A 144,179-nucleotide genomic window follows, 5' to 3' on the forward strand; every position below is an offset into this window, starting at 1 on the left:
GGATGGTGTAAAAGGTGATTTATCTAGAAATGGGAGGAGGACCTGGTTCGAATCCCCACACATTATCACTGTTCCTATTTTGTGTGTATTAATCACTTGTAATATATGTGAGAGGAATGGTGTAGGTTGTTTGTTAGGAGCGTAATAGGAAATCACCGTGATTGCTGTATCCATTATATAACCCATGAGTATCAGGTATCTACCTTCTGGGTCTTTAATTTCTGATAATAAGGTGAATGGTGTGGATCGGTGAAATGCAATTAGAGTTCCCCTTTGCTTGGTACAGGCAGAAGCCGTGTAAATTTGTTGATAAAAAGGAGAAATATATTTTGGAGTAGAATTTTTGGTGAAGTGTGTTTCTTGGAGGCATACTATGTGAGCCTTCTTGTTATGGAAAGTACGGAAGGCTTTGGTCCTTTTTTGAGGGACATTTATTCCCTGAACATTCAGGGAAAGTATATTCAGTGGTGCCATGGCAACAGATCAAATAGTTTTGACTTACTTTTTGTTATGCAGAGCTGACTGCGCAGATCAACCTGTGTGGACTGAAGAGATGAATAGATAGAAAAGAAACCAGTGAATTCTGGAGTAAAGAGTAAACAAAAAACATATGAGATTAGATGATACATTGTATAAATTATTTTTTGCAAGTAATCACAATTTACCCGTGAAAGAGAATAAATATCTCTCTTAGGGGAATAAGTGCCTTCGTCACACTCCCACATAATATGGTTGGGAGAATGAGGAGGGCTAATGGGGGTACACGGATCTTCCGCTTACAGGAGAGAAGTGCTATGTCAAAAGAAATCAAAATGATGTTTCATTAATTGGAGTGCAGAATATAGTTTTTGTTGAAATTATTTATTCCAGGGTGGTTGTATATGGTTAGTCTTGCCCTAGGCTAAATAATTCAGTTAGAAAGGTACTGTTAATAACTTTGGTATTGATGAAGATAGTTTGAATTATTTTGGGATTTTAACCCTTTTAGAGTAAACAATTACATATTTTATTCATATGCAACTGTTTAGATATGTTAACTCATAAAATTGAGGTTGTATTGCTTCAGATTAGAATAAACTAAAACATAATTCTAGGAACTAGTTAGGTAATAATATATTTGTTTTAAGAAAAGAAAGAAAAAGCTTCCATTACTTTTGGATTATTGAACATATTTGTCCTAAAAAGTAATAAATCTATTGTTATTACCTGATAATATATAACTGAACAAGAATTTCCTTATTTCACTTATATATTCTAAGGCTATATGAATCAGAAGTAATAAGAAATATAACTGGAATGTAACATGATCCCACACAGTGTGTGACTATCAGAATGCAGTTACATTCAGTTATAAATATAGGTTTTTTTATAGAGAACCATCTCTTAGTATAATAAATGAAGAGATATCAGGAATTAGGATGTCAGTCCATTGAATCTTCTTGGTCCATGGATGATGTGGCATAACGGCCTCTTTTGTGAGAATGATGATTCCCATTTTGTTCTGAAATTTTCTGGGTGCTGCCTGAAGGTGAAGATGATGCCATTCTTCTGCGTGTGGGAGTGTTGCTGCTTGTGGGTTCTGTCAGATTTAATTTTAAAAGGGTTCGTTGTAGTTCATCTGCTGATCTGCTTCTGTAAATTGTACCTTGGTAGTTAAATCTGACTGAAAAGGGGAAGCCCCATTGATACATAATGTTGTGGCGTTGCAGTTCCATTAGTTGGGGTTTCATGGATCGTCTTTTAGTAATAGTAAGTTGGGATAGGTCAGCAAAAATGTGATAATTGTGTCCTTGAAAATTAAGTTCCTTTTTTTCTCTTGCAGCAATTAGTATTTGTTCTTTCGTTCTGTAATAATGAAATTTTGTGATTATATCACGTGGGGGTCCATCTTTCTTTTTGGCTGTGAGGGCTCTGTGTACTCTGTCCAGTTCTAAACGTTCAATAGGGATATCTGGCTTTAGTTCTTGTAATAGAGCAGTAATAGTAGATTGCAGGTCTGTCACAGTTTCAGGTATTCCCCTTATGCGCAAGTTTGAACGTCTGGCTCTATTTTCGTAATCTTCGAGCTTAGTTTGAAGTATTAAATTCTCTTTTTTTAATTGTTCCAATTCTGTTATATTTTCTTGGGTTGTAATTTCAATTTCATCCATTTTTATTTCTAAGGCTGTGGTGCGGTTTCCCAGCTCTCTTATTTCTTTGGTTAGGCTTTTTGTTATTTGGTCTGAGGTTTGTTTTAAAGCCTTATGAAGCATCTTTTCAAATTGTAATAATATTACTGGGGATACTGAGGAGGCTTGTGGAGAAGTTTGTGAGAGGATTTGTTCTGTATCTGACTCAAATGGAGAGTCTTGCTGTGACATTTTCTGTCTGTGAGAGCGCCCTGATGCTGTATCTTGTGAGGTGACTGGAGCTGCTTCAGCTGCAGTGAGTGCCTGTGAGCTCTTTGTGAGGTGATTTTTATTTCTGCCACGGTTTCCTCCCAGTACCATATTTCCTGCCCAAACTTTCACAGTTTGTTCCCTGGGGCAAAAAGGTTCAAATGGATACCTTTTGAGCCTGCAGGCTCCGCTTTGTCCTTCTCTTTTCTCCTCAGCGGTGTGGAGCTCTAACAATGCATGTCTGCTCTGCTAGGCTCCGCCTCCTGCCCCTCCAGTTTTTCTTTTTTAATAAATCTGCAAAAATGTCAACAATTCTGCGTTTTTCTGTCAATATGGGGAGCTGTGTGTACATTGATGAGGAAAAAAAATGTAGTTTAAATGTAGTTTTAAATTTAAAATGTTACTAAACCCACAACCGTAAAATCAGTATGTATATGCAGCATAGCATGCTTGTTATACTCACTGTGGAACTTAAGGGGTTAATCTTCTGCATTGTGTAAAAAGGCTGTTTCATCCTGTATGCACAGATTCTTCCCTCCTGCACTGCCTATCTGGAGAAGGCCAGCTAACACAGGCAGAGTAGCCGACCTGCACATGCTCAATGTTCTCAGCTATATATGGAGGCTGACATTGCTCGTCTCTTATTGCTAGATTACAATGTCTGTGCTAATGAATCCCTGCCAAAGTTTAGATTTTAATTTTTTTGTCTACTTTAAATTTTCTAATACATAATCATAGTGCAGCACCCTCTAGTGTGCTACTAGCAGTAGTACAGGTAAATTATAGCTGGCCCCGGGATAAACCGGAGTCATGGAATATGGGTCAGGGTTATTAGAGGTTAGGGCTGGATGACACATTCTGGCAGCTCTCTGGTGCCTCCCCCTGGTTCAAGATTGTTGTAGAATATTCTAGAAATTAGTGGGCGCAAGCTAGGAGGATTGCCTTGCATATTTAGGGGCCCTTAGCCAATCCCCAGGAAGTGGGTATGACAGGGAACTAAGGAGCCCTTAAACAGACATGAGCCATGCCAGCCGGGGAGTCAGGTGGAAGATGAAGAAGCAGTGCTGAGGGAGTCTGTCTGTGGCCTTTGAGGGCCCAAGCCGGGGAGGGATTTTACCTCGGGCTGGAGCTTGGGAGGCTGGCCTGGAAGGATCCTACCACAGGAGGCAGTTGGAGGAAAGCTTTCTGAAGAGGCAGCAGCAGCAAACAGAGACAGAGTGAGTGGATCAGCACAATGCAGGGACAGACAAGGAGAGAGACTGCCAGCTGTAGCAGGTCTCTCTTGAAGACAGCAGTGTGCTCAAGTCTTCATCTAACCTTGCCCTGGGAAATCTCCAGTGTGTGTCAGTCAGGTAGACTGGGAAGAAGCAGTCAGGGAATTGTCCATAGCAACCGAAGTTGCTGCCAGTCAACAATACTGCATACCCAGTTGCCCCAACCGCGGCTGGGATGGCTACCTGTGCTACACCAAAGCCCGCCTTGATCAGTGAAAACGGTGTTGTGTGCTGTCGCCCGTGGCAACCACAGCAGGCAAACGCGCCCATGGATTACAAAGTGTCCAGCTGTCTGATCATGGCTGGGGAAAGTGACTGTGTGCCGGAACATCCTGCTAAACCTAGTAAAATATGCATGGATGTGTCCACCATTGTCCGTGGCAACCAGGGTGAGCTAGTGGGGTCCTGCAGAATTATGTCTATCAGTTGTCCATCCACGGGTGAAGTCAAAGACTGTCAAAATCCTGCTGAAGTCAGTGTGGCATGTACTATCACTGTTGCTCATAGCAACTACCGCAGGCTTTCATTGTCCTCTGAGCCCAGCTATTCAGCCATGGCTGGGATTGAGTGGGCATGTTTCAACAAGTCCAGCAAGTATCAGTACATGGGAATTGACTGTGCGTGGTGTTCGTGCCTGCAAAATTCAGTCCAGCCAGGAAGGAGTTCAGTCCAGCCAGGAAGGAGCGTGTGGGAGCTCACCTGCTTATCAGAGCTGCTGGCGTCAACTGTTCTGGAAAGCTTGGAGGTTGAGCCACGCCTCAGAGGAAGTCTAGTGTGTTCAGCACGGGATTTAAGAGGGGGAGTGCATCATGGCGGGTTACCTAGAGCCCTGCGGCCCGTTAATAAGCTTTCCTGACATGCAGATGGTAGATACCTGATGGTGAATACCAAGTGTGGCTAGAGTACCGGGGGGATTCGCTCTTGGCACGATCAACAATATGGGGAAGTTGTGCCTTTTGTGTCCTAGATGCAGGAAACCTACAGCAGCGGTCAGAGCCTGGCTAATGTGAGGGCACTGTGAAAAGCCCTTAACAAGGCTGATGCCCAGTGACCTACCGCCAGTTACTTATGCTGTGGACCTCTTATCAGGACTGTGTGTGGAGTGGAGAGGAAATCCCGGTTGGCCAGAGGGTGTCAAGGGGTGAGTGGCATGCAGACCCGTGGTCTGTTAGGCATCCGCCACTACTCCTGTGGAAGAGGCCGGAGAATAGCAGCGGCTCAGAGTTCGGGGAAGGAAGAGCCACGGCAGGAGGTGAAAGATAAAAAAGCAAACAGTGCTGCGCAAATAAAACATGTCCTTCAAATAATAAATCAGATGGAACAACTGGAACAAATGGAACAAATGGAGTGAAGAGGTAGGACCACCAGTGCACATTCAAGACGACATGGAATTAAATCTCAACGTGATTGTGATCCCTTCACCACACATAGATGGCCCCTCACCTGAAGCATTCGACCTGAAACAGGTCATAAAGCATAAATACCATCTAGTAGATACACCAATCCAAATGGTGACAGCCCTGTGTCCAGTGTTCAGCACTCATTGGATAATGGACAGTGGTATATGCAAAAAAGTAATAACACATATAGTGCTCTCTGCTTGTATATTTATTAAAATCAGAGCAAGATAAAATATATTGCACTTACATTCACCAGCACTCAGATCCGAGTGCCGGCTAAACAGCGTGTGATAGTGTCGATAGGGCTGATGACTGCGGGTGACGTCATGCGCTCCTGGCCCCCGTATGCGTTACGTCCGTGGGCGGGACTTCTTCAGCATGGGGCGGGATACGCATAGACGGCCCTCTTTATTTATATATAGTGTCATGGTAACGACACACTACCAATCACAGAACAGACTTAGCAATCCCGGGACTCAAATGAACACAGCACGTCACGCAGGATGCAAGTAAACACATCAATAACAATATATATTCAACCCCCATACAGAATGAAGAACTGATTAGTACAATGTACTTATATGCAAATCTACATATCCAGAGTATTTTATAAAGGCTTGAAGGTAAAAAGAACTATGGGACATGCAAGTCCTCATATGTAATAGAAAATGGCTAATAAATTGCCTAATGAAACCTGCAGTCTCAGGCCTAAAATCGCATGCAAAATCGCATAAGCAGAAAATAATAAAAAAATATTAAAAAATGACGTCAGACCGCAGCCATCACCTTGACACAATCACGTCAACATAATCAATTAGAAAATTAAAATATAAATAACAACATTAACAATATAAATGAATAACAAAATAAGGCACATTATCTATTAGAAATAAAGCAATTTAAATCAAAATCAACGTTCATTCCCGCTGGGGATAGGACCTTAGTCTCGTAGATCCAGAAGGATTCTCTACGGCTCAGTTGTCTGATATAATGGCCACCTCTCCAATTGCGAGGAACTTTTTCGATTCCCCAAAACTAGAGGCATTTAGGGTCCCTATGATGACAAAGGCGGAAATGCCTGGACACACTATGGGTTTTTACCCCCCGCTTGATGTTACTAATGTGTTCGCCTATTCTGACATGTAATGCTCTGGAAGTACGGCCCACATACTGGAGGCCACAATCGCACTCCAGCATGTAGACCACACCCACAGACGTACACGTAATTAAGCCCTCAATTTGATAGCTTTTATGTGTAACATTTGAAACAAATTCTTTCCGCCTTTTGATATTTTGCTGACTTTTTTGCAGGTGGCACATTTGCCACACGCGTAAAAGCCTGACAAGAAACCAAACAGCCTATTGGTCCCTATTTTAGGTGGATCAATAACCCCTGGAGCTAGCCGGTCTCTTAAAGAAGGGGCTTTGTGGTATATGAACCGTGGATGCTGAGGTAGGACAGATCCCAAGGTACGATCACCTTTTAAAATAGGCCAGTGTCTAGTAATAATTTGTTCCAGTTTTTTATACTGAATATTGTAATCTAGTATAATACGAAAACTGGTCTCATTATTATCTGCTTCCGTAGATTTACTTAACCTCCCTGGCGGTATGATTCTTTCGGATTTTAGGTGCTGAAAGCGGTACAATTATTTTGCATGGAAATTTGGCGTTTTATATTGTAGGTCTGTAAATCTTAACAAAAACACACTTAAATCTGTCCAAACCAGAGTCTAGTAGATATCCCGGGTATGATAAAGTTTGAAACACAAAAACATAAATTATAATATAATAAATAAAAATAAATAATTAAAAAAAATAAAAATAAATAGTAATAAAATAAATTTCCCCACGATTCACTATCGCTCAATTCTGCAAGTGTTCTAATTTACTATCGCTGTTTTCTAGCTGGTCTAAAGCCACTTTTGACGTAAAGGGACACTTTTTGGTTGCTATGGACAATCTCCAGTTTCCAGGCAGAAAGAACAGTGTACATCATGTAAAACTGCATGCAGGGCATGGGCCTAAGCACTGGGGACAAAAGGGATGTGAAATCATTTCATACAGTACTGTAATCTGTAAGATTACAGTACTGTATGTGTTATGATTTTTACTTTTTTTTTTTAATTTGCCGCCAGGCTCCGCCCCCGTGCGTCGCGACGCTCGCAGGGAACGGAGCCTGGCACAGAGAGGCTTCGGAGGAGGACACAGCCCGCGGACACTGCGGGGGACATCGCAGGATCCCGGGGACAAGGTAAGTAAGGAGGCACCAGGATCCTGCGATGTAATCCCGAGTGTGGCTCGGGGTTACCGCTAATGGTGCTGAATTTTAACCCCGAGCCACACTCGGGAAAACCGCCAGGGAGGTTAAGTGCAATATATTTTATCTTGCTCTGATTTTAATAAATATACAAGCAGAGAGCACTATATGTGTTATTACTTTTTTGCATATACCACTGTCCATTATCCGATGAGTGCTGAACGCTGGACACAGGGCTGTCACCATTTGGATTGGTGTATCTACTAGATGGTATTTATGCTTTATGACCTGTTTCAGGTCGAATGCTTCAGGTGAGGGGCCATCTACGTGTGGTGAAGGGATCACAATCACGTTGAGACTTAATTCCATGTCGTCTTGAATGTGCACTGGTGGTCCTACCTCTTCACTCCATTTGTTCCAGTTGTTCCATCTGATTTATTATTTGAAGTACATTTTTTATTTGCGCAGCACTGTTTGCTTTTTTATGGAATTGAGGTGTTGTTGAATTTACCTTTGTGTCTGCTAGCATTTAATTTCCGAATTGTCCGTTTGTTGAGTCAGCGCTGAATATCTCTATTTGCTTTTTTAGGAGGTGAAAGATGCCAGCCCAGCTCGAAAACATCCCAGCGGAGAAGCCGGCTGCTAAAGTCCCCCCCTGTCTGTCCACCTGGAAGGTCAAGGATCATGGGTCTTCAGGTGAGCCAGAGGGGAGTGGCAGTGGCGGCGAAATAGATTGGGGGTCTCCCAGACTGGAGGCTGAGTTTGGGCCCCAAGAATTGGAGGCTTAGTGGTCCCCAGAGAGTTTGAGGAAGAGTGGACTGGGGGGGATAGGCAGGAAGCTGAAGATCTTCAAGAAGGGATACCTAGAAGAAAAGGGAGTGAGAGGACCGTTACCCCCGAAGAAACAGAATGGGCAGCGGAAGAGAAGCAGCAACCCACATCAACCTGCACAGATGAACAGCTACCAACTCCACTAAACCAACCCCGTTTTGCCCCTGCCCCATTCCCGGTCCAGGCAGAGACAACTGTCACTAGGGGCAGGTTAATGGAACAGGACACAGCCTACAACATGTGGATCACCCAGTGTCCACAGGCCTGTGTCCTTCCTGGAAAAGAAAAGCCCAGGGAGCTCCCCAGGTTAATCCAGTTTCAGAGGGCGGTGCAGAGAAGGACTGCTCTGGAGTGAGGATTGGACTTTCCTTATTAAAAGAAATAATAAACCCGCGCAGTGGAAATAAAATGAGACCTGTGGAACTGCTGCCGCCCAACATGCAGTCACCATAAATGGGGACAGCTGAATTGATTAGTATGATAGAAGGGTATGGCGCTGTTCCTTTGTCTAAATGATGAGTCCCTACCTGTATATTTGTATATTACTGAATTCAAACAAAGTGCCTATATGTGAATTCTTATATGTAACCAAAACGTATAAATATCAAATAGTATCCTTAATATTCCACAGTATTGTTAAAACAAGCTTTGGGTATATATATAAACAAACTATAAATATATATATAAAATAATAATTCCAAAATTCTACGTCGTTAGGACATACGCTCCTGTAGACGTCCTAACGACGAAACGCGTAGGGCGTGGCCTAACCTGTGCTTCCCAAATACTACTTACCTACCAGAGCTGTAGGTCAACTGAGACGTTTTTACTCTGCTTGTTTTATACTGAAAAATTGTGAGTACCTTTCTAATTGTTTAATAAATATCTTTTAAAACGATTTTACGCTATGGGCACCCCTTCTCTCTTTACATATGACGCACCACGATCCTGAGTCTGCCTTAAAATTGCCGTACAGTGGCGCATTACTGTAACTGCCTGATACCCCGTCGGGGCGAAGCGATTTGGTGAGTGGCTGCACTTTTAGATTAAGGATTACTATCACAACAGCACCTGGATATTGCACAAGATACATATCAAGAAATTATACCATAAAGGATTTGAAAGGATTTGATAAAAACTTTATTGCACGTTAAGGACTTTGAAAATTTGATAGCACGTTTGCACTTTATAGGAATGAATTTTGGACATCCTCCTATCACTGTTTGATCTTTCACTCCCTCCTCTTCCCCCCTCTCCCCCTCCTTTTACCCCCCCCCCTCCTTTTTTCCCTTCCCCCCTCCCCCCCCTCCCCCCCTCTCTCCTTCCTTTCTTTCATCACTTATATATTTTTTTGGAACACTAATTGCATATGGACTTTCCTTATGTCCCAAGATGTCATGGACATCTTAGAGGTCTCCCGCACCAACTGGGAAGTTGGGACTACTTGCATGTTCCTGAACCTTTAGGTTGGGGCTCATGGAGAGGAAGTGGTGGTAAGGCCTAGAAGTATTGCTAAAGAGACTGATACTACAGAGGGGCTCCTTCTTTCAGAGACTTAAAAAAAAAAGAGGTTTTGTTTCTGCCAGCATGATTATAATCATCTGCTGACAGAATGTACAGTTAGTTAGCTGGTTAGACAGAGGATTGTGTTTTTTCCCCCTCCGTTTTTGTTTCTGCAGCAATCATTATGGATGGCTGTCCTCCTGCACAAGAACTGCACTTCAGAACTTTCCTATGCTCCTGCTGAGAGGGCTTCCCTTTGGGGGGGGGGGAGGGGGGTGCTCCAGGTACACATGTACATATGTTGACATTGACAAATTTTGCTAGCTACAGGGACCTGCAGTCAGGATGTACATATATTATGTGTGGTATTCTTTGAAAGCAGCCAGGTGGGCTAGCATTTCTGTGGGAAGTAGAGCTTGGACAAATGTCTACAGGAAAGCAGATGGTGTTGCAGGAAGTAGTTCACTCCACATGAGCTTTTTCCAAGGGACAGAGTTCCTAGCCTGTAATGGGCTGTTGCTGAGCTAACTAAAAAGACTGTTGGTTCAGAAAGAGTGGACCCAGCAGAGCTGCGCAAAGGAACAAAGTGTGCAGGAGGAAGAAATGGAGGCTGTAAATAGGGAGGAAGTTGTCCCTGGCTTTGTTGGACATTTTTAAAGTTGGGCATCCCATAATCCCTAAGCCCATCCAAGTTATTATCCCCTAATAAAAAAAACAAAAAAACAAGCTCAAGCACTGTTTCTGTGTCTGGATGCAGGAAGGAAATGCTGTGACTGGCTGTGCATCCCTGGGGAACCCTGACATTTGCAACTCCTACGGGGGTAGTGCTACAATAAAGATAGTCCGTCTGATGAAAAATTGCTGAAAAGTTCCATTTCTAAAAGTAATTTTCTCAGGTGATCACTCTTATGAATGATCCTAATTATTTGATTTATGAACATGTGTAGTGAAATTGTACGTTGAACTCCTTTCTGTTTATGAACAGCTGAACATCAGAGTAAGTAGATAAATGAGAACATTTTATGTCAAAATTTAATTATTCAAGTTAAGGATGGCTTAACATTTCACGCCACTTTGGGGTTATTTAAACCAACATGCATTTGACCAGTGTGCGGCCATATGTTTCTCACCTCTTCTCTTTGTTGCTGAAGCACCACAACTTCTGGAAAAAAGCCAGCCTAATGTGTGGGCAATTAGTGCCCATGTGCTCCTTCAACACAACACAAGTCACAGCCAGCTCAGTGCCAGGGGGAGAAGTGGCAGTACTGCATGCGGACAAAGCGTTACTAAATCATATCACAGCTACGAAGCTGAAAAAGTGCCTTGGCATTCTTCCTGTTATTAGTTATAAATAGATCCCATCTTCAGAGAAAATAGTACAAGAATAAAACATATCTAGGTCATATAAAATTGCTGCCATTGAAGGCATAAAACAATAGCATAACATTATAAAACCATACACTGACAATTCATTCTGTAACCTCAGTGCAAGTTTAAGTGTATCCAAACCCTACATCTATATTGTAAATTATGTATTATATCTAGTATTTTTTGCATTATGACTCACTCTATACAGTTTTCTTAAAGTAGTACTAAACCCTCAGTGTTTTTTAGCTCATCACACTGAGCACAAAAAAAATAAACATTCCCCAGTAAAATGCTTAAATCCTTTCCCCAGGACCTTCAGTTTACAATTTTCAGTGTGGCTGGCTCCTAATCGCTCAGTGCTGCTTTCCTGTACTTCCTTTTTTCACAGTTAGCAGTGGACAGTGCAGTCTACAGTCAGCTTGTTAGCTTGGTGAAGGGAGAGGCAGGGGAGTACCTTGCCATCCTAGGTTGTGGGGCTCTGCATTTCTATTGATGCACACAATGAAGGGATACACAACTCTAAACCCGTTATGCAAGGGTGACTCCATAGCAAGAAAATGGAGCCACCCTGAAACTGGAAACCTGTGGCAGAATTCATGGCACCAGCTTAAACTGGAAAGGATTAAAAGATAAAGAAGCTGCATACTTAACATAGGCAAGGATTAAAAGATAAGGAAGCTGCATACTTAAAAGGAGAAGTGCAGCCAAAGCTCCTGTGACCCGTTTTCAGCAGACAGCAGGCTGAAGTCCGTTGTCGGCTGACGTCACACAGCCGGTTCAGGTTCGGGAAGGATCAGCACCTGGCTCAGGAGATAGCGGGATGCTGAGAGCCTGAGCTGGTGCTGCTCCCGCCCCTTCACAGCCCAGCGCTCCAGTAAGCGGGGGGGTGCAGAGCAGAGAACCAGTGACTAATAGTCGCCGCCTCTGTGCTCAGCAAGCTGTGAGAACCGAGCGGTCAGCGGTGTTACCTTACCCCTGTAAGGTTTATTTTTGCCATCTCTCTCTCCCCCATTGAGCAGATTTCCCTTTATGTAAGTAAGGAAGTAAGAGGACATCACCTGTCACCAAGACTAGCGATCCCATTGGAAAATATCCCTACTATTTGTGTTCTGGGGACAACCCAAAATTTGGGATTTTTACTTTCACTTTTAATGATAATGGTAAACAGGACAAATAGACAGGGTGAATCTCCCTGATGGAGACACAGAAAGCAATAAAAGCCTGACAGGTGTTCTAACCCCTCTCCGCTCTATCCAAAACTAAAAAAAAAGGTTTGCCTTTAGTTACACTTTAAAATATTTTATTTACTTCAGTTTTAAGATATGACACAACATATTCCTAAAACTGCAGACGTACAGTGGAACCTCGGTTTGTGAGTAACACGGTTAACGAGCGTTTCGCAAAACGAGCACTGTATTTCTAAAAATCGTAACTCGGTTTGCGAGTGTTGTCTCGCAAAACAAGCAGGATTCAGGCCAAAAGCGTTGTGCAGTACCGCTTTTGGACTGAGGTGGGGGGTGTCGGAGCCGAACAGCGCCGATCACCGGCGTTCGGAAATGCACGGAAAAGCCCGAGGACAGTTCGGCTGACCATGGCAAACCTCGGAAAGGCTCGTGAACGGAGTCTTTCCGAGGTTTGCCGAGGTCAGAAGAAGTGTGCTCGGGCCTTTTCGGCCGTTTCCGAGGCTCTCCGGTGCCCCCGCCTCTGGCCACATGCGGTATTGCATCCCATTGAAGTCAATGCGGAACAAATTATTTTCATTTCCATTGACTTCAATGGGAAAACTCACTTTGATATGTGAGTACTTTGGATTACGAGCATACTCCTGGAACGGACTATGCTCGTAATCCGAGGTTCCACTGTATAACCGTGGTCTTGATTTGTGAACACAATGGTCTTCAGGTAAAGAGGGCAGATGTACAAATTGGTTTTCTTACAGTGAGTTGGTAAGAATGAAAATTTATCAAACATGCATTTTGTGGCAAGACATCCAAACTGTGACATGTCAGAAAGTGAACATTATTTTAATGTTGTGTGAAGGCCTGGATAAATAGTATTTACAAATATACGAGTTGTCACCTGCAGTACAGTACCATTCCACTAAAACAGCCTTTCTGCACCCTGGAGGTGCGACAATGTTATTTTTGTGGAACCCTTATATGTTCCCTCTACTCTGAAAATCAAAAAAAAAATTTTAACCCCAAAATGATGATACCCAAGGCATCATGCACAGACACTATTATATTCTCTTTGTAAAAGGTACACTATGACCTTGCTAAAATCTTTTTCCAAAACAATTTTAACATAGTAACGTTTGGAAACCAAACCTGTTTTCACATTTCCTGATCTATCCAATTAAATATTTTCATACTAGAATGACAGCAATTGGTTAGTGGCTAGAGTTGCAACAGACACGGACTGACTATACACAAGAAAACACTACATCAGCAACCACCAACATAAGGAGCACTGCACGACTGACACTAACATGACACTACACTGACCACTTTGCACCGTGCATTATTCTGATAGTGGCACACTTAAAGTGGTAGTAAACCCCGCTTGGTAATTTTTACATACAGTTGTGTTCATAAGTTTACATACCCTGGCAGAATTTATAATTTCTTGGCCATTTTTCAGAGAATATGAATGATAACACAAAAACATTTCTTTCATGGTTAGTGTTTAACTGAAGCCATTTATTACCAATCAACTGTGTTTATACTTTTTAAATCAAAATGGCAACAGAAACTATCCAAATGACCCTGATCGAAAGTTTACATAACCTGGTGATTTTGGCCTGATAACATGCACACAAGTTGACACAAAAGGGTATTAAAGGTAACCATCCTCACCTGTGATCTGTTTGCTTGTAATTAGTGTGTGTACAAAAAGTCAATACGTTTCTGGACTTCTGACAGACCCTTGCATATTTCATCCAGTGCTGCACTGACATTTCTGGATTCTGAGTCATGGGGAAAGCAAAAGAATTGTCAAAGAATCTGCTGGAAAAGGTAGTTGAACTGTATAAAACAGGAAAGGGATATAAAAAGATATCCAAGGAATTGAGAATGCCAATCAGCAGTGTTCAAACTCTAATCAAGAAGTGGAAAATGAGGGGTTCTGATGAAACCAAACCACGGTCAGATAGACCAACTAAAATTTCAGCCACAACTGCCAGGAACATTGTTCGGGATGCAAAGAAAAACCCACATATAACTTCAGGTGAAATACAGGACTCTCTGAAAACATGTGGTGTGGCTGTTTCAAGATGCACAATAAGGAGGCATTTGAAGAAAGATGGGCTGCATGGTCGAGTCGCCAGAAGGCCATTACTACGCAAATGCCACAAACTATCCTGCTTACAATATGTCAAACAGCACAGAGACAAGCCTCAAACCTTCTGGCACAAAGTCATTTGGAGTGATGAGACCAAAATTTAGCTTTTTGGCCACAACTATAACCGCTACATTTGGAGAGGAGTCAACAAGGCCTATGATGAAAGGTACGGAGGTGGATTGCTGATGTTTTGGGGATGTGTGAGCTACAAAGGCACAGGAAATTTGGTCAAAATTGTTGGCAAGATGAATGCAGTATGTTATCAAAAAATACTGGAGGAACATTTACATTCATCAGCCAGGAAGCTGCTCATGGGACATACTTGGACATTCCAACATGACAATGATTCAAAACACAAGGCAGAGTCAACCTGTCATTGGCTACAGCAGAATAAAGTGAAGGAACCATATTGGAGTGGCCATCTCAGTCTCCTGACCTCAATATCATTGTGCCACTCTGGGGAGATCTCAAACGTGCAGGTCAGGCAAGACAGCCCAAGAATTTACAGGAACTGGAGGCTTTTTGCCAAGAGGAATGGGCAGCTTTACCATCTGAGAATATAAAGATCCTCATCCACAAATACCACAAAAGACTTCAAGCTGTCATTGATGTTAAAGGGGGCAATACACGGTATTAAGACCTGGGGTATGTAAACTTTTGATCAGGGTCATTTGGTTAGTTTCTGTTGCCATTATGATTTAAAAAGAGTAAACACAGTTGATTGATAATAAATGGCTTCAGCCAAACACTAAACATGGGTGAAAAAAGTTTTTGTGTTATCATTCATATTCTCTGAAAAATGGCCAAGAAATCATAAATTCTGCCAGGGTATGTAAACTTATGAGCACAACTGTACAAATAAGCCTATAATAAGGCTTACCTGTAGGTAAAATTAATATCTCCTAAATTTGCACTGTTTAGCAGATATTCACCCTGCATGCAGCCTGTGACTCCACTGGCACATGCGCTCTGAATGTCCGGCATAAGTTGCTGGAACTTCAGAGCTTCATGCTGGAACCGAGGGCTCCAGCGGCTCCGGGCAATCACATAGCCGGAGCGCGCAAACCCAAAAGAAAGACCGGGGGAACAGGTCAGCCTTCTCAGCGGTGACAGTACAGCGCGGGAGGGCTTTGTTCCAAGGTGAGTATTTCATAATGTGCTACCGTAGTTTACAACCGTTTTAAAGCCTAACTCCAGGTTTTAGTGAACTTTAAATAGCTCCTTCGGACCAAGGTGATCCAAACAAACTCCTTCCTGTACTAACACATGCAATGGCTGTGTAGGCTGTATGAACTGTATGTAGCTGGATACAGCTGGTCAACTCTGCCTTACCTGTCTATAGGGACACTTACTATAATAGAGAATGTCCAAAGAAGTTTAACAAAGTCTGGGGCAAACGGCTTTAGGATGACTCCACAGCACACGTCTGATGCTTTTTATTAAGTGTTCATTTTCTCTTGCCTGTGATGTTCTCACCTTGTGGGGAGGTGGACAAGGTCAATTCGGCCTACTGGGGATGTTTTTTCTTTTTACATTTAAGTACGAGGGTGAGCCACCTATTCACATACCTTGAGTTGTACGTTTTGTTTTTTTTTATGTACTTTTGTTGCTGGCAGCCGTGTGGTGCTCCCACGGTCTACCTAGGATTGACCCCTGCGTGGGTGATAAAGAGATTTTTAAAAATGGTATCTAGCCACAGCTAGATACTCTATACAGAGATGTATTCCAGCAGCTGGATGGGAACTTCCAGTTCTGCCCCCAGAACAAAATCAGTCAGACTGAGTGCTGCTCAGCCATTCAAAGTAGGCTTTGTATTTTATGAAGAAATACAAGGCTTCCTCTGAGGTAGAGATAGTGACATCATCTGCCTGCCTCTCCACCACAGAGGAAGCCTTGTATTCATTCATAAAATACAAAGCCTCCTGTGAAAGGCTGAGAAGCATTTAGGCCGACTCGATTTTGTTCTAGAAACAGGACGGTTAGTCCCCATCTGGCTGCTGGAACACAGCTCTATATACTATATGTAGCTGATGCCACATACAGTTTATAAAGCCCACACAGCCACTGCATTTGTTAGTGAAATAAATAGTTTATTTGGACCAGCTCAGTCCAAACAAACTATTTAAGGTTCTCTAAAACCTAGAGTTAAAGTGATTGTACTCATATATTTTTGTTTAAATAACAAACAACATTATACTTGCCTGCACTGTACAATGCTTTTGCAGAAATCAGCCCTGATCCTCCTCTTCTGGGGTACCCCGACAGCGCACCTCGTTCCTTCCCACTGTTGAGTGCCCTCATACCAAGCCGTTTGCTATAGGGGCACTTGTGCGGGCTTGATCTCGAGCCAGACGCTGGCTGTGATTGACAACAGCGGGAGCCGATGGCTCCTGCTGCTGCCTCCATGTTCAGTGAGGAGAGAGAGTGGAAAAAGCCACTGCTCTCAGGCACAGCGCTGGATAGAGCTCAGGCTTTAAGCTTTGAGGCAGCCCATTCATATTGAACATAACTGAACTTATTTTTAAAGTAGCGCTTCAGAACACATGGATTGCATTGTCTAGGTACATTGGGGTGACGTTCAAAATGAATGGCACCTCAATGCATTTAACCTTTCTTTGGGTGTTATTGTGTGTTGTGGTTAAACGCTTTCACCACAAATTCTAAATCTAACCTTCAGGTAGGCTCAGACAACATGTTAGCTCTATTTCTATATTCTCTAAGCAGAAAACATATGTAATAGAAAAGTTTCATTAAAGTTTATGTGAACCTTCACCTTGTAAAAAAAAAAAAAAAAACATTCAGTTTAACATAGAAATGAAAGGCAAAATGTTTGTGTATAGATATAAAAACATTTGTCAAAAACTAATAAAAAAAAAATCTTTAAAAAAAAATAAAAACATTATAAATACCTTTTTTCCCATTTTTATAATTGATCGCATTACCTCTGTTCTCAGCTGCATAGAGAAGTGAGGGGGGAGAAACAGCAGCACACTGATCCTCTCAGTGAATCGTTGTGCGGGGGGGTTTGGACATGTCAGCAAAATCTGATCATTGGAGGAGAGCAGGCCGAGTTCCCAGCACAGCCAGAAAAAGGACCACACTGTGCTTTCATGCTGAGTGTGGTCAGTTTTTATTATCAAAGCAGAGGGACTGGCAGGAACACCAGGGATAGCACACAAGGAAAGCAATACAGGAGAACAGGAGACTTTTTCATACAAGTACATGGTACAGCAGGCACATATCAGGAATATGAATAATTGGGTTTACATATTCTTTAAGTGGTCAACTGCACGTTGTTCTCCTATTGATTGTACATTGTATACAGTTTAGCTTTTGGAGTACATTATGGGAAACCTTTTTTCCAATTTTTGCTGTACTTTGTACTGCTGATTTACTTCCTTTGTGAAAAATGTATAAATGTTATTGAAAAAGAAGTTTCATTAAGAAAAAATGGGCTACATTCGTGAAGCAGTATCTACCACTTTAAGAAATGTGCAAAATACCATATAGCGTTTTTAAAAAAAAAATTGTCATTCACGAAAAAAAAATGCTACTAAAACACCGCATGTGGCATAGTCAATTAACAGTTTTAGGACTGCATGCGATATTTAGGAAAAATGGGTCCGGACACTTACATAACACATGTGATATGCTTTAGTGAATGGAGCCCAGTATCCTGTGTCTTTTATGTGAGACCCTCCCTTATAATACAGTAATTAAAGCATATTTTGTGGGTAGGATGATATGTGCAATGCCTACAGTGAGTATCCCAGGCTCTTTTTAACAAAAGCCATTAGGGCCTATTCACATCTATGAATGTCAACGCTAAAAAATACACCTGAAAACACACAGCACATTGCTGTACGACACTTTAGCATGCAAAGGGGCCCCAATGATGGTGAAAACTAGCATGCTGCATGAGATTACTGTACAATCATCATACAATATATACACTTCTGGTAGCACGTATACCTAAAGTAATTATCTCTGCAGATTATTTGATCATTCAGATTTTTATTTCAGCTTAATTTTCCATTTTTTAGAGCATTAGCTACATGAAAACAGATCTATATGAAAAAGATGTGTTCCTTAATTTATTATTTACTGTGCCCCCCTATAATGCCTGTGTACAGTACTAATGAATATTTTGGGCTGAGTTCACACAAACTACACACCCAGAATTAAGACACAGGTGTCCTAACTAATTGAAAAGCACCTGCAGCCATTCAAATCTTTTACCTTCATGTCATGCGGGGAAGGTAATTTTGAACCCAAAGTCCAGAAAATGGAATATATTATTAGTTCATTAACTCATGACCCAACTGACCTTGAGAATAGCCGGTTTAAAGTTAAATAAAAATTCCATTCAACTGTTAACTTGAGGACAGTGAGACAAAGATGCTGTGTAATATCGCTAGCTTATTTGCCCCATTTGCCCTTGTACACATGATCATAAGCAGCCCATCTTGCTTGTCATACTTTAAATAAAAACTGGGAAGAGAAAGCTGTGGGGATAAAATGGACTTTACAAAGACTTGTGATCCTCTATGCAAAATGTATTTTAGGTTTGTGATAAAATTGCCATATCTAGCCATCAGTAACATACAGGGTAGGCAGTGCAAGATGATTCTCATACCTTTATTTCTTGCAGAACTGGTGTAGCTAGAAACCACATTACTTCAGTTCTCTACCCTGACCACTTTGACCTCCACCATGCTCCAGTCCCTCCCTCTTTATAACATGAGAGCCCTATGAATATTGTGTTTCCTGGAAACCAAAAATTGCAGGACCAAGCATCTCCAGAACAAGGACAAGTCCAGGCATGTTTGGAAGCTTTTCTAAAGCCACGCCAGGAAGCTGTCACCTGTAATAGGCCAATCATCTGCTGTGGGGGCATTCCCTGCAGCGGCACATATGCTGTGGGGCAGGAAATGCCTAGGCCATAAATGATTCAACTATTACAAGCCACAGCTTCTTGGCGGGCTCAGTCAAGTGGGTTCAGCTGAGCATCCGAACACATCCAAGCTCATATTTACTCTAGGATACCAAACCATTCTCAGATAAAAACCTACAGAACCCAGCAGCCAAGGTTTCCATCATGTCATAGGGCTCCCAATTGATCTTGGCATTTTAGACACAGGGAAACAGCACAACAATGGCAAAAACTGCCAGGGCATTATTTTAAGTGCTTCCTTAGGTAACACCAATTGTAAAAACACAGCAGAGAATAATGTAGGATGATGCACTCCAAACCCTAATTGAAAAGTAAGCCCTAAAAACATACACAGAGTACAGCTCATCTGTTCAGGACTACTGATTTTAATCCATAAATTATTATTAGGCACCAATTCTTTCCAGAACCTTTTGTTCGTGATTTTTTGATCTGAGAACCCCCTTGTCTTACCAATCCCAAAAATGTAGGCTTCTTCCTTCTCATCTCACCTATACAGGCAGCCTGTATCAGCGCTAAAAAGGTTTCAAATCTAAACCTGCCATGGAAGTTTACACCTGATAGTTTATAGTACGCCTGACTTTATAGTACAGCAACCTTAGAAGGAAAGTTTAGCAAAGGTTTCAGGAAAATTTTAGTTTTTTGTCATTGGCACAGGAGTGGTGGGAAATGTCCCTCAACTAAAAAACCAACAGCAATTAAAGGCTAAGCCATGTCATTCATTCATAGCAATCTGTGAATGAGAGAAGTACAAGTCCCGTCTGTCACCATGGCAGATGGCTTGTAGTTCTCAATGAACTACAAGGGTACTGATGAGTGTGCTCATAGTCCATGCACAAGCCCGGCAGCTTGTCTGCAGGGGTCTGACATTGTACCCATGATCCACTGATCACATTATATCTTTCTGCAAAAATATTTGCATTTATTATTTTTTCCCAATAAGTGAACTTCTCCTTTAAAACATGGCAAAAATTTTAATGGTTCCCACTCTCTCCAAATCTACAATAAAACATTTTGGCTGAAGTTCCATTTTACCATCAATGCAAACACCTTTAATGCTAACTATAAATCTCAGCCAATGCATAGGACTTGATTGGATGATTGGAGCACTGCTTTATTTACAATGCCTTGAAAAAGTATTCATACTCCTTGAAATTTTCCACATTTTGTCATGTTACAACCAAAAACGTAAATGTATTTTATTGGGATTTTATGTGATAGACCAACACAAAGTGACACATAATTGTGAAGTGGAAGGAAAATGATAAATGGTTTTCAAAATGTTTTACAAATAAATATGTGAAAAGTGTGGCATTCATTTGTATTCAGCCCCCCCCCCAAGTCAATACTTTGTAGAACCACCTTTCACTGCAATTACAGCTGCAAGTCTTTTTGGGGATGTCTCTACCAGCTTTGTACATCTAGAGAGTGACATTTTTGCCCATCCGTTGCAAAATAGCTGAAGCTCTGTCAGATTGGATGGAGAGTGCCTGTGAACAGCAATTTAGGTCTTGCCACAGATTCTCAATTGGATTTACAACTTTAACTGGGCCATTCTAACACATGAATATGCTTTTATCTAAACCATTCCATTGTAGCTCTGGCTGTATGTTTAGGGTCATCGTCCTGCTGGAAGGTGAACCTCCGCCCCAGTCTCAAGTCTTTTGCAGACTCTAACAGGTTTACCTCTACGGTTGCCCTGTATTTGGCTCCATCCGTCTTCCCATCACTTCTGACCAACTTCAATGTCCCTGCTGAAGAAAAGCATCCCAACAACATGGTTCTGCCACCACCATGTTTCACAGTGGGTATGGTGTGTTCAGGGGGATGTGCAGTATTAGTTTCCCGTCACACATAGCGTTTTGGGCCAAAAAGTAAAATTTTGGTCTTATCTGACCAGAGCACCTTCTTCCACGTTTGCTGGGTCCCCCACATGGCTTCTCGCAAACTGCAAACGGGACTTCTTATGACATTTTTTCAACACTGGCTTTCTTCTTGCCACTCCTCCATAAAAGCAAGATTTGTGGAGTGCACGACTAATAGTTGTCCTGTAGACAGATTCTCCCACCTGAGCTGTGGATCTCCGCAGCTCCTTCAGAGTTAACGTGGGCCTCTTGGCCGCTTCTCTGATTAATTTTCTCCTTGCCCGGCCTGTCAGTTTAGGTGGACGGGCATGTTTTGGTAGGTTTGCAGTTGTGCCATACTCTTTCCATTTTCGGATCATAGATTGAACAGAGCTCTGTGAGATGTTTAAAGCTTGGGATATTTTTTATAACCCAACACTGCTTTAAACTTTTCCACAACTTTATTCCTGACCTGTCTGGGGTGTTCCTTGGCTTTCATTATGCTGTTTGTTCACTAAGGTTCTCTAACAAACCTCTGAGGGCTTTACAAAACAGCTGTATTTATACAGAGATTAAATTACACATAGGTGGACTCTATTTACTAATTAGGTGACTTCTGAAGGCAATTGCTTCCACTAGATTTTAGTTAGGGGTATCGGAGTAAAGGGGGCTGAATACAAATGCACGCCACACTTTTAGATATTTATTTGAAAAAAAAATAAAAAAACATTTTTAAATTTTCCTTCCGCTTCACAATTACCGTATGTGCCACTTTGTGTTGGTTGATCACATAAAATCCCAAGAAAATACATTTTTGTTTTTGATTGTAACACGACAACATGTAGGAAATTTCAAGGGGTATGAATACTTTTTCAAGGTACTGTAAAGTGTTACTAAACCCAGGACCCTGCATTCACTATATCTATTCTACCACAGTACACAGAACATAGATATGCAATTATTTTAGTAAATATAAACTGCTAAATACCTTTTCACATCAGCAGTCTTGTGACTTCTATCAGTGTCCTGAGGAGTGGAGAGCACTGGTAGGGGACTGCAAAAGAGGAGTTAAGGGACCACTGTGCAATATCATGTTTTTTCTATTTTTTATATTGTGAACATAACATAACATGTACAGTAAAGAGAGAGGATATCATTTCACAATATCGTAAGGTTGACCCCCAATGAATACAGCAGTTGTTGCTTTGCCACTTCAGGCAGTAGGTTTAAGGCTAGCTATGTGCACTCTACATTATACTATGGGGTTGATTTACTAAAGGCAAATCCACTGTGCACTACAAGTTAGAAGATCTGAAATGAGGGGAAGCTCTGCTGACTTCTATCTTCCAATCATATGCAAGAAAAAATGCTGCTTTTTATTGTCCTTACATGTCCCACTAAGATCTACAGTGACTGCACTTCCAAGTGCACAGTGGAAACTAACCCCCTATGTTAGTACTGCTCCAAAATAAAGGTAAAGTAAGTGTAGGGGCCCTTGCAGACCGGGCCATCTAGGAGCAGTGTGTCCCACTCAGTGTTTTAGTGCCCCCGGGAGGGACAGGTGCAGCATCCAACCCTCCTGCGGGCAGCCTGTCAGTCTATGGCAGGCTGTAGCTGGACAGGGCTGAATGCTGTACCGAGTGGTACCAGTGTTTGGGGTCCTCTGGGTTCAGGAACGAAGACCATGAACACAGATCTCCAAACATTTTTCCCTAAACAAACAGGGTCCTAAATCTAGGTACCATGTTCAGCCCTGTCCAGCCCCAGCCAGCCATAGACTTTGATAGGCTCTCTGCAATGGGACTGCATTTGCTCCTCTCAGGCGCACCAAAACGCCAGGAGAGACACACTGATCCTAGATGGCCCTATGTACAGGGATGTAACCGACTGCTGCTCACCCACTCCACTCCTTAAAATAATCCTAAAGTCACATAGCATAGACAAGTAGAAGAGAAGGGTGCATGAGAAGATACCCAGTAACTGCTGTATATAAGGAGATGCAAATCCAGCTTTAGATGTTCTCACAAAATGACTATTTGCCTGGTTCACACTGACTGCGGGAATGAAATCGTGTGAGTTCAGCTGAACTAACACGTTTTCATTCCCATATATCAGTCCCGACTTCGGGGGCGATTCCAGAGACATCTGTGTGGGTTTCTGCACAGATGTCAATGGAAATCGCACCCCAAAATCACCAAAAGTAGTACAGAAACTACTTTTGGGAATCGGTGCGGCACTGCAAATGCAGTGTCGCACCGATTCAGACAGTGCCATTGCCAGCAATTCGCATCAATGTGAACCAGGGCTTTGTGATGCATTTAAAATGTGTTGAGAATTATTAAACTGGATTTATCATACATTCCAGTATGAATTTATTAAGATAGGTTCATGTTCCCTTTTGGAAAATTGGATAAGTTCCCTCTACCCTGTTTAAGGGCATTTTTACAGCTGCTTTTAGCAGCGAGAGAGGTTTTCTTTTTTTGCAGCTTAAAAATGCCTCTTCATGTTATTCTATGGCCTCATGCATACACAGACTTCTAGGAGCTGTAAGTGGCATAGACGTTTTCAAGCTGTAAAAAAAAAAAAAAAAAAAAACAGGACCAGAGTGTTCTGAGGACCGGCATTAGTGCTGCAAGAACGTCTGACGCTGGTAAAAGCAGCTTAACACTGGATACAGCCGCGTTAAGACTCGTCAAGCGTTTTTTTTTTTTTACATCTTAAAATTAATGGTTCCCTATGAGAACCCATTGATTTGAACAGAAGTCGCACCAGAAGTCTGATCATGATGGTCCGACTTGCGGTGCGGCTTGTGCGCTGAGGATTTTGAAGGGGTTAGCTTGTCAAAATGGTAAAAAAAAAAAATGGTGTGGGGTTCCCCCCCCAAGAGCTTACCAGAACCGTTGGTTTGTTATAGATTTTAAGGGGAACCCCCCACCAAAAAATTGGCGTGGGGTTCCCCCCAAATCCTCACCAGACCCTTATCCGAGCATGCAGCCCAGAAGGCCAGGACAATACCAAGCCACATGCCGTCAACAAGGGTGCCCTGCATCCCCACCCCAAAGCACCATCAACATGGGGACAAAGAGCTTTGGGGTGGGGGGCGCAGTGCCCCCCCTGCCCCAAAGCACCAACCCCCCCATGTTGAGGGCATGTGGCTCGGTATGATCCAGGAGAGGGGGGCGGCTCGCTCGTCCCCCCCCTTTCCTGGCCTGCCAGGCTGCATGCTCGGATAAGGGTCTGTTAAGGGTTCCCCTTAAAACGCATACCATACTGAAGGGTCTGGTATGCTCTTGGGGGAGGAACCCAACGGCAGTTTTGTCGTTCCCATTTTGGTGAGGGTTCCCCTTGAAGATCCTCAGCGCACAAGCCGCACCGCAAGTCAGATCATCATGATCCGACTTGTGGTGCAACTTCTATTCAAATCAATGGGCTCTCATAGGGAACCATTGATTTTGAATAGAGGTAGAGAAACGTTGCTAAAAACTAGCGCGGCTAAACGTGCATTAACGCCAATGCAAAAAGCTACTAAAATCACATTTTTACAGACGCTTTTTCCTGGCGTTGGTAGTGGCTTTGCTGCTCGTTTTTCGTAACGCCCTGTGTGCATGAGGCCTTACTCTCACTTTATGTATATCCTACTCTACAAAACAACAAAACATTTATATATATATATATATATATATATATATATATATATATATATATATATATATACATATATACACACACACACATACATACACACACACACACACACACACACACACACATACATACACACACACACATACATATATACACATACACAAAACTATGCCTATCCCTAAGTCATAGTAAAAGGACTGTTTCCTCTTCGCAACAGAAACAAACAATTGGCAATAGGTAGGAAGGAAGGAAGGAAAAATTGGGGATCCAACACCAGTCACAATGAAGGCACTCTATAGTCACAGCATTCACTTTCATTTAATAACATCAGTGTTGTAAAAGCAATACAAACAATAAGTATCTTTGACAATCCAATATACACATACTTGAAAAGTATCCTTTTCTTTTGTAAGTACTGCCTGTCTGCTGGCCATCTCTTTCCACAACTACCTGGAATCCATGCATGCGTTGCAGCTTCTCCTCTGTGCATTCCTTTGATGTACTTTCGATTTCAAAGGACTACATATCCCATGGTAGCTTGCTGCAGGGTTTTCCTGTACCTCTGTAATTTATACAGTAGTGCCAGTATAAAACAGTCTCCAGATTGTCAGGCACAACAGTACAGTACCATCTACCACCATTATTAGCTGGAACCAGTGTCCCGATTGCCAGCCAGCACCAATACCTGTGTGATCAAGTACTAGTACAGTCACTGGTATAACTAATAAAGCAGTGGGAAGTAGAACTAAGAAAAAAGCAGCAGTTCACGTATGGCCATCTTTGATTCAGAGAATGAAGTGGCTCCTGCTAAAATAGTCAGGCATATTTGTCACAAAGATAATAAAACAAAAAATACCGCGCTGTAGGTGAAATTGCCAAATATCTAAATAAATGGAACAAAAATCAAACAAGCTGATGCTAGAAGTGGGATACACACAATAAACACATAACAAGAAGTAGCAGCGCTAAATAACCCCTAAAATAGAGATCACACATCAATAAAGTAATGTGCAAAAAGTATGAAATTTAGTAAACAAATAAATAATTGTCCATTTCAAAAAAGTATGCTGAGTTTGAATAGACAAAAATGTGCATGTAGTTCACTTCTTAAAGTCCATCCTCCACCGCACCACGAGTGAGAAATCACACAGAATGCTCGCTTACCAGACAGCAAGCTCAGATTAGCTTGCGACCTATACCCGGCCAGGGCCTTTGCCAATGGAGGACGAAATCCAGACACAGCCCTTCAGGATGGTCAGCATGTATAACAGAGACCGCCAAACTCCTCAATCAAAGATCGTATATATGGTCAGAGAATGATGGCATTCAGATGTTCCCAGAATAAAAGAAGATCACCATAGCGTAATACTGATAGACATATTTATTAGATAAAAAGAGTAACACTTACAATGTTCCAAATGATTAAAAGCGAATCAGCCGGCCGGCTAGTACAGCACCTGTCCCTGGAACGGTACACGTGAGACGTCAGCATGTCAACTCCTCCCGACGCGCGTTTCGTCATACGGTGACGTCGTCTGGGGCACGGGCGACGCACTGACGTGTCGCGCATATAAACACATACAAATAAACCAGGCCTCATTGTGGATCCAGACCAGGAAATCGTCTAGCTTTCCAAGAAGACATGTTATGAGTCCTGATCTGCCATGTTGGATGCTGGAGAAGCATTCTCCCATAGCGGACCGGACAGAGAACTGATAAAGCCGAACATGAAAAACAATTTTAAAATCATGTCTGCCTACTAATAAACAATGACAGAAAAACGGCACCAGTCCCATCCGACCACAGCGCCTAGGAATTAAAAACACTAAATTAAAAAACAAAAAATATAAAACATTTTTAAAAAGATAATGCCATAAAAACTGAGAATTTGCTAAACTATGAATATATATAGAGGACAAGAGAACCACCTTAAATTTGACAAAAATAAAAAATATAAAAATAAATATTAGTTACTCTCGAGTGATATCAGGAGATTCAGTCAGAATAAATAGAGAGACTCATAGGTATAAACCCCACCTTGTAGTCAGTGGGCATTATCTTCCACCACTCACACGTGTGGCCATTAATAGCAGGAAGAAATGTCACACTATCCCAACAATACTTGTCACAAAGCACTGAACATCAAACTGAATTGAAGCTAGGAAGCACCAGCAGTGCAGTACATTCAAGTGAAAAATGTAATAGGTAGTCAGGAAATTAGATGCGTAATATCCCTTAGAAGTCTGAAGGTTCTCCTTGGATTTTGAGCACCTCTTTGCAGCTAGGCTTCTAAAAAGTCTAACATGTGGTATCCCCATACTGTATCTATACTGTGAAAAATGCATGTTTATTTTCTTTCTACATTTTCCAAAAACTTGTGGCAAAAAATGTGATCTTCAAAAGACTCACCATACCTCTTAGTAAAATACACTGGACAGTCTACTTTTCAAAATGTGGTCATTTTGTGGGTGTTTCTCCTGTCCTGGCACTTTAGGGCCTCCAAAAATACAAAGGGAAGTCATGAAATCAGGATGCGTAATTTATGCCCCTTGAAAACCTAAAGGTACTCCGTGGATTTTGGGCACCCCTATGTTTTTTTTTACCAAATAAATGTTGCAGAATACATTTCCACCTAAATATATGAAGAACAAGGGAAACAAGGATGGAAACCGATAGAGAAAGCTCTATTGGTTTACAAAAATGAGAAAAAATGCATTTGGGTACACGGTTGCATGACTGAATAGTTGTCAAAGGATCATAGTGCTGGAAATTAAAAAGTGTCCTGGACAGTAAGGGGGGGGGTTTAACATGCCAGTCTTCAAGTAGTTAAGATTGTGTTCCCATCACTGCATGTTACACATCTCACTTCTTCCTGATTATACCGCAATACACTATTATTCATCCAAACACTTTCATTTCAAACTTTAATATCCTAGCTTTCAAACTAGAATTGGTTATTTTTAAATTGTAGAGTTGCTGAATTCACAAAGTAGAACTATTTAACAGTTTTACCACAATGCTTTGTAATGTCACTGACAATTCTCAGAAACCCCTTTCCATCCACATATTTAATTATGTCTTTCCAGAAGCATAGCTATGAATCATGGGGCCCTATAGCAACATTTTGATGGGGCCACATGGGCAACTCTCTGCATCAGCTGACAGTGTCAACAGTGACAATACGTGCCATTGATCTTAACATAAATTACTATATATATATCCAAGACAAGAAAAACAGCAGCAGGAGAGCGGTCAGCATAGTAAGCATACTAAGGACCAGTGTCTTGGATAAAGGTTAGAGCTGTAGTAGTATTAATAATAATATTTTATAGTATGGCAAAATTATTACCTGAGCCAATCTCGATCCAGCACTGTGCCTGAGAGCAGCAGTGCTGCTCTCGCTCTCTCCCCCCTCACTGGACTTGTTAAGAGCAGCGAGGGCTATTGGCTCCTGCTGCTGTCAATCAAATCCAGAGACGAAGCAGCTGGTGGCAGGGCTGAGCTGCCATGTGTGTGTCAATGGACATGTAGAGCGCAGGGTCAGGGTCAAGCCTGCATTGCAGAGCTCTGCAAGGGTAGATTTTGTCTAATTATTGGAGTTGGGCTCAAAGGTTTAAAGCTGGCCATAAACAGGTAAGTTTTTTTTTTCATTCAACCAGTGGGCTGAAAAAAAATGAGTGGAGGTAGAAATACCCCACCATTGAAACACTGTTCTGACAATGGGACTCGCATCTCCCAGAACTCACTGATCAGCAGCTGCAGCCAAAACGACTGACTTCTGTAGAAAAGGGGCAGGCACACACTTCATTAGAGATGCAGGCACAATAAATTTACACTGTTAGGATAAGCAAATGCTTCTTACTGTACAGAGGGGGATCTGTGACCAACAACGATCCTGAGATCTGACTTCAGCCCTGCTATACCGAAAACTTCCCAGTTTAGTTTTCCTTCACAGCTTAAAGCGGAGTTCCACCCAAAAGTGGAAGCTCTGCTTATCTATCCCCCCCCCCTCCGGTGCCACATTTGGCACCTTTCGGGGTGGAACAGGTACCTGTTTTTGACAGGTACCTGTCCCGTCTTCCATCGGACCTCGCCACGGCAAGGTACCTCAGAAGTTCGGCACCCCCTCCTCCTACCTCCCCTGCTGCTGGTCCAGTAAGAGCACAGTGCACTTGTTCCCTGCACAGTAGGGAACTGGCTGTGAAGCAGCAAGGCTTCATTGCCGGGTTCCCTTACTACGAATGGTGGCGACAGCACCCAATGGAAACATCAGCTTCGGGTGCCGACATCGCTGGATTCCAGGACAGGTGAGTGTCCTATTATTAAAAGTCAGCAGCTACAGTATTTGTAGCTGCCAACTTTCAATCTTTTTCGTGCGGCGTGCGGAACTCCGCTTTGATGGGGCCCTCCTCCCATCTCAGACGCCATAGCAGCCACATGGGCTGCTATTGCTATTGTTATGCCACCAAGTCCCTCTTATTAAACGCTCTGCACTACTATTTATCATATCGTTGAAACTTTGTATGAAACCAAATGTCGTGGAGTCAGCTTGCTTAGGGGGTATGAAAAAAAAAAGTCCACATTATAGATGAAATAGAATGTTATAAAATTCAGATAATATGACAGCGCGGCCGTGTTAGCGGTAACGCGCCGCTAGGTTTAGTGGCGCTTTACCGTTGTTTTAGAGGTGCTTTTTGGCCGCTAGCGGGGCGTTTTTAACTCCTGCTAGCAGCCGAATAAAGGGTTAAAAGTGCCCGCAAAGCGATGCTGCCAAGTCGCTTTGCAGGCGCTTCGGCGGTGCTGCTCATTGATTTCAATGGACAGGGGCGCTTTAGGAGCGGTGTATACATCGCTCCTAAAGCGCTCCAAAGATGTTGCTTGCAGGACTTTTTTCAACGCCCTGCCAGCGCAGCTCCCCAGTGTGAAAGAACTCCGGCTTTCACACTGGGACTGCAGATAAGGCATTTTTCAGATGCTTTACAAGTCCTATTTTTAGCACTAAAGCGTCTGAAAAACGTCTCCATTGTGAAAGGAGTCTAATAAGTTAACTGCATATACACTGTACAAAAACTGCAAAGAATATGACGAATGCTAATAAGTGCCAATGACCCTACCAAAAACTCACCTAAAAAGTGGATGTGGATGTAGTCATTTCAGGCAGAAGGATTAGGCAACCGGTTTGTCCTTTAAACATATAATTAATAAATCCTAGTAAACCAAGAACACTTTGTTATATTTTTTCATCCTGCAGATAGGTTTTTATCACACGTAGATGAATTATTGCTTGTGAATAGAAGAGCCAACCTTTGATGCTGAGCAAAATTGCCCTATTTAAACGGATTCACATCTTGTATCATTGGAAATTGCATAGATCACACTCATTGGGGCTCATTTACACTATAATGCTTGTTAACATGCAGTATGTTGACATGTGTAGCATGCATGACATTTTTCAATTTACTGAAAAACAATGCATTTGTTGTAAATTCCATGTATATTCTCTTGTACAATCATTTTGTCTGCACTTTGAAAATATAGTAAAATACATGACAATTCATCCAGCGTGAAGGAGCCTATTTAGCCATTTAATTTGCAGTCTACAATGAATAGTGGTACTTGTGTAGATAAACAACTCCTAATTTTCCATAACATCAATGAGATGTGCACAGTAAGCTTTCCACTCTCATTACATCTCAAGTCCACTCTACCAAGAGCAGAACCCTTTCAGTACTTGAGGTCTACACTTTCCTGCTGAAAACTGAGAAACGTTAATCCCAGGTATTCATTATATCAGTTACATCAGCACCTCTGTAGATTGTGATTACTGTTATAATCACTGTTAAAGATGGTAATTAAGTTTATGTGACGGATCTCAACCTGTGCTCACAGGGAAGATGCTGGTTGGTTGGGAGCCATTATGGGTTTCACACTGAAAAGCAAGGGAATAAAAAAGTATGTTCATAAGGGTACATTTTGACGATTAAGTGGTTAATCCTACACATTGTGTAAAAAGGCTGTTTGATCATGTCTTCTCTGATCCTCCCCTTTTTCCACTATCCACAACCCATCTACTGATAGTACAGAGCCTTGGGGGCACTCTGCACATGTTCAGTTTAGTGTGTATTGCTAGAGAGTTTTTTGTTTTTTGTTGAGAACGTGCATGTGATCGGCACAGGGCCAATCAACACTGTCCAGACAGATGGTCAGGGGTCCTGCCGCCTCATAGGACAGTCAGTGGAGAATGAAAAATCCTCCTACAAGCTTTAACCAAACACTGATAGAAGTCACAAGACTGCTGTATACCGTTGATGAGAAAAGGTATTTTAGCAGTTTATATTTACTAATAATGGCATTTCCATGTTCTGTGTACTGTGGGAGACCAGATATAGTGAATGCAGCCTCCTGGGTTTAGTAAGCACTTTGGTTACTCTTGGAAGCTGTACAGTGTATGCAAGAGAGGAGTGCTGGGGAGTATAACAGGAGGTGGTATGCACAACAGAGGAGTGCAGAAGCTATGACAAAGGGCTGAATGGGAAGGACAGGAATATGGAGGGAGAGAGATAGGTTGCTAAGGGTATTTTAGCTGACGTTTGCACAGTAGGAAAGTAACGGAGTGTATGACAGCACACAATATGCACAGGATAAGAATGACAGAGTCTATTACAGTTGGCAATATGCGCAGGAGGAGTGCGGCGAGTACAACAGTGAGTACAGAGGATACAACAGTGGACAGTATATGCAGGAAAGGGGTGCTGGACGATATGGGATATGGCGATGGCCAGTTTGTAAAGGTCTAGTGCTATAGGCCATAAGAGTTTGGCAGCATTTACAGAAGAAATGTGTGATCAGTATGACAGTGGGCAGTTTGAGGAGGAGGAAGTACTGCAGAGGGTATAGTATGAATGAGGAAAGGGGGTGGGTGACATAAAATATAGCATGGACAAGTGTCAGAACAGTGTGGACCAGGGACTGGGAGGATACCAGATAACGTAGTATTGATACTGGGAGGAAGCGGTCAGAAAGCATGGAGCAGAGGAGTGAGAGAATGTGGTGCAGATGGTCATGGTCAGTCATTGTGACCTTTGTATTGTGCCCTGAACTGGAAACACTGTCAGAAAATTGGCTTTTAAAATATAGTATATGGAATATGACGACCATCATTATTCTTTTGTATCTTCTGTATGCTTCCCTTGCTTAATCTATGTAAAATATTGAACCTCTAGCATTTGGGATACCAGTCCTTTACCTGACCATGGAACATTGCAGATAAGTTTAAAAGAACCATTTATTTCTACTTTTTAAAGGTTAACACTTATATCTAAAAAAAAAAAAAAAAAAAAAAAAAAAAAAAAAATGATACCATAAACCTTTACTCAAACACTAACTTAATGTGGCGAGAGCCCGTAACCCCAGTATGTGGAAACATCAAACGCCAACTGTGAATGACATAGAATGCATGGAACATTTGATCTTTGCCCTTTGAGATAAGTCAGAGGAACAGAAGACATTATTATTATACAGGATTTATATAGCGCCAACAGTTTGCGCAGCGCTTTACAACATGGGGCAGACAGTACACTTACAATACAAATCAATACAGGAGGGATCAGAGGGCCCTGCTCATTAGAGCTTACAATCTAGAAGGGAGGGTCAAGTGATACAAAAGGTAATATCTGTGGGGGATGAGCTGATGGAAAAAATGAAAATACAGTTGTTAGGTGTGGGTAGGATAGGCTTCTCTGAAGAGAAGGGTTTTCAGGGATCTTCTGAAAGCTAATAAAGTAGGAGATAAGCGGACAGATTGGGGTAAGGAGTTCATAAGACCAGATGGCTTTACTGGGACCTATTTTGCTTCTCCAACGAATACCTTTAGAACGCATAAGTATATACAGTGCCTATCTTTCCCCTGCCAGGGCAGCTATACAAGACCTTCCCCCATTCGCTCCCTCTGGGATCTCCCCCTTTCCGGTTTTCCTCTCCCCCGTACCCTTTTTTTTCTCTTCTCATCTATAGCTTTTTGTCCTCGTCTTCCCTCTTAACCTCCTTTCCCCAAAATATTTTGAAATAGTAGTACACATCGCTGATGTCAGGGTGATCGATTAGGAAATGATATCTATTGACATTACCACAGCAGGTCTATTATAGGCTGAATGGAACTTCACTCATAAAATAGGAGATGTTGCACCCATGTTGATATGAATGCAATGTAATGGCATCTAGAAGGCTTGTTTCCCTTCTACAGCACCTATCTGACATGTCAATTTTTTTACATGTTGCATTGTTTTTGTGTATTTCTAGTGCGTTTCTTTTTTCATGCTACCCTGTTTCCCCCGAAAATAAGACCTAGCATGATTGTCGGTGATGGCTGCAATATAAGCCCTATCCCCCAAATAAGCCCTAGTTAAAGTCCTTGCAGGTCTTATTTTCAGGGTAGGGCTTATTTTCGGGGAAACGGGGTAGTTTTTATTTGGGGGTAAGGCTTATATTGCAGCCATCACTGACAATCATGCTAGGTCTTATTTTCGGGGAAACAGGGTAAGTGGGCATGAACCCACAGTAGTGTCCACTATGCAACAATGACTAATTGGCCATTTATACAAGTTTTTGGCTTTCCTCTTTGCTAATGCAAACCTTTACATAAAGAAGTAAAAAATAAATACAAATACAAAAATAGGAGGAGGATAGATAATTGTTTCCCTAGCAACCAAATTCCAGCACTCATTTTCTGACATACACTAGGAGACAACTGCATTGTAACTGGTTCCTATAGGAAACTGATTTTTACTTCGCAAAGGTTTTCATAAAATGTTCTCACCTATCCAATCTTGGAAGAATAAAACAGAATATTAAAAGTATGTCAATGAAAATTGCAATGCCCAGTAAATTCTTCACCTTTATTGCCCCTTATGAAAGGGTATCAAGCATGGTGGAAAAAAAAAAAAAAAAAGAAAAAAAGAAAGAAAGAGGACCTTTGCACTTGCCCACAGATCCGATCCTGGTAGGACCAGCTTCCTTTGACCTGATAGAAATCACTAACTCTCTGTAACCCAAAACCCCATGACAGTACATCCATCACTAACCAAACCCATATAGAACATTTATAACTTGTTATTCATTTCTTGTCTAGTTTTGATTCCAAGTTAGCTGGTAGGTGATAGATTCATTAAAGCTGAATACTAGCAAATACATATTCCATTTCACCCTATTTAAAGTGGGTATAGAAAACAATCACCCCCTTTAAAATAATCACATTTTGTTGCTTTGAAGCCTGAAATGAAAACAGACACTGTTTTTGTTTTATCCAGCTGTGTTTACGCAGTGCAACTTATAACATCCAAGTGAAAGATAAAACACCAACATGTCAGAAAAGAAAATCAAAAAGCCACTCAGTCAGTATTTTGTTGAACCACCTTTTAATTTAATTTCAGTCTTTAGTCTGTTGGGATATGTATCTACTAACTTTGCACATCTAGACTTTGCAATATTTGCCCACTTTTCTTTGCAGAACTGCTCAAGTTCAGTTAAATTTGATGGTGACCGTTTGTGGACTGCAGTCTTCAAGTCATTTCAAAGATTTTTAATGGGGTTTAAGTCTGGGATCTGACTAAGCCATTCAAGGTCATTCACCTTTTTCTCCTTTAACCATTGTGTGGTCATTTTTGCTGTGTGCTTTGGGTCATTGTCATATTGGAATGTAAACCTTTTTCCCCACTGGCAGAGGGCAGTAGATTTGCCTCAAGTATTTGACGGCATTTTGCCCCATCTATTTTTCCTTCTATCCTGAGAAGCACTCCAATCCCTGCTGCAGAGAAGCACCCCCATAACAGGATATTACCACCTCAATTCTTTACTGTAAGAATGGTGTTATTTGGATGGTGAGCTATATTTCCGCCAGATATATAGTTTGATGTTAGGACCAAATAATTAAATTTTAGTCTCATCTGACCATAACACGTTTTTCCATGTGGCCTCAGAATCTTCAAGGTGCATTTTGGCAAAGCTCAGTCGTGACCAGTGATCCTCAGTCAAAAATCAAATGGCTTTGTGTTCCATTGAGAAGGTGATTACCTACACCTGATTGAGTTTACAAGTCATTTTTAGGAGGGGGTGGTCCTTTTTCCAACTCAGTGATTCTGTTTTTGAATTGTTTTAATTTTTTTCAGACATGTTGGTGTTATATCTTTCACTTGGATGTTGTAAGTTGCATTGAGTAAATACAGCTGGATAAAAACAAAAACTGTATGCCTTCATTTCAGGCTGCAAAGCAACAAAATGTGACAACTTTAAAGGGGGTTAATTGTTTTCTATACCCACTGTATATAGAAGACAAACCAAGCTTTACTGTAAAGACATTTTTCTGTTAGCACATTTTAAGTCTAAAGTACATGTCTTCACTTCATGATAAAGAATGATGAACAAAAATGTGCCAACAGAAAAATGTCTAATTTACAACCAATCAGAAGCATTATTTGTTTTCAACTTTTGACAGCTAAAAGCAGATAGATTGCAAGAAGTGGGAAAATAAGTTTCCTATAGCACACTTTTGATACATCACTTCCTTCCAAATTTCTGTAATTGGCATTTTAGAATGGGATTGGCTCACTCCAACCATTTGATTTAAAGGGTAACTCGACTTTCGTGGAAAAAAAATAGCAAATAAAAAAAATAATATAGCATATACAATTGCTACACAAGTCATATTGTAATTGAATATTATTAAAAATTAACTATCCACGTTTAAAAAAAAATTAGCTTTCCTTTCCAATTTGCAGCTTTGTAATTTTCTGTAAAATGTAATGCAATAGGGCTCCCTGGATGTGTTCTGTACACAGAAATGTGCAGCAGCGGTTCCCAATCTTTTTGGCACCAGGGACCAGTTTCGTGGAAGACAATTTTTCCATGAACCGGGTGGGAAAGGGTAATGTTGCTGGGGCATATTCACACAGTGTGTAGTGACCGATATTTTACTGCATTGTAAAACGTCTGTCACTGCAAGAACACAAAGGAAACTACTGTTTCCTATGTGTCCCATTCACACTGCACATGCTGCATTTTATCCCAGCGCACCGTGCAGCAGCACATAATGCTGCTGTACATTTCCATGAATGAAGTGCACATTTTTTACGCTTCAAATAAAAAAAAAGGCAGCCTTGTGATGTGCAGAATCGCATACCACATTGCCCCCTACCGCAGCCAGCAATGGACAGCTGCCAGGGAGGTTAAGCACTCCGGCAGCTCTCTGTTCTCATGTTGTGAATTCCTGCACTGCCTGGTTCCTAACAGACCACGGACCCGTACCAGCCCATGGCCTGGAAATTGGTGCCCTGGTGTAGAGAACACCCCCCCCCAGAAATTTATTCCATGCTTGTGTGATGGCTTACTGATTTTCCCAGAAGTCTGCAAAAAAAGGTACAAGTCACATTTTGGGCATTCCCTGCAACAAAAATGTCATTTTTGGAGAGATACTTCCAAAGGAAAAATCACACATAAAAGGGATGCAGACCCTACCACTTTCCTCATTAGAACCCTGCGAGTGCAGCAGCTGATTAATGATTATAAGATCACTCTCATTCCCATTCACTTTGCACATGGACATGGAAAAACAGGTATATCTTGTATGTTAAAAACCTTACAATGTACATTAATCACCCAGAGGAGAATGTGTTTTCTCAACAAAAGTGATTATTCATTAAGACACCGTACGGACTATCTTATGGTTTGGGAGTGCCCTACTATCTGAGCCTATTGGTCTGTGGTCACTGAATTAATCAGCACGCTTACTCAATTACCCAATATATGCAACCCTTTACAATGTTTGTTTATTTACATAGAAGACAATAGTCTTACAAAAGGTATTCAAATTCTTGGTATTTTTTCCATGCTAAAAAATTGATAGCGATCCACTAGGAGTCATTGGATTCCCCCATGTTGACTCAGTGGCTTCGACAAGTTAACCAGGCAATTCCCCTGTACAAGCTGACCTATAAGGCTAGAGGTTGCCCTAAGAAGTTTCATACGATTTAGTCCCCATGGGCAGATTCCTTGACCACTATACCGGGTAGGGAGTAAAGTGGTTATGTATTTTGTGCTCCCTTGATTTTTTAAATCATCTTTAAATACCTACTGTATGGCTCCTAATACCTTTGTGTGTCTTATTTTTATCATTGTTTCACATACCTGGTGGAGAGCGAGCTGGAGAGGGGGCTTCTCTTGCACCACTTGTCCAACACCTCTGGTAGTGATGACAGGAAGTGTGAGGGCACAGAGCGACAGGAGGGCCGTTGCAGCAGGTAGCGCCAACTGGGGTTTGCAGGAATCTGTAGATCACCAGGGAGGAACCAGGAACTGCAACATGGTGACACTTGATTGGCAGACAGGAGTGTAGCCAGGACACAAGCCAACAACAGTCATCAACAGCCGGACAGCGAGGTACAGGAATGCAAAACAGAAGCAGAGTCGGAATACAAGCTGAGGGCACAGCAGGCAGGCAGAAATCCAAGGACAGGTCAGGGGCAAGCCGAGTCATACACAGGTAAGCAGGTATGGAAGGCCAAGGCTCAGGTAAAGCAGGAACTAGCTGAACACCACTCAGGGTTCCACTCAGCTGTCAGAGTCCAACTTAAACAGGCTGTTTTGCACCAGTGCTCGTACGTGTGTGCTTGCACCTGCGCATGTGCATATGTGTTCTCCATGCGCTAATACGTGTGTGCGAATGTGACAATGTCTTATTTGCATTGTGCTTTTGCTCAAACTTATGAGCATGCATATAAGTATGAACACGAGCCAGCGTTCTTGTTCCAACATGTACTGAGCTTCTCTTACACGTTGGCTATGTTATCATGGCACTGTACCTTTATGTGCTCTGGTATAGCCTTTCTAATCTGCTGTAATATTATACAGAATGGACATCTGTTTTATTTTTTTTTAAACAAAAAGCTTTTATTAATGTTTGAAAATAAAATTAGTACAATCATATTAACATTTGTACATAAGTTTCATATAAAAGTGAATAATTGACTTCAATAATAGAGTATTTACTGGTAAGGCCACCAAGGTGGTTTCGTATCCGACCTATTGTTATATTGATAAATTATTTGGAAATACTCTAGCTTTGTATAGAAAAAATCTGTTATTTATTTTAAAAGGGAGAATTTTAATAAAATATGGCAACCATGGATTACTTTTAAATACTCTGATTCATATACCACTTTCACATAAAGATAAACCTTTTATACATAGACCAATATTTTTCCTATAATATATTTTATTTTATTTTTATTTAATTTTCTTTCCTCCTCTTTACTCCTTATTTCTATTACTATATCTATATCTAAGGACACCTCTCAGGGGTCCACAAGTTTATGGACATCTGTTTTAAACGATGTTCGCTCATCTGTGTTTGTTGGATTAAAAAAATGAATAAATATACCTTTAAGAAAAAAAAGACACTTTACGGAACCACTTAAAAAATGCTGTAATTTAGGCCATTTCAGTGCACTGTATGTTTGGTCTAAATTATGCCCTTTCCATTCCAAAGTGCATACTATTTGCTATGCACAATCACTTTTTTTTTTGTTTACAAGGTAAAAAAGTTTGAAAAACTGTTTTATCACACAGATGTCCTGTCTCAGCTGGCATAAGCTCTATAAAATTTTACAAATGGGCTTCATTTTTCAGGTTCATGAAGAAAGAATATACAATATGTGGGCAATAGCAACCACATAAATCCTGCCTTTCTTTCTCACTGCACAGTATAGAAGCACTAAAGAAAAACTCTGGTTAACATTTTTCGCACCAAAAGCCATTTTATGCTTGATGCACATTCAGAACAACTAAGCCTTCTGATGGAGCTTGATCATCGTGTGACTCAGAAATGGCCACAGACTGAATCGTCTTAACAATGACAAAGAATTCCATAACTGCCATAACCTCCCCCTCCAGCTGATGGGTGGACTTCAAGTTTGGCTCTTCTGGCAGTATCTACAGGTGGCTGTCTTTGAGTTGTGGCTTTACAGCTGCTGAGTGACAGTTCCCATCAGCAACTCCCTAATGAAGGTGGTTACGAGGAAAGGGATCCGATTTCACCAGTTTATATCTGTTATTACCCATCCATCCCCAGTATTTAAAGGAAAATGGGACAAGCGAGCACACAAAGACTTATTAAACACTTGCTCTAAAATGTTCAGAAAGGAATGCCATGCTCGGATATAAAGCCGTGCTCAGCGGGACTGTGTCATACAGAAGGAAATCAGAAAAGTGTCCCCTGAGGCACAGAAGAATGTAGATTACTGTAATTCATGTGATCATGTTCAACAATGCAATCATTGTCGACATACCGGCATTCCATGCAGGTAGCATTGTAGGAGATCACTGTAGCCACCTGCACACATACAATATACAATTAAAGTAATAACAGCAATGAAATTAGAATAGGGGATACTGCATTTTTCCTTCAGGTCAATATCAGGCAACCTCCAAGATTCCTGGGCATTAAACTTGGTCCCATCTTTCTTCCAAAGGTTGCACAACTAGCAATGGAAAAAAAAATAGGAAATAAAGCATGATAACTACACAACTCAGAGTAGTTCTCATATAAATCAGTGGCATCTGTGGTATAATACACCATAGCAAGCTATAGAAACTAGTAATAACAATTACTGGCAACAGGAATGGTGACAGTCATTACTAGTTCTCAGCTCAATTTGAAATAGAAATTCATACGTGAAAAGAAGAAAAATTAATGCAAAACATATTTTACCTAGAGAGAGTCACTCCATTAGGACAAAACCCTTTCTATATGTGTGATTTATAATGTACGGTATCTCACAAAAGTGAGTACACCCCTCACATTTTTGTAAATATTTTATTATATCTTTTCATGTGACAGCACTGAATAAATGACACTTTGCTAAAATGTAAATTAGTGAGTGTACAGCTTGTATAACATTGTAAATTTGCTGTCCCCTCAAAATAACTCAACACAGACATTTATGTCTAAACCGCTGGCAACAAATGTGAGTACACCCCTAAGTGAAAATGTCAAAATTGGGCCCAAAGTGTCAATATTTTGGCCACCATTATTTTCCAGCACTGCCTTAACCCTCTTGGGCATGGAGTTCACCAGAGCTTCACAGGTTGCCAATGGAGTCCTCTTCCACTCCTCCATGACGACATCATGGAGCTGGTGGATGTTAGAGACCTTGCGCTCCTCCACCTTCCATTTGAGGATGCCCCACAGATGCTCAATAGGGTTTAGGTCTGGAGACATGCTTGGACAGTCCATCACCTTTTACCTCAGCTTCTTTAGCAAGGCAATTGTCGTCTTTGAGGTGTGTTTGGGGTCGTTATCATGTTGGAATACTGCCCCGCGGCCAAGTCTCTGAAGGGAGGGGATCATGCTCTGCTTCAGTATGTCACAGTACATGTTGGCATTCATGGTTCCCTAAATGAACTGTAGCTCCCCAGTGCCGGCAGCACTCATGCAGCCCCAGACCAAAACACTCCCACCACCATGCTTGACTGTAGGCAAGACATACTAGTCTTTGTACTCCTCACCTGGTTGCCGCCACAGACAATTGACACCTTCTAAATCAAATAGGTTTATCTTGGTCTCATCAGACCACAGGACATGGTTCCAGTAATCCATGTCCTTAGTTTGTTTGTCTTCAGCAAACTGTTTGCGGGCATTCTTGTGTATCATCTTTAGAAGAGGCTTCCTTTTGGGACGACAGCCATTCAGACCAATTTGATGCAGTGTGTGGCATATGGTCTGAGCACTGACAGGATGACCCCTCACCCCTTCGACCTCTGTAGCAATGCTGGCAGCACTCATACATCTATTTCCCAAAGACAACCTCTAGATATGATGCTGAGCATGTGTACTCAACTTCTTTGGTCAACCATGGCGAGGCCTATTCTGAGTGGAACCTGTCCTGTTAAATCACTGTATGGTCTTGGCCACCATGTTGCAGCTCAGTTTCAGGGTCTTGGCAATCTTCTTATAGCCTAGGCCATCTTTATGCAGAACAACAATTCTTTTTTTACGATCCTCAGAGAGTTCTTTGCCATGAGGTGCCATGTTGAACGTTCAGTGACCAGTATGAGACAGAGAGAGCGAGAACACCAAATTTAACACACCTGCTCATTCATTCATTCACACCTGAGACCTTGTAACACTAAGGAGTCACATGACACCGGGGAGGGAAAATGGCTAATTGGGCCCAATTTGGACATTTTCACTTAGGGGTGTACTCATAGTTACATAGTAGGTGAGGTTGAAAAAAGACACAAGTCCATCAAGTCCAACCTGTGTGTGTGCTTTTATGTCAGTATTACATTGTAATACTGACATCCCCGCTGAAACCACTCCCTGTGGAAGAGAATTCCACATCCTTACCTCTCTTACAGTAAAGAACCCTCTATGCAGTTTAATGTTATCTGCTTCTCTTCTAATTTTAATTGAATGGGCGCGTGTCTTTTTCATTCCCTTTCGCTGAAAAGTTTTATCCCTATTGTGGGGTCACCAGTAAGGTATTTGTACATTGAAATTATATCCCCTCTCAAGTGTCTCTTCTCCAGAGAGAATAAGTTCAGTGCTCGAAACTTTTTCTCATAACTAAGATCCTGCAGTCCATTTAATAGCTTTGTTGCCCTTCTCTGGACTCTCTCCAGTTCCAGCACATCCTTCCTGAGGACTGGTGCCCAGAACTGGATGGCATACTCCAGGTGTGGCCGGATCAGAGTCTTGTATAGTGGGAGAATTATCGTTTTACCTTTGGAGTTAATCCATTTTTAATGCATGCCAATATTTTGCTTTGCTTGCAGCAGCTTGGCATTGCATACCATTGCTGAGCCTATCATCTACTAGGACCCCCAGGTCCTTTTCCATCCTAGATTCCCCCAGAGGTTCTCCCCCCAGTGAGTAGATTGCATTCATATTTTTGCCACCCAAATGCATTATTTTACATTTTTCTACATTAAACCTCATTTGCCATGTAGTTGCCCACCCCATTAATTAACTCACTTTTGTTGCCAGCAGTTTAGACATTAATGGCTGTGTGTTGAGTTATTTTGAGGGGACAGCAAATTTACACTGTTATACAAGCTGTACACTCACTACTTTAAATGTAGCAAAGTGTCTTCTCTTCAGTGTTGTCATACGAAAAGATATAATAAAATATTTACAAAAATGTGAGGGGTGTACGCACTTTTGTGAGATACTGTACAATCAATATAGCAATCTGTTATAGATACGAAGTACATCTAAAGATATTTAAAACCCCTGCCAGTTTTATTTTTTATTTTTGCTATATCCATTTGGAGATATTTTTTGTCACCTCCTGTGCCAGAGATACAATCCAAGTTTCCAAAGACAGTTTTAAGACAGATGCCACCAGAACAGGTGTCTCCACTGGAAGATTTCGCCTTTTCCCATAACTACTGTAAAGTTTTGGACATAGAGTTTGAATAAAGCAGGCCATACACTAGAAGAATTTCAATTAAAAGTAGACATGCGCAATTTGTTTTATTACAAATTACAAATTGAAATTGACAAAATGTTTATTATTCTGAGATTTGTATGTATCCAAATCACAATAGTAATACATTTTAACAAATCCAAAATAAATTATAATGAAAAAACGAATTAAATTGCATGACATGATATGATAGTTTGAGCCTTCTGTTAATGTTTGAAGCATCCAAAATAACATAACGATATAATGAATGATCCAAATCAATTTTGATCCATTTCTTTTTACAAAACTAATTTCTTCCATTCGTTATAGAAGATTCAGAGATTTTGATGGATCCACATCCATCCAACCCAAACAGAGTGCACAAGTCATGGGTCAGCAACCTTTTTCCACTTAAGAGCTGGATTCAATGTATGTGAATGCATGGAGGGGTGCATTCACCTGCTAATTAAGATAATAATCTGGACCCCTTTACATTACACAGCCCCCGTACCTCTGGACCCCTTTACATTACACAGCCCCTCCTGCATATTACACAGCCCCCCTGCATATTACACAGCCCCTCCCCCTACCCAGCCCCCCTGCATATTACACACTTACAGAGGAGGTCTAGTGCTAAAATTATTGCTCTTGCTCCAACTATCCCCCACATGTGTGGTTTGAACACTGTTTACATATGTGCTCGCTTCTGCGCGGGAGCACGGAGGGATGGGGAGCTTCAATTTTTGTATGTCTTTTTTCTTATTTATTTTTTTCCGCTCCAGGTGGGTGTGTTGAGAATGGCACTCTCCTCAAGGTGGAAGCAGCAGGTGCAGGCTAAGCATATAGCAATTAGAAGGAGGATCTGGACACTCCAATAAAAACACCTTTATTGTATAAAATAACAAAAAAGTTCAAACCACAGCAGTGTACAGGATAGATTACTGATGCGTTTCACACTCAACAGTGCTTAGTCATAGCTACATAACCACAAAGTTTTGCCACAAATATATACTAGTGTATCATGAGCTATGTGATCGTTTAGAATTAATTGATTAAATGGAGTCAATTAGTTAAATAGCAAACAAGTGTGATTAACCGCTTGCTGCCCGCCGGCCGTCATGACGGCCAGGCGGCGCGGCTCTCGTTTTGGGAGGGCGTCATATGACATCCCTCCATTTAAACAGGGAATGCGCACGATCGTGTGAGCGCATCCCTGTTCCTTCGGTGGCGGTGTGTCACGGAGACACCGCTCGCCACCGAGGGGGGGTGAACAGCCATTGGGCATGGCTGTTTACCACGTAATTGGCCGTGATGAAGTCACGGCCGATCACAGGTGGTACCGCCGCCATCACAGGTGGTACCGCCGCCCCACTTTGCACGGCGCATGCGCACGATCTCAAGCGCGCTGCACAAGCACGTTGTGGCGGCGTGTTCCCGGGAACACTGCTCGTCACCCACGCTGGTAAACAGCCATTGGCCCGCGGCTGTTTACCACGTGACCGGCTATGATCCTTTCACAGCCGATCACTAAATGTAAACATAGAGCGGTAACGAGATGTTACCCGGTTCTCCTCCTCACACACCAATCGTGTGTGAGAAGGAGATTGCAGTAACATCTCGTTACTGCTCAGTGTACACCAATCACACTGATTGCCCCCCCCAATAAAGAGGACCTGTCACCACCTGTCAAAGTACCTGTCACAGTTCATCTGAGTACCTGTCAGTCCATATGAGTACCTGTCGCAGTCCATCAGAGAACCCGAGTACCTGTCACAGTCCATCAGAGAACCCGAGTACCTGTCACAGTCCATCTGAGTACCCGAGTACCTGTCACAGTCCATCTGAGTACCCGAGTACCTGTCACAGTTCATCTGAGTACCTGTCAGTCCATATGAGTACCCGAGTACCTGTCACAGTCCATCTGAGTACCCGAGTACCTGTCACAGTCCATCTGAGTACCCGAGTACCTGTCACAGTCCATCTGAGTACCCGAGTACCTGTCACAGTCCATCTGAGTACCCGAGTACCTGTCACAGTCCATCTGAGTACCTGAGTACCTGTCACAGTCCAAATGAGTACTCAGGACCTCAGACTGGGCCAAAGGTTTACCTTCCAACAAGACAATGACCCTAAGCACACAGCTAAAATAATGAATGGCCCAGCCAGAGCCCTGACTTAAACCCAATTGAGCATCTCTGGAGAGACCTAAAAATGGCTGTCCACCAACGTTTACCATCCAACCTGACAGAACTGGAGAGGATCTGCAAGGAGGAATGGCAGAGGATCCCCAAATCCAGGTGTGAAAAACTTGTTGCATCTTTCCCAAAAAGACTCATGGCTGTATTAGATCAAAAGGGAGCTTCTACTAAATACTGAGCAAAGGGTCTGAATACTTAAAACCATCTGATATTTCATTTTTTTTTTTTTTTTTAATAAATCTGCAAAAATGTCAACAATTCTGTGTTTTTCTGTCAATATGGGTACTGTGTGTACATTAATGAGGAAAAAAATTAACTTAAATGATTTTAGCAAATGGCTGCAATATACCAATGAGTGAAAAATTTAAGGGGGTCTCAATACTTTCCATCCCCACTACATATATATCTATATATTATAATAAAAAACATATAAAGTGTATTTGTGTGTGAAAACAAAAATATAATAAATGTATAATAAATATACAGTGTAGTAGTAAACACCTGAAATGCAACATATATGGAGAAAAATATGGATATGAATAATGCACATATATAAAAACATAGATTTCAATGACTGAAATTTCGTTTTTAACCACAGTGATGAGAAAATTTAAATGAGCATGATAGGAATTAGATTATTTGAGAAAAAAATTCTAACAGTGGTCTTCCTTCAGGAAATTACATTCATTACAAGAGCAAATGTTAAAAAAAAATTTAAGCAAGTGATTTAATGTACGGATAAGAATTTTCGCACAAATGTTTGTACAAACGTTCACCTATAAATCTACTAGAATATGGCCAGCCTAAGGTGGTTATTAACTTCCCCCTATAGTTTTTTTCCCCCCCTCTTACCTGTATTGCTGGGTTATCTTCAAAAGAGATACTTTCCCGCACAGCAAATCTAGCACTGTCCTGGTGAGATCTGTGGTTCGGTGACATAGCCCAGATCCCACACCGCAACCTTGGTCCTCTTCAGCTGGCTTCTTTTTTTCTGGTTCAGGCAGCCAGCACTCAATGGCATGCCCAGCTGGCCACTGTGTGTCTGGTCCAGCAGCCTCCTCGCCGATCTGACTCCCAGGAGGCTGCAAGACCAGGGACATGTCCTTCTTTCCTAGGCCAAAATGTCAGCTTGGGTCGGGCCAGATAGAAAATAAAAAAATAAAACCTGACATTTGCGATTGCAGAGGTGGGAGGGTTTGAAAGGAACGTACTCAATTTTGGGTGCAAAGTATCATTTTAGCCCGGGTCCACACTATAACGTGCTGCGGACCGCACAGCAGCGCTGTGCGTCCCTGTTCCCCGTTTCAGGGACGAATCAGGGCCAATTCTATGCCTGAATTCGGCCCTGAAACGGAGCCAAAGATGCACAGCGTTTTTTGTGCAGTGCGCTCCACAGTCGCCCCGGAGATATGTGAACCGGCTCCACAGGGAGCCAGTCACATTCTCCTACTATGCGAATTAGATGCGGGGAAACGCACATCTAATTCGCATAGGTGTGAACCCGGGCTTAGGGCACAAATCTGGCACAAGCAAATAAAGTCAGAATATAGTCATGACCTGATTTGCCAATGCATTTTGTGTAACCAGCCCAAATAGTGTTAAAGCAGTTATACAAGTATGACAACCTGGGCAACCAGCATTTTCAGCAAACATGTGCCTGGGGCAGCACAGTGGCTAAGTGGTTAGCAATTCTGACTATCAGCATTAGGGTTGTCGGTTCAAATCACAACCACAACACTACCTGCCTGGAGTTTGCATGTTCTCCCTGTGCCTGTGTGGGTTTCCCCTGGGACTCAAGTTTCCTTCCACACTTTCAATAGCACCTAAACTCATATGCATTGTAATGCGCTACCATGAGTTATGATGCATTGTATCAGAAAAAATGATACATGTCTATTCTGGTGCTTTGTCACCCTATTCCTATTAATGGGCTGCCTTAACACAATGAACATTAACGTTCGACTTAACGCACTTGAACATGAAGGTGTGAATGGACTCTAAATACTCAAATACATTACAGAAGAAATAAACGCATTAGCAGTGCTTTACAAATTCATGAAAAACACTAATCCCACAAGGATAGACGTTTTCTTGTTAGTGGTTACAAGAAAAACAAAAAACAAATAAGCCTAGACTTACTGGGCCACACACGTACACATATGGCAGGACAATTGCACGGCAGAACCTTTAGGGAACATATGGTGTCAATCACCTTAGCCCAAGTCCCACAAGAGCAGGAGGAATTCTTACATCAACAGTGACTGACACTGCAACTTCCCTAGGAGGTTCTGTATAAGCAGGGACCTACATGGAAGACAAAATTATTTTCATGTCGCTGGCAGTCCTAGGATATATAATTGTGTTGTTAATTCTGATCCCGACGGTGACATTGGTAATTACGCTGGAAGCACAGCAAGTTCTTTCCTATACCACACACAGGTTCAACAGCGATCCAGGCCCTTTCATCAGCCTCAGTACAGGTAAGCGTAACAAATAGGAACCATACGCCATCAAAAGAAAGAAAAACACAGCTCTTTTTCCAAAACATTTAATTACTATTTCAAATAATGTTCACAGAATACAAAACAAAGATGTTTCTTTAGAATAGATCGTAGTGACTGTCTACCCAAAACATAGCGGACATTCTTCGTATTAAAGACACAAAACACTCCTTTTGTAAGACAGTACTACATTCTGTATTCATTAGACAAAAGAGAAGTTTGGCTTTTTTCCACATTTCTTTTAATTAGTCATACTTACTATCCCCTGCGGCTTCTAAGGGTTAGAGCTGAGCAATCAAACACTGCTGATCGCTCAGTTCTCAGAGCTGCATGAGCAGAGAGCTGGGGACTGTCAGTCACAGGCTCTCTGCTCTGCCACCCCCACGCTCACTGGAGTGCTGGGCTGTAGGGGGGGGAGGGGGGGCAGGAGCAGCTGGCTCAGCCTCTCAGGGGCTCGCTGAGAAGCTGAGCCAGGTGCCAGTCCAGGGATCTGGCAGGATGCCCACCATATAGTCGTGATCTTTCCCCAGCCTGGACTGGCTCTGTTACATTAGCACAGGAGTGCAGAACGAACTGCGCACCTGTGATCCGCAGGAGAAGTACAGCCAAACAAGCTTTGGCTGTTCTTTTTTGAGGCATACTGAACCAAAAAAACAAGAAATGTAATATATTGCAGTTTACCAATCATTAGGTGTTGGCTGCATTAGTTATCTTTAAGGCTTTTTCATGCAGCCATCACATCTAAGAATTGGTAACCTGCAATATAATAAATGTGTGCTTTTGGGTTTAATACCACTTTAACTTACACTATGGGGGAGATTTATAAAAACTAGTGCACCCAGAATCTGGTGCAGCTGTGCATGGTAGCCAATCACCTTTTAACTTCAGCTTGTTCAATTAAGGTGATATTAAAGGTTTGTTTAAAAATAAATACTGTGTCATACCTACCTGCTCTGTGTAATGGTTTTGCACAGAGAAGCCCGATCCTCTTCTTCTTGGGTCCCCTGCCAGCGCTTCTGGCTCCACCCCATTCACCAGTACTCCCAGTAGTAAGCCACTTGCTATGGGGGTACTGGTGCATGCTTGTCCCCAAGCCCCATTCTATGCATCCATAAGACACAGAGACGCTGCTTGGCCCTGCGCCCTGCTCTCTCCTCATTGGTTCACGGGCTGTGATTCGCCCTAGATGCTGCTTCTGACATCACCGGCGCATACGCTTTGAAGGTCCGGCATACAGTGCCGGACCTTCAGAGCTTCTTGCTGGAACCAAGAGCTCCCGCGCGCATGCTCAGGAGTGACATCATCGTGCCTCTGGCCACTCACAGTGCAACGAACCTGGAAGAAAGACCATGGGAAGATGTCAGCCCTCTCAGTGGTGACAACGCGCCGCTGGAAGGGCTTCATTCCAAGGTAAGCATTTCATAATGTGCTAGTATTTGATGCATACTAGCATATTATGCCATTGTCATACGGGTTTTTCTTTGTTTTATTTTTTTAATTCTGCAGCGGTTTACTACCACTTTAACCACTTCAATGCCAGGCACTTTCGGCCATTCCTGCCCAGGACAATGTTTAGCTTTCAGCGCTGTCGTATTTTGAATGACAATTGCGCAGGCATGTAACACTGTACCCAGACTAAATTTTTTATCATTTTCTTCCCACAAATAGAGATTTCTTTTGGTGGTATTTGATCATCTCTGGGGTTTTTATTTTTTGCTAAACAAACTAAAAATGACCAACATTTTTGAAAAAAAAAAGTTTTTCTTACTTTCTGTCAAAAAAATTTTGTTTTCCCCTTCACTGACGGGCACTGATGAGGCGGCACCGATGGGCACTGATGAGGCGGCACTGATGAGTTGGCACTGATAAAGTGGCACTGATGAGGAGGCACTGATATGTAGAATTGATGGGCACTTATATGCAGCACTGATGGGCACCAATAGGCAGCACTGATAGGTGGCACTGATGGGCACTGACAGGCGGCACTGATGGGCACTGACAGGCGGCTATGATGAGCACTGATAGGCAGTACTGATTGGCACTTACAGGTGGCACTGATGGGCAGCACTGATGATGAGGTACTGATAGATCACTGACAGGTGTTTCTGCTGGGCACTATTTGGCACTGTGGTGGGCACTGATTGGCACTGTGGTGGGCTCTGGGAGACTTTATTATTGTGTGTGTTGCTGAGGATTGATTGGCAGGTGATTGGGACAACTGAGGGGGCTGTGCTGATAATCAATGTGCTGCTTATCAGCACAAACCCCCCCCCAACAGGGAGAGCCGCCGATCGGCTCTCCCTGTCAGCGCGAACCGAGGAATGCCGTTTACGGTGCCGGCATGTTATCCTGCTGGACGTCATATGACGCCCATTCAGGATAACAGAACCACTTCCTGGCCGTCAATCTGCTATTGGCCGGGCGGGAAGTGGTTAAGCTTTGGCAATAAAACTTGGAAGCTGATTATTTTCTATGCAGAGTTGCGCCTGATTTTGCACGCTCTAGTTTTAGTAAATAATCCCCTATAAGTCTACTAGTAATTAAAAAAAACAAAGGTGACTAAACTATTCCTAATGGCGGTAATAATAATAGTCTGAGTGATTGCCACAGTAGGCTTCCCAATTTCCTCTCAGAATCCAAACACATACTGGTAAGCTAAAAAGGAGCTTCAGCCAAACAGCTGAATTACATGTGATCGGTTTTACGTCTCAAAATAGCTGTAGATCTGTTCAGCCATTTTTGTGATTTACAGACCCATTTCACACTATGAAGCCAATAGGTGCCACCACTATGTAGCACTGTAGCTCTGCAGCTTATCTCTTAGCCCCCTCACTGGACTTTAAATGGGCATTTCCAGTTAGCTGCAGGAAATATTCTATCCAGCTGCAAGTTTGCTAGCTTCATGATTTCCAAAAGAAGGCACTTGGCATGCGTTAGCCACCTGCCAAGCATACTCAAGACACCAGCTTTAAAGGAGTACACTTCCTAGGACAGTGATAGGAGTGCAGGTTAGACACTGCGCCATAGGTGCTGGATGTTCTGAAATTATGATTTTCCTTTGTTCTATTTTTCCCCTCTGTGTTACGCCATTGCACATGACAGCTGGGCAGTACAACAATCAGAGGTTTTCACATATTGTGCCTCCAGGTAAAATGAACGGGCATTTCACTAAAAGCACAATGCAGTGCTGCAGTCAAGAAATATCATTAGTGTACAGTTTTTATTGCCCTGGATACAGTTAGCTATAATTAGGTGGTGCAATGCATTTAAAAGATAATAAACATTGTTATTAGTTTCTTTGCTCGATAATGATACTTAAAACTTCAGTAAAGCAAAAAAAAGTAAGGCTCTTCACAAGAGAGCTGAGCTTGACATGGACAAGTGATCTATCAGTCCTCGTGGCATAAAAATAAAGAGATCTGTAAAGCACTCCTTGAACTCATCAACTCAGCTCTGCCAAGTTACTCTGAATGGAGGGAGGAGGATAGGCTGTGGTGCCAGCTGAAGATCTACGTATAGTATTAAAGTGATTGTAAGCGATCACCTTGTAAAACGACCCATTCAGTTTAAAATATAAATTGACTGCAAAACATTTTTGTATAGATGTAAAAAACAAAAAAGAAAACCCATTATAAATGATCACATTTTCTCTGTTCTGCATAAGAGCTGGGGGGAGGAGAAGTAGCAGCACACTGAGCTTCCCAGTGAATGACTGTGTAGTGGGGGCGTGTCAAGACAAGACTGATCATTGGAGGAGAGCAGGCTGAGTTGCCAGCATAGCTAGAGAACTGACCACTGTGTGCTCTCCTGCCTAAGCTCCATGTACACTGGCAGCCCCTAAACTTGCGTTTAGGAGCTTTTCCCGTTTTTTTGCCAAAGCTCCTAAATTCAACTCCATAAAAGCCTATGGGGGTTTATTTACTGGAGAGTGCAATATCAGGCTCACTTCTGCATAGAAACCAATCAGCTTCTAACCTTAGCTTGTTCAATTAAGCTTTGGCAATAAAACCTGGAAGCTGATTGGTTTCTATGCAGAAGTGAGCCAAATTTTGCACTCTCTAGTTTTTAGTAAATAAACCCCTATGTGTTCATGTACACATAGGTTTTTAGCAGAGTTTAGGAGCTGCTGCGCGTTCGCGTTCAGGATAGGAACGTTTTGACCGCTGGCTGTAAAATTGCGGCGTGATTTTGCCACGCTTTGCGTTTTCCTGCAGCCGGCGGTCAAAGTAGTTCAAATGTACATGAAACCTTAGTGTGGTCAGTTTTTAATAGGAAAGCAGAGGGACTGGCAGGAACACCAGGGATTACACATTAAAGTGGAGTTCCACTCATTTGTGTGTTTATTAAAAGTCAGCAGCCACAAAAAATGTAGCTGCTGACTTTTAATAAACACACACTTACCTGTCCCACGGTGCACTCAGCCCAGCAGTTTTCTTCCTCTCTTCTCCCTTGGTGGCGCCGGCATCTCTACTATGGGCACTCGGCTGTGAAAGCTTGCGGCTTCACAGCCAGGTGCCCACTGCGCATGCGCGAGCAGTGCTGCGCTCTGATTGGTCCCAAAGTCTTCTAGGACCTGTCCTGTGTCCCAGAAGACTTCGGGAGGGGGAAGGATAACGTCCGCTTCTGATCACTTAAGGCGACCGGAACAGAAGTGGCTGTGGGTACCTGTCAAAATCGGTACCCGCTCGCCCCCTCCTCCCCAAAAGCTCTGTTTCACAATCAGGAGCTGGGGAGGAGGTCTTAAAGCAGAAGTTCCACTTTTGGGTGGAACTCCACTTTAAGGAAGCAATACAAAGAGAACAGGAGACTTTCTCACACAAGTACATGGTACAGCAGGCACATATCAGGAATATGAAGTGTTGGTGTAACAAACTCTCCTTGAAGACTTGCCCAGCAAAGCTATCTCCTGCTGTCATCTTTGCTCCTCCTGTGCCTCCTATCTGAGATGCCTTCATGGTTTCATGAAGGGCCTTGTCCGCACCTGAGCCCTGGGCCCAAGTTCACCCCCCCCCCCCCCAGACTGGAGCGCTCCCTCAAAGGCCCCGACAGCCTAGCACTTCATCGTCAAGCTCTGAACAACTCCAACTCCTCCCCAGCTGGGCTGACCCTGGGTATTTATGGAGGCCTGCCCCCTGTCAAACCAGGCTGGAGATTGGTCAGGGCTCCTTAGAACACCCCAGGCAGCTCAACATCTCCTCTCCGCCTCTCTTTCTAGTACCTTCCAGTAGGCCCTAGAAAGAAGAGGGAGGTGTTACTGATTCTGCCTGTGAGTCACACTTTTGGGTGGAACTCTTTAAAGAAGTAATACAAAGAACAGGAGACTTTCTCATACGAGTACATGGTACAGCAGACACATATCAGGAATATGAAGTGTTGGTGTAACAATCGCTTGAAACGCAAGCATTGTAACTTGTCTGTTTGCGGATTATTCATTGGTATTTTACACTAACCATACCCATGAGATCATTGGCCAAGCTGGACACACTTTTCTCTCATGCTATAACTGGTATAATGGCACTTTTGGTAGAGCAAATGTTTTTTAAACAATACGAAACTGAAGTACAATCTTTTTATGGTTACAAAAATACAGCAGGAGCTGCAAAAAGGAACTGTGATTGGCAAACATTCCATTCCAAGTGAAAAGAGTGCGTCACATCCAAACCATCTTTAAATATATCGATAGTTACAAGACCAGGTCTGAATACAAAAGTCTTCTCAGTATGAGAAGGTGGCCACTGTGGACAAAAAAAGCTATTAAATATCTTATTTAGCTCTGTATATATATAGGATCTAGTTAGTGCCAATGTTCAATATGATAGTATTGACAATGTCAAAGGCACCACAGCCTAAACCAGATATGGTTCAAAAACAATTAAAGCGATTGTAAAGTCTTGTCTTTTTTCCTATAAAAAATACAAACATGTTATACTTACTTGCTCTGTTGCAGTGGATTTGCACAGAGCAGCCCAGATCCTCCTCTTCTCAGGTCCCTCTTCTGTGATCCTGGCCCCTCCCTCCTGTTCAGTGCCCCCACAGTAAGCAGTTTGCTATGGGGGCACCCGAGCTGAGTCACAGCTCCCTGTGTTCCTTCAGACACAGAGCCCCGCCCTGGCCCCGCCCCCACTCTCTCCTGATTGGCTTGAATGCATTAAGATAAAAAAAACCTTCTGACATTACAATCCATTTAACCACTTCAAAACTGGGCCAATTCTGACTACTCTCTCATACATGTAAAAATCTGCATTTTTTTTTTTTTTTGCTAGAAAATTGCCTTGAGAATAAAATGGTTATTTCAATTTTTTTATGTTGCACCTAGGATGACCCTAGAATCATTGCCCATTGAAATGCATGGGCTGCCCTAAAACACAACTTGTGGGAACGCGCAAAACGTGTGTGCACGCTCGGTTCCACCTCATGGTATGAGCAAGCCCTTAACCACTTCAGCCCTGGAAGATTTACCCCTTCATAACCAGGCCATTTTTTGGCGATACGGCACAGAGTTACTTCAACTGACAATTGCGCGGTCGTGCGACACTGTACCAAAATAAAATTGATATCCTTTTTTTCCCACAAATAGGAGCTTTCTTATGGTGTTATTTGATCACCTCTGCAGTTTTTAATTTTTGTGTTATAAAAAAAGACCGACAATTTTGAAAAAAAAAAAACAATATTTTTTACTTTTTGCTATAAAAATATCCAATTAAAAAAAAATTAAAAAATCTAATTTCTTCTTAAATTTAGGTCAATATATATGTCTATATGGTAAAAAAAAATCCCAATAAGCATATATTGATTGGTTTGCGCAAAAGTTATAGCGTCTACAAACTATGGGATATTTTTTGTGGAATTTTTATTTATTTTTACTAGTAATAGCAGCAATCAGCGGGTTTTTGCGGGACTGCGACATTGCGGCGTTCTGCCTCTTTACGAACGATTGCCGGGTTCCCAAGCGTGCCCCAGACCTCGTGCACAAAATCACATACAGGTACGTGATTTTACGCAGCCGGGTCGCCCTGCCACAGTATATATGCAGTAGGCGGTATGCGGTAGGCGGTCCGGAAGCGGTTAAACTGTTTTACGCAGGTTTTGCATTCCCATAGACTTGTATGTAAACGCAAATTCTGTCGCACAAATACCCGTTAACACATAAGCAGCAGGGCCCTGATTCCTCCTGTATTGAATTGTAATGTAACTGTACTGTCCGCCCCCATGTAAAGCACAAACTGTTGGCACTGTATAAATCCTGTATAATAATATTAATAACACATATCCTAAAGCAACTTTTGTTGCAGCACTGTAGCGATTCCACAATTAACACAATAATTACTTAAAAACGAACTAATTAAATGCAATTTAACTACAATAATTTTACAGACTTGAACAGATCTACAACTGAAAGAACGTAACCCAGTAGTCACCAACAGTGAAATGTCTACAGTATGCATGAATGGGATTTAGCAGTGTATGTATGTTTATACTACACGCTGTGTCTGTCAATTCTAATAATCAGAATATAGTATTATAAAATGAAGCTTAAGAGAAATCCAGCTGTTTGTTGCTCCAATAAACAATCAATTACATTAGCAGTGTAATCAGAAGTACAATCATCTGTGACCTGAAGCTAAATCTTTCCTAGTTTGTAATACATTGTTGGCAGGTTGATGAACTGGTAAGAAATATTTATTGCTACAGCTTACAGTGGTATTTCGAGTCCATTCACACTTGAAAATTAAAAATCATGTGATTTCCATTGCGAAATTATCCTGAGACTTGATGCGACATTGATACAACTTTGCATGTGCCTTGTTGTGGATTTGTTATGACTTTGGCTTTGACCAATGTGATGGTTTCGTTTATGCTCTACAAATTCATTAGACATGTGCAGAACAGAAAAATGTGTTTTGTATGGTTACTTTATTTTCTAATGAATTTCAAATTTCAAATTCAAAAACTGATGGTTGTTAAGGAGCGGGTCAGGAAGCCAGCCGCCGCATCCTTAACAACCGATTTAACTAAATGTTAAATGTGAAAATCAAAGGTGTTCTGTCACATTAGCAACCATGTAAGGTCAGCAGGTTTGCTGCTGCTTTTAAAATTTAATATCTAAACAGTCCGTCGGATTTACAAATACTGTATTTAAGCATATAAGCTCCGTTTTGTGAAAATAACTTAAATCTAAAACTCCGGTGGGTGTAACAAGATGTCCGCTTGCCCCCTTCTCACTCTATCATTACTGTGCAGGAGTTTGGGGCGTAGCAAGATGGCGACAAAACATCACAAGCTGACGAGGCAGCGGCCGCCGCCGGGTGTACCAAGACGGTCGCCGCTCTGGAGCTAGGCCGAAGCCGCGGCCTTTCCTATGGCCGAGGCAGCGGAGCACTCCACGGTTCGCGTGATGTGCTGATCCGAACAGGTTGACCCGTTCGGATGACAGATCGGTGACGATCCGTTGCACCCCTAAAAATCATAAATTATAATATAATAAATATAAATATTTATAAAAAAATAATAATATAATAATAAAATTAATTTCCCCACGATTCAGTATCGCTTAATTCTGCAAGTGTTCTAATTTACTATCGCAGTTTTCTAGCTGGTCTAAAGCCACTATTGACGTAAAAGGGACACTTTTTAATTGGCATGAACAATCTCAAGTTTCCAGGCAGAAAGAACAGTATATATAATATAAAACTGCATGCAGGGCATTGGACAAAGCACTAAGGACAAAAGGGATGTGAAATAATTTCATACAGTAATGCAATCTGTACGATTACAGTGTACTGTATATGTTATGAATTTTCAATTTTTTAAATTTGCCACCAGGCTCCGCCCCCGTGCGTCGTGCCGCTTGCAGGGAAACGGAGCCTGGCACACAGAGGCATCGGGTGGAGGACAGAGCCCGCAGACACAGCGGGGGGACATCGCAGGATCCCGGGGACAAGGTAAGTTCACTGCACCAGGATCCTGGAATGCAATCCCAAGTGTGGCTCGGGTTTACTGCTAATGGTACTGAAATTTAACCCCGAGCCAAACTCGGAAAAACCGCCAGGGAGGTTAAGTAGCACAATTCAACAATACTTGAACAAAAAAGTTCTGCATGGTTGAGCTCCCAGAAGAAAGCCTTTACTGCGCCAATGCCACAAAAAAACACAATGAGGTATGTCAAGGTGTTGGGCATATTGTAACCAGGCTTTTTTTTGTGGAACTTGTACAGTAAAGACTTCTTTCTGGCAACTTGACCACGCAGCTCTTTTTTGTTCAAGTATGATTGTATTGTGCTCCATAACCACTTCTGCCCCAGAAAATTTGGCTGCTCAATGACCAGGTCATTTTTTACGATTCGGCACTGCGTCCTTTTAACTGACAATTGCGCGGTCGTGCGACACTGCAACCAAACAAAAGTTACGTCCTTTTTTCCCACAAATAGAGCTTTCTTTTGGTGGTATTTGATCATCTCTGCTGTTTTTATTTTTTGCGCTTTAAACAAAAAAATAGCAACAATTAAAAAAAAAAAAAAAATTCAATATCTTTTACTTTTTGCTATAATAAATATCCCCAATTTTTTTTTTTTTAAAAAAAAGCACATTTTTTCCTCAGTTTAGGCTGATATGTATTCTTCTACATATTTTTGGTAATGAAAATCACAATAAGCGTATATTGTGAAAAAATGTGTCATCGGCGCAAAAATATATAAATCTATAGTAATGTGTGACTTTACTTTTTGATTTAAATAGTAGATCTGCTGCAGTTATAGACCCCCCCAACAATAGTGTGGGGTAAACAATGTTACAGAAAAAGGTGTAACTGCACTGACCCTAAATAGTATATTTATCTTACCACATATCAAAAACAATCTTTATCAGTGATTCATCATCATGAATTCAAATAACGTGCATATTTAGTGAACTGCAATATTATAAAGAAAATGATCCTTCTTAATCAAGAATAAAATCATGTGTTAAACAAAGAACAGTCCCAATATTCCTCTTCAAAAGATGATTATCCGAATCCCACATGCACAAATCCACATCCGTGATTGGAAAATTTTCAGCAATTTGTGAGACACCACCACCTTCTAAAAGGACACTCACCAGAAACAAGGTAAAAAGACACCTTTGGTTTATATTGGGTTAACCTCTCCACTCATATAAGCATGCCTGAAGATTTCCCGATTGAATGCCAGTAATCACTGCTTGCATCTCCACATGAATCTCGGGATCTCATAAAAAGCAAACAGCCGTCATTGCCCCACATATTATAATTTATTCAATCATTAAAATAAGTATAGGGAATTTTCACTCACAAGTGTAGTGCCTTTAGACCGGCACTAAGTCTTTCCAGCAATGCCTAAGCTTCCTGAAGAGGCATGATTGGATGCGAAATGCATAGAGGCTTCTGGGTAACGCCGACGTCACTTCCTGTCCCAATCCGCACCAAATCGAGGCTTTGATCCTACGACTGACCCCGGGAGAAGGAACGACGCTTGCTATCCCTAAGAGCATTGCTGGAAAGACTTAGTGCCAATCTATTGGTTTGTGCAAAAGTTATAGCGTCTACAAAATAAGGGATAGATTTATAGCATTATTTTTTTTTTTTTACTAGTAATGGCAGCGATCTGCGATTTTTAATCGGGACTGCAACATTATGGCGGACACATCAGACACATTTTTGAAACCATTGACAATTATACAGCGATCAGTGCTATAAAAATGCACTAATTACTGTGTAAATGTCACTGGCAGGGAAGGGGTTAGCACTAGGGGGCGATCAAGGGGTTAACTGTGTTCCCTGACTGTGTGTTCTAACTGTGGGGGGAGGTGACTGACTATAGGAGATGAGAGATCGTGGTTCCTAGCTATTAGGAACTCACGATCTGCCTCTCCTCTCCTCACAGAACAGGGATGTGTGTGCTTACACACATCCCTGTTCTGCCTCTCATGCCTGTGACCACCGCCCACGAGGATTGGAACCCCTGCAATGCGGTGGGCACGCGCCCGCTATCCCGCTTAAAGGAGCCGACGTACAGCTATGACGGTTCACGGGACCGTGCCATCCTGCCGCAGTATAATGACGTGGCTGATCGGCAAGTGGTTAAAAACAACCACACCATTTTTTTCCACAGCAGCCTGTATTTCTCCTGTGGTTACCTGTGGGTTCTTCTTTGTATCCCAAACAGTTCCTGTGGCGGTTGTGGCTGAAATCTTTCTTGATCTACCTGACCTTGGCTTGGTATCAAGAGATCCCCAAATTTTCCACTTCTTACTAAGTGATTGAACAGTACTGACTGGCATATTCAAGGCTTTGGATATCTTTTTATATCCTTTTCCATCTTTGTAAAGTTTCATTACCTTGTTACGCAGGTCTTTTGACTGTTCTCTTCTACCTCCTCATGGCTCAGTGTCTAGCCTGCTTAGTGCATCCATGTGAGAGCTAAAAAACTCATTGACCATTTATACACAGACACTAATTGTGATTTAAAAAGCCACAAATGTGGGAAATTAACCTTTAATTGCCATTTTAACCTGTGTGTGCCACCTTCTGTGTCCGCACCAAGGCCAAACATTCAAGGGTATGTAAACTTTTTATCAGGGCCATTTGACTATAGGGGAGGAAGCAAGTGGTTAAAAAGGATACAAAAAACGATGTGATAGTAAATGGCTTCATGTGATTGCTATCCTTAAATTTGGCATGATTAGTCATATTTTCAATATTAATGCCAAAATTTCACAATTTCTGCCAGGGTATGCAAACTTTTGGGCACAACTGTATTTTTAGTGATGTGATACATATTGTTTGCATATTGATTTTGTTTTACAGATTATTTTTTGCACTGTACTATATTTGTGTGCTTAAATTTTATGTTCTACATGGATTGATATAATTCATAGTAATCTTGTATATATTTTAGCAGCGCAGCACTTTTCACTATTTCCTATATACATCAGGATAGCTACGGGTTAAGCTACTAGGTGCTTGCAGCAGCACACTCTCTACTTTTGATTATACACTTTTTATATTCATATGTAGTGATAGCACGGGACTACCCACTACACATTCATCTTATTTTTTTGTGTTTTTGCAGAATGTTTTTAATGTGGTAATGTTAAAGTTCAGGATTAAAAAAAAAAACAAAAAACATTTATACTCACCTAGCTGGATGCAGCATCGATCTGATGCTGCATCTGTCCCCCCGCCAGCTCTGCAGTGAGAACTGAATGATCAAACACCGCTGATCGCTCAGTTCTCCCCTCTGCTCTGAGCAGAGTCCTGACTATCAGTCACCAGCTTTCTGCTCTTCTCTCCCAGCGCTCACCGGAGCACCGGGCTGTGGAGGGGGCGGGAGGGGGCTGGCTTGCTGAGAGGCTAAGCCAGGTCTCGGTCCAGGCTTTTGGGCAGATATCGACCATATCATCGGATCTTTCCCGGGCCTGGACCGGCTGAGTGACGCCAGCAAATAGCAGACTTTAACAAGAAAACTGAATACATTTATAACTAAAACACAAATTTGATGCTGTGCACTATACAGTCTCTGAAATCATTTTAAGTGATATTTCTAATGGCCCATACTTTTATCTGTGATTTCTAAGCTGCTGACGTAGACTCTACAACTGTGGCAGGGGTGCATCACCTCTTCTATACAGCGCACACCAAATGCTTTCTGAAAAGTAATTCAGTTAAGGCACTGCCATTTAATTGGTTTTGTTAGTTAATGGCAATCAACAGCAGGAGAGACATCTGGAACCCAATCACCCACGACAGAGAAGGTGACATCATTTTTAGACCTCATGCACACAGTAAAAAACAACACTTACTTTTTTTTTTAGCCACGCACTCGTGGAATGGCGACAAACTACGGTACCTATGAATTTCCATAGGCGACACTTTACATTTTTTTTACGGTTACCAGGTTTGAGTTACAGAGGAGGTCTAGGGCTAGAATTATTGATCTTGCTCTGACGATCGCGGTGATATCTCACATGTGTGATTTGAACACCGTTTACATATGCGGGCGTGACTTCCGTATGCGTTTTCCCTGCTGCGCGAGCTCGCGGGGACGGGGGCGCTTTAAAAAAAAAAAAATTTTTAATTTATCTTATTTATTTGTATACTTATGAATTGTGTTTAAAAAAAAAATTTTTATTTTTATTTTTTTACTTTTATTGCTGTCACAAGGAATGTAAACATCCCCTGTGACAGTAATAGGTGGTGACAGCTACTCTTTATGGAGGAGACGGGGGTCTAAAAGACCCCCGATCCCTCCTTTGCACTTCAAAGTATTCAGATTGCCGAAAACGGCGATTCTGAACACTGGATATTTTTTTTAAAACCGGCGCCATTGGCAGCCGAGTAAACAGGAAGTGACATCATGACGTCGCTTCTGCGTTTTCATTGAGAAGGCTGGAACGAAGCCGCCCACAGCTTCGTTCCAGCCCGCCCCCAGCCGCTGAAGGCAGCTGATTGGACACCGGGCCTCCCGATTGCACAGGAGGCCCGGTAAGAGCGGCGGGAGGGGGGGATTCCCCTCCCGCTCCTCCGGTATAACAGCCGAGCGGCTTTTAGCCGCATCGGTTGTTATACTCGGATAGCCGATCGCCGGCTCTAAACAACGGTACCGGGATGATGCCTGCAGCTGCAGGCATCATCCCGGTATAACCCCGGAAAGCCGAGTACGCAGATCTGCGTGCGGTCGGCGGGAAGGGGTTAAGCGCTGTGCAAACTGTTAGCGCTATATAAATCCTGTATAATAATAATTTGCAGGAGAATTAAGAAGAAAAGCGTTGAGGCTGAAAAAAAACCCCAGGGGAGCCGAGGGGCGGAGCCAAGTGGAGCAGACATGCCTGCCTGAAGCTCTGCCCTCTGAGAGAGTGATAAAGCCGAATAACGGCGGGTGTTCACCAAACACCCGCACATAAAATATATCAATTTGTGCCCACGGCACTCCTGAATTCAGGGGGTCTCAGACCCGGTGTTGCTGGATAGAATATGGGTCCCAAAATCAACAAAACAGCGCCGCCTCACAGCACAGCCAAAACAGCACTGCAGCAGTATGCCTCAGGTACCTCCAGCAGTGATGATATCAACTTAAATATATAAATATATTGTCACTCAGACTGCACCATATGATTCTGAATTACACACTGAGTATTTGGAAGATTCACCTCAGAACGAATTTACCTCACCAGTTATACTGAAACAAATAGAAAAAATGCTTCACAACGCATTGAAAAGCAACTCTGACCATATTTCTACTAGCCTTACTAAGGAAATAAGAGAGCTGGGTCAGCGCTTATCCACACTTGAAACCAGAGTAGATGACTTAGAAATTAATAATGTAGAATGCTATAATGAGATTGACAACCTTAAAGAGGAAAATGCAACATTACAGACAAGACTGGAAGACTACGAAAATCGTGCTAGACGCTCTAATTTGCGTATTAGAGGTATTCCTGAAACTGTAATTGGCTTACAAGCTACGACAGCACTTTTTCAGGAACTACAACCAGCCATCCCGATAGACCGTCTGGAAATGGACAGGGTTCATAGAGCCCTAACACCTAAAAAATCTCATGGTCCACCCTGTGATATCATTGCAAAGTTTCATTTCTACAGAACAAGAGAACTACTACTATCTGCAGCAAGGAATAAAGAAACTCTTAACTTCCAAGGACATAATTACCAGCTTTTTGCAGACTTGTCCCAACTTACAATAAATAAAAGAAGGTCCTTAAAACCCTTACTACAAGTATTACAGCGCAATCAAATTACATATCAACGGGGAGTCTCCTTTTCAGTGCGTTTCGCATTTCAAGGCTCTAAATTTACATGTCATTCTGCTAACGAACTCCAAACTACCCTTCAAGACATGCATCTGATGAACTCGACACAAAATCAAAAAACCACTCGACGAAGACCGACATCTTCTCCAAATAAATCTTCTGCGTTGCCAAAGAGAAATGAGCACCAGAGCTCACATAAAAGGGGCCGATATCGATCGCCTGATCAAGTCCCTGATGACTCTATGGACTGGAGAATACTATATACTCATATTTCTCTCTCTACTTGATGGATAAGTTCACCAATCCTTACTGTCTATTTCACATTTTGCATCTAATTAATTATTTTTATATTTAGACTCATTCGGTTATGATAATGTGAAATTGAGCTATCTTTTCCATTTTCATAACTTCATACTTCTAGGATCCATTCTTCATCCATCTCTTGATTAATAAGACAGCTAAACAGTCTTATTATCTTATCTTTTTTTTGTCATTTATTGCCTCAATGAGATACTTTAATTGTCTTAACAAGTTCTTAATATAGCATTGTAACAACTGCTTTACTCCAGATCCAAGATAAATGGCTTAATAGTCAGAATGGATCAATTTTCAATATCTTATTAGTCCCCCAGTTCCTGCTAGTGCTAAAATATTCTTGTTACTTATAAACTTATGGAAACTTGCTACTAGTAGGCTTTGTTGTTCTTTCCAGTCATGGTAACTAACATTTTTATATGCAACAATGATAAAACTATAAGAATAGATTATGCCTCCGGAACACCCCATGCCCTCTGTCCCGTCCCCCCCACCTTTCCTTACCCTCATTTTCTTTTTTTCTTCTCTTCCTTATTTCTCTCTTACTATCATTTTATAAGGTATCTAACAGCAACAGGTGATATGGAATATATTTAAAATATCACACTCAGTAGTTTGATACATATACTTTATTCAAATGTTTAACACACATAAGAACGCAGACACAAATAGACCTAATTTTCTTTCATTAACTGATAATGATCCTCTAAATATTAATGTAAGCTAATATTGAAACAGTCTGAAAACTCTATCATTTTGATAAATAGGGAACTTATCTAACATTAATTTTACCATCTGTGTGTTATATTAATACAATGCTGTAACCTACTTCTTTATTTTATATGTAACTACTAAAATACCTTTAAATTGATACATTATACTTGTTACCATACGTTGATCTTTAAATAAAAACCTTTGAATGAGAAAAAAAAAACCCATAACTTGCGTGTTCAGGAGAGGAGTGTTTGGGCAGAAAAACGCTGAACGCTCCTAACCACGTGTAAACATGTCTAAATGCTAGGCATGTTTAGCACTTCAATGGCCGTGAAAAAAAATATTCTGGCCAATGGAATGAATTAATGGCCAAATGCTTGACACACCTAAGTGCATTTGCAAAATGAGGCTTTAGGCGCAATTTTTAACCCGCTTTTCTCCTGCCAGGAAAAAAGGTGTTCAGAGGAGCCGGGCAAACACCTAGTGTGCATGAGGCATTCTACTGGGGGATTCTTTCTGAGGGCCTTAGAGAGCTCTAATTATCTTGACATAAAGACACTATACATGTCAATGGCAAAGAGTACACCAGACCCTAAATATCTGAAGTTTAAATAAGACAGGGTCCACCTACATACTCCCTAAGAATGTTCTGTTCATTGGCACCTAATTTAGAGATCACGGAGATCTTTTATTTTTCTGGATTTGAAGTGGCGGTAAATGTTGAAGTGTACTTACCGCTTCCAAATCTGCATTTTTTATATAATTTAAAATATCTCACAAAAGTAAGTACACCCCTCACATTTTTTGTAAATATTTTATTATATCTTTTTTCTGACAACACTGAAGAAATGACACTTTGCTACAATGTAAAGTAGTGAGTGTACAGCTTGTATAACAGTGTAAATTTGCTGTCCCCTCAAAATAACTCAACACATAGCCATGATGTCTAAACCGCTGGCAACAAAAGTGAGTACACTCCTAAGTGATAATGTCCAAATTGGGCCCAAAGTGTCAATATTTTGTGTGGCCACCATTATTTTCCAGCACTGCCTTAACCCTCTTGGGTATGGAGTTCACCAGAGTTTCACAGGTTTCCACTGGAGTCCTCTTCCACTCCTCCATAACGACATCATGGAGCTGGTGGATGTTAGAGACCTTGCGCTCCTCCACCTTCCATTTGAGGATTCCCCACAGATGCTCAATAGTGTTTAGGTCTGGAGACATGCTTGGCCAGTCCATCACCTTTACCCTCAGCTTCTTTAGCAAGGCAGTGGTCATCTTGGAGGTGTGCTTGGGGTCGTTATGTTGGAATACTGCCCTGTGGCTCAGTCTCTGAAAGCAGGGGATCATGCTCTGCTTCAGTATGTCACAGTACATGTTGGCATTCATGGTTCCCTCAATGAACTGTAACTCCCCAGTGCGGGCAGCACTCATGCAGCCCCAGACCATGACACTCCCACCACCATGCTTGACTGTAGGCAAGACACACTTGTCTTTGTACTCCTCATCTGGTTGCCACCACACAAGCTTGAAACCATCTAAACTAAATAGGTTTATCTTTGTCTCTGAGTTATTGTGAGTGGACAGCAAATTTACACTGCTATACAAGCTGTACACTCACTACTTTACATTGTAGCAAAGTGTCATTTCTTCAGTTATCACATGAAAAGATATAATAAAATAATTACAAAAATGTGAGGGGTGTACTTACTTTTGTGAGATACTGTAGATACTTAAAAGTGAACATGCCATGTCAAATATAATAAGCGTTATCTGTGGGCAAAATTTCAATCAACAATAGACTTCACAGAAAAACTGCCAAAGGGCTCATTTACACCATAAAACATATGGTTTGGGCATGTTACCATGTGTAATAAACAAAATATATAGTGTAGCACAACCAAAAAAAACTCATAAATCAAGCCCAAACATTGAAAAAACTCCACCGTGGTGCAACTTTCAGTGACAGTTCATTGATATCCAGTGACTTTCCCTAGCTGGAATGCCTGCTCGCCTCCCAATGTTGACCCCACTACAGAGTCACACACGCCTGTAGTAATATCTCTCAGGATGCCTGGGGGAAACCCTTCCTCCTCCTGGTGTTCCTGGACAAGACAGACCTCCTCCCGGGTTCAAACATTATGGACCCCACTACAGAGTCACACACGCCTGCTGAAATCTCTCTCAGGATACCTCTGGAACACGAATCCTCATCACAGTGCACCTAGACAGCTCAGACCTCCTCCCAGGATCTCATTCGGTCATGTGTAGCCATATAAAACAAAGGCAAACCATATTGCTCTGTGCTAAAAACATTTAATAAAACTTAACTCAGAGATAAAATACATACAAATGTGAAAAACATGCATATCATCAATAATGATGAAAACGGAAAAACTTCCTTAATAACGGCACCTTGCACCTGTACGCATTACACTCTCTGATAAGCTTCTTCAGGAAACAGAGGAAGATGAAGTACATAGAGACCCAGATTACAGAGGTAAAAAATAAAGTGAAGCCCTTTAAAGAGAGCCCTGATTTTATTAAACTTTCCAGGGAATTAAAAAACAAAACAGACAAACAGGATAAAGAAATAAGGGAGAAAAGGCAAAAAAAAATTCCTGAGGGACGTAGAGACCTGCTGAAGAAGCTCTGTAGAGAGCATAACACATACAGGTGCAATGTGCTGCCATTCAGCACGTGAGTATTTTATCTCTAAGTTCAGTTTTTTTTAAATGTTATTAGCAGAGAGCACTATGGTTTGCCTTTGTTTTATATGGCTACACATGACCTAATGAGATCCAGGAGGTCTGAGCTGTCTAGGTGCACTGTGATGAGGATTCTTGTTCCCGAAGTATCCTGAGAGATATTTCACCAGGCGTGTGTGACTCTGTATTGGGGTCCATACCGTGTGAACCAGGGAGGAGGTCCGTCTTGTCCAGAAACACCAGGAGAAGGAAGGGTTTCCCCCAGGCATCCTGAGAGATATTAATACAGGTGTGTGTGGTTCTGCAGTGGGGTCAACATTGAGAGGTGAGCAGGCATTCCAGCTAGAGGTGGTGGTCACTGAAGTCACTGGATATCAATGAACAAAGTTGCACCACGGTGGAATTTTGTCAATAATTGGACTTGATTTATGAGTTTTTTGGTTGTGCTACACTATATATTTTGTTTATTACCTATTGAGAGTATTGAGAATCACACGTGAATACACTCTAAGTGGTGTGGGCAGCAATCACGGCAAGCCTATTAATAGGCTATTACATTGATTATTTATTTTATTTTCACAATCACATTGTTTATTGCACTGATTATATATATTTTTTCACAATGTTACCATGTGTGTTCACATGCATGTTTTTGGAGAATTGCAATGCTTCTTCCTGTTGCTTTAGCCTGTGAATTTTACATGCCTTTTTTTGTTCCCTGAGTCACATTTACATGTATTGTTGTGCGTTCGCCTGTGAAAAAATACAGCATGCTGTCCTTACATTTTTTTTTGGGGGGGGGGGGGGGGGGGGGCAGGTACCTAGTTTTCACGGGTACCCAGCTCCCACCTCTGCCCCGTTTGTCTAAGCGGCCCCTCTCTCCTTGCAATCTTCTGAGACGTGTCACAGGTCCCAGAAGATTGCCCGGCCACTCAGGACACTCAGCGCAACTCATGCATGCGCAGTGCGCACCCGGCTGTGAAGCCGCAAGATGTCACAGCCGGGTGCCCACAGTAGTGATGCCGGCACTGCAGAGAGGAGAACCAAGGCTTCGGGCGTCTGCTTCGCTGGACCGTGGGATAGGTAAGTGTGTGTTTTTCTTTTTTAAAGTCAGTAACTTTCTGTAGCTGCTGACTTTCAATAAACACAAAAACGGGTGGAACTCCACTTTAAGCACATGTGAATGAACTGCAATGGTGTAAACTAGGCTCACTGAAAACATTCATTTGTTTGCATATGCATATCTCATTCGGATGAGAAATTAAATTAGCAGTCAGCCAATCATGTAGCTTATTGTTACTGTATTTAAACTTTTGGAGTGAAGCTGCAGGAGTCCCAAATTTCAAAGTCACATGACACCAAGTTCTTGCTCTTAAATATTAGGAATAAACTCAAAAGTGTGCTAGATGGAGGGGCTTTGTAACGGGTGAAATGCTTTCATGACCCTTGAAACCCAACGGCTTGCAGTGCAAGGTGACTGCAAGCTAGGCCCTGCTGAGATGAAAGAAACCTTAGGATGAGACCTGAAACTGCTACTTTGTATTCTATCATCTGTTATCAGTTATGAAAATGTTACTTTTAAATTCTTTTTAATTGTGTGCGTTATTCAATTTTAGGAAACTTAAATCACTTTCTCATAATTATTGCAATGAAAATGTAAAGATGATCAGTTCCAGGGAATACAATTGGAGATTACGCCAAGATGTGATCATTGAATTAGGAATTTTAAGTGCCAGGACTATCTCAGATCTAGATCATGGGATCAAGCTCAAGAACTTCAATGGCACAACCATATTTGCCAGCTCCATACTATGTCTCAGCTGACTCACTGAAAACCCCACTCTCTCCAAACAGTGTGGTTACACAAGTTTATAGACATTATTTTGTTTGAAGTTTCTCTTCTAGAAAATAATCTCTATGTTAGTACTGCCAAGTATCTAAACGATCACATTGTTAAATGTGACAAAATGGAAAAGATCTAAAGTAAAACCAGACTACCACTAGAACTTACATCACTATGAAAGAGAATTTTCATACTCTCGGATCCTCAATGTAAATCAATACCTTTTGTATTTTCCCACACACCACCTCAAATATTGTAGGATCTTCTGTGACAAAATATGTGGATTACTGTTTCATGGTCTCTAATTTGCATGGGTTCCTTTTTTCTTGACCAAAGAAATAATACAAATACAAAAAAAAAAAACCAAAAAAAAAACCCAACCAAACAACAACAAAAAACTCAACTTTTTAAAAACTAAAGCAGAATCTGGAGCAGCTGTGCATGGCAACCAATCAGCTTCTATCTTCAGCTTGTGTGATTGGCTACCATACGCAGCTGCTCCAGATTCTGGCTGTTCCAATTTTGACAACACTCTTTGTGTAGCCGTATCAAATCTCAAAGCAACCTTCACACAGGGGTCTGTTATCTCACTTTTGAGACAGAGAATCTTTCACCAAACCCCCCCCCCCCCCCCCCAACTTGTAAAAAATAATTAAAAAAATAAATTAAACTACTGCCACCATCCACTATCCTACTGCCACCGCCCTATTGACTGACACTGTCCACTTTTAACGTAGGCTATGTTTATATTAGTGACATTTATTTTATCAAAGCCCCTGCCACTGTTAACACAATTTGGCCACACCCAATGTTCACAGTGACACGCTTTGCGCTACTACTCTCCTTGGGGCACCCACCCAAAAAGTTGTCTCAGGTCTTTTACAATCCTATAGTGTATACTACAACAACAAAAAATGTGCTGTGCGTCGCTAAAGTGTTCAGGTTTGGCTTGAAAAAAAGATGGCATTCCCACTGAGCTCTTCAAGAAATTGAAGTTTTAAAGCCAAGTTCACCTTTGCATAAAAAAACAAAAAACAAACAAATATTAAATGCATGTATTTTTGCTGGTAAAACAAAAAAAATGTGCATTTATTATTTTTTAAAACAAGAGCCTGCAAAGTATTGCAGCTGTGATCAACAGATCATGAGTGCAATTTGAGGCTCCTGCACACGCTGCCTACAGCTCTGCTGCCCGTACCACTGCATGGGCTGTAATTTTCAGAGCTGTAGGCAATGTGAATAAACTACGAGTGCGCTGATATACACACTTGCAGTTCATTCAAACTATAAGTCCACCTGCCGCAGTGGAAGATAGTACTTGTAGTTTATTTATTCACAGGAATCTATGAATGAATTTCATAGCTGTGTGGGCGGAGCCCTGCCCAGCCATGCTATTATTAGAAGGTGACAGCGGGTACTGGGTGAAGGACCCCTGCCTGCTGTTCAGGAGGGGGAAATCGGTAAAGAGAGATCCTTCTATTGCAGTTTATAGCTGCAGGATTTTTTTCTCTCCACTTTATAGGGTTACTTTAAAGTTTTTGTTAAGTATAATTTTTTGGGGGTTAAAAATAACAAACATGTTATACGTACCTGCTCTGTGTAGTGGTTTTGCACAGAGCAGCCTGAATCCTCCTCATCTTGGGTCCCTCTTCGGTGCTCCTGGCCCCTCCCTCCTGTTCAGTGACCCCACAGCAAGCAGCTTGCTATGGGGGCACCCAAGCCGAGACATAGCTCCCGGTGTCCGTTTAGACACGGAGCCGCGGCCCGGCCCCCTTTCTCTCCTCATTCGCTGGCTGACTTTGAGTGACAGCAGCGGGAGCCAATGGCACCATGCTGTTGTCTCAGCCAATGAGGAGGGGAGACCCGGGCAGCCAAGACACTCCTGCAACATCGCTGGCTCTAGATGGACTTCAGGTAAGTATCAGAGGGGCTGAGGGGGGCTGCTGTACACAGAAGGCTTTTTATCTTAATGCATTAAGATAAATAAAACCTTCTGCCTTTACAATCACTTTAAGAGGGAACTCAAGTTAACAAAAACTAGCATCTGCTGCAATATTCAGCTTACATCTTGAAATTTCCCAAGCAGTACTTTTTCCCACTGTTAGATGTCCTTGGTTTGATGGCCAGCATCATTTTAACGGACTTCTTCAGGTAGTTGTGTACCCACCCCTGCTTGTTAATGGACAGTGAAAGGATAAGCAGTGCAGCAATAAGCTCAACTCTTATTCTGTTCTCTCCTTCTATCAGCAAGCTTCTTGTCAGCACAAACTGATTGGCTCCTTTTGCTGCTTCTTCCTCTCAAAATCCAGCTCTGCTGTATACAGGGATTTTAAGTGGCAAGGTCAAATTTGGGTACTTTTGTAATTTGCATTTAAAATAAATTTAATGATGTATTAATGATTATACAGTTGCATTTACTGTATTTGTATCCTTTATATCTACCTAAACTTCAGCTTTGATCTACAATTAAACCTCCTCACCTGGCTTGCCTTATTAAATATTGTACATTTCCATGTTTCAGCAATCTTCACTGTGTAGCCCTGCTAAGTGTCGTAAGGCCTTTCCAGCTCCATTTCTTATTGCGCACATTATTGCGCACTGCAGCCCCATTGATTCTTATGGGTATTGCAGCCATCCTGCCCAATACATCTCACCCATAGGGCAGAATAGGGCCATGGCGCACACTAAGAAGACGATTTTGCGCTTAAAGATGTCTAAAGCATGCTGGAAATGCTTGTACATGGTCCATGATGCTCTTTTGACTAGTTTTTGCAAACCAAGCCTATGTGAACTAGACTACTAAAAATCTGAAAACATTTAATGTAGAGAACATTTAAAGTAGGCAGGAGAGAAGAAAGCTCACCAACAAGGACAGCAATAAGAACCACAAGAAAATTTACCCTCTTTTTAGTGTGTCCAAACAAAACAAAGAAAAAAGTATAGAATTCTACTTTTGTAGCCAAATTGGGTTAACACTTACTATATTTGTTACATGTTCCTATTAACATAGCATAACTTAGTTTGCTGCTTACATTTTTACTTGCTTAAAAATTCAACCTAGATCTACCCTTCTATGTACTTTTAAGAATGGGGCTATGTTTACCATAATTACCAAAAACACTAGACTGGGCATTCAAGGTCCTCCCCTTGGACCTTGAATGCCCCTTGCTATCAATCTATCCAATCAAGAGCTGAGAACCCCGGCAGAGAGGTAGAGCGCGTCTCCACCATGGGAAACACAGGGCTCAGGTGAGCAAAAAAGGGGGGGCTGGGGGGGCTGCTCAGTGACAGAAGTTTTTTCACCTCAATGCATAGGATGCAATAAGGTAAAAAAAGTCATATCTGCAGATGAGGTTGGTGATGTTATGGATGGCCTTGTATGTTGTAGTTAGTATTTTGAATTTTATACAGTATCATTTATGGGTGCACTCACTTTTGATGCCAGTGGTTTAGACATTAATGGCTGTGTGTAGAGATATTTTGAGGGGACAGCAAATTGACACTGTTATACAAGCTGTACACTCACTACTTTACATTGTAGAAAAGTGTAATTTCTTCAGCGTTGTCACATGAAAAGATATAATAAAATATTTACAAAATTGTGAGGGGTGTACTCACTTTTGTGAGATACTGTATATATGGTAAGCTATTTTTTCATATAAATTGTAGGGAACTATATGATGTAGGTTTACGGTGAGAGAGAGGTGGATACATGTTTTTAGGGGTGTATGGTGTGGTTTGGTACCATTTTGCATGTTTCTACTTCTTTTTTGAGTAATTAATAAAATGAAAATTTAATATAGTCCAGTGAGTTGCAGTACATATTCTGTCTCTTCCTTTGGTAATTGAGTTAAATCAGGTTTTTTAACTTACCATAATTACCCCTGACTGTACTGTGCTGACAGATTTGATTATCAGTTCTAAATTAGATGACAGTTGTAAACTCCTAACAAAGAGTTTAAGATCCCATAGCTGGTACACCGTATACTTATAAAAACTGTCCCTCAGTTTGTCACCTAATTGCAAATTGCAAGCTATTCTAAACAATTTCAACAGCCTCAGTTTAACTCTATCCAGGCCACGCCCCCTTACATGTTTAGCCCCACCCACGTGCATGGAGGAACTCCATGACTAAGCCCTGTGGGTGGAGTGAAACATGTCAGGGACCTGGCCTGGATAGAGTTAGGCTGCTCTCACCTATCAAATGCTGGGCTTGTATGGTGTGCGGTGTTCTGTGGATTGCATGGAGTCAGGGTGGACTCCTAGCCTGAACTGCACCCCCAGTGAAATACAACAAATGGGAGACATAAATGCCAGAGGGGAGACCCTAAAGCAGTGGTTCTCAACCTGGGGGTCGGGACCCCCTTGGGGGTCAAATGATGATTTGCCAGGGGTCACCAAATCCTTGGCTGTTTCTGAAGCCTGCACCGCTCTCCCAGCCTTTTTGTGGCCCCCCAGCTGGGCTGTCCCTGGAGCCTGCAGCCGCCTGCCGTCTGGAGGAGACCCTATCTTCTGATTTCGGCATAGGTGTCACTGCTACAAGACACCACAAAGTTGGAGACACAGTGAGTAACACTACCTGTGATTATAGTTGCAATTAAAAGTCCCCACTACAGTTCTCAGATCAGCAGATGAGCTTGATCAAGAGCACCTAAGTTGGCTGATCAGAACTCCCCGCCAACATTGCCACTCATCCCATTTCCACCCCCCCCCCCCCCCCACCACCACCACCACCAAGGAGTAAGAGAAGGAATAAAAATAGAGAATTAATGGAAGGAAGAGGAAAAGAGGGGGAGGAACAAAGAAAAAGGGAGAGATAGAATAAGAGAAAGAACAATAAAGACGGCTAGAAAGAGGCATGGGGGGGGGGGGACAAGCAATTATGATAAAGAGATATGAAAGGGAAAGAAAGGAGAACAAAGAGAAAGAGTGGTACATCCTAAAATGTACCTTAAGGGGTTTTAATACTGTGCGAGTGGAAGGGACTCAGGGAACACTAAATGTCCATGGGTTAGGGGCGCAAATTACTTGTCTTGCCTTGGGTGCTTTTATGGTTGGGGGTCTCCACAACTTGGGAAATTTTATCAAGGGGTCACGGCACTAGGGTGGTTGAGAACCACTGCCCTAAAGTCAGCTTAGGTTCACAGTGGCTATTATTGTTATTATTATACAGGTAGAGCCAACAATTTGTGCAGCATTTAGGCTACTTTCACACTGAGGCGCTTTACAGGTGCTACAGCGCTAAAAATAGAGCCTGCATAGCGCCTGTAAAGAGCCTCTCCTGTCTCTCCAGTGTGAAAGCCCGAGGGCTTTCACACTGGAGTGGTGCGCTTGCAGGACAGTAAAAAAAAGTCCTGCAAGCTGCATCTTTGCAGCGCTGTAGGAGTGGTGTATTGAAAACAATGGGGCAGCGCCACCAAAGTGCCGTTGCAGCGTCGCCCCCACTAGCACCCTTTTTCGGGTGCTAGTGGGGGTTAAAACAGCACCGCTAAAAATAGCGCCGATTTAACGCCGACGCCCGCCCCAGTTTGAAAGTAGCCTAAACAATATAAAGGGAGACTGTTACAGTACAAATTAAGCCAAGGATGTGAATAAGAACACAAACGTATAGTGGTGGTGGTTCTCAAATTTGACTGCAAAACTTGAAACACACGTTAAGTTTAATATTGTTCTCCATTTGGTCATCTCCGTTAAGTCACTTGCCACCTTTCCATTTTGTCCAATCAGAAAACATCTTGCATCCTGCAAATGGTGGTAGTGCAGAGTAAGCGATCCCTTGTGGTTAAAGGTGATGAGCTTGGTAATGGTTGGATCCTAGTATGAATCCAAGTGAGTGAGCCCCTCAGGAAGCTGTTACCTAGACTGGGCTAATCATATGGGGTTAGGCATTACCCACCCCAGAGCCATATGTATACAATGGGCATGTATACATGTAGCTGTAGGGCGGGGTATGGTTGGTCATTGTGATCACATGATAACAATGTAACTTGTAAACGTCTTTACAGTAGGTGACCGCGATATTGTGTCAATCTCGCCGCTGTTATCGGCGAGATTTGACACCTGCGAGCCCCGTCGCGGGAGCCAGCGCTGAGCTGGCTCGCTCATCGTGAAAGGAAAACTGTGTTTTTTCCATTCCCGATGAGCGACAAGCATTGCTGACGGGTGTCTGGTATGAATCATGAGGGGGAACGCCGCACCAAATTTTAAACAAAAAACCTCCAGGGGCATACCAGGCCAGGGGCATACCAGACCCTTAGGTCTGGTATGGATTTTAAGGGGAACCCCCTACGCCGAAAAAACGGCGTGGGGGTCCCCCCAGAATCCATACCAGACCCTTATCCGAGCACGTAGCCCGGCCGGTCGAGGAAAGGGGGTGGGGACAAGCGAGCGCCCCCCCCTCCTGAACCGTACCAGGCCGCATGCCCTCAACATGGGGGGTGGGCGCTTTGGGGCAGGGGGGCGCCCTGCGGCCCCCCCACCCCAAAGCACCTTGTCCCCATGTTGATGAGGCTAAGGGCCTCCCGACAACCCTGCCCCAAAGCGCCCACCCCCCATGTTGAGGGCATGTGGCCTTGTATGGTTCCGGAGGGGAGTCGCTCGCTCGTCCCCACCCCCTTTCCTGACCGGGCTGCATGCTCGGATAAGGGTCTGGTATGGAGTTTGGGGGGACCCCCATGCCGTTTTTTCAGCGTAGGGGGTTCCCCTTAAAATCCATACCAGACCTAAAGTTCTGGTATGCCCCTGGAGGGGAACCCATGCCGGTTTTTTATTTAAAATTTGCCGTGGCGACCCCCTTCATGATTCAAACCAGACACCTGTCAGCAATGCCTGTCTGTTTTTTCCTTTCCCGATGAGTGAGCCAGCGCGAGATGTACAGCACCCTGTCGCCGAGAACCAGCGCGATGGGATCGCGCTGGAAACACATTCTCACAGTCGGGTACTGTAGATTCATGAACAGTTTGCTTACTGTTGTAAGGATTGATCAATTTTCAAATATATATATATATATACACACACATACATACATACACATACACATACATACATACATACATACATATCATAGTTCAGGTGCATCCTATTTCCACTGATCATCCTTGAGATGTTTTTACAACTTGATTGTAGTCCACCCGTGGTAAATTCAGTTGATTGGACATGATTTGTAAAGGCACACACCTGTCTATATAAGGTCCCACAGTTAACAGTGCATCTCAGAGCTCAAACCAAGCCATGAAGTCCAAGGAATTGTCTGTACACCTCCAAGACAGTATTGTTTTGAGGCACAGATCTGGGGAAGGGTACAGCATTTTTTTTGCAGCACTGAAGGTCCCAATGAGCACAAAGGCATCCATCGTCTGTAAATGGAAGAAGTTTAGAACCACAGCACTCTCCCTAGAGCGGGCCGTCTGGCCAAACTGAGCGACCGGGGGAGAAGGGCCTCAGAACCCGATGGTCACTCTGACAGAGCTCCAGCGTTTCTCTGTGGAGAGAGAAGATCCTTCCAGAAGAACAACCATCTCTGCAGCACTCCACCAATCAGGCCTGTATGGTAGAGTGGCCAGACGGAAGCCACTCCTCAGTAAAATGCACGACAGCCTGCCTGCAGTTTGCCAAAAGGCACCTGAAGGACTCAGACCATGAGAAACAAAATTCACTGGTCTGATGAAACAAAGATTAAACTCTTTGACCTTAATGACAAGCGTCATGTCTGGAGGAAACCAGGCACCGCTCATTACCTGGCCAATACCATCCCTACAAGCATATTGGTGCAGTATCATGCTGTGGGGATGTTTTTTCAGCAGCAGGAAGTGGGAGACTAATTAGGATCGAGGAGAATATGAATGCAGCAATGCACAGACATCCTTGATGAAAACCTACTCCAAAGCGCTCTAGACCTCAGACTGGGGCAAAGGTTCATCTTTTAACAGGACAACAACCCTAAGCACACAGCCAACAAAAGAGTGGCTACAGGACAACTCTGTGAATGTCCTTGAGTGGCCCAGCCAAAGCCCAGACTTGAGCCCGATTGAACATCTCTGGTTCCCCATCCAACCTGATGGAGCTTGACAGGTGCTGCAAAAAAGAATGGGACAAACTGCCCAAAAATAGGTGTGCCAAGCTTGTAGGATCATACTCAAAAAGACTTGAGGCTGCAATTGGTGCCAAAGATGCTTCAACAAAGTATTGAGCAAAGGCTGTGAATACTTATGTACATGGGATTTATTTATTTATTTATTTTTTAAATAAATTTACAAAGATTTCAAACAAACTTCTTTCACGTTGTCATTATGGGGTATTGTTTGTAGAATTTTGAGGAAAAGAATTAATCTAATCCATTGTGGAATAAGGCTGTAACATAACAAAATGTGGAAAAAGTGAAGTGCTGTGAATACTTTCCGGATGCACTGTATGTTTTATAACATAAATAGAAAAAAAACGATTTTTCAAGATTTTCTGTCTTTTCATTTATGTAATAAAAAATAAACCTAGTGCTGACCAAGTACCACCAAAACAAAGTTCTATTTGTTTGAAAAAAATTATATACATTTCATTTGTGTACAGTGTTGCAGGACGACACAACTGCCAGTTAAAGTAGTGCAGTGCTGAATAGCAAGAAAGTGATACCAAATTCTGTTTTTTTTTTTTAAATATATATATATTAGTCTATTCATGTATGTATTCTTTACTCTGTGGCACTGATCATTCTCCATGGTCCCACTGTGAGTAAAAACATAGCCACGCTCTCTTTTTCACTCCCAAGATGGACCATGGACTTTGGGATTTGTAGTGAGCATAGAGCAGTGCATATGACCGCACTAACATATACCGCTTGTTCCAAACAAACAAAAGTGAGGAGTAAAACCAGAGGTTCAAGAGCTCATGGGGTATGTTACAATGAGGTTACAGTATAAAACCATGTAATGAAAAATAGATTACAGGCCTTTAAAGGATAAGTTCACATTTTAACAAAAATAAAAAATGCACAGCTTTTTGCAGGTAAAAAAAAAGTGCATTTCTTTTTTTTTTTTTACTTGGAGCCTGGAAAGAATTGCACCCAAGATTAGCAGTTCGTGGGTGCCATGCAGCACTCCTGCAGACTTGTAAATGTATCTGTCTGCTCGTATCTCTTAGGGCCAGGCTGATACACACTGATAGGAGGAATGAACTAGCTAGAGCGCTCAACAGCGCCGTGGTAGTTCATTGAAACTACAAGCCGACAGCCGTAAAGACTGTTGGGACTTGTAGTTTCCTTTTCACAGAGGACTGTGAATGAAATATATGGCAGGGTGGGTGGAGCCCTGCACGGCCACGTTTTTTTCAAACAGTGACCATAGGTGCCCAGAGAAGATGCCCGCCCGCTGTCACTGGAGAGGGTCATACAGCGGCTGCTGGAACATATTACACGTTACACTCTAAATACAGGTGGAACGTGTAACATGTTCCAAAAGGGGACCTTCTCCTTTAAATAGTGGATGTATATGGATTATTTTAGTAAAATATGGATATTGTTTGGTGTCATTTTAATCCTCAATGGGCAAGCAGGATGTGCTTTATTACACAGCAAAATGTAAAAAAAAAAATCTTAATGGTGACTTTAAATACACTGTTGATGTATTAAATGTAAATAACAACAGCACAATTACATGCAATTTCATATTAACCCATCACTTTTCAGTATAGGAGGCATAGGAAGTGTCCGGGTCTTTGATACAGACTGCTGTTATACTGATTAATATCTGCACAAGACAAAAACATTCCCCTTTATAAGTTCTCTGGCATCCTGAAGGCAGACCCAGAGGATCAAAAGAGAGACGTCATGGGGCATCAAGCAATCCAGAACTGTAGCAGTTTTAAAAAAAAAAATCAGCAAAAAAAATGTCGGAAAAGCGTAAATGTTTACTTTTACATTTTTCCGAGCCTTTCCTTAGACAGCAAAAACCCTTTCCACTTTAATAGTTTGCCCCGGCGAATCCTTCAAAAGTTTGTGAGGTCAAAGGAAAAGTCTTTATAAATCAATCTTTCTTTTCTTCGCTGTATTTGATCATGTCACTTGGAATGGAGCAGAACGGGGCCTGATGAAATTGGAAAAGCATGTGTAGATAGAAATCACTCTCAGATGAATTCAGACACTTCCTGCCACTCTGCAGATGCCACAGTGCTGGAAGCCACCCTCCCAGGAGAGATGATTCACCTGGAAGGAGGGCCAGGCTCTGCCAGATGTGTAGGAAGCTGCCTGGGACCCACACGCTAACACTGTCTCAATTGTATGAAGCATATGCTTTAAGTCAAGGGTGAAAAATGCAGGCACCAGCACATGCCAAAACGCTTTCAAGCATGGCCCACCAGTCAGCCTCAAGCTTAAAGCGCTGATCCATCGAGTCAGCAGATGTGTGTCACTGCCGTACAAGTTGTGGCTGGTTAGAAGTATAAAGGAGTTAAGTGACCTAATCCAGACATTCAAACTTCACGGATAAACCCAAAGCACTGTCACTTTTCAAGCTCTGAGCAACAGACATTCCTCCGATATCAGAAAAAAAAACCTCTGCTTTATAAAGATTACAACATAGATTATACGTATAGATTTACACAGTACCTTCTCCTTGTCAGCCAGAGTCTTCCTATATTCAGCTCGTTGAGTATACAGCACAGGAAAACGTGAGCACACTGGGGATAAAAAAACAAAAAAAAAACAAAAGACATATTTTAAATAAGAATATTATAAAAGGTACATATTCGGATACACATTTTTATTATTATTATTATTATTAGAATACAGAATTAATAAAGTGCCAGCAGTTTGCACAGCACTTTGCAATATAAAGTGAGACAATACAGTAACAATACAATTAAAAAAAATAGGGTTAGGAGGGCCCTACTCCTGCAAGCTTACAATCTAATAGGGAGGGGTTGGTGGAACAAAAAGGTAACAACTGTGAGGAATGAACTGATGGGAGAAATAGAAGATTCGGTTAATAGCTGAAGGCAGGATAGGCTTCCCTGAAGAGATGCGTTTTCAAGGATCGTCTAAGGGCCCTTTCACACGGGCTGTCCAATCAGATCTGTCTGTCAGTTTTTCAGGAGGACCTGATCGGACCCACCAGTCTCCTGTATGGAGCGGCAAATGTCAGCAGACACATGTCCACTAACACCAGCCGCCATCCGATCCTGTTTTCCAAAAAACAGGCGGATGGTGGTCCTATTCTCCATCCGTCCAGCAGATCGGGTGGTCCGGTTCGATTTCTCCATACAGAAGAGCGGGACTGTGTCCGTGTCCAATCTGTACAACGGAGTGGACACAGACCTGTCATCCGCCTGCTCAGCGGGGATCAGCGATGCACGTCAAGCGGAAGTGCCCGTGTGAAAGGGGCCTAATAGTGGACAGAGTGGGAGATAGCTGGGCAGATTGGTGTAGTGAGTTCCAGAGGACGGGAGAGGCTCTGGGGATGTTCTGGAGACTCGCATAGGAGGAGGAGACAATGGAGCTAGAGAGCAGGAGGTCCTGGGAGAAGCAGGAAGGATGGTTTGGGTGATATTTGGAGACAAGATTGGTGATGTAGCTCAGGGCAGAGTTATAAAATGACTTTATACAGCATTTAAAGTGATAAAAAAAAATTGGGGATCGACTCAACAGATTGGAGCTGGTAATACATGTAAACATTTCTCTCTATCGGCCCAGCAGAACAAATTAGAGACATCCATAAATTCCCCCATCCATGCTAAACAGTTATACAAAATTTATACAGCACCAACGGTTTGTGCAGAACTTTACAGAGACAGTACAGTTACAATGCAATATAATAAAAAAGGATAAAGAGGGTTCTGCTCATAAGAGCTTACAATCTAATAGAGTGGGGCATGTGTTACAAACGTTTATAACTGTGGAGGGTGAGATGATGGAAGAGATAAAAGTTCAGTTGTTAGGTGAAGCCAGAGTAGGAGATAGCCAGACAGATTGAGGTAGAGAGTTGCAGAGGATGGGAGAGGCTCTGGAGAAGTCCTGGAAATGAGCATGGGAGGAAGAGACAAGAGAACTAGAGTGCAGGAGGTCTTGGGAGGGGCAGGGAGATGGTAATATTTGGAGACAAGAGTGGTGATGCAGCTCAGGGCATAGTTATGGATGGCTGTGAAGGTTATTGGCAGAGAGGAGTGGCAGACACTGAGCGGTTGGGATGAAGAATCTCCCACTGACGGCTGTTGTATTCTAACAGCAGGTGCCCACGGGTGTTAGAATACCTGGACAGTGGCTGCCACCAATTGGCTGTTATCACTATTCAATTGACTTTTTCCTTCTGGCTCTTTTGTCTTCTTCATGGAAGTTTGTTGAACCAGGTGGTGTTGCAGGGCCACCCAAGACTCGCATTTCTGCTAATTCACAGGAATCGGCCACAATTTGTGCCTTGTATGTCCAGTATAAGAAAGGAAAGCTTTTGAAAACACGTTTAGTTTCTTTATCACACATGAGGCAGTACTAAGTACTGCAAACCAATAAAAACACCACTCCTATCTTCTTGTAACTGAAATGGCCTTAGGCTATGTTTAGCGGTGTGGCTGTTATTACCACTCTATAAAGGAATCTTCAGTTGATCGCTTTTCAAAAAGGGGTTTGACAGGTGGTGAGGAGACGATATATATTACCTCCTCACCAGTCATTTTTACCCTATAAATGCCACATCACCGTGCCACAATGGATAGTGTTTAGCCGTGGTCTGCCAAACATAAGGTGGTAATTTGTGCTGTTGCATGTGTGCTCCCCCATCTGGTTGCCTTTCTGGCTTAACCACTTGCCTACTGGGCACTTTTACCCTCTTCCTGCCCAGGCCAATTTTCAGCTTTCAGTGCTGTCGCACTTTAAATGACAATTGCGCGGTCATACAACACTGTACCCAAACAAAATTTTTATAACTTTTCACACAAATAGAGATTTCTTTTGGTGGTATTTAACCACTTCCCTACCCGCCCATAATCATATGACGTCATATGGGATCTCCCATCCTGGGCGGGCATCATATAACAACCTCAGTATCCCAGTGGTATAGGGGGCGCGTGTCCGCCGCGTCACAGAGGCACCGATGTCCGCCGGGCACCCGCGATCGCTTGTGACAGAGCAAGAACGTGGATCTGTGTGTGTGAAACCCAGATCCACATCCTGTCAGGGGAGAGGAGACCCATTGTGTGTTCCTAGTATATAGGAACACCGATCGGTCTCCTTCCCTAGTCAGTCCCATCCCCCCCACAGTTAGAATCACTCCCTAGGTAACACATTTAAACCCTTGATTGCCCCCTAGTGTTAACTTCTTCCCTGCCAGTGACATTTATACAGTAATCAGTGCATTTTTATAGCACTGATCGCTGTATAAATGTCAATGGTCCCAAAATAGTGTCAAAAGTGTTCGATCTGTCCGCCACAATGTCAGAGTCACGATAAAATTGCTGCCATTACTAGTAAAAAAAAATAATAATAAAAATGCCATAAATTAATAACCTATTTTGTAGGCGCTATAACTTTTGCGCAAACCAATCAATATACGCTTATTGTATTTTTTTTTACCAAAAATATGTAGAAAAATACATATCAGCCTAAACTGAGGAAAAAAAATTGATGTTTTTTTTACATTAGGATATTTATTATAGCAAAGTAAAAAATATTGTGTTTTTTTCAAAACTGTCGCTCTTTTTTTGTTTATAGCTCAAAAAATAAAAACCACAGAGGGGATCAAATATCACCAAGGATCAAATACCACCAAAAGAAAGCTCTATTTGTGGGGGAAAAAAAAATTATAAAAACTTCATTTGGGTACAGTGTTGCATGACCGCGTAATTGTCATTCAAAATGTTACAGTGCTGAAAATTGGCCTGGGCAGGAAGGGGGTGAAAATGCCCGGTATTGAAGTAGTTAATCACCACTGGGTTTTTATTTTTTGCTAAATAAACAAAAAAAGCCCCATAAAATGTGAAAAAACAAAAAACGATTTCATAGTTTATAAAGATTTTGCAAACAGGCCTCTGTATGTGGCCACGCTGTGTAAAAGTCTCACACATGTGGTATCGCCGTACTCAGGAGTAATAGAAGAATGTTCACATTCTTCTATTACTCCTGAGTACGGCGATACCACATGTGTGAGACTTTTACACAGCGTGGCCACATACAGAGGCCCAACATGCAAGGAGCACCTTCATGTGTTCTGGCGTGCCCAGGCCAATTCTGACATTTCTCTCCTACATGTAAAAATCATCATTTATTTGCTAGAAAATTACATTGAACCCCAAAACATTATATATGTTTTTTAGCAAAGACCCTAGAGAATACAATGGCGGTCATTGCAACTTTTTATCTCGCACGGTATTTGCGCAGCAATTTTTCGAACGCGTTTTTTTTTTGGAAAAAAAAACAGTTTTGTGCTTTAAAAAAAAAAACAAAACAGTAAAGTTAGCCCAATGTTTTTGCACAATGTAAAAGATGAAGTTACGCCGAGTAAATAGATACCCAACATGTCACCTTTCAAAATTGCATGGCGCCAAACTTCGCTACTTAAAAATCCCAATAAGCGACGCTTTAAAAAATTTTACTGGTTACATGTTTTGAGTTACAGAGGAGGTCTAGGGCCAAAATGATTGCTCTTGCTCGCCCACATATGAACACCATTTTCATATGTGGGCGGGACTTACGTATGCGTTCGCTTCTGCATGCGAGCAAACAGGGACAGGGGAGCTTTAAATTTTTTTTTTTTTTTTTTTTTTTTTTTTTTTATTGTTCATTTTACTTTATTTATTTTAGTTTGATGCTTCCCCCCCCCCCAAAAAAAAATTTGACCACTTTTATTCCTATTACAAGGAATGTAAACATCCCTTGTAATAGGAATATGGCATGACAGGTCCTCTTTACAGTGAGATATGGGGTCAATAAGACCCCACATCTCACCTCTAGGCTGGGAAGCCTGAAATAAAAAAAAAAAAAAACGATCCTGGCTTCGATCGTAGCAGTGAGTCGGTAGAAGCACCGGAGGGCGGCGGGAGGGGGAGACGTCCCCTCTCGCCTCCCGTAAGAACGATCGAGTAGTGGAACAGCCGCTATGATCGTTCTTATGGTGTAGGGAATCGCCGGCTAAAAAGCTGATATCTGAATGATGCCTGTAGCTGCAAGCATCATTCAGATATTCTCGCACCAAGTCAAGGACGTCGTATGACAGCCGGCGGGCGGGAAGTGGTTAAAACGCATTTTTTTTTTTTAACACAAAGTTGTCCATTTATACAATATATCTAACACATAGCATGTACATACCAAAAATTACACCCCAAAATAGATTCTCCTACTCCTCCTGAGTACGGCGATACCACATGTGTAAGACTTTCACAGCCTGGCCACATACAGAGGCCGAGTACAGTCGAGTATGGCTGAGCATGGCAGAGTATAGCCAAGTATGGCCGAGTATGGCCGAACATGGCAGAGTATGGCCGAGCATGGCCGAGCATGGCCGAGCATGGCAGGGTATGGCCGAGCATGGCAGGGTATGGCCGAGCATGGCAGGGTATGGCTGAGCATGGCCGAGCATGGCTGGGTATGGCCGAGCATGGCTGGGTATAGCCGAGCATGGCTGGGTATAGCCGAGCATGGCTGGGTATGGCAGAGCATGGCTGGGTATTGCAGAGTATGGCTGGGTATTGCAGAGTATGGCTGGGTAACACCGAGCCGGAGCGATCACATGGTAAACGACCGCGATCAGCAGCCATTTACCGGGATACGAAATGCGCCGGGACCTCTGGTGGACCGGCGATTACGGATGGGTTCAGGTGCGTCCCTGGATGCCCTCCCAGAGTTAAGAAACCGCCCTGTAGCCGTCATTCGGCTATGGGCTGGTTGTTAAGTGGTTAAATGTGTTACTCTTTGCCAAAAAAAAAAGGAGGGGGTATAAATGTATTCTCTCTCTCTCTTCTTTCTCTCTGTTGCCATGCAGTCCCCCTTGCACCTTTCAGTTCTCCCGCCAGCATGAGCCTAACACCACATAACCAAGATCACCGCGATACCAGGTAAGGGCCAACTTTGGGTAAGTAAGAAGATGCAGGAAAAAGAGTGCATTCTGCCCTGACGAGCGTGTCTTCCTGTCTATTGCAGGCCTGGACGCTCACACTCCCCCTCTAGGAGGTCTAGAGGCCCTCTGGATAGTCAGGATTTTTCCAGGGCAGAAAGTGACTCCTCCATTCATTTCAACAACCTAGTATAATAAACAATCTTTAAAAAAATGTTTATATGCACTCAGAAACATAAAGAGGACCTGAACTTAAAGTAAAGATTTGTTACCTTATGAGGAACATCAGCACTGCCAACAGTCATAGTATGCCCTGTATTTTTGTCAGTGAATACAAGGCATTCTCTAACTGGACAAGGTAGAGAGGAAGGATGGTGAGGTCACAATCACCACCCTGCCCAATCAAAAAATGCCCTGTATTCAATATAAAAATACAAGGGGTTTGGTAAATGGTTGCAGTGCCCAATAAGTGACCCCCTGTGGTCAGAATGCAGTGGGGGCAGCTGCTCAGTACAGTACCCAGAAGATAACGGTGATCATTGTAGTAGCGCTGTCAAGTACAGGGATTGTCAGCTACCCCAGCAGTCCATCAGGTATGAGATATGCATACTTACAGTGGTCCACCCTGGGCACTGTAGTTTCATGTGAGGTGGGGGGGGGGTGCTGCATGAAGATTGGGGGGAGGGAATTTGTATTGGGAGGGAGAATTTGGCAGGGAGCAGGGGATAAGATGAGGTGATAGGTGGGGGGGGGGGTCTGTGCTAGTAGGGAATGATTGAGGGGTATTTTTGCTGGGAGGGGAAATTGGGGGGGGGGGGGGTTTTGTGCTAGGAGGGGGTATTTGAAATAAATGAAAGGGGGAAAAAAGGATGTGTACTCAGAGGGGAAATTTGGGGGGGGGGGGGTAGAGGATTTGTGCTAGGGGGCATTTGGGGGACGGGAGAAGGGATTTCAGCATCAAGACAGATTTGTACTGGGAGGAGGGTGGTTTATGCTTAGGGGGTAAGCATGCAGATTAGTGCTCAATTTTTTGAGGGGGGATTTTTGCTGACACATTCTCATACATCTTGGTGGACGGGGGGGGGTACAGTTTAGCATGTTCACCCTGGGCTCTAGATGACCTTGTCCAGCCACTGACAGTATGTAATGTAATAAAAGACCATAGTAGATAAGTAAGATGAGACCATAAACGGCGCTGCCCTCTCTAATATTAATGGGTACAGGGGGTCCCCGGGTTACAAACAAGTTAGGGACTGTAGGTTTGTTCTTAAGTTGAATCTGTTTGTAAGTCGGAACAGGTACATTTTTTAAGTGTAGCTCCAGCCAAAAAAACTATTTTTAAGCTTTTTGGATAGCATAGGGAAGGGTTAACACCCCTGTAACATTTGTTTTGCTGTGTGTGCCCCTGTTCAGAAGATTTCATTTCACTTTCTGTCCCAATGACAATTGGATTTTGAAAATCTTGGGTTGTTGTGGAAACAAGCCTTGGTGATAAAGCATCAGTGGAGGTACCTTTTCCCCATAATAGCTCTTACAGGAGTCAATTTCCCTTCCTAGGGGTAGATTTCCTCTCACTTCCTGTTGTCTCTCTCCGTTTGTAAGTAGGAGTCGTTTGTAAGTCAGATGTTTGTAACTAGGGGACCCCCTGTACCAGGTAAAAATATCAATATCACAAGATCCACACTGAATCCAGATGACTCCGATACATAAAAACTCCACCAGTATCAAAACATACTACGGTTTAGGCAAAAAATGAACCATATATTTGAAGGTGAGCAAAATTGCAAAAAACACCAATACTTAAAAATTGCTAAATAGGATGTGTTCCCCCAGCGGGATATAAGTGTCATCCAGAGTGAAATATATAATACCTGAGTGAAAATATATAATATCTAAGTGAAGAAAATTTAGGTTGGACAGTGCAAACCAAAAAACAGTGTAAATTTGTTTGTTTTAAAAAGCTTTTTAACCCCAAAGTTCAAAAGTATTGGGACAAGATGGCGCCAAAGGAAACCTATTGGGTATTATAAGAATATATGTGCTTAGTATTATCAGTGTAGTGTCTGTGTGTCCCCTTCCATATTTATATGCAAAAAATATTAAGTAGAGTTGTGTTTGACCCCAATGTTCAAAATTTACTTAACACTCCTCCACCCCACGCCTGTTAATATATTTATTAATTGACATCTCTCCATATACACCTGAAAATGCATGTATTTGTCAACTTGAAATTTATTTGATAATTACATGCATTGTTATTCATCATTTATATACATTTGCCTCTGTATATCAGGTCGTTTTAACACAATGTTTTTATTATTATTTTTAACGGTTTTTTATATATTCTGAATAATTTGTGTTTTCTGTGAATATTAAAACTAATAATGCTGTGGGTTCTGTTACACATGCATATGCTTTATGTAATTTTTATATATATCTCTTTATGGATATTTTTATATATTCTATACTTATATTTGTTTTTATTAATTGGCTTAACTTAAGGAGCTAGTAATTATATTTAATCGTGATTAACGGTGCACTGTTGCCCAATCACCGCTATTTGTCTCCAATGATACACACTATACCAGGAGATCTTACTCCCACATTGACTAATTTATATATACCCGTTCTGAATGCATTGTATTTAGTAGGGGTTTTTCAACACAGTGAGCAGTTGGAGTACAAGTAGCGGTAAATAGATGGTAGAATGACTGGAAAGCGCATAGTTTTGCTATATGGATTTAACACATCTCTGCAGTCTAGTGGCAATAACATACCCTCCCCCCGAGCGACATTACCATAATAAGGGGAGTGGTAATGTGGGCTGCTTGACTATATTATAGTGTGAAGCGTAGGCGTGGACACCGTCTTTGAAAACGTCCTATGATGAAACGCGTAAGGCGGAGTCACGCTCACACGTCATACCTGGAAGTGGACGCTGGAACGCAAGCTGGGACGCACGCTCGCAGATCGCTGCTGGTCCCTTCCTTGCTTACAGCGCTGTCTATTATGTACATTGTGGCTTGCATTTTTTGGATTGACTTTGCTTTTATGGAATAAATACTTTGACATACTTCACGAAGGCAGCCCCTTGTGTTTCTCTTTTCTCTGGATTTCTGGAGTGTTTAACAGCTTAAGGTGATACACTGCTGGAGTAGCATGGTTATGTCAGAGCACACATCTTACCTGGAACACCCATAAAGATCGCACAGAGTAGAGGAATGGAAGCATTTTTGAAGTGAACATCATTCGCCCTGAGGCACCCACTTGGTCGCTTGGTACCCCTGCTGGGGTGATTATTTCTGGTGAGTGGGGTAGCACAGGGGGGCGAGCACTTCAAGTCACCTTATGAAAAAATCGCACAGAAGTCACTACGGTGTACCCTCTTGGGTGAATTAAACAGCATTTTCAGCTGAACTTTGTTCTCCCCTCCTGGTTAACAATATTTGTTCTGCATGGATTATATATATGAACTTTTTAGAAATTAATTATACTACTTGTTTCAAACAGAAGAAATTTGTATTGTATATATATTTTTTATCAACTGTAATTTAAATATAGGGAGTGGTTTTATTATTTTTTTATTATTATTTGCTTATCACATAGAAGGACAATTCACGTTTCGCACAAAAGGATATTTCACATTTCACGTTTCTTAAGCGCCATATTGTCCCAATACTTATGAACATTGGGGTCAAACACAACCATACTTAATATTTTTTGCATATAAATATGGAAGGGGACATACAGACACCACACTGATAATATTAAGCACACATATCCGTTTAATACCTATTTATACTTATTATTGTCCCAATACTTTTGAACATTGGGGTCAAACACAACTCTACTTAATATTTTTTGCATATAAATATGGAAGGGGACACACAGACACTACACTGATAATACTAAGCACATATATTCTTATAATACCCAATAGGTTTCCTTTGGCGCCATCTTGTCCCAATACTTTTGAACTTTGGGGTTAAAAAGCTTTTTAAAACAAACAAATTTACACTGTTTTTTGGTTTGCACTGTCCAACCTAAATTTTCTTCACTTAGGTATTATATATTTTCACTCAGGTATTATATATTTCACTCTGGATGACACTTGTATCCCGCTGGGGGAACACATCCTATTTAGCAATTTTTAAGTATTGGTGTTTTTTGCAATTTTGCTCACCTTCAAATATATGGTTCATTTTTTGCCTAAACCGTAGTATGTTTTGATACTGGTGGAGTTTTTATGTATCGGAGTCATCTGGATTCAGTGTGGATCTTGTGATATTGATATTTTTACCTGGTACCCATTAATATTAGAGAGGGCAGCACCGTTTATGGTCTCATCTTACTTATCTACTATGCAATTAGACCCTTAGGGGTACTAATTAGAGATAGGCAGCAGCTCTTACTCTGTCCTAAGCGCGGATTTATTCTTTTATAGCTAATAAAAGACCATACCTGAAGTTCAGTTTTAAGTAGTACTATGAAAGCTCCTTTAGCCTCATATCTGTATGTGCGCAGTGTAAGATTGTTTAAAGGGGTAGTAAACCCCTGGCATTTTTCTTTTTTTTGTAAACCTGCATCGCATACTAGCACATTATATGAAACTTGCCTTAGAACTTGCCTTAGAACGAAGCCCTCCAGCAGTACGCTGTCACAGCCGAAGCCGCTTCCATCTTCACCTGGTCTTCCTTCCGGGTTCGCGGAAGCTGCTGTTTACGGCAAAGGACTCTGAAGGAACGGGCACAGGTGGTCGTTTCTTCAGAGCGCATGTGCTGGTGACGTCACCGGCTGCATCTACAGTAAATATCAACTAAACGGCGCACGTTTTAGTTTTGTTATATGTAACATCATCAGGGGTACCCCTGATGATGTTACATAGAACGAAGGTACTCCTGATGTTACATATAAAGAAAGGTACCCCTGATGATACATATAACAAAGTGATCATAGGGACGATGCACACACGCTGCTACACAGATGCTTTTTTGAATTTATGACTGTTTGAAGGATAGCACTGGCTATAGTGGAGAGATTTACAGCCAGCAGCATTTTTGTTTTACATGTAAGTGCACGGATTTTAAAATAAAATGGTTGAGACCATGTTACACTATGAGGAGTCTCCCTGTTTTTTTACCCATTTTAACTCTGAGGATTCATCCATTCATCCCATCTGAGATGGTGAGCTGGATCATCTTGTCACCATAAGGGGAACTCAGTGAGGCTGGCGGGGGAACATTTCCGGATTTCCATCTGATGATCAGAGATCCCAATAAGCGCTGAATGATCTTCCTGAGTAACTAATATATGGTGTTTTGCACATGTTAATTTTTTTTTTTAGTGCTACACTTTTAGGACATACATTTTTGATTGACCTGGCATTTAGGTTTTAGTGCACAGCTGCTGCATTTACTTTTGATAACACACTAGTGATTTTTTCTTCTTTATAGGTAAGCTGTATTATAGGCTAACCTATAGGTAAAATTCATGCATGGGAGTTTACTGCTACTTTAAGACGCTGCTGCCATTGACTGCTAGTCTCACAATATTTGGACTGAGATTTGGTAATGCCATTACCAGGCTGTTCATTGTTTTTCTTGCTGGAGAGAAAAGCTGTAACCTAATAACCTGCAATGCAAGAATCTCCCTGCCTCTTCTTCATTTATTCTATGGATCTGTGCCTCCTCCCCCTCTTCTGCTGCATTTTGATCATTACTTCATCAGCCATCAGATCACCAGTCAAGTGGAGGCAGCTCTGGTATGAGGAAGCATAGCACATATAGACACAGTATTAAACAAGATATAGTAAGGCAGTAACGGGGAAAAGATCTGCTGCAGGGAGACCACAGACAATACTGATGAGTATTACTTTGCTCTAATGCCTCGTACACACGATTGGACTTTCTGACAAGAAAACCGTGGAATTTTGTCCGAAGGGCGTTGTCTCAAACTTGTCTTGCATACACATGGTCACACAATTGTTGGCCAACAATTACGAACATAGTGAGGTACGACGTGGATTTTCAGCTCTTTAGCGCCACCCTTTGGGCCCCTTCTGCTAATTTTGTGTTAGTAGAAGTTTGGTGAGTGTCGATTCACACTTTTCTTTTCGTGCTTTTCATTTAGCGCTTTTCATTTCGTGCTTTTCAGTTCGTTTCTGAACAGCCGTTCATCAACCAGACATGTTGCGGAATCGGAGGAGATAACGTGTTATTTATTATTGGCCTTGAAGTTGTTGCTTTGACATTATTTTTTTGGTTGAATAAGGATTTGATTTGGTATATTTTCTATATTTTTGGATGCATAGAATGCACTTTTTGGTTAAGTTCTATTGGCAGATAGCACGTCTAATTTTTTTTTTAATGCACAATTTAAAAAATTGTGCAGAATAATACTTGGCTATGTGTTTTACTTCAAATGACAGTTGGGGAGTAGGCAGTTACATTTTAAAAAATACAATGTAAAATTAGCAAGGGACATCAACATAGTTGTAATTTTGATCCTAAAAACTATGGGATAATGGTGTTGTGGTAACTTGCACAAATTAAAAAAAAAAACATAATAATATTATTCTTGATATCACTAGGAAAAAGTGCGGAAGGTCCGACAACAATTGTCCGATGGAGCAAACACACGGTCGGATTTTCCGCCAACAGCCTCACATCCAACATTTCCCATCGGAACATCTGATTGTGTGTACGGGCCTTTAGTCTGCGTGTTTTAGGCTCAATTTTCATATCTCAGCTTCTTCCATATCACTTCCTGAATCACGTTTTTACTCACCCACCCCAACTGTTCCCCGTCCCCTGCCTTTGCAGCTTAAGGGTATGTACAAATTCCATAGCTGCCATGCTTTGCAGCAGGAATTAAACTCCTTGTCACATTCGGCTGCTGGTAGTGCAATAGGGTCAAGTGAATGGAGCTGCACTGCAACTGCCCTGCAATTGCATACAATGTACACAGTTGCTGCATGGTGGTGTAGTATTTATGGGGTAAAAACAAATGGTGAGGAGTCGAAAGTCACCTCCTTACTGCCTATCAAACACCTTTGAAAAGCGATACAAATGCAGATTGCTTTTTGGAGGCATGGCAGCCCTTGCTACATGTGTAAATGAGCCCTTACTTTAAATGTAGGTTTGCAAATGCATTCATTTTTACAGCTGGTGAACTAAAAGCCCCAACACACCCCAAAAATCTGCCCTATAAAAACAATAATTCAACACAAATTCTTATGGCGGCCGCAAGTGAAATGATTTCTTATAGATCATAAAAATAAAAAAATTGATTGAAAAGAATTTTCGACGTGTAATAAACTAACAATCACATCAATCATACTTTCCTTTGATCAGATTTTCTGTCCACACCAATCAGAATAATTTAGTTAAAATCAATCGGTTTTGCTCAAAATTAGTCGATGATGCAGTATGTGTCTTTTCGATATTTCATAGATTTGATCATTTTGTCTGATTCTGTAATCAGATCAGACTGATCTGATTATGTTTATGGCCACCTTAACAATGGTATCCAAAAAATAAAAATGCATGATAATGCAAGATAAATACTACAGTATGTGTAAGAGCACACGACAAACAAATCCATCAGTGAACATAAGAAATCCCAACACTAACAAGAGGAGCCTAACTAGAGCACCTTGTACTTCACCTATCATTTCCATTTGGGTTAATCTAATCCATATGCATTGACATCCTTTGTCCTTTGTCTGGCTGAAAAGAAGGCATTAGTTAAGTACAGATTCTGTCTGGGTCACATTTTACTGAAGAGCAAAACCAAGCATTTAGGAACTCCATGCTTTGTGCCTCATGACTCATAGATGTCATCAATTCCTAATGACTGAATGAATAATAAAATTAATAATCACTAAAATACTAAGACCTCTTGTACACAGACATAATTTAATGATTTTTTTTACGCAGGATGTTGCTGGCAGAAATTAAAATAAAAGTGCAAGTTATGTTCTGTAAAGTCCTCACGTATACACTTGTAGAGGCATGGAAATGTGCGTGCAAGTGTACAATTCATCTTTAGGCTACATGCACATGGGTGTTATTTGCCCATACAGCATAAATACACTGAGCTTTTCTGGTGTCCTGTATGTCATAGAGTTTTGCACAGACACCCACTAACATGAATGGGAGAAGGCGAATGTACAGAACTATGCACCACTATTTGCCTAAATTGGTGTACAAAAAAAAGATGTAATGCAACAAATGCACTTTAGGTGTATCTGGGGCATAACATCTATGAGCGGGCCCTAATTTATGTACCATATATAGCTGCATACAGCCTCCATTACCCAATTATGTCTATTAGGGTTTCACCGATACCGCTTTTTTAAGACTGAGTACAAGTACCGATACTTTTTTTTCAAGTACTCACCGATACCGATACTTTTTAAATGTCATGTGACAGTGGCACTGATAGGTGGCACTGATGAGGAGGCACTAATATGCAGCACTGATAATTAGCACTGATGAGGCGGCACTGAAGGCACTGATGAGGAGGCACTAATATGCAGCACTGATGAGGCGTGTGCTGTTAGTAGTTTTTTTATTATTACAATTTTTTTTTCCAATTATTTTTTTATCATTTTTTTTTTACAATGCTTTCTTTTTTTGGGGGGGGGGGGGGAGTGGATGGTGTCAGTGTTTTTATTTTTTTTTATTATTTTTACAATGTACCTTTTAAATAGAATTATAATAAATATATTTAGTTTATTTTTTATTTTTTTATCAGCCCTGTTGGGGGGGGGGGCTTTGGTGAGATATCAGGGGTCTAAACAGGCCCCTGACATCTCCCCTTTGAGACAGGGAAAGGGACTCAAAGAGGACACAGATTCCCCAGTCCCTTTCTCTGTTGCTTCAGCTGCACTGAAGATGAATGGTCATGAGACAGAGGCTCCTCTCCATTCATAAACTGAAGCTTCGTAAATACAGTTTACAATGCTCAGTTATGAATGACGGAGTCAGTGCATTCAGAAAAGGAAGGAGCCGGTAAATCACATATATACCGGCTCCTTCCTCCGCTCTCCATCCTGACAGATCTGGGACAAGGGGGAGCCGGAGGAGGACACAGGGAGCCGGGGGAGGACCCAGGAAGCCGGAGGAGGAAACAAGGGACCATCGGTGCAGCCATAGGCGTGCGCAAGGGGTGTTCCAGGTGTGCCTGGGCACACCCTAATCCTGGGGTTGGCAACCTGTCAGTGGTGGGCAGGTGACAGGTAAATCGCAATCCTTCCTTGCCGACCCTCAGAACTTGGACAGGAGAGGTGGCGGGGTGGAATTTAGTGGATCCAATCTGTATTTTCCTCCTGCAGCAGCTGAAAGTAGGCTTCTCCTCCTCTCCCTTTTGTCAACATTCAGCTGCCACAGGAGGAAAATATAAGGGATCGGTACTAAGATATGCCACCCCGTCACCCCTCCTTTCCCTGTTCCTCTTCCTTCTGTTGCCCGGGTCCCCCTTCTTCCCATTGTTTCAGGATGGAGAGCAGGGAAGAGGCCGGTAAATATGTCAAACGCAAATGTGTTGGAGCTTTGGGGTGCACACCCTAATGCAATAGGCTGCGCACACCTATGGGTGCAGCGTGGGGTGAGGTACAAGCACCGGTCTCCCTGTATAGCTTTCAATAAAGCATCTGACAGCCATGTGAAGCGGCTGTCAGCATAGCGTCTGACATCACACAACACATTTGTAATCAAAGTGGTAATGATACCATTTCGATGATGTTTCACCAATAGTACCCGGGTCGGGTAAAATTACAGAATCTCCCTTCTTATTCACCGTGGTGACAATTGAGATCCTTTTTGTAGAATTGACATTATTTGCATTAATTCGACAACATACGTAAGAACAATTCTCTGCTGTATTTAACTGTAACAATTTATTCATGAGATTCTTAGGACAGTGTTGTTTCAATGGCTCAGCCAACGGTAGAAATACTTCCCTTAAGGTTAGGAAGTGAACAATGAGGTAAAGATTTTTGAGGATCGATGCAGGATGGCTACTTTACATAACAGTCACTTTATTCATCTCCACCATCCTCCAACAGTGATAACCAAGGTGGTATCTGAGGCAGATGCTTGGATCTCCCGAGGAGGGAGATGGGTTACTGGCACCACCTGTTCCGGACTAGTGGTCACCGTAGGTGCCTCAGAAGGAACGATGGCAGTGGGAACTGACACTTTTACTGCCGTACCCGCAAGCTCACTGGACACATTTGGTTCTTCTAAGGAAGAGTCTGCCTGGGCCGGAGTAGGACTGCCAGAATCAGCGGCCTCAGTACTGGACGTAGGTTCCTCCACGGTAGCATATCCGTGGGCCCAATCAGCCCTTATCACCCGTGACGGCAGAGGCGGTCTGGCAGCTATCGGCAGCAGGTCTCCACATCGACAGCACCGGCTCCAAGGGCGCATAAACAGGGCAAACCTTGAACACCGTCGGTAGACGATCCCCATAGCCGTGGAGCTTTGAGAAATGTACAGGGCGATCTCACCCTTTGGTGCCATCCGAATACCCATGTCAGGGGTTGAGGGACTTCAAATCCTGGAGTCCCCAAGTTTCCTTTCAGGCCAGGAGGTCTCAGGATGTGGACCCAAGATGGTGACCCGAACAGCAATGCGTCCTCTGCAGAGCAGAAACTCCTCCCCCTGCCAATGGACTGGTGCAAATGTTTCCTGTGAACTGTGTCGCCCGTCTTCTCCATGCTGCGGCGCGCCAAAACTGTACTTGAGTCCATTTTGGAATCTGCATTAACCCTCACAGCGCTTGCAGGAAGTGTCAAAAGACCAGGCTGATCCTCTCCCCTGAGCAGTGAGACTTGATGGTTCTTCCCCACATTGGTAGTACACACAACACAGTCCATTAGAAGTGTAAAGGTTACTTGCCACCTTCCCACGAAGCCAGGCGAAATCCCGATTAAGCTGAGGCCGGTTGCTAAGGGCAACGGGTGTAGCGATAACACCTTAGCCCACGTTGGGAGCCAAATGTAGCAAGGTCCCAGGCCTCCTTTGGTCTAATGAGAACCTCCAGGGCCAGAGATTGCTGACATCCTTCTGTGTATAATGGTTGTGAGGCATGGTGAGTGCAAGATGATTAAAGTCATTGGGCACCAGACACTACTTGGATTCAAAAGAAAGTTTATTTCTATTAACAAACCTTTTTGGGGGAGAGAGGGTTAGGGCCAGGACACGCTTAGGTAGTTGTAAGTTCAATTGGCAGACTCTGAGACGTCAATAGGAGGACAGCCATGCAGGGAAAGGCCACATGCCACATCTGCATGTTCAGGAATGCTGACTCCTATGGCAACAGTCTAATGCCCCGTACACACGGTCGGACTTTGTTCGGACATTCCGACAACAAAATCCTAGGATTTTTTCAGACGGATGTTGGCTCAAACTTGTCTTGCATACACACGGTCACACAAAGTTGTCAGAAAATCCGATCGTTCTATACGCGGTGACGTAAAACACGTACGTCGGGACTATAAACGGGGCAGTGGCCAATAGCTTTCATCTCTTTATTTATTCTGAGCATGCGTGGCACTTTGTCCGTCGGATTTGTGTACACACGATAGGAATTTCCGGCAACGGATTTTGTTGTCGGAAAATTTTATCTCCTGCTCTCCAACTTTGTGTGTCGGAAAATCCGATGGAAAATGTCCGATGGAGCCCACACACGGTCGGAATTTCCGACAACACGCTCCGATCGGACATTTTCCATCGGAAAATCCGACCGTGTGTACGGGGCATAACAGTTCCTAACACAAATGTAACAGTTCCTTCACTTTCACTACAATTGCGCCATAAAAGCTCTTCAGCACACTGAGCTCAAGGTCTCTCACTAGACCCACTGATTCACTGCCATTGAACCCCTGGAGCTCCTACAATCTTCACAGTGGTATCTTCCTCAAGCATCACCCCCGCTTCTCTGCTGGGTTCCTAGCTTGGCACTCAAGATACCTCTCAAGCGTCACCCCACTGGCCTGCTCGGTCCCTGGCTTGACACACATGTCTACGCTGCAAGAGTCACCTGCGCTGGCTGGGCCCCTGGCTTGATACCCACTGGAGTTTCCTGATTCTTCACCGTCCCCGGTTGGCGAGAATGTTGTTCCGGTACTTGCTTCAGTTACTCACTGTGGTCCCTGGTAATTAGGCGGATAGTCCCTTACTGGCGACAACTTCCCCTCTACCTCCGACCACGACAGGTTCTTCGGCCGGCAGAACCGTCACTGTTGGTTGGACTGCAAGCCACAATCCCAACCCTGCGCTGCTCTCTTGCTTCTGGATAGGCCTTCAGACAGCCTAGCAACCAGATGTGCCCGGGATAGGCCCAATCTCCAGCCTAGCAGCCCGGGCAGTACAACACACGTCCACCCATACAGCCGTCGAGGTGGCACAGAACATAGATCACCTGACTCCACCCAAATATATAGGCTCTCCCAGCAGGCCAAGGGATCCAAGAAAACCCCTGCCTATTGGCTGAGATACCCCATATACCCATAACCTGACCTTGTGTTGCCCTTCTCATATCTAGTACCACCAAGTACCCGGCCACCTAGTGGTAGAAGAGAAAAAAAAGTGCAATGAGGCCAAACTTAGGGAGAAATCAATAGATCTCGAACAATCAACCAGGATAATTATTCCTGGCAGATAAATTTGTGAGGAGCAACCCTGACTAAACTCCAGGGTGCTATAGATGCATTATGTAATTTATGCAGCTGTGTATATATATAATAAATATGTAGCTACGACTGCTTTCCTTTCACTGAAATATTTAGGCCTCTTGCACACAGGTGAAAAAAAAAAGTGGACATGCTACCTACATCAACCTAGTTCCTTCTGTCATCTTCCTGCAAAAGGAAATGTTGGGAGAATCTGACAGTTTTCCTTTCCATTTCCATTTTAAAGAATACCAATGTAACCAATATCCCATGATACTACACTGGTCCACAAGGCCTTGTTCACACTGGCGTATTTATGTGTACACCCCTGTTGGGCCATCTTTAGCTGCACAGGTGTTCCAATTCATGTCTTTTAGGATGCAGCAGCAGCACAGACACACCCATTGGTCCCAATAGGACAGTGTGCATTCAGGGACATGCATTCGCACCTGTATGGCTTTCAAGGTAGGACCAGTGGATATGTCCATGCACTAAATGGGACTGCCTGCATGTGGGTGCACACAACACCATCTTTGCATCCTGTGCAGGCAAAGATGGCCCTTCACTCAGGGGTACGCATAAGTACACCCATATGAATGAGGCCCAAATTGTTTCCCTTCTTCTGGATAAGCTTGCCTACTAAACATCTCCAAAATACGCCCCTTCCCTTCTGAACCAATGACACCAAAGATTTTCTAATTCACTCCCTGGCTATCTCTTGGCTTGACTACTGCAACTCCCTCCTCATTTGCTTACCTCTACATAGGCTATCCCCTATTGAGTCCATCTTGAATTCTGCTGCCAGGCTCATCCACCTTACCAACCGCTCAGTGTCTACCACCCCTCTCTGCCAGTCCCTCCACTGGCTTCTGCTCACCCAACAAATTAAATTCAAAATACTAACAACTTACAAACCCATCCACAACTCAGCCCCCAGATACATCACTAACCTAGTCTCAAAATATCAACCAAATCATTCTCCTCATTCCTCCCAAGGCTTAACGTACACAGGCCTTTTTTACAACCTCTCCTGAATGATTTAACTTGACAGATAGTAACCCACGTTTTGCCATGTTTGGGCACGTTTGTGTTTAGAAGCGTTTGAAACATTTTTTATAAATTTTCTTCAAAATAGCCAAAAATGAAAAACGCCTGTAAGCAAAATGTGGCTAAACGCGAGTTACCGCGTTTGGCGTCTGAAACATTGGAAAATTTGGCGTCTGAACTCATTTGTTTGCCTTCAAAGAAAAACCTATAAACGCAACTGCCTAAAAATGACATTAAACGAACCTGTGTACATGTACACATAAGATAACACTGAATGAGTTCAGGGGCAATTGAAAAAAGCATCCAACTGTCCCTGAACATCTGTTTACCAGCAGCAGTGTACATGAGGCCTAAGACCTCCTGCTCTCTAGTTCCCTTGTCACCTCCTCCCTTGCTTGCCTCCAGGACTTTTCCCGAGCCTCTCCTATCGAATTCCCTACCCAAATTTGTCCAACTATCTCCTACCCTGTCCACTTTTAGGCGATACTGGAAAACCCTTCTCTTCAGAGAAGCCTATCCTGCCTCCAGGGCTGAGACAAGGGGTGGGCAGGAAGGGCGGCTGACCTGGGCACTGTGGTAATATTAACATGTGAGGTGGGGGGGGGGGGCACCACAGGGAGGTTGGGGGGAGGGGATTTGTGTTGGGAGGGGGAATTTTGGGGGGCGGCAAGGGAATAAGAGTTGTTCTAGGAGGGGAAATTTGGGGAGGTGTGCTAGAAAAAGGTAATATGGTGGGGGGGAGGGGATGATTGGAGTATTTGTGCTAGGAGGGGAAATTTGGGGGAGATTTGTGCTAGGATAGGGGATTGGGGAAAATGTGTTCTGGGAGGGGGGAGAGGATTTGTGTTTAGAGAGGAAAATTGAGGGGTAGAGGATTTGCACTAGGAGGGGGGAATTTTTTTGGGGGTGGGGGAGTGGATTTGTGTTGGGGGCATATGGGGAATGAGAGGATTTGAGCTGGGTGGGATTGGTGGGGGGAGGGAGAAAAGATTGGTGCTAGGGGATTTCAGTAGGAGGAGGATTTGTATTGGGGGGGGGATTTACAGTTGGGGTAAGCATGTAGATTAGTGCCTGGGGAGGGGGATTTTGCTGACACATAATTGTCATACATCTTGGGGTGGGGGATGCCATTTGCCATTTTCGCCCTGGGCTCTAGATGGCCTTGTCCCGGCACTGCCCGCCTCTACCTAACAACTGTACTTTTATTTTCTTCATCAGCTCATCCCCCACAATTATTAGCTTTTTGTATCATTTGACCCTCCCTTTTAAATTGTAGTTTCTATCGAGCAGGGCCCTCTAACTCCTGTATTGTAGCTGTACTGTTTGCCCTCACGTTGTAAAGTGCTATGCAAACTGTTGGCGCAATAAAAATTATGAATAATAATAATAATAAATTACCAGTATTAAAACAAATTAAACATTACAGACTTTACTAGGTCTTCAAAATTGTCTTTCTTCCAAACCTTTTACCCATTAACATGACTGTTACAATCCTACATGGGAAGCAAGGGTTAATGAACGCTGCATGACTTGTACCATCCGTAAATGTCTCTGGTCCACTTAAACATAAGGCAGAGCTCCAAACATACCTAAGACAGTGAAAAAAAAAAAAAAAGTTTATTTAAGGAGTACCACCATGTACTTGGTATAATCGCTGGGTTACATAAGGTATTCATTCCTTCACTCCCCACAGCGGGCTGACAGTGTCAGTACCATGACTTGGCTGTGTGCTCTGACTCCTTCACGTTTTTTTTTTTTTTATTCTACCCTGAACTCTTCCGCTCAGCACATAGCTGTTACATTATCGCTGCTACAGAGAGGGCTGCTCAGACCCCAGGATATTTCAGAAAGAAATGCCAATTAGTCATACACTTAAATTTCACCCCAATCCATGGCTTCCTCTGACAAAGTTGGGAAAAAAAGGCCTTTAGGCTTCTTTTCGACTATTAGAAATGTGTGCTTAAAGGAAAACTCCCAACTTTTTTTTTTTTTTCTTATAAAATCTTTTTTATTTTAGTTTCATAAAATGTTGATACAAACTCGTGGCTAATAGGTCACTTGAACAATTACAATTTTACCATTGGTAACAATTAAACAACTATTGATTTTGGCTCATGTATTATAGTGTAGGAGGTCAAACTGGAGGACAATGAAAATACCATGTCCTCTCCAGTTCCCAACGTAACCACTTCCCGTTGGGAGGACATCCATGGACGTGTCTTCCGGTTTCAGTGGTTACACCTGAATGATGCCTGCACCTACAGGCATCATTCCGGTATGGTTGTTTTCAGCTGGCGATTCCCTGTAAGGCAGAAGTGATCAGAGTGGCTAATTAGCCACTCGATCACTTCTGCGGGTGTTGGAAGGGTGGACCCCCCCTCCCGCCATCACCGCCTCTCCCGAGCTCCACCGTATGATCACGGTGCCCGGGAGCGACGTGACCGGCGGCGATCGCTGCCCTGAACAGAGAGAGACGAACTAAAGTAATTCCGCTCTTTCTGTAACCCCAGAAACAGGGAGCGACGAGTTATGTTGTCACTTCCGGTTCCACCTCTTTGTTTACCTGGTCACCAGCGGCCAGGAAAGCAGCCGATCAGACCGATCTGTGTCTGATCGGCTGCATGGAAGACTAGAGGAGAGATTTGGGGTCTAATAGACCCCAGATCTCTCTATAAGAGGACCTGTCATGGCCCATGCTGTTAATCAAAGAAAAAAAGTATAAAAAAATTTAAAATGCCACCATGTTTAAGAGCAAATGCAAACGCATACATTACTCGCACACGCATATGTAAACAGTGATAACACCACACATGTGAGGTATTGTCGTGCAAGTCAGAGTGAGAGCAATAATTCTAGTGCCAAACCTCCTGTGTACCTCTAAACTGGTAACCTGTAAAGACGTTTTAAAGTGTCACCTATGGAAAATTTTAAGCACTGTAGTTTGCCGCCATTCCACAGGCAATTTTAAAGTGTGACATGTTAGGTATCTATTTACTCGGTGTAACATCTTTCACATTATACAAAAAAATTGGGCTAACTTTAGTGTTTTTTTTTTTTTTTAACTCATAAGTGTTTTTTTCCAAAATAAAATTGCGTTTCAAAAACCACTGCACAAATACTGTGGGACATAAAAAATTGCTACACCTAACATTTTGTTCTATAGGGCTTCTGCAAAAAAAAATATATACAATGTTTGGGAAGTCATTTTCTAGCAAAAAAAATACATTTTTACATGTAGGATCAAAGTATCAGACTTGGCCCGGATGGCAACTGGTTAAGGGGGGGTGTAAGAGCTATTTCTCACTGACATTAAAGGAATTGGTTAGAGCATAGGTCTCCAAACTTTCTAAGCAAGGAGCCAATTTACTATCCTTTAAACCTTAGGGGGCCGGACTGTAGCCAGTGGGAGTAGAAAATGTCCTGGTGTCTTTGGGAGTAAACAATGCCAATTAGCGTTGGCAATTGGTGCAATTGGTATTAGTGGGAGTAGTAGTGCCCCATCATTGGGGTTAGTGGGAGGAATAGTGACCCATCATTGGTGTCAATGGGAGGAATAGTGCCCCATTGCTGGTTTCAGTGGGAGGAATAATGCCTCAATTGTTGAGGTCCGTAGTAGGAATAGTGCCCCAAGGGAAAGATAAAGGCCCTGGGGGCGCAACCTGCCCCGGGGCCGCAGTTTATTGAGCACTCTGTAGAGAGGGGGGCTAAGTAGACACTGGTCTTCACTAATAAAGGGGTTCTGCCAACATCCCAAAATAACTTGAATAGAAAACAATGATACCCCACTTTAAAGGCAGACTAAAGAGGTAGCAAAGAAGTAGAGCAAAAGTATAATAAAAATAACAAAAGCTTTACTGTTGTACAATCGTAAAACATGACCATATGGTCAATAAATAACCATATTGATAAAAGCAGGTAACATGATGACACAAATAAAAAGGCAAATATCACCCACTAAATTAAAAGCACCGGAGCACCAGGCTGGCCAATTTAAGATGGCTTTCACACCGAGCCGCAGGGGGTGTCGGCGGTAAAGCGGCCCCTATTTTTAGCGCCGCTTTACAGTCGTTTTAGCTGCACTATTCGCCCGCTAGCGGGGCAGTTTTAACCCCCCCCCCCGCTAGCAGCCAAAAAGGGGTTAAATCTGCCCGCAAAATGCCGCCGGAGCGGCGGTTTGCTGGCAGTATCGCAGCGCTGCCCCATTGATTTCAATCCTTCACTGCTCCGAAGAAGCTGCTGGCAGGACTTTTTGTGACGCCCTGCCAGCGCACCGCTCCAGTTTGAATGGAGCCGATTTTTTCAGGCGCTACTTTTAGCGCTGTAGCACCTGAAAAACGCTGGCAGTGTGAAAGGGGTCTAAAGTATGAAGCCAGATCCTAAGGGGTGTTCGCAGAACAATCCGTGTTTCGGAGCAATGTTTTTCCCTTCTTCAGGGAGAGAGAGAAGGGTGCAAAAAAATCTACAATGCAATAGTACAATGGTAAAGTATATAAATCATTAAAATCAAGACATTTGTTGACCACTGGGTTAGAAAATGGAATCTATTGCAGGTGAAGGGTTTTCAAGCCCATTTGCCTAGACATTCATAAAACAGGAAACTACATTTTTAGCCTTTTTTTGATAATATTCCTACACTTACCAAAAAACACTTTAAAAATTAAATTTTGGCAATTTGTAACACTCTTGAGTACTATCCCTCATACAGTTTTATTTGCACTAACAGTTACATTATCAGTACCGATACACAAGTGCATTTGTAATCTAATCCACAGCAAATTGTTTTTTTTTTCAGAGAACAGTAGAGCAGCAGCTTCCCGACATTCAGGAGACAGTCCTGCCACCTCCTGAATGCTTTTTTTTATTTTATTTTTTTAGCTTTTTTTTTTCAATCTCAAAAGCAAATTTTGTATTGAAATGCTGTTTCACAACCACGAGCCAAGCATTTGGCTTGCAGTTTCCACCAGGTCCCATTAACCTCAATAGGTGGGTTTGGCAGACAGTGCCACCTGTCAAACATGTCAAGCCGAGTTAGGTCATCAACATGGGGACAAGGTGCTTTGGGGGGGAATGTGGCCTGGTATGGTTCAGGAGGGGGGGTGGGGGGACACTCGCTCACCCCCCCTTTCCTGACCTGCATGCCCAGATAAGGGCCTGGTATGGACTGGTGGGGGGACCCATGCTGTTTTTTTCTTTTTTTATAACCGGCAGTTTTTTGTTTGTTTTTTTATTCAGCTGTCAGCGAGGAAACTCATTGACAGCTGATGATTCATCGGCTGCTAAGGATGCTGCAGCCAGATTCCCAGCCCAGGGTGAAAAACGCACTGTGGAGCTGAACACCCTGTAAATTCGGGTGTTAGCCGAACAGCCAATGTTCAGCCTGAACTCATGCTCAGGCCGAACCATTCGCTCAACACTAATGCTGGATTTACATTGGTGGATATTAACTGGATTAATGCAAGTCCCCCACAATCCACTACATCCCTCATGAGGGACCAGATGTAGCAAAAAGGCCCTTGTACAGGAAGAGGGGGCTGCATGCTTGCTTCCCTCCCTGACCACCCAGACTGCATACCCAAAAAATGGTCTTGTTGGAATTTTAGGGGAACTTCATACAAATGCTCATTTATTTTAAATGCACATGTTTAAAGTGTACATTTATTAAAGGAAAAAAAACAGATCACAGAAGTTTCATCCCTATTGCTGATGCCAACTAGTAACTTTAAGACCCCTTTCTCACTGAAGCGCTTTTCAGGTGCTTTTGCGCTAAATATAGTGCCTGAAAACTGCTTCCTATTCATTTCAATAGATGCTTTCACAGTGGGGCAGTGCGCTGGCGGGGCGGTGTATAAAGTCCTGCAATCAGCATCTTTGGGGCATGTTTGGAGCGCTTATCGCTGCAAAATGGCTCTTTTTTACTTAAGGTCACGTTGTCACCACTAACGCCGCAAAAACTGCGCTAAAACGCCGCAAAAGTACCCAACATTTAATGGGCAGTTTTTGAGCACCTCAGTGTGAAAGGGGTCTTAAGCAGTAACAATAGGAAAGCACAGTACAGGCAGTCCCCGAGTTACGAACATCCGACTTGCGAATGACTCCTACTTAGGAACGGGAGGCGACGTGACGTCTCTGCCGTTCTACGCATGCACGGCCACTTTTCGACGGTGAGCACATCAGAAAACATAGAAAAACGGCATCTGCGAATGCGTGACTACTTGATAGAACATCGGAAAACGACGTCTCTGCCGTTCTGCGTATGCGCTTCCGACTTACGAACATATTCGACTTAACAAACCGGCAGTCCCTAACCCGTTCGTAACTCGGGGACTGCCTGTAGAATAGTGGTTAGTGAAATGGGGATGCTTGGTTCAAATCCTGTCACAACGAGATTTTCATAGAGATTGTATGTTCTATATTCTGCATTAAAGTGGTTGTAAATCCTGTTACACCAATTGTACCTACAGGCAAACCTATAATAAGGCTTACCTGTAGGTAATGTACATATCTCCTAACCCCGCACGGTTTAGGAGTTATTTACCATAAACGCTTGCACTGATGTCATCGGCGCATGCTCACTTGTGCCGTTACTTCAGCAGCATGCCATGACTGGTGGCTCCTGCGTGCATGCACGGGAGTGACGTCATCGCAGCTCCGGCCAATCACATTGCCGGAGCCCGCGAACATAGAAAATTAAAAAACTCTATATGTATAGATGTATATGCGATGCATACTAGCTCATTATGCCTTTGTCTTACATGGGGTTTTTTGGGGTTTTTACAAGCGCTTTAACTTCTCAGCATTCTGGTATCCTCCCACAATGCAAATTGAGTCCCTGTTCTTCCTAAAACTAGCCCTGTGTAAGTGCTTAAAGTGAACCGGTCATGGTCCAAAAAAAATTGAAAGAGAACTTAATACTTAAGAACTTAAAACTCTTAATATTGTAACTCTCCGGTAGGCTGCAAGTCCTAACCTCATTCTCTTGTAGAGCTACATCTTCCCAAAAAATTTTCAGCATCTGGCACCCGGGTGTGTCCGATTTCTGTGTTTCCATCTACCTGCCCCTATATCACTAGAGGACACAGTAGGATGCAACCATAGAGCACAGTGGGGGATCGGTCATCCATCACACCCATCAGTGGTGGCCCATCCATAGGGGGCGCTGCCCCCCCCCCCAAAGCTAGTCATAAAAAAAAATTGTCCCTTTAAGTGTGTACGGGGCGCTGGACACACAGCTGTCTATGGGAAACGTGCTGTTTTCGCAATCACGTGATTCCGACTGAGGCGCTTCATTGGCTTTTTTTGGAGTGTCTTCGGGGCGCAGAGCCAATTAGAGCCTCAGGGTTTAATCATGTGCTTCTAAAAAAAAAAAAAAAAAAAAAAACTCCTCCCATTGGAATCCATGCACGTGAATTAGGGGCCTGGCGTATGGACTAGGGGGGCAGCCGCCGCTGTGAGAATGTACAAATGCCATGTATGGTCTTCGGTATAACTCTGCTGACATTCCCAAACTTTTGACATGCAGACTCATATCTGTGTGGGTAGCAGCTGTGAACATTAAAAAAAAACAGTAATCGCCGACATAGAATTTATTCTTTTATGTAATTATGTAAGCATTAAAAAACTATTTTTAATATAGATGAACTTTGTTTTACAGACTATGGTATATCTCAGCTCACGTTAGTGCATTTATTAACCACTTCAGCTCCGGAAGATTTGGCTGCTCAATGACCAGGCCATTTTTTGCGATACGGCAGTGCATTGATTTAACTGACAATTGCGCGGACGCGCAGCGTTGTACCCAAACAAAATTGGCGTCTTTTTCCCACAAATAGAGCTTTCATTTGGTGGTATTTGATCATCTCTGCGGTTTTTATTTTTTGCGCTATAAACAAAAGAGCAACAATTTTGAAAAAAAAAACAAAAAAAAAAACACAATATTTTGTACTTTTTGCTATAATATCCCCAATTATTTTTTTTAAAAAGCTAATTTTTTCCTCAGTTTAGGCCGATATGTATTCTTCTACATATTTTTGGTAATAAAAAAAAAAAATCGCAATAAGCGTAAATTGATTGGTTTGTGCAAAAATTATAGCGTCTACAAAATAGGGGATAGATTTATGGCATTTTTTTTTTTTTTACTAGTAATGGCGGCGATCTGCGATTTTTATCGGGACTGCAACATTATGGCAGACACATCTGTCACTTTTGACACATTTTTGGGACGACTGACAATTAATTATACAGCGATCAGTGCTATAAAAATGCACTGATTACTGTATAAATGTCACTGGCAGGGAAGGAGTTAACACTAGGGGGCGATCAAGGGGTTAAATGTGTCCCCTAGTGTGTTCTAACTGTGGGGGATGGGACTGACTTTAGGAGATGACAGATTGTGCTTCCTAGCTCTTAGGAACTCATGATCTGCCTCTCCTCACAGAACAGGGATTTGTGTGTTTACACACATACACACACACACACACGTCCCTGTTCTGCCTCTCGATTGCGTGTGGCCAGCGGTCATTGGCACCCCCGCAGTGCAGCAGGCATGCGCCTGCTATCCCGCTTAAAGGAGCCGACGTACAGCTACGACGGCTCGCGCCGACCTGCCGCAGTATAATGGCGGCTGGTCAACAAGTGGTTAAAATTAACATGTAATTACTGTATTGAAGCACACCAAACATTTATTGGATCGCACATAGAGAAATAAATCTGCATGTTTAACTAGAGAAAGAAGACTGTAAGGCTCCTTTCATATGGGCAGCCAAGGGCGGTAAAAACAGGATGTTTGCGTCGTGTTTTTAAACCCAACCCCCACTGTCCACTGCCCACATGGTGCCATTCAGATGGGTACACACTGCTGCAGCCACATTGTTTTGTATTGTGGTGTGGAAATTTTAACATTACATGCCAAGTGTGACAGGCGGCAGTTTCTGTTGAATGCTCCCATGTAAGTGAATAGGGCCCCACTGCAACTGCAAACCAAAGACTTGGCTCAGAGTTGTGGTGTGTTTCTGCTATGCAAAATTTCCACTTGGCAAGAAAAAAAAAAAGAAAAATAAGCATCAGGTGGTAGAAGCATCACCTGTTGAATCCTGCAAACCTGAATTCATTGCCCTCTGAAAAGTGAGGCATTGCGGATCCTTTTTTCAGGGGGGTAGTAGGGACCGCTGCAAGTGTGAAAGTGCTGCCACCTTCTGTCGAATCCTGGGTTTTACTGTGACCAGGATGCTATCTCAATCCAGTTTAGGCTTCCCCCCCCTCTGTTGTTACCTGGTCACCTGGCCAGTAACACACCTCCTGTATTAAAGTGCCCCACTCTGGATGAAGGAGCACAGAGGGCATATTTGGGTAGAAGCATTGTCAATCTGGGGGGAGGGGAGTGTTAGGTGTACTAGCAGATTTAGTTACACTAACAAATTGAAAAAAAACTCCAGCTCACACTGCAGTTATAGATTTTTTTTTGGGGGGGGGGGATAAAGGTTTTACATGAACAAATAAAAGCTGATCAATTTAAGCACCCCATTGGTGGTAAGTGGTTTGCCTCAACCTTCTAACTCCTACATCTGCAGAGCAGCTTGTTCTGTTGAAAAACAGACTTACTGGCCAGATCACCAGGTGAAAATAAAGGGAAAAAAAGCCTAAACAAAGAAAAACAAATCCAGCCATCGCATCTTATGCCCCGTACACACGGTCGGATTTTCCGACGGAAAATGTGTGATAGGACCTTGTTGTCAGAAATTCCGACCGTGTGTAGGCTCCATCACACATTTTCCATCAGATTTTCCGACACACAAAGTTTGAGAGCTTGCTATAAAATTTTCCGACAACAAAATCCGTTGTTGGAAATTCCGATCGTGTGTACACAAATCCGGACAAAGTGCCACGCATGCTCAGAATAAATAAAGAGATGAAAGCTATTGGCCACTGCCCCGTTTATAGTCCCGACGTACATGTTTTACATCACCGCGTTCAGAACGATCGGATTTTCCGACAACTTTGTGTGACCGTGTGTATGCAAGACAAGTTTGAGCCAACATCCGTCGGAAAAAATCCATGGATTTTGTTGTCGGAATGTCCGATCAATGTCCGACTGTGTGTACGAGGCATAAGAATTTGTAAGCTGCACTATAATAAAGGTTTGCTTTTGACTTTAACCCCATTCACATGTGTGTGACTTTTCATGTGACTTTGTAACCCACGTTTTCAAAACCGCATGACCAGGATCCCTGCAGTGAAGATCTGTACAGGACCCAGCTGCCTGCACAATGTGGGAAGTCCTATATTACAGGTAATTGATGGGACTACAGCTGTGGAGAATATTTTTTTGTTAAACTTCAGCTTTAAGGCCCCATTCACACTTGTGCAACTTGTCATGCGACTTTGGACCCCATGTTTTCCAATGATAACCACTCATATATGTGTGACTTAAAGTCACAGCGACTTTAAAGTAGTTTACCGACTTCTATGCAACTTGAGCTCCATAGACTTCAATGTTAACCCTAAAAAGTTGCATGAAAGCCGTACCCAAAGTTTTTACATGCAACAGTGGGGTAACAGTGGGTCCGACTATGCAGAGGGACAACAAGTCACATCCAAGTTGCACCCATCCAAAGTTGCACTCCAAAGTGGCAGGACTTTGGAGTCGTAGAATTGTGTATGGAGCCCAATACTGCTTTAAAGCAAAACTAAACCCTTCTTTTACAGCAAAGGAAGCTGCTATCTTGGTGCCTGTTTGATCTGCAGTCACCAATGGTGCTGCACATGTGATCAGTTACGAGCTGTTCTGTTTGATGGCTTGACAGTTCATGTGAGAACACATACACTTGTGACAGTTAGGCCCCTTTCACACATGCGGACCCCGTTCAGATCCGCCTGTCAGTCTTTTACAGGCGGATCTGAACGGTCGCTCCATACAACTCTATGGAGCGTCAGATATCAGTGGTGACATGTCCGCTGACATCTGATCCACCCCGATCCGCTCCGCAAAATCCAGACGGATAGATGTCCTATTTTCCATCCGTCTGGTGGATCGGATCGGATGAAAACGGACAGGCGGTCCATAATCATCCGATCCCCCCATAGGGGAGAGCGGACTCTCTGACAGGTCCGTCCCTACACAGAGTGCGGAGACGGACTTGTCATCTGACGGCTCAGCGGGGATCAACGGAGCGATCCCCGCTGAGCAAGTGGAGCAGAAAAAACAGACATCCCCGCGTGAAAGGGGCCTTACAATCCAGGCATGCTGTGAATGATAACACGTTTAGGAAACATTTAAAGCAGAACTACACTTCATCTGAACACCACAAACACCAATTAATTCATTTTTAATATTCAAAGCAAACTCACCCATCCATCCATGTCTCCACCCGCTTCTCATTTCTGGCCGTGACCATCTTGAGTTGAGGCAGATGATTCATGTAGCATTTACTTCCTGGAATCCATCTGCCCTTAGCTCAGGCGAGCAGGCAGGAGGGTGTGCTTAGCTGAGAAAACCCTTCTGAGGACTTCTGGGATGTATGACATCTGCCTAGGCATGGAAACCAGGAAGTAACTAAAGAGGAGTCCGGTGTGTCCTCGTTCACCGTTTCAGTTCAGATTTCAGCTGAATTTTTGGCTGAATTCGGACCTGAAATGGACCAAAAGACGCACAGGACTTCTGTGCAAATCGCACAGGATCCGCTGCGGAGATCTGTGAACCAGCTCCATAGAGAGCCGGTCACAATCTCCTGACATTGAATGCGGAGAAACCCACATCCAATTCCCACTAGTGTGAACCCAGCCTAAATGATCCTACATTGCATCTAGCATAAACAAACCCTCAATACTTAGATAAACTGACCTACTGATGTATTTTGGGGGGGGGGGATAGAAAAAAAAAAAATGTACTGGAGGGAACCCATGCATAGTCAGTGAGAACAAGAGAAATCCTTAAATCTGTTGCCCTAATAGGGACCTGGACTCAGGACCTCAGCTGCATGACAGCGGTGCTGAATCACCGTACTGGCCGGGTTTTGTGTCTGTGTATTAGAGGCTTTGGGGATCATGTTTTAAACGTCTGTAATAAGAATGGATTTGTCTCTTTGAGTCATTCAAGTTACAGGCAGCTTGTTAGACAATTCTAAATTCCTTAAACTCTTCATGTAGGGCCCATTCACAGTATGAGTTGCCTCACTTTGAATGGACCAGTATTGCACCTTAACCACTTGCTGACTGCCCTGCGTACACATAGTGCGGGGCGGCAGCTCCTACAGGTGAAATCACATACAGCTACGCGATTCCCTTTTCCTGGTCTGAGGGCGTGCACGCATGCTGCCGGCGACCAGCTCCCGCTGTCAGGGCTGGTGCAAGGATTTTTGACACCCTAGGCTAAACCTCATTTTGCCGCCCCCCCCCGGCTGACTCCGCCCCCTTTTCCCTGCCCATGTAAATCCCACCTTTTTAATAAAGCTCCCATCACATGCAGCCTCACCAGCGCCCATCACATGCAGCCTCACCAGCGCCCATCACATGCAGCCTCACCAGCGCCCATCACATGCAGCCTCACCAGCGCCCATCAAATGCAGCCTCACCAGCGCCCATCAAATGTAGTTTCACCAGCGCCCATCAAATGTAGCCTCACCAGCGCCCTTCAATGCAGCCTCACCAGCGCCCTTCAATGCAGCCTCACCAGTGCCCATCAATGAATGTTTGCTTGTTGCGGGAGTCAGGGCACAGACACAGTCCTCCACCACTGCTGCGCCTCTGACACTATGTGTGAACGGAGCGGCAGCTGCATGCTGATGCTGAGACTTAGTTGCTTGCTGCAGAGAGAAGAGAGTAGGAAAACCAGTGGCCAGGCGCCCTAGGCAGCAGGGCAGTCCTGTGTTGTCTTGCATACACACGGTCACACAAATGTTGGCCAACAATTATGAACGTGACGTGATGTACTATGTGGTTTTTCAGCTCTTTAGCGCCACCCTTTGCGCTCATTCTGCTAATTTCGTGTTAGTAGAAGTTTGATGAGTGTTGATTTGCGCTTTTCTTTTCGCATTTTTCATTTAGCGCTTTTCAGTTTGCGCTTTTCATTACGTGCTTTTCAGTTTGCTTCTGAACGGCCGTTCGTCAACCAGACATGTTGCGGAATCGGAGGAGATAACGTGTTATTTATTATTGGCCTTGGAGTTGTTGCTTTGACATTTTTTTGGTTGAATAATGATTTGATTTGATATATTTTCTATATTTTTGGATGCATAGAATGCACTTTTTGGTAAAGTTCTATTGGCAGATAGCATGTCTAATTATTTTTATTTTTTTAATGCACAATAAAAAAAATTGTGGAGAATAATACTTGGCTATGTGTTTTACTTCAAATGACAGTTTGGGAGTAGGCAGTTACATTTTAAAAAATACAATGTAAAATTAACAAGGGACACCAACATAGTTGTATCTTTGATCTTAAAAACTACGTGATAATGGTGTTGTGGTAACTTGCACAAATCAAAAAAAAAAACAACATAATATTATTCTTGATATCACTAGAAAAAAAAAAGTCTTTGAAAATTTGTTTGCAATAACTCCATCAGTATCACCAGCAAAGCAGCTTCATTATCATCCCATTAACCACCTCAATACAGGGCACTTTCACCCCCTTCCTGTCCAAGCCATTTTTCAGTTTTCAGCGCTGTCGCATGACTGCTGAGGTGCAATAAACCCAGGTCCACACCAAGATCCATCCAACTTAGACCTTACCCCTTCTACCCATCCAATAAAGACCACTTACCACCATTCATGTTGGAAAGGGCAAGGCCACAGCTAAATTCAACTCTTTAACAAATTAAACATAACATTTAACATTCCACAGTGCCAGTCACAGCAGCACTGTGAGCACTCAGTTCTGACTGGTGGAAAGGGAGATAACTGAGGGGCCTGTCCTTACCATAAGTGCCGGACTGCCGTCTATCTCCCAATTAGCCTGAAGGGCGTACCTCTTACCGCCGTGTTTTGCTGGCAAGGTCACCAAAAACCGCCACCCGCCTGTCAGTAATCTACTGACGGGCGCCCCACCGCAGCCAGCGCCTGTTCCACGCCCCTCTGGAGACCCAGATTAAAAATATCCAGCCCAATGTCATTCAAATGAACTCCATCTCTACGCAGCAAATCGCGATTATCACCCTCTAGGTCTCTGTGGCGGACCACTATCCCCCTTATCTGGCGTACAAACTTAGCCACTTGGGCATTGACCTTCCTACGAAAATGTTCCAGAAGGGGTCCAGGAACATCACGCGCCCATACCGAGCGAGGCACGATTTCTGACCAAACAACAGTCAGATTATTAAATAAAGCACAACATTGGGCAATGTCACTTTTTACAGCAGATATGATGTCCACAGATCTCATATATCCAACGTCATTCCCACCCGCATGTATGACCAGGATGATGGGACCAGAGACGTGGGCACGAAGTTGCTGACATTCCTGAAGGACCTGAGGCCAACGTAACCCGCGCAACCCAATCCTCACCACATCGTATGAGAATCCCAAGTTCCTGCCATAAGTTCGGATCTTTGCCCGGCGAGAGGCCCAGTATATGAAAGAATCCCCGAGGATCCAAATCTGTGCCGGAAAGGAACCTGGAAATCAACACAACAGATGTGGTCGGACATACAGAGAAAAACGAGATGACTCCCATCTACCTAAACGCTGAAGTTCCGTATCGGTGAAACCCAAACCCGAATCGGCGGTCGCAGCGCCAATGCGAAAAGAGTGGATGGAAAACTCCTTTGCAGGAAAGCCCAAAATCTCCAAGCAACAACGAAAAACGCGCAAAAATTGAAAACGGCTGAGAGAAGTTGAATCAGCATGGACGAAAAATGTAGGGGACAGGGGGCGCAAAGGGACGAAAGAGAGGGCCAGAGACACCGGACAAAAGGGGCCGCCACAATAATGCAAGACTACCCGGCGACCCCTGCCAGAACAATCAGTCTTGGATGAACGCAAGAAAATCGTGACACTGCGGTGCGACAACGACACGTCCTCCCATAGGATGCCCCTCGTAGACAATTTTGATTTTGACACCAATTCACCGATGCGAAAGGCACCAAAGAAAGCCCAAGAAAAGGATACCCGGAAAAGAAGGGTCTCATATTCCGATGAACACACATTCGGAAGAAGAGACAAGATGGCCAAAAGAATCTGAATGGCGCCTGGTGTCCGGGAGGTGCGTAACCCGCTTCCAACCCCGAACAACCCGCCGGACAGGGAAAGATTTAGTTACATCTTCCCACCCTAAGAGCTGAAACCAAAATGACAGGGCCGACAACGCGGATGAAACCGTCGACCCGGAGACGCCTTTGTCCGCCAGAAAGACTAAATAGGCAAATATGGTTAAACGACGGTCGTCTGGGGAATAAATGTTGAACTCACCGCCCGACGCCTGGACCCACTCATGCCAAACCCGGCAGTACGCCGCCCACGTCCGTGAAGAAAGCGACGACCGAAGGAGCTCTGTCAAACGCCGGAAACGAGGTTCCATAAGTGGGCCGGACAGGGGAGGCCCTCCAAAGAAGCCATCGGAGCCAGTGTTCGAAAACGGCAGAACTGTTGACGAGAAAGAGCATCGGCAATATCATTAGAGGCACCCGGCACATGCCTAGCCCTAACGCAGATGTTAAAATGTAAACATTTTAAAACTAAAAACCGTAGCAACGAAACAACCGGAGGAGAACTGGCTGACTGTTTGTTCACCACCTGCACCACACTCATGTTATCCGACCAGAAGACCACCTGGTGATTGCGCAACCTGTCACCCCAGAGCTCAACAGCAACAATAATTGGAAACAGCTCCAGCAGGGTGAGGTTCCGCAACAAATCCATGTGGGCCCATGAGGCCGGCCAGCGCTCAGCAGCCCATTCCCCTTGAAAGAAAGCGCCGAACCCACAGGAGCCTGCAGCATCGGTATATAACTCCAGCTGTGAGTTCGGCACTTCCTCCCGCAACCAGCACGACTGTCCATTGTAAGTCTGCAAGAATGATAGCCATATCCCCAAGTCATCCCTCATAGGTTTGGTGATCCTGACATAGTGGTGAGGGGCAGTTATGCCCTTCGTAGCCCATGATAGTCGCCTACAGAAGGCCCTCCCCATCCGGATGACCCTACAGGCGAAAACCAGATGACCCAACAACGACTGAAGCTGTTTCAGCTGTAATTTCTTCGCCCCTTTAGCCAAGCGGACCAACGAGAGGAGCCTAGACAACTTGTCACTAGGCAACCTAAAAAACATCGCCACCATGTCTATCTCAATACCTAAAAACGACAGGACTGTGACGGGGCCCTCCGTCTTGTCAGCGGACAGTGGGACGGCGAAAAGCCGGCATGTATCCTGAAAAACAGTGAGCAGCCGCAGACACTGCCCACTGCCCGCTGGACCCACAAAAAGAAAGTCATCAAGATAATGCAGAAGGGACTGAATACCCGCCTCCTGGGTGACCACCCAGTCAAGGAAGCTACTAAATAGCTCAAAAAAAAAATAACACGAGATGGCACAACCCATAGGAAGGCACATGTCGAAAAAATAGCTACCCTGAAAGTAGCAACCCAGGAGGTGGAAACAGTCCGGATGGACTGGGAGGAGGCGAAATGCGGACTCTATGTCCCCTTTCGCCAGAAGGGCAGACTGCCCCGCTGCCCTGACCAGCTGAAGCGTCCTGTCAAAGGACGCATAGTGCACTCTGGATTCCTCCCTGTCAATGCCATCATTCACCGAGGAACCAGAAGGGTAGGAAAGGTGATGAATGAGGCGAAATTTTCCCTCCGCCTTTTTTGGGACCACACCGAGAGGAGATACCCTCAGGTTGTGGAAAGGAGGGAGATCAAAGGGGCCTGCCATTCTTCCCAGTTCCAATTCCTTCCGGAGCTTCTCGGCCACGACGGACTCGAATTCTCCCGCCGATTTTAAATTATGAGACATGGTCGGGGCGGCTGACGGGGTAAAAGAGATCCAGAAACCCCGGTCCAAACCGTCCCGCAAAATCAGGGCCTCTCTACGAAGGGGGTACCGGTCTAGCCAGGGAAGCATCTCTATGACGTTCACCGACGTCCTCCGGCTTAGGAAGGTCAGTCTTGGCGCTGAGTCTGGAAAACGATTGTTTTCCCTTTCGAAAACACTTACTGGCGGGGTGAGCCCCTCCACAACTGGAGCACTCATGCCTGAAACGACAGGCGGAGTACCACTTGCAGTGGCTTTCGTTGAAAAGCCAGCAGATACCCTTCTTTTGAGCGGCCGACACTCCGGACTGAGGGGCGCTGACCGCGGACTGAAAGGACGAAGGCCTGTGAGGGCACATAAGCAGCAACCACAGGCTACCGTCCTGACAATCAAAACGAAATTCCCGACGTGCCGCCATTTTTTGCCAATTTTTTGCAAATTGAGTGTCATAATGGAACCAGCACTGGCCCCCATAGACCTTGTATGCACCCCAAATAAGGTCTAAATAGCAAAATAACGAGGTGGCCAACTCCGGGAACCGCTCACTGAGCACTCCCGCATAGGCACAAAACCCCTGCAGCCAGTTCCCGAACGTTCTAGGAAGCTGTTTGGGTTTGTCACCCTGCGCCGATACGTCAACCCGTCGAGATTTGTCGATCGTCTCCCTATCCGGCGGAACGAGGGTAAGAAAGTCGATGAATTCGCGACGCCATATTTTCTCTTTCGTCTCTTCCGCCAAGTGGGTACCCGTCGGCGACACAGCCCACAACGCACCCCCATAAGCGGAGGTGGGGTTGGGCGATCCCGAGACACCCATACTAGAGAGAACAGATTTTACAACCGACGCTATGCGGTCCTCCGGGCCCGATACGGAAGCATCAGCAGCTCTACCCCAAATTAACTCGCAGTCATACTCACTTGGTCGAGGAGGCATCGCGGGTGATGGACGATCGGCCACCGGGCCCGGCAGCGAATCCGATTCCAAGGCGATTTCAGAAGACTGCAAGCGTAGGCGGGCTGCGTAATCTGCTGTGCTGTCCCGACTCAAGGAAAGGTCCAAGGGCGGGGGTCCAACCACGGACCCGGTCGAATCCGACTGACCATGGACAGAGGCTGAGCAACGGCAGGTACACCTGCCAGCTCCTCTTGTTTGACCCGGGGCGGATGCCGCCGCCAGCCCGGGTCTGGAGCCGAGATCTCCCGCCCTGACGGGCGCAGGGGGATGAGGATGGGCAACCGATGCGGGCATCCCATCAGGACCGCCAGACCGGACGGGCACGTAGGGAAGCGGTTGCCCCACCGACGGGGTGGAGGTCAAACGCACTCGGCTGGCCTCCGCCCTGCGGGGCGCAGGAGGCTGCCGGTGGGCACGGGGTATCAGAGGGGGAGGGGTTAACCGCACATCGCCCGCCCTGCCGGGCGCAGGGGAGATGTGCCTCGCGCCAACCCCCGCATCCTGGGACGTGGAAGGAAGATACCTGTCCCCTGCCCCGCCGGGCACAGAAGGAACTCCGCAGGATTAATCCTGCACTTGTGATAACATGCCTGCCCAGGCGGGCGCAGGGGGATAGTGCTGTGGCCCATCATTCCCTTCTCCACCACACTGCTGTGCTGCCCAGCGTGCCTAGAATCCAGCTGTGGTGTGTGGAGATTCAAATCTCCCGCCCTGTCAGGCGCAGGGAGCGCTCCGACCACCAGATGGCGCCGGACCGGCTCCAAGTCCCCGGCAGAGCGAGCATCGCCAGCTCCGAGGACAGCTGCGGAGGACGCAGCGGCGGCCGGCGGACCGACCCGCCTCCTCCTCCCCTTCGTGCCCGAGGATTGCCCGGCGGAGGAATAAGCGGATCGGCCGCTCAGGACCCCCCCGCCCTCCCGAGCAACGGCACACTGGCGGTACTCAGAGAATGAGGGAGGGGGCCGGGGAGCGCTGCAGCTCCAGCCCGGCCGCCTCCTACATTAGCGGGGGGGGGCGGGGCGAACGCTGGAGCGGGGGCTGCGTGACCGGGGACAGCGCGACGAGGCCCGAGTGGAGGCCTTAGCCCGCGCAGGGGACCTCCTCCGTGCCTGAAGACAACGGGGGGGGGCAGAGGAAGGGTGTTTCCCCGCCGGAACAGGCAGGGGGGAGACAGGTGAAGGAGGGGGGGGGAGAAGAGGACGGATGTGGAGGGGAGCAATAGGAGGCCCTAGAGGGGCTGGGGCTGAGGCGGGAAGGCGGCCGAGTTCGCCTTCTAACCCTGGGGGGGGAATCCTGAGGGGCATCAGGTGTGGGAATAGGAGAGGAATCCCCAGGAGTCAGGAGGGAGAAAAGCCACCCTGCCTGACCCTGAAGAGCCATCTCTCGGACCCTGGCCAGAAGAAGCTCGGTGTCCATGGTTGGAGGGACAGGGCGGGGTTAGCCAGCTCTTACCGATCTTCTTCACCAAAAGGCCCAGAATCCCCTGGGGCAATCCCCTTAGTGAGCTCAGGCCCAACCCCACCCCGTCCCCCCACCAATCCACCGTGACCCCTAGTCACCATACTCCGCCCTGGTTATGCCCCCATCAGTCAGGGCTCTCTTTCCCAATGGGTTCAAGAGGCCTGCATTTTGAATGACAATTGCGCGGTCATGTTACACTGCACCCTAATGAAATTTTTATCATTTTTTCCCCACAAAGAGAGCTTTCTTTTGGTGGTATTTGATCACCTCTGCGGTTTTTACTTTTTGCGCTATAAACAAAAGAAGAGGGACAATTTTGAAAAAACACAATATTTTTTACTTTTTGCTATAATAAATATCCAATTTTTTTTTTTTTTTAACAAATTTTTTCCTCAGTTTAGGCCATTATGTATTCTTCTACATATTTTTGGTAAAAAAAAATTGCGATAAGCGTATATTCATTGGTTTGAGCAAAAGTTATAGCGTCTACAAAATAGGGGATAGATTTATAGCATTTTTATTATTTATTTATTTTTTACTAGTAATGGCGGCGATCTGCGATTTTTATTGTGACTGCGATATTGCGGCGGACACATCGGACACTTTTGACACATTTTTGGGACTATTCACATTTATACAGCGATCAATGCTATAAAATTGCATTGATTACTGTGTAAATGTGACTGGCAGGGAAGGGGTTAACACTAGGGGGCGCTCCAGGGGTTAATGTATGACCTAAGGAGGTGATTCTAACTGTGGGGGGAGGGGACTGACTGGGGGAGGTGACCGATCGGTGTCCCTATGTACAAGGGACACGCCATCGGTCTCCTCTCCTCTCTGACAGGACGTGGATCTGTGTTTACATGCACAGATCCACGGTCCTGCTCTGTTACCCGGCAATCGCGGGTGCCCGGCGGACATCGCGTGGCTCGGGAGGGCGAGGACGTCATATGACGTCCGCCCAGAACAACAGAAGCCTCGTCCCGCCGTCATATGACGGTGGGCGGTGGCTTAGCGGTTAAAGAAGAAGAGAATTGTGCGCTGCATTTGGAGATTTCATAATTTGCCACGTCCCAAATGTTAATTCTCCATTACGAACGCTAGTTTACAAGACCGACCGCTTCCGGCTCGTCCTTGCTTCCGGGCATGCGTGTTTGTACTTTGGACTTTTGTCCGACGGACTTGTGTACACACGATCGGAAAATCCGACAACACACATTTGTTGGCGGAAAATTTGAAAACCTGCTAGCCAATATTTGTTGATGGAAAGTCCGCCATTTTTCCGATGGAGCGTACACACGGTCGGACTTATCGCCAACAGCCTGTCATTGAACATTTCCCGTCGGAAAGTCCGATTGTGTTTACGGGACTTGACACAGTGTCGTATTGCAAAAAATGGCCTGTTCATGAAGGGGGGTAAACCTTCCGCAGCTGAAGTGGTTAAATGTACAAAAAAAAAGGAAAAAAATTTAAAAAAAACACACACACACACACACACACACACACACACTTGCAGCATTTTCAGGCAATGTGCTGTACTGCAGGTGTGTTGGGAGCTACTGGAATTGCAACACAGATCATGTCATATATTATGTGTTAATGTTCATTAGAAAATGCATTTTACGATGTGCTTCTGCAACGCATCAGTGTGCATGGTCCTTTATTTCAGCTGCTCCTGCCCAATGTAACAAAAAAATAATAAAACAAAAAGATAGATCGATCGATTTGTAACGGGTGTACATGCCAATACTATACATTTTGCATACATGCCAGTAGAATACCATACTGTATAAAACTACACCATACTGGAATGTCTTTTACCCAGAGGAAGACTATCTTGGAAAAAAAAAAATTGTGAATGAAATACTGAGTGACAATACATTTCATCACACCGCCAAGAAGGAACTGAAGAGCCAATGCACGCTAAATAAATAGAACAAGCAGATGCAGAGTCTTGTCTTTGAACAACATGGCTCCAATCTCTCACCTGGGATCCATTTCCCAGATGTCATGCTCTCTGCTTAAAGTATCTCGTCTTTGTAGGAATGCTGGCGTTAAACAATGACCTCATTGTGCTATGATAGAGCAAACCTTAGCTACAGTATGGGACACATACACACCTGTTCCACCTATGCCAAAAGGCCACTCAAGCCAAATTTACATCAATCAGCATCCACGATTATCAAATACAGTCTATGAAAGACAAAATAACATATATAAATCTCAGCGTGATTGGAGGAAAAAACCTCTGGAAAAAAAATTTAAACAATGTAATGTGTAAGATGGCGCTTGTCCTCTGTATTTATATACCAACTTAAATATTTTAAAATACAAATTATATAATCTGACGCAGCTCTGCATATAAATCAATCGGCTTCCAGTTTTGTTTTTTTGTCAAAGCTTAAAGTGGAGTTCCAGCCTGGGTGAAAAAAAAAAAAATAAAAGACAGCAGCTGCAAATACTGCAGCTGCTGACTTTTAATATTAGGACACTTACCTGTCCAGGGAGCCCGCGGTGTCGGCACCCAAAGCAGACCCGTCCATCGCTCTGGGTGCAGGTGCCGGTGTCCTGTCAGAATACCGCTAATGTAACGGAAGTGACGTTATGAGCAAAAAATGCTTACTGCACATGCGCCATGCGTTCCAACATGGCCGCTATGCGTTACAATAGGTTCCATAATCTGACAGAACACGAAGGCAGCAGCGAACGACCAAGCAAGTCTTAAATTTCATTTTTTTTAACCACTTAAGCCCCGGACCATTTGGCTGGCCAAAGACCAGAACACTTTTTGCAATTCGGCACTGCGGCGCTTTAACTGACAATTGCACGGTTGTGCGGCGTGGCTCCCAAACAAAATTGACGTCCTTTTTTCCCCACAAATAGAGCTTTCTTTTGGTGGTATTTGATCACCTCTGCATTTTTGTTTTTTGCGCTACAAACAAAAAAAATAGCGACAATTTTGAAAAAAAAAAAAAACGCACTATTTCTTACTTTTTGCTATAATAAATATCCCCAAAAAATATATTAAAAAAAAACCCCAATTTTTTTCCTGAGTTTAGGCCGATACGTATTCTTCTACATATTTTTGGTAAAAAATAAATAAATAAATAAATAAATAAATAAAAAATCGCAATAAGCGTTGATTGGTTTGCGCAAAATTTATAGCGTCTACAAAATAGGGGATAGTTTTATGGCATTTTTATTAATATTTTTTTTTTTTTTACTAGTAATGGCGGCGATCAGCGATTTTTATCGTGACTGCGACATTATGGCGGACAGATCGGACACTTTTGGCACTATTTTGGGACCATTCACATTTATACAGCAATCAAAAATACATTGATTACTGTTGTAAATGTGACTGGCAGTGAAGGGGTTAACCACTAGGTGGCGCTGTAGGGGTTAAATGTGTCCTAGGGAGTGATTCTAACTGTGCGGGGGGGAGGGGCTGTGTGTGACATGACACTGATCACCGCTCCCGATTACAGGGAGCTGTGATCAGTGACAGGGTCATTCGGCAGAACGGGGAAATGCTTGTTTACATCGGCATTTCCCTGTTCTTCCTCACTGTGAGACGATCGCGGGGAAATCTCCATCCGAGGGACCCGCGATCACGCTCACGGAGCTCCCGGCGGGCGCACGCGTGCCCGCAAGCCTCCTCTTAAAGGGCAACGTACAGGTACGTTAATCTGCCTGTACGTGCCCTACTGCCGCAGTATATCTGTGTGAGGCGGTCGGGAAGCGGTTAAGCAATAAACTCACCTTATATACTGAAATACAGTATTACATTACATTATTATTATTAGTATAGTATTATTAGTATTATAGTAAACACAGGAACAAGCCTGCAGGCAGAAGGTGGCGACGGCCATCTTGGTACACCCCGCACTGCTCAGCGCCAAACTGATTATATAGTGAAATAGACTATTTCAGTATATAAGGCGAGTTAACTGCTAAAATAAGTGTGAAATTAATGACTTGCCTGGGTGTGGGAAGATGTCTGCGGCCGACTTCGTGTTATGTCAGATTAGGAAACCTATTGAAAAGCATAGCAGCCATGTTGGAACGCATAGCGCATGTGCAATAAGCAATTCTGTTTGCATCACCTCCCTTTCTTCTCCATAACAGGGGGAGGTGTTTTGTAGCCCACAGAGATAGCAGGAAACAAGGCTAACTGATAACAGTTCAGGGGCAGATTGAACAGGGAGTTATCGACTCACAAGGTTTCTGGCTGGATAAACACAAATTTGTTTGCACTTGTTAAACAAGTATAACTAAATGCTTTCAATGGTATATCTAACAGACCAAATAATAGAAATTTATGGTAAAAGTTTACATACACTTTAACCTATAAAATTTTGTTAAAAACACGCTGTAAGGTTTCTACGCTGCAAAGAGTGGTGTCCACAACAGCGATGTCCCAGACATACTTGGACGGTATGAAAGTAACCCTGGTGACAAGAACATAGCTACGCACATATTCATATCTGAAATCCACATGAAAGAAATAAAAACAAGACAGAAAAGTCTGTCCCTGGCACAGTCATCTCTTGAGATATTAGAATTTGAACTCCTCACCCTGACCATGGTTTTGTCATCGATACTGGCGGACAGCATCTGCTAGTCCAGATCAAAAAGCAGTATGTAGTCCAGATGTGTTAAGCTGTCATTTCAAGAATAAACACTTGTGATGGACAGCGTGTTAACAGCAGCTTGCTCTGCATTCTACATGCTGGTGGCTGCATGTCAGGCACACAGGGATCTGGTGTGAATACCTTAAACACAGCTTCATTCATCATTATTGCAGAAATGTTTTTGATCATCCTGCCCTTCAAGGTGACATCCACTATCCGGAATAGCTTTTACATGCTTGTATTTTCTATCCAACGACAAAGTCTTAGATTTTACCATCATCAAATAACTTGTGATACTGTGTGCAGTTTTTTTCTGTTACAACACATGGGGGGGATTTACTAAAACTGGTGAGTGTAAAATCTGGTGCAGCTCTGCGTGGTAGCCAATCAGCTTCCAGGTTTTATTGGCAATGCTTAATTGAACAAGCTGAAGTTAAAAGCTGATTGGCTCCCATGCACAGCTGTACTAGGCTCTGAGTGTTCCAGTTTTAGTAAATCTCCCCCCATAGTCAGGAACAGAATAATGAACTACTTCTGTAATCCAGGAAATATAGTGCTGTAGTCAGAAAGTACAAGGATATGGACAACAGCCTCTTGCCAGTCATTACTGCAATCAATGGCGGCCTGATTATTAGGGGCGTACGGGCGCTGCCCCCCCATTCATGTGTCTGACCCCCTAATCTACATGCAGGGCGCCGGAAGCATGGATTCCAATGGGGGGGGGGGGGGGGGGGGGGGGTAAGCACGTGATTAGATCCAGAGGCTCCAATAGGCTTCAAAAAATGGTGGTCTCTGGGGGCAGTTGTGTGAAAGTAGCGAATTAATATTCCCCATTTTCACATGGATCCTCCTCCCGGCCAATCAGGAAGCGGGTCCTGAGACCCGTCACCCAATTGGCTGAAAGGACATCCTATTGGATGCCTAGGAGGAGGAGGAAGGAGATGCAGAAGAGGAGGGTCCACCGCCTGCCAGCGCGCAACCTAGATGGGGTAAGTGCGAGGATGGATGACCGACCCACCACAAGACCGATCGAATGACTGACAGCAGTTAAAAAAAAAAAAAACACCCACCAGCTGCCACTGACTGCAATGCAACCTCCCTTATGAAGATTTACATTTCTTTGAATGTAATGTTTTCTGTAGGCTGCAGCACTTTCCAAAGGAACTTTTCTTTAGCTTTGTGAATGAAGTTTAGAGCTGCTGCAAGAAATCTTTTTTTTTCCTTAGATGTGACTGGGAATTCTTGGCAAAGTGAACTTTCATTCACAAAACAAAGGAAAAGTTCCCCTACAAAGCGAACAGCCCTATTTACAACTAGTAAATCAACCCCAATAAGTCAAGTCCTGACATTAGTAACTCATTTTTTCACCCAGAAATAAAGAATGCCACAGATACAAAACACCAGATTAAAAGTATATACTGATTTTATATTAATATATATATATATATATATATATACACACACACACATATACACACACACACATATACATATATACATATATATATACATATATACATATATATATATATATTTATTATTTATTTATTTCAGGTACTTATATAGCGCTGTCAATTTACGCAGCGCTTTACATATACATTGTACATTCACATCAGTCCCTACCCTCAAGGAGCTTACAATCTAAGGTCCCTAACTCACATTCATACATATGGGGACAATTTAGACAGGATCCAATTAACCTACCATATATATATATATATATATATATATATATATATATATATATATATATATATATATATATATATATATATATATATATATATATACACACACACACACACACACACACACACACACATGCAGCTATAACAGCTTCAGCTCTTCTGGGAAGACTGTCCACAAGGTTTAGGAGTGTGTCTATGGGAATATTTGCTCATTCTTCCAGAAGGGAATTTATGAGGTCAGACACTGATGTTGGACGAGAAGGCCTGGCTCACAGTCTCCACTCTAATTCATCCCTAAGGTGTTCTATCGGGTTGAGGTCAGGATTGTGCAGACCAGTCAAGTTCCTCCACCCCAAACTCACTCACCCATGTCTTTATTGACCTTGCTTTGTGGTCCATATCATTTGGTGGAGGGGGGGATTATGGTGTGGGGTTGTTTTTCAGGGGTTGGGTTTGGCCCCTTAGTTCCAGTGAAGGGAACTCTTATGCCCCGTACACACGGTGGGATTTTCCGATGGAAAATGTCCGATCGGAGCGTGTTGTCGGATATTCCGACCGTGTGTGGGCTCCATCGGACATTTTCCATTGGATTTTCTGACACAAAGTTGGAGAGCAGGAGATAAAATTTTCCGACAACAAAATCCGTTGTCGGAAATTCCGATCGTGTGTACACAAATCCGACGGACAAAGTGCCACGCATGCTCAGAATAAATAAAGAGATGAAAGCTATTGGCCACTGCCCCGTTTATAGTCCCGACGTACATGTTTTACGTCACCGCGTTTAACCACTTCCCGACCGCCGCACGACGATGTACGTCCTAAGTTTGAACGGGGATATCGTTGTTATGGCTAGCTGCCATAACCCCGGTATCCCCGTTTTCGTGCGGCGGCCGGCTTTCAGATAAAAGTGGTCCCTGCAGCGGATTCGCCGCGAGATCACTTTTATCGGTGGCGGGAGAGGGGCCCCCCCCTCCCGCCGCGATCCGGTGCCCTCCGCCGCTTACCGGAGCCGTCGGTAGCGGCGGAGGCGATCGCGTCCTCTGCCGTTGTGTGTCTGGAGACGAGTGAGGCCAAGATGGCACTCACTCGTCTCCATGACACTGCTGGGCGGAAGCGACGTCAAAACGTCACTTCCGTCCACGCCTCTTAAAGGCACATTTTTTCAAATGTCATTTTTCTAAATTAATTTTTTTTTTTTTTATTGCATTTTAGTGTTAATATGAGATCTGAGGTCTTTTTGACCCCAGATCTCATATTTAAGAGGTCCTGCCATGCTTTTTTCTATTACAAGAGATGTTTACATTCCTTGTAATAGGAATAAAAGTGACACAATTTATTTTTTTTTTTTAAACAGTGTAAAAATAAATAAAATACTGTAAAATAAATAATAAAAATAAAATAAAAAATTTTTAAAACCCCCCTGTCCCGACGAGCTCGCGCGCAGAAGCGAACGCATACGCGAGTAGCGCCCGCATATGAAAACGGTGGTCAAACCACACATGAGGTATCGCCGCGACCGGTAGAGCGAGAGCAATAATTCTAGCCCTAGACCTCCTCTGTAGCGCAAAATATGCAACCTGTAGAATTTTTTAAACGTCGCCTATGGAGATTTTTGAGGGTAAAAGTTTGACGCCATTCCACGAGCGGGCGCAATTTTCAAGCATGACATGTTGGGTATCAATTTACTTGGCGTAACATTATATTTCACAATATAAAAAAAAAAAAAAAATTGGGATAACTTTACTGTTGTTTTATTTTTTTATTCAAAAAAGTTAATTTTTTCCAAAAAAAGTGCGCTTATAAGACTGCTGCGCAAATACGGTGCAAAAAAAAGTATTGCAATGACCGCCATTGTATTCTCTAGGGTGTTAGAAGATGAACCATATATAATGTTTGGGGGTTCTAAGTAATTTTCTAGCAGAAAAACCTGTTTTAAACATGTAAACACCTAAAATCCAAAACGAGGCTGGTCCTTAAGTGGTTAAAACGATCGGATTTTCTGACAACTTTGTGTGACCGTGTGTATGCAAGACAAGTTTGAGCCAACATCCATCGGAAAAAATCCATGGATTTTGTTGTCGGAATGTCCGAACAAAGTCCGACCATGTGTACAGGGCATTAAAGTGATTGTAAAAGTCTCGTTTTTTTATTTTTGCCAGGAAGTGAGTCCCAAGTCTAAATACGCATAATTAGGGAATCTGGGCCACAGCACAGATTTTAACGAAGACAAGTGCTATCTACACTGGGTCCCCTGGGGGGATTTACGAAGCCTTTTTAGAAATCAACTTAAATACAATTAATTAAAACAACAAGTCTCCCTTTAAAACTTTATAGCAAACTACTTCTGATGAAAGAGGTGCAGACTAGGATATTCCGAATGGTGGCTGGCACAAGATTTTTGGGGGCAACCCATTGGAGTGAATGTTGCTATACTTTGCAGATGCAGCTGGTGCACTGACTGGTCATTACAGCTCGTGACTATACAGTACGTTCTCAATGTCATGTAGCTGACAGCTTTTAGGTGAAGAAGCAAAATTGTGATGTCCCTTCAGTGATCTCCTGCTCTTCATGCTGATTTTACCTTTTACCAACTCTGATCTGTAAAACCTGAGAAATCGTCCATGTGTCGTTTATAAATCGCATACATTCGTTCCATTGCCTCAATTTTAAAATAATTAACTAATGAACATTTAACGTTTAAAACACCAACAAACTCTTAAACCAATTCAGTTAAAGTGTTACTAAACCCTCAACAGTAAAATCAGTCTGTATATGCAGAAAAGCATGCTTGTTATACTCACTGTGGAACCTAAGGGGTTAATCATCCACATTGTGTAAAAAGGCTGTTTGATCCTGTCTTCTCTGATCCTCCCCTTCTTCCAATCCATCTCCTGATAATACAGAGCCTTGGGGGCACTCTGCACATGCTCAGTTTGGTGCGTATTGCTAGAGAGTTTTTTTGTTTTTTGGATGGTGCATGTGATCAGCACAGGGCCAATCAGCTCTGTCCAGACAGTGTCAGGGGTCCTGCAGCCTCACAGTGAGAGTAGAATAAAAAAATGCCTCCTATAGGCTTTAACCAGAGAGTGATGAAAGTCACAAGACTGCTATATACCGCTGATGAGAAAAGGCGTTTAGCAGTTTATATTTACTAAAATAATTGCATTTCCATGTTCTGTGTACTGTGGAAGACCAGATATAGTGAATGCAGGGTCCTGTGTTTGGAAACACTTTAAAGCAGATCTCCACCAAAAAGGGGTGGCTCTGACTGTTCACACCCTCCCCTCCTCCACTGCCACATTTAGCATTCTTTCTGGGGGAGAGAGTACCTGCTTTTGACAAGTACCCGCTCCCACTTCCAGGTAAGATCGCCAATCAGCGATCTATGACATTTCCGGTCCCTCCTCATTCCCCCTGCTTCTGGGGGACGCACAGGTCCCAAAAGACAACGAGACCATTCAGAAAGCGCAGCGTGACTCATGCATGCGCAGTAGGAAACCGGCTGTGAAACCTGAAGGCTTCACTTCCGGTTTCCCTTACTTACAATGGCAGCACCTGCACCCGAAGCCAATTGATTAATCAGCCCCGGGGTGCCGACATTGCGGGATCCCTGGACAGATAAGTGTCCTTATATTAAAAATCAGCTGCTGCAAATTTTTTTAGCCGCTGACTTAATTTTTTTTTTTATATTCTGGAGCTCCTCCTTTAACCGACTGCCGCCCAGCGGCTGTCATATGACTGCCAGGCGGCGCGGCTCTCGTTCTGGGAGGGCGTCATATGACGCCCTCGCCTTCCCTACCCACCAGGGGGCGCTTGTGCCCGCCGTGTCACTGGGCACCCGATGTGTGTGCCCGGCGGCCGCGATGTCCGCCGGGCACCCGTGATTGCCCGATAACACGGCAGGACGTGGATCTGTGTGTTTAAACACACAGATCCACATCCTGTCAGAGAGGAGAGGAGACCGATGTGTGTCCTCAGTATAGAGCAACACCAATCGGTCTCCTCCCCTTGAGTCCCCTCCCCCTTCAGTTAGAAACATTCCCTAGGAACACAGTTAACCCCTCGATCACCACCTAAAGTTAACCCCTTCCCTGCCAGTCACATTTATACAGTAATCAGTGCATTTTTATAGCACGGATCGCTGTATAAATGTGAATGGTCCCAAAAATGTGTCAAAAGTGTCCGATGTGTCTGCCACAATATCGCAGTCACAATAAAAATCACAGATCACCGCCATTACTAATAAAAAAATTTTAAAAAATGCTATAAATCTATCCCCTATTTTGTAGACGCTATAACTTTTGCGCAAACCAGTCAATTTATGCTTATTGCGATTTTTTTTTACCAAAAATATGTAGAAGAATACATATTGGCCTAAACTGAGGAAAAAATGTGTTTTTTTTTTTTTTTTAAATTGGATATTTATTATACCAAAAAGTAAAAAATATTGTGTTTTTTTCAAACTTGTCCCTCTTCTTTTGTTTATAGCGCAAAAAATAAAAACCGCAGAGGTGATCAAATACCACCAAAAGAAAGCTTTATTTGTGGGGAAAAAAATTAATAAAAATTTCATTTGGGTACAGAGTTGTATGACCGCACAATTGTCATTCAAAGTGTGACAGCGGCTGAAAGCTGAAAAATGGCCTGGGCAGGAAGGGGGTGAAAGTGCCCGGTATTGAGATGGTTAAGAAGCCACTGGGTTTCTGGACTTGTGGAGGACACCAAAGCACCAATGGAGAATGCCAGGGTTGCAGTCAAACTTAGGACCATAATGCTGCAAGATGGTTGAGAAAGCCATGGCGATGTACACAGCACATTTAGACAAATATCATAATGATCTTATTAGGTCCAAAACTTCAATGCAATGATATAACTTAAAACTTACTAGTAACAAATATACATATTTTTTAACCTTAATAGATTCATTTGGACAGTACAAACTGCAGTAACCCAGAGCAGCCAATCAGAAAAAAAAAAAAAATGTCCTACCAGATCTGACTAAAGAAAACCAAAATGTAATGGGTTGCTATGGGTTACTGTATTTTGCAAACCGCCATAATACTTAACAGCTTTCTTTTGTATAGGTCACTCCTTCGTTTCTAGATCCCTCAATTAGCAGCTCAGCAGATTTTTCTTTTGATTTGAAATAACAAGTCCAACACTTGTGCTGGTATGCATTAAGACTGTCAGGTCTGCCCGGTGCTTTTAGTGATCTATACATTAAATATGAGTATGCAACTTATCAATTCCCCAAAGGACGGTACATTATGAATGATGACGGGCTACATCGATATAGGACAGGTAGAACATCAGTGATGTCACTGGGTCCTAGCAAAAGGAATGGTTCTCCACTAGTTCACTGCATAGAGTGGTTTCCCCACTTGTGTCTATGCACAGTTTCTCTTTTTTACACAGGGTGGGCTTTTTTCCAAATTAATACAGAATTTTCAAACCGATGATAGGAGTTGTTAGAATTTGCATAGTGTTCAGGTTGGGCACAGGTTTTGCCCAGTACACACAAATGCAGATGAAAAGAAAAAAAGTTATTTAACAAGAAAAGTAGAAAACTAAAAATTTAGCCCTACCACAGACAGTGTCCCAATGTCAGGCCCCTTTCACACAGGCGTTCCCATTAGGTCCGCCAGTCAGTTTTTCAGGCGGACCTGATATGATGCTCCATGCACATTCTATGCAGAGGTGGATGTGGGCGGCACAGTGGCGCAGTGGGTAGCACTCTCGCCTAGCAGTAAGAAGGGTTGCTGATTTGAATCCCAACCACGACACTACCTGCCTGGAGTTTGCATGTTCTCCCTGTGCCTGCGTGGGTTTCCTCCAGGTACTCCGGTTTCCTCCCACACTCCAAAGACATGCTGGTAGGTTAATTGGATCCTGTCTAAATTGGCCCTAGTATAGGTATGAATGTGAGTTAGGGACCTTAGATTGTAAGCTCCTTGAGGGTATAGGATGTGAATGTATAATATATATGTAAAGCGCTGCGTAAATTGACAGCGCTATATAAGTACCTGAAATAAATAAATAAAAAATAAATGTCAGCGGTGACATATCTGCTGACATCCGCCGGTATCCGATCCGATCCTGTCCGTGAAATCCAGATGACTGGAAACCCTATTTTCCATCCCTCTGGAGGATCAGATGAGATGGAATCGAATGAAAATGGACAGGCGGTCCGTTTTCATCCGATCCCCCCATAGGGGAGAGTGGGGCTCTAAAAGATCCATCTCCGCACAGTGCGCAGACAGACCTGTCATCCGCCTGCTCAGCGGGGATCAAGGATCAATCCCTGCTGAGCAAGCGGATTCTGTATAAACGGACAAGCCCGTGTGAAAGGATCTTTATGCCACGTACACACAATCGGAATTTCCGTCAGCAAAAGACCGATGAGCGCTTTTTGTCAGAAAATGCGACCGTGTGTATGCTCCATCGGACTTTTGCTGGCCGAATTCCAGCCAGCAAAAGATTGAGAGCATGCTCTCAATTTTTCTATCCGAAAATGCGATAGTTTGTGGCAATTCCGACGCGCAAAATTCCTACGCATGCTCGGAATCAATTCAACGCATGCTCGGAAGCATTGAACCTCATTTTCTCGACTCGTTGTAGTGTCGTACGTCACCGCGTTCTTGATGGTCGTAAGTTCAGCGAACTTTTGCATGACCGTTTGTATGCAAGGCAAACTTGAGCGGAATCCCATCGGAAAAGCCGTCATATCTTTTTCCGCCGAAAAGTCCGATCATGTGTACGCGGCATTACATTACATCAGTGTACCTGGATAGCATGCAGGAACATTAAGGGCTTCATTATCGGACAGCTCATGCATGATAGGCTATTACAGATTTTTTTCAGTTTTTCCTACTGTAGATATGAGGATATCCAGCATGCACCACACCTACAGATGTCAACAATCTCATTGTGCCCGTTCCTGCTCTGTTTTTTTCATCAATGCCATGCAGATTTGAGGTTCTGTTCTGACCTTAGAAATAACACCACTCAAGATCATCATTACATCTTAGGGTGCACTCACGCTGGGTATGGGTAAACTGAACCATGCCCAAGTTCTATCGTTCCCTCTGCCCACTGGTCAGCACTCACACTGGGCTATAAACAAGTGTTCCTGGGCACACTTACATCATCGACTGTGCCTACCAGACCATAGTGATCCTTGCTTCTGTGTCATCTATAGGGAATTCTGTGCTCAGGCATGGTTTGCATTCACACTAGAGCTGCACGATTCTGGCTAAAATGAGAATCACGATTTTTTATGTTTAGAAGATAGATCACGATTCTCTCACGATTCTCGAGGCATAACATCATCTTTCACATTAAAACAAAAAAAAATTGGGCTAATATTATTACTGTTTCGTTTTTTTTTTCTAATTTCATTGAAGTGTATTTTTTCCCCCTAAAATTGCGTTTTAAAGACCGCTGGGCAAATACAGCGTGGCATAAAATATTGCAGCAATTGCCATTTTATTCCCTAGGGTCTCTGCTAAAATATATATAATGTCTGGGGGTTCCAAGTAATTTTCTTACAATATGTGCAGCTTCCATAGATGCCAAATGCAGGACTCTGACCCCCAGCCCCCCCCCGTGGCCGCGTCATTGGATTTGATTGACAGCAGCTGGAGCCAATGGCTGCGCTGCCATCAATCTATCCAATCAAAAGCCGAGAACCCCCTAGCAGAGAGACGGCACGTCCATGTGGGACTGGTTCAAGGGTTCAGGTAAGTAAAATGGGGGGGGGGGGGGGGTCTGGGGGCCGGTCACTGACAGGTGTTATTTCACCTTAATGCAGAGGATGCATTAAGGTGAAAAAACACAAACCTTTACAACCCCTTTAACTATGTAACTATATGTAGCTATGTGCCCATAAAAGCCGGCTTATTCAATTCATATCATTAGGCTGTTTATTTATATCTTGTTGTTTTTGGCTGGAGTGTTGCCTTAATCTTTTTTCTATCTTCTTAGCTAATGGTTGTTCTTTACATCTATTATGTCTAATGAATCTATATGATTATTGTAAAACAGGAAGACACTACACTACAAATGCATTTAATTTTTTTTAAAAATCAAGTCCATTTTCACAGGCAGGCAAGTCTTTGTAATGGACATCAGTAATATAAGGACATCGCTTGAAATCTGTAATCTAGAACTTGTGTGGACTGTGACTGTTCCATTCTTGACTCCGGTCCAAAAGGTACTTTATGATGTGGCCTTATCCCTGTTGTCAGCAGAATTACACATGGAGCAGTCATGAAATGAATACAGCAACGTTTACCCGCCGCCCCCCAACATCAGATCTAGACTAAGACCTCCCCATAATTAAAAAGTAGTGGAAACTAGCAGCAATAGTTTATATGCTACAGACGATCTTGTATCATTGACCCCGACAAAGAAGAATGTTGAACTCTGACTAATGCTACAATTTCCAGACAACAAAATTCAGTGCTCCACATCCAATTAGCTCTGGTTTAGAGAGCAATTTTAAACTCAATCCTGGAAAACTTTAAAGCAAAATGTCAGGTTTATACCCTGCCACTTGTGATCTTTCAGAGATTAAACATTCTGTATATTTGGAAAAAGGAAATCTGCTTGTCTCTGCATTATTATATACTACAATGTTCTGCCTTTGTCAATGGCTGCCTTTCAGTTTGTAAAAACATCACACAATGTAGTGGCACTGGTGGGATATATTTTATAGATATTTTCTATTTGAAGTCACCAGTGATAAGAGAACTCCAGTTTGATCAGCTGGTGAACATGTTATAAAATATTTTATTTGAAGATTATTATTTGAAGGAGGGTTAACTGTAAGTAGATTATATATGCAGTAACGCATGCTTGTTAAACTCACGGTGGAACCTAAAGGGTTAATCCTCTGCATTGTGTAAAAAGGCTCTTTGACCTGGTCTTCTCTGATCCTCCCCTTCTTTCACAGTCCCCAATCCCTCTCCTGTTATAACAGAGCCTTTGGAGTCACTTTGCACATGCTCAGTTTGGTGTTCATTACTATTTTTTTTCTGGAGGTGGGGGGGGGGGGGGCGCGCATGTGATCAGCACAGGGCCAATCAGCACTGTCCAGACAGAGGGTCAGGGGTTTTGCGGCCTCAAAGGACAGTCAGTAGAGTGAAACCTCCTCCTGCAAGCTTTAAAAGAGTTGTAAAGGCAAAAGGTTTTTTTATCTTAAAGCGGACCTTCAGTCATTTTTTTTTCAACTTTCCAGCTATTAAATCTTCTGCCCTTGTTGTTATTTTACATTTGGATGGTAAAACATTTTTTTTATACCTTATACAGCCCACTTCATGTTTCTTGTCTGGTCATTAGCCTAGGCTTATGACATCATGCACAGCTCTCTCTCTCTAACTCTCGTGAGAGTTTGCCAGGAAGGGGGGGGGGGATGAGTCATAAGAGGGCCAATGAGAGCTGCAGAGCTGGCGGTGTGCCTCTATGTAAACCCAGGAAGTGAACAGGCAGCAACTTCAGCTGCCCACAGTTAAAATGGATGCAGCCAGACTTAGTGGAGGGAGATTTCTGCAGCATATTTGGCAAGTACAGAATCACAGTATATATAAAATAATATGCAAAGTGGTTGGAGGGAAGCTTCAGAATGGCAAAGATGTTTTTATTACAAATTATGTGAACAGACTGCAGTTCCTCTTTAATGCATTCTATGCTTTAAGATAAAAAAAACCTGTGTGCAGCCATCCTAGACCCCCCTAATACTTACCTGAGCCCCCTCTCTGTCCAGCGATGTTGCACAAGTGTCTCGTCTGCACAAGACACCCCTCCTCATTGGCTGAGACAGCAGCGTGGTGCAATTGGCTCCCGCTGCTGTCAATCAAAACCAGTCAGCCAATCAGGAGAGAAAGGGGGCGGGCTGGGCCACAGCTACTTCTCTAAATGGACACAGGGAGCTGTGACTCAGCTCGGGTGCCCCCATAACAAGCGGATTGCTGTGGGGACACTGGGCAGGAGGGAGGGACCAGAAGATCCAGCGAGGGACCCGAGAAGAGGAGGATCTGGGCTGCTTTGTGCAAATCCACTGCAACAGAGCAGGTAAGTATAACATGTTTGTTATTTTTAAAGCAAAAAAAAAAAAACTACAAGACTTTACAATCACTTTAACCAGACACTGATAGATGTCACAAGACTGCTATATACTGTTGATGAGAAAAGGTGTTTAGCAGTTTATATTTACTAAATTAATAGCTTTACCATGTTCTGTGTACTGTGGGAGACCAGATATAGTGAGAATGCAGGGTCCTGGGTTTAGTATTATTTTAAATTAACTGCTAAACCAAACTGCTAAAATAGTTTTATGGTCTCTTTTCACTATGTTTTCAAATACACCTGTAAAGAGAATAAACTTCTGAAACTATCAATATTTCTACATGGCGGGCACATAAAGCCAAAATTCACATACCTCTACATATCCAAAGAGGTGCTAAAGAGCACAAATCACGGAGAAAGGTCTTATGCAAATTTTGAGCTCAGCCATCTCGGTTATCAGGGACAACAATGAAAAGTAATATAGCCACTGTAAAACTGGCCCTTTATGGTGGTTAAGAATTTAATAACAGAACGTATAATAGAAGACTCAGGGTTCTGGGACTCGCTGGGGCAATTCTGTAAATATATGAAGGTCCCCAACCACACGGCCGCGGCCCATTACTGGGCCGTGTCCTCTCTGCAGCTGGGCCACAAGTGTGGCCGGCATAAAACCGGGGCGGGCTGCGTGAGAGAGACAGGCGGGCAGATGAGAGAGAGGCGGGCGGGCAGATGACAGAAGGGAGCGGGCGTATGAGAGAAGTGGGCAGACGGACAGGCAGAGATGACATCTCTCTTCGCCCGCCCCGCATCACCACTCTTCCGCCCTCACAGCTGGTGGTCTGTCAGCCTCTTCAATGTCGGGGATGCGGTGGGGAACTCTCCTGCCTTCACTCGGAACCCAGCACTGCAAAGAGGCCTGCCTCTGTGCTAAATGGACCAGTACTCCCACCAATGCAGTGGCAATCCACATTTGGTGGCACTGGCAGGTAACGTTGCAAGTGACAATCTGCATCTGGTGACAGGCGAAGTGGAAAGTGACAATTCACATCTGGTGGCAGGCAGCGTGGCAAGTGACAATCCGCATCTGGTGACAGGCGACATGGCAGGTGACAAGCTGCATCTGAAGGCAGGAGACTTAGCAAGTGACAATCCACATCTGGTGGCACTGGCAGGCGACGTGGCAAGTGACAATTCCTATCTGGTGGCAGGCAGCGTGGCAAGAGACAAGCATGCATCTGAAGACAGGCATCGTGTCAGATTACAATCCACATCTGGTGGCAGGTGCCGCGGCAAGCAACAAGCTGCATCTGAAGGCAGACGACGTGGCAAGTGACAATCCACATCTGGTGGCAGGCGACGTGGCAAGTGACAATCCCCATATGGTGGCAGGCGATGCGGCAAGTAACAAGCTGCATCTGGTGGCAGGAGACAGTGGCAAGTGACACACTCAGGGCTCCCACTGATTCTGCATTATGGTGAGTTGAACTATTTCATTTATTGCTACAATGTAATAGAAATAATGAGCTTCAATCACCCTGACACCATATCAAGCATGGTGCCGGGATGATCGAATCGCTAACACCAGCCATTGCACCGACAAATTGCCAGTGAAAAAAAAAAAAAAAAAAAAATCGCTTCCTATTCAAACCCCACCACCCTTGGCACAATTTTATTCTACGCAGCTGGTCCCTGGTATCAAAAAGGTTGGGGACCGCTGCCCTAGATGCCCGCTATGGAATGAAAGTGGCAGAATATAAGAGCATATTTATAATGCTGTGAATCTGCCATTCACCAAACATTTACTTTAGTTGAATCTTTGTTTTACATAGTTGATGAGACATAGACATAGTAGAAAAATAGCACTGCACCATTAAGATTACCTTGTTGGTATTGCTATCTTAACCACTTGCCGATCCAACACAGTACATTTTAAAAGGCTGTACACACATGGGCCGAATATCGGCCGGCATTCAGCTCATGTGTATGAGCTGAATGCCGGTCCGACAGAAGCTGGACGTTCAGCCAGCTTCTGTTGAAGGAGCATTAGCGAAAAAGGTCTGCCAGTCAGCACCCAATGACAGCAGATTGTTGCCATTAGACCCCTTTCACACAGAGGCAGTTTTCAGGCGTTTTAGCACTAGAGATAACACCTGTAGGGTGCCTGAAAACTGCCTCCCATGCTGCCCGAATGTGAAAGACCAAGTGCTTTCACACTGGGGCGGCGCTTGTGGGACGTTAGAAAAAGTCCTGCAAGCAGCATCTTTGGGGTGATTTGGGAGCGCTGTATCAATACCAAAGTTTGTAGACACTTTAACTTTCATACAAACCAATCAAACACTTTTTTGGATTTTTTTTTACCAAAAGACATAGCAAAATTTATGAAGATTTTTCTTCTATTGGAAGTGACTGTGCTGTGTATCTGTGCCTCCATGCTTGGAGTGAAACTACGTGCCTTATGCCACGTATACACGACCAGTTTTGCCATCAGAATAAACTCTGAAGGTTTCTCCGACGGAATTCCGCTCAATCGGTCACCTCCCTCAGGCAAGATATGGTTGCCTCCCTCAGACAAGAGGTGGCAGCTCTGCGGAGCAGGTCTGAACAACTCTGGGCGGCGATCAACCCCCTCCGGAGGGACCACAATATTGACCGGAAATGCTGGCAGTGTGGACGGTTGGGCCACGTCCCAAGGAATTGTGCGAGACGGGGAGCCCAGAACGTACAAAACCATCCTTTAAACTAGAGATTCCTGTGGCGGAGGGGCAACCCACGGGAAATGTTCATTCACTGCCTCAACATGATCCTACAATGATTTCTGGGTGCCCAGTAGCGACAGTGATGTTCAACGGACAGCCGGCCAGATGTCTGGTGGACACTGGATCAGAAGTCACCACTATGGCCTATTCGTTCTACCAGCAACATTTTGGGCCGACCCCAACTCTAGACCCCTCCTGTTCAGACGCAGAGTCAAACACAGGTGGGGGTCATCAGTCTCCCTGCCCGTCATCGGGTTATTATACCCCCACGTCAAGAGTTGGTGTGCCCCTTCCTGTGGTAGCTAGAAGACACGTAAGAGGGGCCACTGTGATGGTCGAACCACAATGCAACCTGGAAACCAAAGGTGAATGGTTGGTAGCCAGAACTCTGTCTGTTGTCCGGCAGGGACAAGTGTTGGTGCAACTGGTTAACTTGGGGTCCACCCCTATACAAGTGCCCACGGACGTGGAAATTGCAAATTTGTATACAGTACCCAAAAGCTGCATTACTGATCTTAGCCCTGGGGTGGAGGCCGCCTGTGCTGCTTTGCAGACGGCTCTACCTGATTCAGCAGAGACCCAGCTCCCGAAATTGTTAACACAACTGGCACTTCCGGTACAGGAGATGACCCCGGAACAAAGTAACAAGCTCCAGCAACTAGTTTGCAGACATTTGATGGCATTCTCTCAAGGCCCTGAAGACTACGGCTGTACTAATGCTTTGGATCATTCTATCCACACTGGAGACACGTCTCCTATTCGGGAAAGGTATCGTTTATATATATATATATATATATATATATATATATATATATATATATATATATTATACACACGGCATGCTGCAAGGGGGGGTGATTCGAGAGAGTCGTAGTCCCTGGGCTGCGCCCATAGTTCTTGTTCAGAAAAAGGATGGCAACTTAAGTTTTTGTGTGGACTATCGCAGATTGACTGCCTGTACCCATCGGGATGCTTACCCGTACTTCTCCACGCTAGCTTTGGCCGGCGGATATTGGCAGGTCCCGGTAAAACAGAAAGGTCGTGAAAAAACGGCCTTTATCACCCCTCTGGGACTATATGAGTTTAATTGGATGCCCTTTGGCCTGACTAATGCCCCCAGTACGTTCCAAAGGCTAATGGAACGTTGCTTGGGAGACTTGAACTTTGAATCTGTCCTGATTTACTTAGATGACATCATCATCTTTTCCAGAACGTTCGAGGACCATTTGCTACATCTAGATCAAGTCCTCCAGCGGCTAGCCCAGTATGGCCTTCGGCTCAAACCGGAAAAATGTCATCTCATGAAAACAAAAATCCAGTATTTGGGGCATGTGGTCGAGGCAAAAGGAGTGTCCCCCGATCCTGACAAAATTCAGGCTGTACAGACATGGACAATCCCTAAAACGGTAACAGAGCTTCGCTCTTTCTTGGGGCTTGTGGGTTACTACCGCAGATTCATTCCTAACTTTGCTACTATCGCAGCCCCTTTGACCCAGTGGTTGTGCGGGCAAAAAGCCCTTTCGAAAAGGAAAATCTTCCCCCAGCATTACTGACAGTTGGGGGGCAGCCCAAAGTGAGGCATTGGAGGCCCTCAAGGCGGAGCTGACTTTCGCTCCCATATTGGCTTACGCTGACTATCATAAACCCTTCCAGGTGTACACCGATGCCAGTCTCCAAGGATTGGGGGCTGCGCTGGCTCAAGAACAAGATGGAATGGAGCGTGTGATTGCTTACGCAAGTCGGAGTTTACGCCCTACTGAGCGTAACACAGTTCCTTTAAACTCAAGTTGTTAGCGGTAGTCTGGGCCGTCACCGAAAAGTTTGCCGAGTACTTAGTAAGTGGTCACGTGGACATATATACTGACAATCCTCTTGCCTATCTAGAGACTGCTAAACTGGAGGCCTTGGAGCAACGTTGGGTGGCCCGACTGGCCCGGTTCAACTATACCACTCACTACAAGCCAGGACGCTCCAATGGTAATGCTGATGCTCTCTCCCGATTTCCTCTCGATGGGCCTCAGGAGGATCTAGATCAACAACTCGAAGAGGATGAGGTTGTTCCCTCCAGGATCCACCGGCAAGAGCAACTGGCTTCAACGGCTCTGCAGAGCAACCAAGAGGGTCAGAGATTCATACTCCGAGAGTGGCTGCAACTCCAGCAGCAAGACCCTGACATTGATCAGCTCATGAGATATTGGGACAGGAATCCTAAACCAGATTCGCGGGAGCGAAGGAGGCTCTCACCGACGTTGTGTCAGCTTCTAAAACAGGGGGATGGAAAGGTATAATGGATAGCGAAAGGCACGGATTCCAGGGGGGGCGCAAGTTATTCATCAACTGATTATCCCTCAATCGGAGGCATTAGTGGTTTGTCAAGTCTTTCACCATATTGGAGGACACTTCTGTGCAGAATGGACGGAGGCCTTTATTCGTAAGTACGTATTTTGTCCGGAGTTATCTAAGTGACACCTTTTCAAGGTATCACTACGCCTTGGTGTTTGTGGACCACTTCTCTAAGTTCGCCATCATGGTGCCAACTAAAGATCAGACTGCCGCCACAACGGCTAAACTGTTCTGGACCCATGTAAATCCAGCCCTACGGGTGCCCCAAATGGATTCTGTCTGACCAAGAGCCAAACTGAGTCTAGGGTGTTTTCTGAACTGTGCCGTCTTAGTGGTATTCGGAAGTCTCAAACTACTCCTTACCACCCCCAGGAAAATGGGGCCTGTGAACACTTTAATCGCACATTGTTGGGATTGATTCGCACATTAGAGCAAGAGCATCAAGAACGTTGCCCGCAGTATGAAGGAGATGTTGTTTGGGCTTACAAACAGAGTGTACATCGAGCCACTGGTTATACTCCCCATTTTCTGATGTTTGGGCGTTGTGGCCGTTTACTGGTGAATTTACTCTTGGAAACTCCAGAGCCTATTATGTCAAGGACCCCAGAGGAATGGGATCAAGCCAAACAGATAGTACTGAGAAAGCACCAGGATTTAGCCGAGGAAAGTACTGTTCAATTGTTGCCACTTACACCAGGAGACAGAGTCTTGGTGATGAATCCTAAAGCTGGAGCCCAAGTGGGAGCCCTGTCCATATCGAGTCAAGCAACAACCTTTCCCTGGGTGGCCTGTGTATGATCTGGTTTCAGAGAAGCCGGTTGGACCTCACAAGAGACTGCATCGTAATCTCCTTCGTCCCTGTGTGTTCAGTGCTGATTCACGAACGGATAATCCTATTCCTGTCTTTCCCCCCATCTGCTAGATGGGACAACAGCCAGGATGTGCTCAACAGTAACTGTGCAACCTGGTACCTGCCCCCTCTGCCGGTGGCAGAGACCTTATCCCTAGCTGGGGGAGATACAGAGAACCAAGCTGCTGCTACTGAATGGGACTTATCTGTGAAAGAGCCAGATGTGCACGGTGCCCCCACTCTGGAGGAGGATGAGCCTCTTGTGGAAGAAATAGCACCTACCGATCCTGTTGCCTCAGGGGGAGATAGACGTTTGGAAGACCCGGAGCCTCGTTTGCCCAAGCGTATTACCAGGGGACTGAAACCTATCAAGTATTCTGACTATGTGACTTGAACTGTTATGTATTGCTTGTTTTCTTGCTTGCTATATTATTGCACTGTGTTAATTACCTCTCCCTAGGTGTATGCAAGGGATTGCAAGGGGGGGGGGGGATGTAGGCAGCTGTAGTGCAGGGCAGCCTAGTTGGCTGCAAGAGGTAGTGGGTTAGCAAGTATAAATTCTTACTTTCCAGCCTATTTGATATGTTTATGTGTACATATGTTCAGAGCTGTTTGGCCTCTATAATTGTCTCCAGTACCATTTTGGAGAAACCTGGTGTCCTGATAAGACAAGCAAATCTCGGGAGATTTGGTCGGCCATTTTTGGGTGGATACTTTATATAAGAAAGCCCAGCCAGGTTTAGTTCAGTTCACGTGTGTGCATAGACAGGGTGAGAGAACCCGCTTGTCAGGGAGAATTAGGAGAAGATAGGGAGAGTGTTCCGGCCTGTGAGGGATAGCGCAGAGTTCCTACGGAGTCCTGTATCAGCAATCCTGGTCGGATGAAAGACTCCCCATTGCGGATAATAAATCTGGTGTCCTCGCTGTGAGGGAGGGACAAGCGGATAAAAATAAGTGTAAAATACAAGACTTCTGTGGGTGTAAAAAGATGTCCGCTTGCCGACTTCTAACTGTAGCCTTACTGTGGACGAGTGTACCAAGATGTCGGCGGCTGAACGTCACTTCTCTTTCCACATTAGACGGGTTGCTGATTCTGATGGAACACCTGAGTAACTGGTAAGTCAGAGACAAATTAATAAAAACATATTAGTTCTGTGTACCACCGGCCCAATCAATCAATAGATTGTGAAGAAATAACATGACCTAACTGTGCAAGAAAAAAATTATTATGGAACAAAACATATAATTTATACATAAACGTCTCAGTTGTTTCCTAAAAAGTGGTTATTCCGTGCCAGTGCTAGATATACAAAAAGTGTATAGCACCTAAACACCCGTGATGCGCCACCACCTTCTGAATTGTGCACTCACCAGAATATGGTATAACAAGGGCCTGATCAGAACATGGGTGTTTCAATCATTTGTACTGGTTACTCCAAAAATGCCTCAGCAGGTGCAGCGGTATGTATTCTCCACCCATATACTCATGCAAGATAAAGAACCATCATTGCGCAATGTTCCAAAAAAGATAATTTATTTAGCTTAAAACATGAACAGATGTACACTCACATGATAGGGAATTAGACCGCCACTAATGCCGTGTACACACGGGCGGACTTTTCCACCAGACTGGTCAGACGGAACTAATCCGGACAATCCGACCATGTGTGGGCTTCATGGGACCTGCAGCGGACTTTTTCGATTGAAAATCAGACGGACTTTAGATTTAAAACATGTTTCAAATCCTTCCGACGGATTTGAGTCCGGTAGAAAAATCCCTTCGTGTGTATGCTAGTCCGACGGATGAAAACTGACGCTAGGGCAGCTATTGGCTACTGGCTATGAACTTCCTTATGTTAGTCCGGTCGTACGTCATCATGTACGAATCCGTCGGACTTTGGTGTGATCGTGTGTAGGCAAGTCCGTTCGTTCGAAAGTCCGTCGGAAAGACCGTCGGACCTTTGATGCCGAAAAGCCCGTCGGTGTGTACACGGCATTAGTCTATTCAGCAATCTGACATACAGTTTGTATACACTGCTCCATGCTTGGAAGCCGGTGTGCATTCCAAGCCTCATTTTCGGTGCGGGTCAGGGGCCGGATGTGACGTCAGCATGGCTCCACTAGCCTCAACGCGTTTCACATGAAATATGCGTCATCAGGAAGCGCTGAGGCTAGTGGCGCAACGCTGACGTCACATTCGGCCCCTGACCTGCACCCAAAAAATGAGGCTTGGAACGCACGCCGGCTTCCAAGCACGGAGCGGCGTATACAAACTGTATGTTGGATTGCTGGATAGACTTATGCTATATAGGCTTATAGGCTTCCAACCTCCTCTCTTCTCCAAGCTGCTGACCGACACCTACAGGCACATATAGATCGGGCACAGAGTACACATGCTCCCCAACAGAAAGATTGGGGAAGCTGCACTAAGAGACCTGGAGCTGGCGGCAGTCAAGATTTAAAAAAGTAAGTACTTGGGCACATTTATTAGCTAAACAACTTACTGGAAAAATGTCTTACTAATACCTTAGAATGTGTTTAAAAAAAGTATTTTTAAAAAATGTGAGCTTAATAGTACATTATATATACTCCCCAGGATCCTAAGTAAAACAAAATAAAAAATTATCCAAAAACACTAAATTTCTATCTTCATACAGGGCATACATTATTCATGCAGTTCCATACATGTGGTATCTTCTGAGATGTTTGGAGGAAAGAAAACAGGAATGGCAACATTAGGGATGCCCCTGGACATCACAGAGGTCTTCAGAACACACATGCCTCTCATCTACAAGTCATGAACACAAGGCCAGCAGTGATCCTCCCCAGACACTAAATCATAAACTTCATGTTTTTGGTATTTCACATTCTAGCCACAGTTTCAACATCCCATATCCCGTGACATTATGGAATGATAAATCAGCAGGCGTGACAGCTCCCTTGTAGAGACTGGTACGAACCTAGGATCTGCCACAGCCAACACCCACAGCTTCTGCCAGATGTCTTCATAAGGTCGGATGCTTTAACCCCACAATGGAACAAGGAGGAACGCTCTGCTACATGACACCAAGTAAAAGGAGGGGGGAAACCTAGTGCAGTGAAGATTAGCGAGAGATAACTCCTGGCCAGAAGCAGATTTGATAGGCGCACTGGTTTTAGGTATTCAAGACAGCACATGAAACAAAATAAACAAACCTTGCAACACCTTCCATTTTTAACACTTTAATAACTAAACCAATTTATGTAAAAAAGGTAGCATTTTAAGAGGTGGACTGATTTAATAAACTTGCCCAGATATTCTAACAAATTTTGTATCCTATATTTCTTCTGAAGCTTTATTCATAACACATAAGTGCATACTTATTCATTCAATAAGTTTTATTGTTTAAAGAGAAGTTATATATAAAAAAAGGTATTCCAAAGATTTGGGATTCATATTACAGCCGAAACAATTACTCCAGCAGGTGATCAAGTATAAAATGGACAACAAGAGATAAAAACATTTTCTGCACAAGTGACTTAAAGGGGATGTAAGCCCTCAAAGTTTTTCACCTTAATGTATTCTATGCATTAAGGTGAAAAACCTCCTGCGATGCAGCTGTCCCCCAGAGCCCCCCCCCCTTTTACTTACCTGAACCCTGTCTTTCCAGCGACAGGGCCCGAGCATACCGGCCCCTGCCGGTGTCTCGGGTCCTGATTGGATAGATTGATAGCAGCGCAGCCATTGGCTCCCGCTGCGGTCAATCAAATCCAATAACATGGGAGCCAGGGGCGGGGCCGAGTCCTGCTTTGAGTGTCAATAGATGCATCAGCAGGACATGGGAGCACGCCCGCACAAGTGCCCCAAGGGAGAGCGGCTCTCCAATGGGGCACTCAAGAAGAGGAGGAGAAGCCAGGAGCGCTGCTGAGGGACCCCAGAAGAGGAGAATTGGGGCCACAGAGGAGGTAGATATGACATTTTTGTTTTTAAAAAAAAAAAAAAACACACCTTTACATATCCATTAAAGTGGATACGTTCACCATCTGAACATGTTACATGTTACACTGGGACTGGTGTAACAAATTCAGCATCCTCCCCTCACCTCCCAATTCTCTCCAATTACCTGTGAAAGGGGGTAGGAGTTCTTCTCCCTGCATCCGCTGTCACATTCTAAAAATGGCGCACAGGCATCTGGGAATGAAAAAACGACTAGTCCCATCTTCCACCCTGCCAGACGGCTTGTAGGTCTCAATGAACTACCAGGGTGCTGATCAGTATCCTCATAGTTCACCGACAGTTCCTGCAGCTCAAAAAAAACAAAATGTGTTATTCCACATTACCAAAAAATGACGAAAGACTAGACTAATAATGGGTGGCCTCATCCCTGAACCGGTGAAGCTGCTTTTTGATGTCTGACAGCTGTTGATCATGGCAGTCTGGTACAGCAGGACCAGGGGGGATGGGGGTCCAGTGTAAGGTCACCTTACAGATTTTCTGTAAGGCTGGGTTCCCACCATTGCGAATTGGATGCAGGTTTCCCCACGTCCAATTTGCATGTCAGGAGATTGTGACCGGCTCTCTATGGAGCCAGTTCACACATCTCCAAAGTGGCTCTGGAGCGAATTGCACAGAGGTCCTGTGCGTCTTCTGGTTCGTTCCAGGTCCAACTTCAGCCAAAAATTCAGACTGAAATCGGACCTGAAACAGTGAACAGGGATGCTCTGGACCCCTGCTGTGAGCCACTCCGTGTGGCCGTGTGAACCCTGCCTAAAGGTGAACTTACACTTTAAGGGCGTGTGCCCTGGAGACAAGTTGTCTGATCCACCTGGACCTCCAGGAAGAACAAAAAGGGACTCAGTCTTGTGACTAGAGGCTTGTGGCTACCAAGCAGACCCTGAGTGCCCTAACCACATCCAAACAGTGTAAGGCAATTTTGTCATGCTTTGGAGAAGGACAGAGAGATGGGAGGACAATGTCCTCATTGAGGTGAAAAGTTCACCTTAGGTAAAAAGAAGGTTTTGGTCTCCAAACCACTTTGTCGTAGTGCAAAACAAGAAAAGACATTTTGCAAAAAAAACTGCCAACTCAGAAGCACGTTTAACATAATAGAAACCAGCAAGCAACCTTACATTTGAGTCCTTCCAAAGGAAAGTCTCAGAGAGCACCAGGTTGAGATCCCAAGGTGACAAGGTAACAGAGGTTGAATTAGGGCATTTATATGAGCAACTCCAAGAAAGGTCTTGATCAGAGATTGTGAGGCAAGAGAATGGATAAGGCAGAAACCTGCCCATTGAGGATACTCAGGGCCAGATACTGGTCAATACAAGACTGAAGAAAGGCCAAAAGTGACAGTGATAAGAGTGATAGAATATTCCCTAGGGTTCTGCCGTCTGTCCTCGCACAATGCAAAAAAAAGCCAGCCACGTGCA

This window comes from Aquarana catesbeiana, linkage group LG03 (genome assembly GCF_042186555.1).
Source record: "Aquarana catesbeiana isolate 2022-GZ linkage group LG03, ASM4218655v1, whole genome shotgun sequence".
NCBI lineage: Eukaryota > Metazoa > Chordata > Amphibia > Anura > Ranidae > Aquarana > Aquarana catesbeiana.